Here is a 143,056-nt window from a genome sequence, read left to right on the forward strand (position 1 = left end):
TTGTAAAAGAAAAAGAAGTGAAAATTTGCTCTTGCTTCTTGCTCTGAGGACTTGTCTGTCTATGAGTAACCAGGAGGTTTCAGGAGCCAGTACTTCAGTGTAGCCGCTAGATTTTTTTTTTTTTACTGTCAGCTATAATCCACAACTGTCTCTGATGATGTCACCAGCCACCACTCCTGTCCCCTAGACCTGTGCCAGGGATCATCTTTCCCAAAGTTGATGAAGAAGGCTTTTGGAGGCGGGTGAGTGGGTCCTGAACGGAAGACCTTTTTTGCCACCTCTCAAAGGGACCTCCTCCCCCGGAGTCCCTTCAGTAGCTTTTCTGCTAAGGTCAAGTCTAGCTGCTCCCCCAACATTCCCCTCCTCTCCACTTGCGCACTCTCCTGCGCCTCTCCCGCACCCTCACCCCACCCTGGCTTCACTCTGGCTTCACTCTGCACAGTTGTAGTACCAGGTGGGGACAGAGGTGAATACAGGGGCAGAAAAGGGGCAAAAGGGGAAGAAAACAAAAATGGGTTGAAGTAGGCAGCTCAAGTACAGCCATTACTTGGCTTTATATTGAAGATATGTTTGGCGTGGGCTCTCTCCGTGAACCCCAGTCCGGCTGGCTGTACACCTGCTGTGGTGGCCTCCAAAGTGGCCTAGGTCGGGCTTCCCTAGAAGTCCCTGTAACTCTCCAGTCACACCAATCCAGGAAATATCTGGCCCGAGACTCCACGGGGTGGGGGCGGGGGTTTGACACTGTTTGCAAAATTGTACCCTCTGTCCATTTCTGAGTAGCACCCTACTGCTAGGCCGCCTGATTGGCACTCAGCAGATGCTTGATAGTGTAGAGGGCTGGGGGGGTGGGCGGCGAGCGGCAGAGGTATCAAGTGATTCGAGTGCCCAGGCCGAGTGGCTGGATAGGGCCTTCCAGAATCCCCAGGATATCTCCACGGGATATCGTGTGGGACTTCCCGCCGAGAAGCGCCCAGTCAGAGCTGAGGGCCCCGGGGCCCGCCAATTATGAGCCGAGTGGGGGGTGCTGGCTCGAGAAGCCGTTCGTGCGACGTGAGCTGGGGTGGGGGCTGTGTCTTCTCTGAGGTGGGGTGGGCAGCGAGCCTCGCTGGGGGAAGGAGAGCCCGCGCGGGCCCCTGGCAAGGCTTCCCCCTGCCGTGCTGGCGACCGTGGCGGGGTTAGGGCGGAGGGGCGCTGTTTCCACCGTGGTGCCTAGTCCCTCCCCACACCCCCCCACACTCCACCCCGCCCGCCCGCCCGCCCGTGGTCCCTCCCGTCGGTCCCTCCCTCCGGCTCTTCAGTCCCTCCTCGCCCTGCCTCCTTCGCGCCCGGCCCAGCCTCCGCCCGCGGGGACGTGTGTCTCCAGTGCGATTTCCCCTTTCTCTCGCTCGCCTCGGCTCAGGTCTCCCCCGCCGGCTCGCCGCCCCTCCGCGGGCGCCCCCCGCCGCCGTTCCCTCGGCGCGGCCCGGCCTCCCTGGAACCCTTCGGATTCCGCTCGCCCAGCTGCCACCCCGGCTCCCTTTTCAGCCCAGGCGCCACCGCCGCCCGCTCGCCCGCCCGCCCGCCGTCTCACCTGGTGTTTGCATCTCGCCCTCCAACTTTGCCATTGGCGGCGGCGCGACGTGTGGGAGAGCCCTGCGCCTCGCCTCGCCCGCCTGCCCGCCCGCCCGGACCAGCCTGCCCCGGCGCCGAGGTGAGTCACGGGCGGGCGCGGGGCGGTGGGGGCAGGCGGGCCCCGAGGAGAGAAGGAGGGAGGGGAAGGAGGGCGGGCGACGGCGGCCCCCGGCGGGCGGGCGGGCGGGCGGGCGGCCGCGAGGACGGACCGGGAGCCTAGCTCAACTTCCACTTCTCCTTTCGGCGGCGCCGAGCTGCAGGCGCCACTTGCCTGGAGCCCCCCGCTTTCTAGGCGGGAGAAGGCGGCCTGGCAGGGGGTGGGAACTCGGGTCCCCCCGAGCCCTGGGACGGGGAGGGGAGCGCTCGGCCACCGAGCCGAGGAGTGGCCGGCCGTGTGACTGAGCCCGAGCGGCAAACCAGCGGACCTCAGGTACGTCGATGGCGCCGCTTCTTGGGACGCGGGGAGACCTCGAAAAGTTTGCCTGAGTGGGGGAATTAAGGGCGCCGAGGCCGGGGAGTAGGGTCGGTTGGTGGCTGGCGGGCGGGGGCGGGGGCGGGGCGGGGTGCAAGAAGGGCGCGTCAGCCTGGGCTTGAGAAGAGTCGCCTTCGCCTCGCTCCGCCGGGTACCCTGTGGAGCCCGGGCTCCTGAGCTGACAAGTAGAAGGGGTTGGCAGAAGCCTTCTTCAGCTCGGGGCGGCTAAGGCTCCGTGGAAGGGCCCGTGGTTACTGCGGCGCCCCCCCACCCCCCCAAATCTCAGCGCCTGTGGGCAGGAGGGTGAGCAGACTGGAGCGACAAGGTTGAACCGGTGGCCCCTAGGGCTTTCACAGTCAGGCGCTTTAGACACGCACACACACACACTCGCGCGCACGCGAATACGCACACGCGCGCGCGCGCGCGCACACACACACACACACACACACACACACACACACACACTCGCAGGCTCGCACGTAAACCTATGACTTGGAGACCTGAACTGCCAAAATAGAGACCTCTTGGCAGGGGCTGGAGTTTCCGTGTGAGCCAGCCGCCAGGCTTCCCGCTCCCGCGTTCCCGCTCTCCAAGGTTCTCCCGCCTCTGGGCCTCCTCCCCTGATACTTCTGAGGGGACTCAGCCACCGCACAACGCAAAGGTCCCCCAATGCCAGAGTCTGGCTCTGGCGGTTCAGAGACTGCTGAGCTGGCAATCACTTTATGAATTCCTGTGCCCTCCACGGTACCCCTAAACTTTGCTGCCCTTTCGTCGGGGTCGGGCCTGGGATTTAGACTTCCTGACCCCTTGGCACCTCGGCCCAGCCGAGGGTTTCTCTTGGGTGCCCCCAACTTCCACCGCACCCCAGCTGAGGAGCCCAGCGATTTGATGGCCCTTTGATTCCTTCCCCTCATCCCTCTGCCTGAGATAGAGGCCTGTCTGGTCCTGCAGCTTCTTCTAGTTAATGTTTGACAGTTCATTGTAGCTAATCATTTTAATTAGCTCTTAAAGTGGGGAGTAACAGTTAACCTTGGACTTCTCGATTTTGGCCTGGTGGGGCCTCAAATGGGAGGAGTTCTAAGGAGGTAAGAACGGAAGTGAGGTCACCACCCCTGGCCTGAGCCACCACAGCTGGCTCCAACAGCTGGTGGGCACACCCATTAGGGACTCAACTCCTATGAGCTGACCTTTGCTTGGCCTGAATACCAGGATGGAGGGAGGTGAAGGGAACCTATCTAGCTCTCTCCTCTTTGGGGAGACAGTGCTTTGGTATCAAAACTACCCAGGAAATTTGTAGGTCAATCAAGGAAGAATGTCAGCCAGTTGCAAGATTTCCCCAGTTTGAAAGTACTTCCTTGATCCAGTGCAGAAAAAAAAAAAAAAAAAAAAAACCAACAACTAGGCTCGCAGGAGCTGTTTCTAGGTGTGCAGAGGTTATCAGCAACAACCTGGAGCTGCCACCATAAAGAGTTGCCTTGCATATGAGTGTCTCCGGTGCTGGGTTCAAAGCCAGTCATCTCTTGTGTTTTTTTTTATTTGTTTGTTGTTTGTGTGTTTTTTGTTTTTCTGTGTGTGTGTGTGTCTGTGTGTAGGGGGTTGTATATGAAGCAGGCTCCACCATTGCCACCCTCATCCAGCCTCTCTCTGTGAGCCGAAGGAGTGGCTTGTTTGCAGCTATGCCTGGCATTCCTCCCTCCACTGTACTGTTTTTGCTGGCTCCTCAGGAACTAGTGCCCACCCCTGGCCAATCTGGGGACCCCCGAACCCAGCCTTCTTCACATAGTGCTAAGTGATGGCACAACAGCTTCAGCCTCATCTGCTATATTTTGGGGCTTAAAAATGAAGCTGATTTATAACATACTCAAAATAACCTCTAATGTTGCAAAATTTTAGGGTTTTGGACCCAGTAAGGCCCAGTCAGCCACTGGCTGAGAGTATGGCTTTCCCAGGAAACCCTTTACTCCTGGGTTTCCCCAACTTTCTCATTCTGCCCCCAGTCACTAGAGCTAGCCTGTCTGGGTTGAAACTCCAGCTTTGTCCTTTTTCTGGTTATGTGCCCCAAGTCAGTTGAATGCCTTAATTTCCTTACGTGGCAAGAGAGACTTACCTTATAAAGTTGGAGAGGAACAAATACATTCATACATATAGACTGCTTATTAGAACACTGTGTGGTACACAGCACACAGGAACTGGCGTTATGATATGGCTAATACAGTGCCTAAGATTCAACTCAGCAAACATTTGCTGGGACCTGGTCCTAGTACTGAGCTGGCCCCAGTTGAAGTGTCAGTGGAGAAAATGTGGCTATGAGGAGGACACCACTTGCCTTCCAGGGTAGTCTGTAGGCTGAAACGATGGTAGGATGTAGGAGTCTAGAGAGAGTGGATACATTGTGTAAATAATGTAGTTTAAAGCCAAACTAAAGGAGTTGTCTCAACAGTTAAGAGCACCACTGTTTGTGATTCCTCCCACTTACATGGTATCTCATAACCATCTGTAATTCCGGTTCCAGGGATTCTGACATCTTCTTCTGACCTCCTTGAGCACCAGGTACAGGTGTGATGCACAGATGTGCATACAGCCCAAACACCCATACACAAAATAAATTTACAAAATAAAAATAAAGCCAAACTCAAATTCCTGGGCCAGGATGGGGGAGCCAGTCACCCCAGACTAAAGGCTTCTCCTTTCATGGGGACCATAGCTCTGTCCTGGTCTGGATGCTATCTGTCCCTCAAGACTGTCCTAAGGTTTCAGAGAAGGAGAAGGAAGGGAAAGTGGGCTCGTGCAGGGGCTGCAAGTAGCAGGCATCTGGACCGTGATTTACTGGGTGTCAGGGCAGGATGGCATTACTTCGGACCCCTCCCAAACACCCCCAAATCTCTGTGGAACAGAAAGGCTCACAAGCTGGCATGCCTCCTTCACATCCCAGGGTCCTCTGCTGAACTAAGAAGAGCCTTCGGCAACCCTCGCTCCTCTGTTCTGGGCCTGACCCCAACCTGGCCTTGGTTATCACTCCTGGTCCTCTAAGCTGCGAAAAGGTCCCTGGCTTCACTGCCAATTTATTCCCTCTGTGGTTCGCAGACTGAAAACTAGTTCTGCAGGGGAGAAAAGAAACTCATGAAAGGTACCCAGAATCCCACAGGCTCTTTCCTAGGGGTCAGGGGCTTTTCTCATCAACACCAACCTGCCTGCAAATCTCTGGCTGCTGAGCCTCGTGTGTCCTGTAATAGCGGCTGTGCTGCTAATGCCCTGTAGCTTGGGCCCCAGCGCTGGTTGCCAAGAAACTGCTGGTCGGGGTGCTTATGAGGGTTCTGACCTCATAGGGGCTGCTGAGTTTCAATTCAGCAGCCATTTATTAACACCTACTGTGTGCCCAACCTGCGCTAGGAGCTGTGGGGGAGCTGAGGGAAGGAGGTGGTGGAGCAAAGCTGACTAAGATGACGCTGGAGCTGAAACAATCAGAGGCGAGGACAAGCAGCCAGGCCAGGGGCTGGTCAGGTGCTAATTGTACTTGTTGGAGCAGAGGCCAGCATGGCCAGGACTCTGAGGTCAGCAGCAGCTAGAGGAGGGAGGGAAGGCTTTGTGAGGGATTCGAGTGAGAGCTAGACCTTGAAAGGGGGCGGGGGCAGCGAGGGGGAGATGTGGCTGAGCAGAAAAGGGAGAAAAGACGCCTTTTCTCTCTATTCCCTAGCCACGGACTGACCTTCGAAGCCTGGATGATTGTTTGGTAAATGCATGTCACATAAAAGAGCAGGTCAGTGAGTGTGGGTGGCTTCGTGCAGACCTCGATCTCCACTTCAGGACATACAAAATGGCTGGCCTAGACAGTGAGCCAGACTGTATTGATAATACACAAAGGGTGGTCAGGCTTCCCTGCCACCCAAGCTGAGAGGATCTCATTATGAACTGCACCCTCCAACACAGGCAGGCTAGGCGAGAAGGGAGGGAGGGAAGCAGGGGAAGTGAGAGGTAGAAGCCATCAAACCTGACATGCTACAGTAGTTACAGGAGAAATGGGCTGCCTAGCTCCAACCTTTCCCCGGGTTTTGAGACTTCTCTGGAACCCTGGAGGTAAAGAGCAGAGATTTTCATCACTACCTCCTCTCCCAGCCAGCTGGGAATTGAAGTCAAGAGAGTCCCACATTTGTGCCCGACCACCAAAAATTCACCATGTATTTGTTTTACTTTTGTGTCTTCCGTGACTGGATGGGAAGAGGGCTTTGGCTCTTGTTAGGTTTAGTTGGATGAAAACACCTGGACTACCTCCACTCCACATCAGTTTGTTCTCTCCTTGCTTCTTCTGGCTTCGCCTCTCCTTCATGATTTAAACACCTAAAGGAACCTACTAGAATGCCCTGATTTGAACTGGGAAATTGTGTCATATGATGATTTCTTGACAAAGAGACCCAGCCTGTTCTCAGATGAAGGGGGAGGCTCAGACAGCAGAGAAGGGTGTTTTGTGTAGCAGGGTCTTCAAGGAAAGTTCTGGAACATTTCTCAAAGAGGCTAACAAGAAACAAGAGTGTGGTGGCACACACGTTTAATATCAGCACTTGAGAGGCAGAGGCAGCAATCTCTGCGTTTGAGGCCAGCTTGGTCTACATATAGCGTTCCAGGATAGCCAGGGCTACGTAGTAGAGACACCCTGCCACAACAAAACAAAACATCAAGAGGTTAAGTAGGTCATTCAAGTTGAACAAGCTTTGCCTTAAGTTCCTACCTGAGGATAGGCCATTCCTTGTCCACTGCGAATACTTCTTGCCTCTTAGTCTACCTTCCCTTCTGAAAGATTCCTGCCTTCTTCTAGTCTGACACAATATCTTCCTCAAGAAGCATTTCTGTCTCCAGGAGGGGCGCACAATCTATATTCATTCATATCCCAGACCTGCCAGGTTCTGGCTGTGTGACAATGGACTCATTGACTTAATCTCTCTGGGTCTCACTGTCCATGTCACAGGAAGAATGAGTTAATGTAGTAAAACACTGAGCATGTTACCTTGCACGTCGTACCCACCCAATAAATATTCTCTGGTATTATCAGTTCTGGGCTGAGATTGTTGTTGCCAGTCATACAATCTTTTCCCTGTTCACATGCCTCAGACTTTTCCAAGATCTCTGGATTACCACTTTCCCAGAAGTTCTGGCAGGATATGCCACCCCATTCCTGAAAACACAAGGATTTTTGCAGATTTTTCTGCTACCATTTTTGTTAAGTGTGCCATTATGAAGGATAAAGAGGGAATATGGAAGAATCAGCATGTGTGGACGTGCATGTGCGTGCATGTTTGTGTGTGCATTATCTACAAAGCCATTCTGAGTGGTAGACAGTCCTGCAGTTAATAGTGGAGCTTGAGGGGCTAGAGAGATGCCTCCGTGGATAAGAGCTTGCTTGCTCTTCGTGGTGGCCAGAAGCTCCAGACCCCAGAACTTATGTCAGGCAGCTTGCACCTGCCTGTAACTCCAGCTTGGGGGGTCTGCCACTTTCTTCTGGCTCTGCAGACACCCCTCCCACCACACACATTCACATAAGCGCGCACATAGCACACATTAATGACTAATCAATCTTCTTCAAAGAGTGGAGCTTGAGCCTTCAAAGTGGCTCAGTGGGTGAACCTAAGCTCAGTCCCTGGAACCCACATGGTGGAAAGAGAGAACCATTCCTGCAAATTACCCACTGACCTTCACATATGATTCCTGGCACCCTCCCCCACACATGTGTAAAGTGTGGGGCTTAAGTTTTTAATATTTGTATTAATATCGCCATTTTCCCTATCTTCATTATTTTCATTTTGAATATTCACTGAAGAAATCAGAAATGAGCTAGGTGTAATGCTGTACAGCTGCCATCTTGGCACTTTTGGAGCTGAAGCTGGAAAATGGAGAGTTCAAGGCTTGCGTGGCCTATATAGCAAGTTCCAAGCCAGCCTCAGCTACGAAGTGAAACCTTGTCTTAAAAAAAAAAAAAAAAAAAGAAGAAGAAGAAATCAGAGGAAGTTTGTTCCTTGGAGAGAAGGCATAGCATTCTACCCCTGGGGACGGTTTAGCAATCATCGGTTTGTTGTTTGCCTCCTGAGGGTAGAACTCTGGAAGCCAGTTGGCCAACTCTGTGCTTACTACTGCTTGATTTGTTTTTCCCTCTTTTCAGTTTACAGAGATGTTGGGTACCTGCTGGACAAATGCCCAAAGGCCTTTGTTTGAGGCTGGGGGCATTGTCTTTGGCCGGGAGTTTTAGGGTTTAGGATCCTTTCCTAGAGGCCCTCCAGGAGATTACTTGGAGGCCCCATCTGCTGTAACTGGATATAAGGGACTAGCATGCCCTGAGTGGAGCATGCTACTGGCTTCCTTGGTCCCCACCCATTAGGCTAAGAAGCTAGGCCTTGAGCAATGCGGACAATTAGTCTTCACCTCCCTAAATACCTGATAACCTGATAACAGAGGTACTCAGGTATAAACTGAGGTGGTAATCTGTGTTTTTCCAGTGTTTTCTGGGATAAAAGTGGCTCGTCTAACTCTTCTGGGTCTGAAAATGCTTGTGCAGAAAGCCGATACCTTTTTACAAGCTCACAAGGTGACCAGGTTTTTAACACCATAGTGATCTAAAAAAGAAAAAGAGGAGGGCAAAAAGACTCAGACCCCTTCTTAGAGACTCCAACCCCCATTCTAGAGTGTCAGGGACATGTGTGCTCTTACTGTGAGCAGCTGCATGATGTGGGGCTAATGACTTGCCTGGAGAAAGATCACTTTTCTTCCCTAGCTTTACTGGAGGTGAAAGGACAGGTGGCCTTTCAAAAGAGAAAAGATAGACCATTGGCTATGTTCTAGGGGCATTCCAGGCTGCATGATAAAACATATTGGCATAAGAAAGCCAGAGACAACATCATAAGCCCACCACAATCAGCATGTGTGATGAGTTCCAGGTTCAGAATCAGACTCCCACTGGTAGCATCAAAGAATATGTTATTCTAGGGAAACATGAGATTTACTGCCTTTTTTGTCTTCGCTACTACAGCAAAGCAGTATGATGCTGTAAACAAAGAAATGCCGCACAATAACAAAACCATAGTCAGTGTTTTCTTTCACAGTTACTTCTATTTTTGTTTTTCTAGACACAGTTTCTCTGTGTGGCCCTGGCCGTCCTGGACTAAACTGGCCTTAAACTCAGAGATTTGCCTACCTCTGCCTCTTGAGTGCTGGGATTAAAGATGCGCACCACTATCAGCCAGCAAGGTTAATTCTATAGTTCTCCCACTGGTTGTTATTTTGTACAATCCAAGACACCTTTTCTTTTTATTTTACTTAATAGCTTTACTAAAGTTATATCAATGTACAATAAATGGCAGATATTTCCAAGTGCACAATTTGATCCTATTTGACATATGTACAGGCCCATGAAACCATTGCCACATTCAAGAGAGAGCTAGCATATGTGGAGCTTCTGGGAAGTTTCCTTGTGCCCTTTAGCAATCCTGCTTCCCATCCTAAGGCAACTACTGCTCTGGTTTCTGTCACTATAGATTAGTTTGCATTTTCTAAAGTTTCATATAATTGGAATCATGCAGTCTTTTCTGGTCTGGCTTCTCTCTGCATATTTTTGTTAAAAACTCTTCCTTATTTTTGTATATATCAATGTTTGTTCTCCCTCACCTTCTCTCCCTCTTTCCCTCCCTTCCTCTTTTGAGTCCGGGTCTCACTTTGTAGCCTTGGTTGGCCCTACAACTCAACTATGCAGACCAGCCGGCTCTCACTCAGTGAGATCTGCCTACCTCTGCCTCCAGAGTTCTGAGATTAAAGGCTTGTGCCATCATGCCTGGCGGATGTTTCATTCTTTTTTATTGCAACGTAGCATTCCATTGTATGGATAAAACACACACTGTTTATCTGTTCATCCGCCTGTGGACATTTGATGCTCTTTTCCCAGTTTTTAAAAACCATTGCAAACAAAGCTGCTCTGACATCTGTTTGCAAATCTTTTTGTGGCTATAAATTCCCTTTTCTTTTGGTTAAATACCTGGAAGAGAAGTAACTAGATCATAACAGTAATGAAGCTTCTACTGTTAAAGAAATCATTACACTGTTTTCAGAATGACTTTACCATTTTATGTCCCCCCCCCCAAAGGATGAGAAGCCCAAGTTGTTCATCTTCAGTAACACTGGTATATAAGGGAGGGTAGGTAGCCTTTCTACCTTCAGCCATTTTCATAGATGTGCCATTGTGTTACATTGTAATTTCAATTTACATTCCCTAATGATTTACTATTTTAATCATTTTCCATGTGCTTATTTATTATTTATATGTCTTCTTTGGTGAAATGTCTGCTCAAGTCTATTTGCCAATAAAGTCCTTTATAGACTCTAGTTGCAAGACCTCTATGACATTCCTGCTTTATAAACATTCTCTGTTTTCTGATCCTTCTGCCTCCACCTCTCAAGTGTTGGGATTACAGTTGTATGCCACAATCTAGTTCTAGAAGTCTTTAGTTTTGCACTCAGTCTTAGCCAAAATGCAACTAATCACTATTTTTCTTTCCCTATTGAGCTGGGAATTGAACCTCAAGTCTTTTCCTACTTAGGCAAGTGCTTTACCATTGAACTATGTCCTAAGCCTTCATTTTTCCTTTTATAGATCATGCTTTCAGTACTGCATCTAAGGGCTCTGCCTGGGCTTAAATCACAACTATTTCATCATATGTTTTCTTTTATAATTTTAGGCTTCAGATTTTGGTCTGTGATACATTTTGAGTTAATTTTTCAATATGGAGATCCAGAGCTTTGTGTGGGCTAGGAAAGAACTTTCCCAGCCTTATTTTGATCATTTTTAAAATAATTTAAAACTTTTAGTGTATATGCGTGGATGTAGATGTGTGTTGACACATATGTGAATGTGAGCACACACTCACACCACCAAGTACATGTGGAGGTCAGAGTACAACTTTTGGGAATCAGTTCTCTCCTCATGGTAGGTTCCAGGGAACGAACTTAGGTCATCACCTGCTGTGCTGTCTTGCCAGCCCAGATTTTGTCTGCTTTAAGTCCTTTGCAATACCATATGAAGTTTAAAACTGTCTGTATAATTTTTTAATACTTGAATATACCCTATTTGCACTAATTATTGAAAGTTACTCCAGTTCTTTGCTTTTGAATCTTATAGTCAGGTGTGTGCTCGATATTACTGTTGTTTTAGATGATGCTTTTTAGTGATGTTCTGTGGCTAACGGGTTCTTTAACTTTACTTTTGTAGAATAAGGCTTTGGTTTTGCCCATTTTGGGTGATAAATCCAAGATTTCTTTCATACATTGTTGTATGAATGCCTATATTATCCCCTTTCAACCATGTCTGCCAAGATAGCAGATCTCATTAATCAAAGTTTAGCTGGCCATGGTGGCACATGCCTGTAGCCCTAACTATTTGTGTGCTGAGGCATGGAACGATGAGTTTGATGTCAGCTTGAGGTATAGAGCAAGACGTTGTTACCCCCCCCTCTCTCTCATTCTCTCTCTCTCTCTCTCTCTCTCTCTCTCTCTCTCTCTCTCTCTCTCACACACACACACACACACAAAGCAACAAATTTTTGGCCTCATATAGTTTTTCTCATATCCCATTATCTCACATCATTTTGGATCTTAGACCTGGTACAGAATCATGACACTGTTCCCAAAGGTACAGTGATGTGACTAGAACCCAATATTCCCAGGGTGGGACTGTGATTTTGTACCAAAAAAAGTAATGCTTTTGATGATAGCTTGATTATCCACTGCCTCCTCAATGGTGCTTGGGCAAATAACGTGATCTGTCATTTGCTCCTCTAACAGAAGCTTGCAGCCAGAGAGGAAAAGTAATATCTGAGTTCCTTGAGTCCTTTGTTTCCCAACTGCAGGACAACTGTACTTCTAGTTGTACTTCTAGACTGTAATCCTAAAATCATTTAGGACCCGTATCTTGACAGTTTTCGTGGGTTTAATTCATGGATGGTCAGATGTAGGTTGGAAACAAAAGAAAATCAAATGCAGCATGATTTCATGTGTTTTACCGCCTGCTGGAGAAAGAAAAGATACACATGAAATAATCAGCAATTCAAGACCACATGGGCTAAAATAGATCTTGCGACAGAACTTAAAGTCTCTGGGGAGTTTAATGGGGGGCTCTGTGGGTGTGGATTGTAATTACTAGAACATAAACAGCTCTGTGAGGTTAGGGGACATGTTTGGGACCGTGCTAGATGGGTACTGTTTGATTAGACAAAATGGATCACTAAGGGATGGCAAGCCTGAGAAATTCCATGAATGAGGCTGGAATGTTCCCTCAGGGGACCATGAGGAGACCACTGGGCTAGAAGCCCAGCTTGAGTTGGGAAATCATGGGAACGAGGCTGAGTAGGTAGGGTGGGGTCAGACTGCTAAGGACCTTTGGAAACTAAGTTAGATGAGTTTGGACTCTGGGGCTCTGCTGAGTCGGAGTCCAGCTGGTTGTGGCCATAGCCACAGATCTCAATGTGTGTCCTGAAGAAGTTGGCTCCATCTCAGAGGCTGAGGGAGGAGTTAGGTAGAGGCAGGACCAAGAGTGGAACTTGATCTTTCTTACTCCCAGTAAAGAGGAGCAGAGCTTTTAGCTTTTTTCAGGCTTTCACACTTCCTCCCCTATAGCTTCATAACAGAGCTCACTGGCATGGGAAGTTGATGATGGGACAAGAGACAACACCACCAACAAGCTCACCTACTGACTGCCCCGCCCTTCTACTTACCCTGACACCTTAGGTAAAAGTCTCTCAATGGTGTCTGAGAATGAAAATGCAAGCTGAGTGCAGCTATGTGGGAGGCTGAGCAGGGAGGATTGTTTGAGCCTCAGTTCAGGAGATTGAGGCCAACACAACTAGATGCTGTCTCAACATAGAAACAATAAAGAAAACAACAAAGGGAAAACCGAGCATGGCAGTACAGACTTGTAATCTCTTCCCTTGGGAAGTTCAGACAGCAATATTGTGAGTTCAAAGCCAGCCTCGGCTCCATAGTGAGACCTGGTGTCAAGGAAAAAGGAATGTGTTCAGGAGAGAAATGACCTGTTCATGCGGTATCAGCTACCAACATATCAACACTAATTGGTTTGAGTTTTATCTTTTTTCATTTATTTTTTATGTGAAACTTTATTTTTTTTATTATTCTTTCATATAACATGTATCGACCAAAAAACTTCTCCTCGCTCCACTTCTAACTCGTAGGAAAGACTGTTTCTGTAGAGATGGGATTTCAGCCAAAATTTTTTGATAGAGGGAAGAAATGGGGACCAGATAGTAAGCCTGTAAGAGCGCTGAGAGTCATGAAATCTCCTCCTAGAGAATGAGAACCAGAGATTTCAAGAACCATGTGACACTAATGGCAAAACTATTTTAGCAGAGTTTTCCATGTATTATATATGTATAGAAAGAGAGAGGGAAGGAGGAAGGAAGGGAGGGAGGGAGGGAGGGAGGGAGGGAGGGAGGGAGGGAGGGAGGGAGAGAAAGGGCCTTACCATGTTAGTTCTATCTGATCTTGTACTCAACTGGGATCCATCTGCCTCTGTCACCCAAATACTGGGACCAAACAGTTCAAGTGTGCCACTACAAATGTCTTAAATTGGATTCTTGAGCTAGAAGACTTGTTCTCATAACATTTCTTTGTGATGTAACATTTGCTCCCCAGCTTTTGTTTTGTTTTATTTTGGTTTTGGTTTTGTTTCTCAAGACAGGGTTTCTCTGTGTACTCCTGGCTGTCCTGGATGGAACTCACACTGTAGACCAGGCTGGCCTCGAACTCAGAGATTTGCCTACCTCTGCCTCCTGAGTTCTGGGATTATAGGTGTGCGCCACCACTGCTCGGCATTCGGCTTATTTATTTTGGGATAGGGTCTCATGTAGTCCAAATTGCTTTCAAATTCATTATGTAACAGAATGGGCATAGCCCTCTGATCCCCCTGTTTCTAGCTCCTCAGTGCTGGGATTGCAGGCGTGCATCACAGCAGTTTGTGCTGCTTGGAATGGAACTAAGGATCCATGCATGCTAGGCAAGTGGTCTACCAATTGAACAGCAGTTCCAGCCCTGAAATACGAGTCACTCTTTTTGAGACAGGATCTCTCTATGTACCTTGGCTGGCCTGGAACTCAAAGAGATCCCCCTGCTTCTGCCTTCCAGGTGCTATATTTCTCACTATACATGTCTGGTAGTCACTTGAATGTTTCAGTCTCCTGCCCTATATATCAATCAATTGATAGATAGCTTAATCATTTGTCAATGAAAAAAACACCCCCAGGAGCCTGTGAAGATGAGTGGAATTTGAACCATAGCTTTGACTCCTAGAGTGAGACTTGGCCAGATTCAGTGAAAAGTCCTTATCCTTGTGGCCCTTGCCTACGGGTAGGTCTGAACCTAGAGATTTTTGAGAACGAGGCTGGGAAGGGAAATCTTATCACCTGCAGCATCATTTGCCTGCCACTTCTGTGTCCTTGGTTTAGAATACATTTGAGAACAAATTGCTAGGCCCTTGTGTTCTGAGGAGAGAATCCTTGACTTGCTCCGAGGTTAGCTCTGTCTCATCTTGTCATTTTGTGTGTGACCAGATCTTGGAGTGGTATGTAGAGACTTTGGGCTCTGAAGCCTGGGTGGAGACCAAGGCTGTTTGAAAGGATTCCTGAACTTCACCTGTGCTACCATCCTCAGCCTACAGCCTTCTATTCAGCTCCATCTTTAGTTTCTGTTCTTCATAGTGGAGTGCCAGTATCATTCCAGTTTGGAAGCAGCCAACCTGGACTTCTCAGAGCCTTCCCATATAGTGCTTCCCTGGCTTATTTCTTGGTGGCTAAGGCACTGAAGGCTAAGGTAAATTCTCCCCAGCCCTTCAGGCATTTTATTATTGTCTCCATAGCCTGCAGATAGAGATGCCAACTGGAAAAAGAATGCCTGCCCTCCTCAGCCTGGGCAAGCTGGATAAAGCACTATGAATAGTCAGTCAGGTTTTAACCCACCAGGCAGGGCCCCAGGCACTAAGGGCCGGTGCCAGGCAGCAAGCCTTCCTCCACACCCCTTGCCTGCCAGGGGGCTTGGGGCAGACGAAAGAGCAGGTAGGGCTCTGGGCAGGCTGTCTGGGCTGGGCGGGGCCCTGGTTGGGTGAGGCCCAGATTCCCCAGGCTGATAAGGCGGCCTGTAAACACCCAGCAAGTGGGGGGGGGGCAGAGGGCAGGCTACCAGATGGCAGGAGAAGAGGGGAAACTGGAGCCCAGGCCTAGCTACAGGAAGTGGGGCTTGATGTGGAAACATCCTGTCCAGTAGGGGCTAGAGAGGTGGCCACCAGTGATTGCTACCTCCACTATGATAGGGAGGCAAACTGCTCGGTACAAGATGGGGCTGCTTGCCTGGGCATTAAGCCAGGATCTTGGTTTCTGATATCTCAAAGGGACATGATCAATCAGTCTCTGTTATGAGTTGCTCATGGGTCTCTGTTATGGGTTGCTGTACCATCTACCACTGCTGAGAAGGTGTTTATGTGTGATGGTGGGACGATTAGAGCCAAAATACCCCCATGGAGAAACTGTCCAGAACAATTGTCTGAGAGAATTTGTTTCTTACGGGAAAAATCATCACCTTTACTGTCTGTGAGGAACATTGATTGGAACATAGGATTGTGTCAATTGTGTCAAAAGCCTCCTGCGGCCCTCCGAAAAGAAGAGTCATGTGGCTGATGCTCGCTCAGCTCTGTCTTGCAGTGCCTTTTAATTAGAACCTCAGAGGGTCAGATCCCGTGCAGCCTTTAGCAGAGATCAGCAGACCTGTATATTTCACTTTACAGATGGGGAAACTGCGATTCAGAGGCACAGGGGCTGGGTCACCTGACAGCAGGCATGAAATTCAAGTCCTTGCCCTGAAAAGCTTCCCACCATCTTCCTTAGTGTGGGAGGTCCAGGCCCCAGGCCTCCCACAGAGGCCTGGATGTACCCTGCTTACTCACTGGACCTGTACTTAACCTTGCTGAAGGCTACAGGATGCCTGGAAGGAGGAAAGAACCTCAGAGTCATAAATCAAAAGTCATCTGCTTGTATGTGGCCTTGAGCAGACCCTTCTCTGGGCCACAGAGATTTCTAAAAGTTTTAGAAAGGTAATAGTTTTCACCAGGCTTGGTGATGTGTGCCTGTAATCTCAGCACTTGGGAGGTGGAAGCAGGAGGATCGTTCAAGGCCAGCCTTAGCTACACAGTGAGTTTGAGGTCGACCCTCTTTCAAAACAAACAGACGTGCAGAAACAAAAATCTCTAAACGTGTAACTAATCCCTGGTAGTGGTTCACACATCCAAGAATATTTGGGCCGCACAAATTTGTCTTGATAGGTTACAAATAAATGACAAAGCTGGGTGGATAGGAAAGAGGTGAATTTTAGAAGAGTTAGGGGTCCGTATGATCAAAACATACCATATGGAATTCTCAAAGAACTAATAAAGACTTAGAAAAACAATTACAAATATATCTTGGCTCTGTGAGGTAACGCAGCATGAAAACCATTTGCTGTGGAAGCCTGGAAACCCATGTTAAATCCCTGGAATCCAGGTAAGTATGGAAGGAGAGAACAAACTTCCCAGAGTGCTCCTCTGCCCTCCACTCCCACATCACAAAAATAAGTAAAATTAGTTAAAATAGTAAAACTCACCCACTAGAAATGTACACTTCAGTGTTTTTTTTTTAGCATTCATAGAATTTCACATCCATCAGTAGGATCCACACTATTTTTGTCATCCCTCAAAGAAATACCACATCCACTAGAGTCATTCCCAATTTCCCTCCAGCCCTGGGGCCTCAGTTCTGAAGGGATTCTTACTATAGATGCTATGCGTGTGTTTTGAGGTAAAAGTCTAGCCATGTTTATCAAGATGTGCTAACTCAGCTTACTGGAATCTTATATCCAGAGACCCTACCAGAAGAAAAAAAAAGCCAGAGCAGGTGATCAAGCCCCTGGCTGTGGGTCTGGCATATGTGAGAGCTGGTTTTCCATAAATATTTGAATAAACACATGAACCAACACCCTAAGATAAGAACCTAGACTTAACATTATGTGTAAGCTGAGTGTAACTGTATGTTTATAGGGCAGGGACCATGCCGTGACTACTTTAGGTCTAGAGCCCAAATTTTGTAGTCACTGAGATACAGAAGTTGAGCAGAGCTTGAAGCAGGCTTGAAGTTCATGTTGCCACCGTTTAGACAGAGACCTGGTCTGGGAAGTTAAGGATTGATTTATTAGAATGACCTCCAGTTTAAATTGAGGTCTTAAGAGGTATGGATCCTGGGCCTGAGCAGCTTTTGTAGAAGGGGCTCCTTGTGTTCTGAGCCAGCAGATGGCTAGCAATATGTGTAGAGAAAACAGTATAAACTTTGAGATCAAGGTCATATAAGCCTGGATTTGAGTTCTGCCTCCATTTTTGACAAGTAATGTGACCTTGATCATGTTACCTAATCGCTTATGAGCTTTTCTGCAGTTTGTAAAGTAGATCTCTTAGCCAGGTTGGTGGTATAGTCCTATAATCCCAGCACTCAGGAAGCAGAGAATCACCCCAAGTTTGAGACCAGCCTGGATAATGAAGTGAGTTTGAGACCAGCCAGGCAGAGTCAGACCATGTATACATAAAGAATTGTTAAAGTAGAACTATCACCAAAATAGATTTCACTAAAACAAAGTTCAAACAAAATAGCAGCTGTAAATAAACCTAAATTTCAGTTCTAGCCCTTCTACTGGTGAGCTATTTTGTAAGAATAAAGGAGAAAAAAAATGAAAGGAAACCTGGGCATGGTGACACATACCTTTAATTCAGTCACTGGAGAGGCCAAGGCTGGAGGATCCTGAGCTCCAGGGCAACCCAAGCTACATATTGAGACTCCCTCTCATGAAACCAAGCATGCCCGGTGTGGTGGAGCATGCCTTTAGTCCAAGCACATTTAAAAAAATAAAAGAAAAAAAAAATGAAAGGAAACCTGGGCATGGTGACACATACCTTTAATTCAGTCACTGGAGAGGCCAAGGCTGGAGGATCCTGAGCTCCAGGGCAACCCAAGCTACATATTGAGACTCCCTCTCATGAAACCAAGCATGCCCGGTGTGGTGGAGCATGCCTTTAGTCCAAGCACTTAGGAGGCATAGGCAGGCAGATCTTTGTAAGGTCAAGGCTGACCTGGTTTCCATTGTGAGCTCCAGACCAGCCAGAACTAACTACACAGAGACCCTGTGATGGGAAGAGACCAAGTGCTCGAGTGCTGGGGTCATGTGAGTGGTAGAGCACTTACTTGCCTAGCATGTGAAAGACCCTGGTTCAGTCTGAAGCACTGTAGAGAGAGGAAGAAGAATGAAAAGAGGTAATGTTCATAGACTGCTCCTTAGAACAGCAGCCCCGCAGTCCCTAGCCCAGAACTGTAAATCCCTGCCACCTTTCTTGTGCTCCACCCTGTCATTCTATAATTTTTACTGTCTGGCCCCTCTCCCCAGAAGCAGGGGAAATAACTTGAAGTGCTATCAGAGAGTGCAGAAGAAAATCTTGCCCACATTTAAACAAGCACCCACACCCCTCTGCTCCTCCTCCAGCAGGCTGTGACTGAGGCCACAGTGGCCACACCCGCCACCCAGGCCCCAGTACTTGCTCTGGTGCCAACTCCACAAGTGCTTTCCTTGAGCTGGCATCGACCTCAAGTGCTTCCACCACCCTCCACCCAGGCTTGATGTGCTTTCCAAACACGTGCCTCCAGCTTTGAGTCGGCTTGTAACCAAACCCTGGCCCTAGGTTTGCACTGCAGATGTAGGGAGGGACTGGCAGGAGCCCAGGTGCACATCCAGATGCTGCCTTTGAGGCTCTCTTGGCATCCCTGGACCAGCTGTGAAGTAGCATTCACTGCAAAACATAGGAATGAAGAAGCAGTTAGCCCTCCTCAAGGACAGTAGGGTAGTGTCTTGGGGGAAATGGCTGTGCTTGGTCCTGGGGAATATGTTGAGAAGAAAACCAGGGCCCTGCTCTCTCTTTATATTTGTTTTTTAAAAATCACATTTATTTGTCTATTTTTTTTTTTTTTTGGTTTTTTGAGACAGGGTTTCTCTGTGGTTTTGGAGCCTGTCCTGGAACTAGCTCTTGTAGACCAGGCTGGTCTCGAACTCACAGAGATCCTCCTGCCTCTGCCTCCCGATTATTTGTCTATTTTATATTTTAATTTTAAAAAGGTTTATTTCTTATTTAATGTGTTTAAGTGTTTTGCATGGAACTGCAGTTATAGATGGTGTGAACTGCCACGTGGGTGTTGGGAACCAATCCAGTGTCCTCTACAGCCAGTACTGACTGCTGAGTCATCTTTTCCATCCTTAGATTTTAATTTTTAATTCTGTATGTGTGTATGGGCTTGTGTTAGTGGGGAGCTGCCCAACATGGGTGCTGTGACTCAAACTCTGGTTCTCTGCAAGCACAGTACCTGCTCTTAAGCACAGAGCTATCTGTTCCATCCGTTTACTTTGTGTGTCATAGGTGTGTGAATGTGTGCGGGTATGTGTACACCACAGTGCGCATGTGAAGATCAGAAGGCAACTTACAAGAGGTTCTCTCCTTCCACCATGTAGATTCCAGGGACAAAATTCAAGTCGTCAGTGTTGACAACAGGTGTCTTTACTTGCTGAGCCACCATTGATCTGAAGCGCCTTGCTCTTTTGACAAGAGGTCTGGCCTGGGTACGGTTCTTGGCCAACAATGCAGGAAGATAACCTGTCAGCAAGCTGAGTAGGGTTTCGGGATCATCCCTACATGTGGTCTGCTGGTCACTGATAAGCATCACTTCTAGGAGTCCCCAAAGCCTCCTTTTGTCACAACCTCACTGAGCAGTAACTATCCTGGGGAGACTCAGGTAGTGGTGTCCATCTACTGCTAGGTCCTCACAGCAGACACCAATGCTTCTGGAACCATCATCCTGCCTGCAGTACTAGCCTGGGGCCTGAAGGTCTGGCAGCTGTGCAGACTGCAGGACCTTGGGCTGCTAATATTTTTCTGACACACAGCCTTGAGGCTATCTCATGGAGTGGGTCATATGTCTAAAAGATTGGCTACAGGTACCCATGGACTCCTGGGAGGTACTTAGGTGTAAGTTATCTGTAAAACAGCAGCCCTCATGGAATTCTAGAGTTTACTGTTCTTTTCCTTTCCCCAAGAAAGGCTGCTGCCCTTTGACCCGAAGACAGTATAATTAGTTCTTCATTGTTACCTCTGTTCACTGGCATTAAGGATAAGCCCCTGACACATTATGATGTCATATTGATTTCTGTGTCACCTGCTCTTCTAAACCCAACCCCCAGCCCTTGGTCTGATTTCCCCAGATCCTGTTGTTTCCACCTGTCCCTCCATCTGTAGCCACCCTTACTAGTGTCTACCAGGCACTGGCCTCAGGCCTCACAGTCCAGGTTTTTTAACCCAGGCCCTCAAAGACCAGGCAGACATACTCTGCTGATCTCTAAAGAGTACAGCTAGGTAAAGGAGTGAGAGAGGCTGTGGGAACAGCTGTCCCTTCACCAGGTAATACTTCCCTGTCTGGCCCTCTCCCACCAGGAGTCAGGCCTATGGAATTGCTGCTGGGCGTCCCCTGTGTAGACAGCTGTCTCCTCTGCCTTCCTGTGAGGGATCCTCCCCTCTGTGCACTTTCTGACCTGTGCAGAGCAGGGGCGGGGCTGCAAGGGCCACTAGGCCCTGAAGGGGAAACTGCTGAAACCCCTGGGACAGGAAGTGGTAGAAAGGGGCTGCTTCCTCTCACAGAGCAGGGGTGCGGTGAGAGCTGCCTGTGTCCTGGCCCTTGCCTGACTACTGTGAGCCCTGGGAGACTAGGAAGAAGCAACAGTCCTTTCCCCTCCCTTCTCTCCAATAGAGGAGGCTTTCCATGCAGTCCACTGGAGGTGGGGAGGGGGTGAGTAAAGGAGAAAACTTCTTCTGAGAAGGCCGTCTTCACTTAGCAGGGAAGGGAACTAGAGATCAGGAGCAACAGATGAGCAGAAAGGAAAGGCCAACTGGGAAGGTGAGTATGGGGTGAGGTACTCCGCCCCACCTGCCAGGGTAGCAGAAAAACCACAGCCAGGCTGAGGAGCCCTTTATGAGTCCTTGTTCTGAGAGCAAATGAGTAGGGCTATCCCTGCTTAACAGCAGCAACTCAGAAATAGTGGATCCTCACACCATGCATGGGGCTAGGAATGGCCTCTGATCAGCCAGTACCTATCCCTCAGTGTGCTGCTGAGGAAACTAAGGCACACAAAGCTGACGCTTCTTGTTTGAGGCCACATGATGGGCAGAGCCGAGGCCAGCACTCTGGGCTCTAACCCAGCGACTCTCATTCTGATGAAAATCTGCTGACTTTGTACTTACCAATCCTACACCTCCCCCAGACACCTCCCCCCCCACCGACCCAGGGTTCTGTGGCATTCTTCTCAGAAATGAGCTTGATGAATTTATTCACACCAAAGTGGGGTGGAGTGTTTTAGTTCAGGGATCAGCAAAGGTTTCTGTAAAGGGCCAGATAGCAAACATTTGAGGCTTTGGGGCTCATATAATGACCAAATTAATAAGCATGGCCATGTTCCAATAAACCTCTGTTGATGGGCACAGAAATTGGAATTTCATAATATTTTCATATGTCATAAAATCCCATCCTTGTGGGCCTTCTTTGGTAAGTTTTTCAAGTGTTGTTCATATCTAGGAAGTGAAGCTAGGTTGTCAAGAGTGGAGTCTACCAGGTAGAGAGGAAGGAGGGAAGACTTCAGAAAGAATGTGACATTTGACTTAAATCTTGAAGGACGTGAGGGAATTAAACTCACAGAAGTTGAGGAGAGTCAGGGCTGGCCTAAGGGACAACGTGGACAAAAGTATGAGGAGGTAGGGAGTCACTGTGAACGTTAAACGTGTTCTGCGCATGTGTAGTTTCATTGTTATTTGCCAGCCATTGTGCCTTTCCTACTCTGAGACAGGGTCTCCCTATCTAAACCAGGCTGGCCTTGAACTCGCAGAGATCTGTCTGCCTCTGCCTCTGAGTACTGGAGTTAAACACTCCACTCTGCCAATGATACCACCACTGTTCTTACCAGACAAAAGGGTTAGCTTTGAGGATACAGAGAGGATGAGGAGAGGAGGAAGGTTAAGTCAGTGTGAACGTGAGCAAGCATGCCCCTGCCCCTCAGAAACTCAGGAAAGAGAGACAGGAGTGATCTTTTAACTTCCTGGTTTCAGGAGATGCTTCAGTAGTGTGTACGGGGTGTGTAGGGAAGGTGAAAGGCAAAACCCAGGGTAAGAGTTCTTCATAACTTTTGGAGCCAATGCTGCCAATCTCTGGTCTGGTCAGGTACCACTACTGGGCTGCTTCTTACCTCAACTTTTGAGGCACCATCCCTTCTGTGTAGGGAATCTGATGTACAGGGCTTTGTGCTTGGATCCCTGCACTCTGTCCTTTGTTTTGGATGGCCAGTAGAGGAAGGGCCCATCTGGAAAGGATAGCCACCATAGCCCCTCCTAGTCAGGGGCCCAGAGCTAAGCAAGGAGCTTCCATATCAGTTTCTAGGACACACTCTGCCAGAGGCCTTGACAAAGAACACTGCCCCTTCAATAAAAAGTTATCTGACTTAATATCCTGTCGGTGCAGAGTCACAGATTAATCCAGCTTCTAAAAAATCCACTAATGAATTTAATTAGTCTTTACTCCATGCTTCTGTTCCTACCTCCCTCCCCCTCCCCAACAATGGAAGCAAACAGAACTTGCTAGGGACTGGGCATGGTGTACTAAACTTCTGTCTATTCAGTATTTGCAACACTCTGCCACCTTGTGTTGCATGCTCTGCAGCAGGTCAGGTGATTCCTGTAGCCAATGAACACCTTCCTAGGTTCCTTCCTCCCTGTGGCCTAGCCTAGACAAGGTAGCCGCTGAGAGGTGGTGTGAAACTCTAGCATAAGTGGAAGCAAGGGCAGGAGGATGGTGAGTTTGCAGCCTTGGCTCCACAGCCAAGCCCTGAGTCAAGAAAACAAACAAAAAGACAGTAGCTTTGAAAGTATCCATCTGCATCTTTTCTCCCATTACCTGGTGTTTTTCAGAATAATCCTTGCTTCAAAGTATCCAGGCTGAATTCCTTGTCCAACCTTATTTCTTGCCCTGATCACTTCGTAGCTTTTAACACTGTTGTTATTATTACTGTGTATACTTGTATGTATAGGCATGCATGTGCTACGACACACGTATAGAGGTCAGAGGACAATTTTGGAAGTCAGTTCTCTCCTTCCACCATGAGTTCTGAATGGAACATGGATCAACAGACTTCCATGGCAAGTGTTTTATCCTACTGTGCCATCTCCCTGACCCATATCTTTTAACACTGTTCCATGGACAACAGACTACACATCTTGGGGTCTCCATAGCTATGTATTGCACCTCAATCTGTTACTCTTTTCCTTTGAGGTAGCTGTGGTATCCATTTCAGCTGCCCTGCCTGGCCAGCTCCCTCTCCCCCACTCGGGGGCTCTTTTATAACAAGACAAAATTACTTTTCCTAAGGAATTGCTTTCCCATGCTCTGCCTTTCTTCAGGGTTCAGCAGGCCCTCCCAGTTGCTCTCTATATTAAGTTCATATTCCACTGTCTGGATCTAGATCTTTTCAACTCACTCAACTTTAAACCAGTCCTCCCAACCAATCCCTCTTTTTCTCCCAGGACAAACTATACACTTTTCTCAACCATATTTTTTCTTTCTTTTTCTTTGTTTGTTTTTGTAGATAGGTTTTCTCTGTGTAGCCCTGACTGTCCTAGAACTCAGAGATCTGCCTGCCTCTGTTTCCTGAGTGCAGGGATTAAAAGACATGTACCATCACCACCCAGCTCAGCCATAAAGTTCATTTATTATTTTTTATTTGGGGGTAGCAAGGTCTTGCTAATGTTTTCTGAACTCCGCAACTCAGATAGATCTTCCTGCCTCAGCTTCCGAAGTAGCAGGGACCACAGGTAGGTGTGTCACTGTGCCTGGCTCTTCCATGAATTTAGTAAGGGTTGGTTGTGGCCCCTCGGCCTTCATTTCATCCCTCTATGTCCATTTCCCTTTCTTCCTCTCCATCTAGGTAAAACATCCTGAATACTTAAGAAGCAAAATTACCAAGCCCCACAAATAATAAATCAGAGCAGGAAATTGAAAAATGCGTTCAGAGCCAGGTGTGGTAGCCCATGCCTGTAATCCTAGTACCCAGAAAGCTGAAGCAGGGGCATTTGTTTGAGTAAGATGCCAGTCTGGGCTAAACATAGATACCTCAAAAATTCAAAAGAACTGGGTGGTGGTGATGCACTAGTTTAATCCCAGCACTTGGGAGGCAGAGACAGGTAGATCTCTGTGAGTTCAAGGCCAGTTGGTCTACAGAGCGATTTCTAGGACAGCCAGGGCTGTTACACAGAGAAGTCCTGTCCCAAAGGAAAAAAAAAGGAAAAAAAATAAAATGACATCTGCTGTTTGGGACAAACCAAGGAGCTTTTGCCTACATTAGCTCATTTAGCCCTTGGCAACAGCCCTTACTTAGGAGTAGTTAGGTAGGCCCGTTTTCCACAGGGTAGTGACGTCCCTAAATTCTAAGGCGGAACTAGGTTTTCTACCTGAAAGGCCATGTTCTTAAAATCTGAAGGGACCTCTATTGCTACTTCTAGGCTGTAACTGGCAACACATTGATAGCTCTGGAGTTCAGTAGCTACCCCCACTTAGCTTTGCTCCCTTCCTGCAGTCTGGTTTCCCACCATTACCTCTTTCCCTGAGGATGTGGTGGCCCCAGGCCCCTCCAGAGGGTGCTCAGTGAGCTTTCTCCCAGTGACTGAGGAAATTGGTTCCTTTTGTCAGCCCCCCTCCTCCCCCTGCCTCTCCCCTTCCTCTCCTATATTAGGGCTTCTGTAGTGCTTTTCTTGCTACATAACCACAACCCAAAGTGCTGGGCGGGGTGACGCTGGTGGGGGACAGAGCACTCCACCCCTAAGGGCCCCGAACCCAGGAGAGGAGTTTCTTCTCAGCTATCAACTGGAACTCTCCAGCTCCCATAACCCTGAGATGGTGGTGGTGGTAGGGCATAATAGTGGGCCTGACACCCGTGCCCTCTGGAGGTCATCTGAAACTTATGCTCTATGTGACTGTTTTCTGGTTTTCAGACTTATTTCCTCCTTGGGTTTTCTTGTTTTGTTTTTAATATGTCTCTCCTTTATTTTTTTTATTGATTGTTTTTTTGTTTGGGGAAGGTTTTTGGTTTGGTGTTTTGAGACAGGGTCTAGCACAGGGTGGCCTCAATGTGCTGTGTAACCTAGACCTTGAACTTCTGATCTTCCTATCTCAACAAGTGTCAACGTGCCTGTTTTTATGCAGTGCTGGGAATTGTAACCCCAGCTTTTTTTCCCCTGGCCTGGAAATCACTGTGTAGACCTGGCTGGTCTCGAGATCCACCTACCCCTGCTTCCCAAGTGCTGGTATTAAAGGTGTGTCTCACCACCGTGCCCACTTTTACCCAGTTTGCATGCTAGGCAAACAGTCCACCAACTGAACTGTATCTCCAGTCCTTGTTGTTTTTTTTTTTTTAAGGCAGAGGTCTTGCTATATAACCCAGGCTGGCTTTGTACTCAGGGTCCTCAAGTCTCAACCTCCTAAGTGTGGGGATTAATTGCATGCCCAACCATACCCAGTTTAGGAACCTGGATTTTTTTGCAAATAAACATAGAGAAACCCCAACCTTGCAAAACCTTTCTTTTCCCTCCTCCCCCTTCCTGATTTCATCCCTAGTGAAGGTGGCAGTAGACAGAAAGGGACAAAGGAGAAGGAGCTGACAACATAGCTGTGGCTGGAGCCACTTTTCTGGGTACTCACTCAAGAAAAAGGATTCAATTGGCTGATTGGAGTGCAGCCCTAATTGGGACAAGGTTGTGGGTTTGAGTTCTGTAGACGGCTTAGTTCTGCTCTGTTCAGGACTGCACACTTGATTCCTGACTCTGGGCCTCTGGCGCTTAAATAGCTACTGGTCACATGGTACGGCAGGCGCAATCTCCTCCGCACTTAACCAGAGGAAAGGCTGTTTTTTACGTAGAGGGGACAGCTGTTCTGTTCCTGGGGCAGCTTCCATTTTGTTTGTGGCTGTTGGGGGAGGGGCGGTGAAGGAGTGGGAAATGACATGAAGGAAATTGTCATTTCCTTTCCAAAGAATTCCAGAAAGGTTTCATGGAGAATGAGGTATTTCAGGAGTGACAGTTGGCTCTGAGAGGATGAGGAACTGGAGGAGAATTGTGCTGTGTGGCCCAGCTGACCATCTGGCCCCCATGTTTCTTGGCATGTGTGAAAATGCCATGGGTGTTACCAGCAATTCTGAGAGCCATTGACTGAGCTGATCAAACCTAGATTTAAACTCCCTTGGTAGCGATCGTGGACGTGGCTTTCACCTCAAAGCTGCCCCTTGTGGGGGAGGCCTAGACGGGTGGGCGCTGGAGGCGGCTTAATGTGTTTTCAGTGACAGTCCCAGAAAGGAAGTATCTGTACCTCTAAAGGGGGCCTAGTTATGGTGATGCACCATCATCCTAAACCACTTCTATGCTCCTTGGTTTTGAAGTGCAGTCGGAACGTCAGAGCCAAAGGTGTGTGTGTTTACAGGCGCCCTGGCCTTTTTGCTCCCTCTTGTGGTACACACTCTTGGCAATGCACATCAGACTTCAGTGTATCAACCAGGCATCATTTCCCACTCCAGTAAGATAGATTTGGGAATGGACTTTGCCTGGAGCCATTTGTGTCTTCTGACCTCCACTCACTAGTAAAGCAGTGTCCAGGAGGATTACAGGCCACTGAAGCTGTGGCCTAGCCAAAGGGCTGTGAGAGGACCCTGAACAGAAGAACCTTCATGTCTTTCTCGCCTACCTCTAATAGGGTGTGCCTTCTGGGGTGGTGGCTTCTTTGGTTTCAAGTTCCTGGGAGAGAGAGGTTATTTTGAGGGACTGGGGGGGGGGGAGTGAGTGAATATGCAAATGAGCCTTTCTCCACCTCTCACTTTCAAATCCTCAAACTTTTGAAGGGGGAGGGGGAAATTTCTGGACTGAAAAGTTCCATGGTTGGTTTCTTAGCCTTGTCCCCGTCACCATCACCACCACAGCCACACACAGTCCTTAGCTTCAGGCAGAACCAGATCACCAGAGATGGTTTTCTAAGATCTTCCAGCCCTAGATAGGAGTTTAGATACTTGAACATGAAGGTATATAAAAGAATGCTACTGGAATTACCATTCTCATTTCAAGCTTGTTTCAGGTTTCTACGTTGATGGTTAAAGGTTCCTTGCAATCCAACACAGTGCTCTGGGAGCCCTTTCCTTCTCCACACTTCCTTAGCAGAGTGGACCTACGACTGGGAATCACTCACTCGAGGGCCCGTAGGTCCCATACCTATGCTAGGGTTGGCTCTTTTTCCCTGGGAAGCACACAGTCAAACATCCTTGTTGACCAGCAGAAGCCTGGCCTGCCCAGCCCTCCCCCATCTTCTCCACAGCATTAGCTTGGGCTTGTCATTCTCACCCAGGCAGCTCAGACTACCTGCCCTGAAGGAGCAGGAGGAGGAACCTACGACTGAGTTTGTGGCTTTGCAAGCTGGCCAGACCAGAGCAGCCCTTTGACACACAGAGGCTCTCACGCATATGTCCTCATACTTGGCACACATGCACACACCCCGAATATGCATATATACCTGTGGTCTGTTTGCACACTCACAGCAGACAGACACCTCTGTAATTAGAAATGCAAAAAATAATATCAATTTAACCTCTGAGTTTGTACATTTCTCCTTAACTGCAGTCAGTGTACATTTACTAATATACAGCTTCAAAAATATACAGTGGATGCTCGCAGGCCAGTACCATTCATTCACTCATTGGTTCTTTCTTTTGTTCCTTTCTTTTTTACATTTATTTATTTATTTTTCTTGTTTTGGTTTTGTGTGTGTGGGTATAGGGGCAGTGTGTTCATGTGGGTGCAGGTATGTACTATGCTAACCCACACGTGTGTATATCATACCTATGGAGTCCCAGAGGTCAGCCTCTCAGAATTGTCTGTCCTCCTTGGTATTAGTTTGAGAGGAAGAACTCTCATTACCCTAAAGTTCACAGAATAGGCTACCTGCAGGTCCCAGAAATCCGCCTGCCATATTGCCTGAGCCCTAGGATTATAAGCATGCTCTATTTATTGTGCCTGGCTTTTTTTTTTTTTCATTGAATTCAGGTGTTCATGCTTTCATGCAAAGTACTTTAAAGACTGGGCTGTCTCCCAAACCTGGTTTTTATAACCTATGCTGGTCTTGAAACCACAGTGATCTATCCACCGCAGCCTCTCCAATACTGGGGCTATGAGCATGAGCTACCACGCCTACCACTGCTCCTTTTTTCTTGCATTGATTCCATAAACCAAGCACAAGTCAATAGCTAATAGGGAAGGTAGGGAAATGCAAATAGCACCAGCAAAACTTTGAAAATGAAATGCTGGTTTAGGAAGAGAAAACAAGAAGACAAACAAACCTGAAAGGAAGGGCCCTGGTGAGTGTCCCGGGGCAGGAGCAGAGATGCACAAGTTTCATGCTGAAACAAAGTGGGCTTAGATGAAAGTGATAGCCTCCATTTGATTATTATGAGAATGTTTCCTAAGGGCAGAGAGACTGGCCTGTGGGAGGGCAGGAACATTGGAATGCAGCTCTTGAGGGAACTTAGACTAGGGGAGCCAGACACAAATGGTACTGCAAGGTCTTGCAGTCACTGAGGGATAGGGTCATATACAGGTTTGAGTGGGGCAAGATGGAACTATGGAACCAGAATAAGGCTATTGTCACCACCAGCCCCACTCTCCCATCCCCACAGTTCCACTGGGGATGGACCTCACAGAGAGTTCTCTCTTCCATCCAAAGGAAACTCTACTCTGATGGGTAAAACTGAACTGAGCAACTTCTCCAGGCTGTTTGATGGAGTAGGTGGAAAGGTGTGGGGGCGGAGACTGGGCGGGGCTAGCCCTGTGGGCTAACGGAAAGGAAGTGGGAGAGGCTTGGGTGTCTCCTGTGGAGGAGAGCTAGCGGTCATCAGAGAGGTCACTTGTGGCACCCCTTTTGCTCCCCCATCTGTTCCTCATTTATTTCCCAGCCAGGATAAGGTTTTGCCGCCCTGGCACTACTAACATAGGAGTAAGGAGTTGGGTTGTGTGCTCTTGTGGATAACCTGTGTTCTGGTTCCAGTGGTTGAATCAGCCTGCATGTAGTTATCCACACATTGCAAACACATCACACACTGAAAAGAACCCAAAGGGCAAAAGACCTGGTACCTGGATAAGTGCAAAGGCCAATGTGTTCCTGGTGGAAGATCAGAGCAGGCTGTCGGAGGGAGTCTGTGGAGATCAGGTCTTTGGGAGTTGGCCATGGGTGTGATCATGCTAGAAGCACCCTGAGGCTCTAACAAAGGAGGAGTAGATGCAGGGGAAGCGACAGGCAGCTGCAATGCCTTGCTAGCTTAAGAGGCACTGGGGAGAGACTTCAGCAGACTGAGATTTCCTGGAATATGGGGGCTGGGCCAGCCATAGAGGATGAGGAAGGTTCTGCTGGCCCCTCCCCCAGCCAGGGCTCTCCTCACAAGTTCCCAGGGTGACAGTTCAGTCTTGAAACTGAAAGCAAAGCTAAGGCAAGAGTGCAAACCCACAGGCAGCACAGCACAGAGACGACCCTGTGGTGGGCAGTGGGGGTAGGGTTGCTAATGAGCGTACAAGGCATATGACCTACCAGCCTCTCCCTACCCCAAATGAGACATTTCCTCCTCTGCAGACATCTTTGAGCCAGCTGGTCCTCACTTCTAAGGTAAACTGAGCCCTTGAGCTCCCTGGGTTCTCTCACACCCACACCTACATGAGTCTTTCTCAAGCCAGGATAGTTAATGGAGTTTTTCCTGCTACTGCCTTGTGCCAGGCCAGGTCGTTTCTACTGTCGCTCTGCTGGAAGTCTGTCCAGGCACAGCAGATCCTCCCCAGTCACCAGCTAATCTGGCCACAGAGCTCAAGGAAGTTGTCTTACTCACTGTCTCCGTGTCTCCCTTCTCTTAGGTTGCTCTTGAGGTTGGCTTAGCCCAGCATGCAGTTTTGAGCCTGGCTTAGGCCACACCCACTCCAACTCTGGATATCCTCCACGGAGGCTCAGAGAAGGCGCTACATTTATCCTAAAGTACCTGAATAACATCTCTTCATAAAGAAACCACCGCAGCTCCAGGGAGCCGGGGGAGTGTCACTGTCAGCTCTGGCAGAAGCCAGTATGGCTATTGCCCTGCAGCCCAGTGATTTGGTATTTGAGTTTGCAAGCAACGGGATGGATGACATCCACCAGGTATGGCCTCTGGTAATAAAACACAATCAGCCAATATGGGCAACCAGGGGGACACAGACACACAAACAGCCAGCCTGTGAGTCCAGGGAGATTGATAGCTAACTAGTCAGCAAATACCAATCAGGCACCTGCTATGTTAGAGCACTGGGTCCGTCTGCCAGCCAGCCTGTGCACCAGCTACTCCTAGGTGTCACTGAATGGTCACTCAGGAAGCTCATTGACTACATGCCATTATAGCAGGGGCAGTCACTATGCTGGCCAAGTAATTATTAGGCCAACTGGCTGAGCTGTGAGTCAGCTGGTGAATGGCACTAAGTGGACACTTACATACTACTGAACATCATGTAGGGTGTCTGCTACTTTCCTTCAGCCCCAATGTCACAGTAAGAAAACTGCTGGGACAAATACATGGCAAAGAGGACACTGCCAGCTGGACTTACACCATAACATCTTCAGATGCATAGTTCTAGACAAGTTGGCGGACTCACCCATAAATGTCTTCTCAGACTGAGGATTTAGGATATGACAGAGATGGGCTCTTTGGGCAGGAGGAAGATGGAAAATAGGATAGAATCCTGGTATTCTGGTTCCCATTGCTTTATCCCTTGTGCACTGGAGCCAAGAGGATGCACTTTCTGTGTTGCCAGATATTATACTTACTCAGCTCTTTCACAAGGAAAAAAGAAAGGGAGAATCGAAAGAAAAAATGCTGGGTTTTAATCTCAGTTGGGACACAATGTCACCTGTCAAAGTCTTTCCCCTGCCCTATCTAGCTGCTGAATCCCCAATCTTATCCAAGAGATCTAGCTGAATATTTCCAAAGCTCTGAGGGAGTCCCATGCTCTCTGTCTATGGGAGGGTAGGAAACTCTTACTGGGCTAACCAAAGACTGCCCTCTAGTGAGCTTTAAGCACATTGTACTTTCTGACCTGCTGGGTCTTGAACAAAATAATTCAGCTTTGTTGTCTGTTCTGGGGTATGCAGTCTCGTGGAAGGCATCAAACAAGAAGGGAAGAAAAGTTAAACTTTACCTGGATTCTTAGTGCAACTTTTCATCATTCCTTTCTTTCCAGCTCTGCCAACAGCTATTCCTATTCTTTGTACTCCAAGCACCCCTCTACCCTCAGTGCTGGACAGCCTTTCCTCAGCATTGGACAGCCTCTGGTCCAATTGAGAGAAACTCAAAGCCAAGGCTTCCCTCAGTTGCCCTATTTTCTCCCACTTATCTCTACATCTGCTATTTTTATTGCCTTGCCCAGGTAACTCCTATCCTCTCATATAACTGTTCTTACCTACCTACGAGATCTCAAAAAATTAATCACTCTCTCTCTCCCTTTCTCCATTTCTTCCTCGCTCTCTGCTTCCTTCTATTCCTCCTGCCTCCCTCCTTCCCTCTATCATCCCCCCATCTCTCATTTTTCACAGCTCTCAGATATAACTCTTAAGGTGTCCCCAGCTCTGAAAGCAAATCTTCCCTTCAGAATACCAGCTTCTTAGCTTCCCCACGGGGCAGTCTCCACCCCATGCTTTTGCATTTTCATCTGCCTTTCACTCAACAGAAAACAATCTTTACAGTTAAATGTCAGAAATAGAAAGAATCTAATAACTCATAGATAGATAGATAGATAGATAGATAGATAGATAGATAGATAGATGTCAGAAATAGAAAGGATCTCATAACTCATAAATAGATAGATAGATGTCATAAATAGAAAGGATCTCATAACTCATAGATAGATAGATAGATAGATAGATAGATAGATGATAGATAGATAGATAGATAGATAGATAGATAGATAGATAGATAATGAATATACTTAGGTTAAGCAACAATACATGGGACTGAAGAGGTGGTTCAGCAGTTAAGAGCACTTGTTGCTCTTGCAGAAGACCCAGGTTAGGTTCTCAGCACCCACATCTGGCAGGTCACAACTGCTGTAACTTCAGTTCCAAGCAACTCTTTTCTGACTTCTGTGAGTACCAAACACTCACATGGTACACCTAGATACCTGTAGGTAAAACACTGAAAATTTTTAAAGAAACAAAACATTCATGTCCTAGAAGCTCCTAATGTATAAGCTACCTAATGTAACTTATTCAATGTCAGGGCCTGTTGTGACTACATTATGTTTACTGATCTATCTAAACTATCTATGGGATCAATAATATGGGTTTTATAAATAAGGCCGTTGACACACAAAAAGATTAGGAAACTTTCCTAGAGTCATGGTGCTAGGAAATAACAGACAGTTTAAAATCCAGATAATCTGGCTCTGGATCAGTGCAATCTAATCCAAATTTATGGATTGCTAGAAATGTTCTATATTTGTGTAGTGCAATATAGGACCACTAGTCACATGTTGCTTTAGAGTACTTGCCAAGTAGCCGTGCATTGAGCCCCCTCACCCTTGCTATCAATCAATCCCTCCCCACTAGTGACTCTTCTCATAGACTCAGCTCTAACCTCAGACCATGGACTAACTAACCCAACAAATCAAAAAAAAAAAATGTTTGCCTAGGTTGGGGCTACGGATCGATGGTAAAGTGCATGCATGTTTTGCATATACAAGGCCTGTACTGAACATACACAAAAATACTTGGCTGAGTGCAGGTCCTACAGAGCTGTCATCTCTATTAATCAACATCCCACTTAAAGCATAACCTAGGGGGCTGGCAAGATGGCTTAGCAATTAAAGGTGCCTGCTGCAAAGCCTAATGACCCACATGATGGAAGAAAAGAACCAACTCCAGAAAGTTGATCTCTGACCACCACCACACAAATGCCGTGATAATACCCCACCTTTAAAAAGAACAAAATAAAAAGCGTAATTAAAAGAAACAGCACCTAATGAGGTGGGTCTTGATGTCTGGTAGGGTGGGCTTCTTGGAAGAAATGGATGAGCCTTGACCCACATCTTTTTCTTCTCCATAGCTGGAAGATCCTTCAGTGTTCCCAGCTGTGATTGTGGAGCAGGTCCCCTATCCTGAATTACTGCATCTATACTCGGGACTGGATCTGGATGATGTCCACAATGGCATCATAAGGGACAGGACATTGTGCATGACACAGGATCAGATCCTAGAAGGCGGTATTTTGCTGGCAGGTCTGTTCTTTTTGTGGTCAGGGAAGGTGTATGGTAGAGAGAGGACTTCTGCGTTTAGGGAACAGCAGGCCACTGTGGCTGCTAGTAACCCCACATAATAGGCAAGGCTTCCCACAAAAGACGGGGAAGACATCTCAATCCATTTATAAACTCCTCAGGTGGGGTGGCACAAAGAATGGAAACCAGGTTGGGGAGGGGGATTGGGTGGGAGAGACTCTGGTGTCTGCCCAGCTGTACCACAGAGTCCCTTCTTGGGTTGGCCCTCATTATAACTGTTCTGAAGCCTGACAGAACTATCCTTTCTACCCCCACCCCATGGAACTTGGAACCAGATGACAATGAGTCCACCTCACAAAATGTGTCATCTACTGAAGTCCTATTCAATGTGGAATCTCCCAATGAAGTCCTGGATGAGAAGCAGATCTGTAAGTTTGAACTCGAGTACCTAAATTCAAGGAGACAAAATATTCCACTTCGCATACATACATTGGATTTTCAGACACATGTCCATTAGGTCTAGGTACTTGCATCTATCAATATACATGGGAAGAGATTACAGCCTGGACTGACAGGAGAGGGTCAGAAAGGCACTAGAGACAAGGGAAAGATGGCCAGGAAAATGTTGGTGTTATTTCACCAATTTTTTTGGCAAATATACATACAACAAAACTTAGTCAACTTGAAGGGTACAACTCAGCAGTGGTAAGTGATTTCACATTGTTGAACAGCTATCATGGCCATCTTTAGAGTTCTTTACATCTGACAAAACTTAATGAATAATCCATTACCTGTTCTTTTAAAATATTTTTATTAAAATTTAAATTATACTTTGTGTGTGTGTGTGTGCATATGCCATATCGTATGTGGAGGTCAGAAGACAACTTTTAGGAGTTGATTCTCTCCTCTCATTGTGTTGGTCCTGGGGATCGAACTCAGGTCATAAGACTTGGCAGCAAGTACCTTACCTATCAAACCCTCTCACAGCCCTTGTTGCCTGTTTTTTTTTTTTTTTTTCCCCCGAGACAGGGTTTCTCTGTGGTTTTTTTGGAGCCTGTCCTGGAACTAGCTCTTGTAGACCAGGCTGGTCTCGAACTCACAGAGATCCGCCTGCCTCTGCCTCCCGAGTGCTGGGATTAAAGGCGTGCGCCACCACCGCCCGGCTTGTTGCCTGTTCTTGAAGGCCAAATTCTAAGAGGCCACAGATGCCTATTGGTCTTCCATGGCCCATAGATCCTTAGAAAACCTCCCAGGTGGCACCTCTCAGCTCCTTCTCCAGAAGGTACTCTAATGCTTCAAAAGAGTGCCCCCCCCACTCGATTGTCCTTGCCCAAGGTGGGTACTATGACATAATTGAAGACAAAAAAATCTCTGAGGCTAAAAGAAATTTCTTCCCTTGCCTCTCACTAATATTGAGCCAGGACTCAACAAATAATGATCATGGCACATGACTTACCATTTCTTAGTTTCCGTATCAGGAAAGCAGAGAAATTAGGCTTAATGATTTCTGAAGTCCTTTTGAGTTGTCGTTGAGTGGACATTCAAATCCTTTATCTGAATGCAACCTAGACCTTCCCCACTACTGGCAGTCAGCAGTAATTGTAGCCATTGTGATTGGGGTCGATCAATGTCTACAGCTCTGCAAATGTTTCCCCATTTCATTGGGCAAGACCCCCAAGATAGCTTTAGGTGTATCCTATGTCTGGGGCTACAGAGAATGGCATCCCCACCATCCCCCATGCTGACCACTTTGCTCTGGAGCCACAGCACTAGAGATAAGTGGGGGGGGGGGCTATCTTTGCCCTCGGCTTTGCTCACCATGACCCTTTCTTCTTGCAGTCAGCACACCTGAAATACTTCCAGACTCAGACTCTGTACAGGCCATCAGTCTGCCCAACTTCCTGTTTTCTGCCACTGAACCTGAAGACCCGAAGAAGACAAGCGATACTGGTGACCAGAAGGAACAGTCTCTGGAGGAGAGGGTCTCCAGAGAGGAAAGTCCTAAGAAGATCGGGAAGTCAAGGAAAAGAAGTAAGGCTTTGGGAGTCTTCTTTGCTGGAGGAAGTGTTGGGGGACTGGGAAGCCCAAGGACTTAGTGGCTTGGGGCTCACAGATGCCTTAAGACTTTGGTCCAGCAGGGATGAACTAAAGGTCACTGTTTTGTAAGTCTTGGATTCACTAGGTTTTCATCCCAAAGCCTGGCCTTTCTCCTGCAGCTCCTATCTGTTTAGCACGTTCATAAACTCCTCTAAGCAATGCCAGTAGTTTCAGTTGATTGGATCCTAGGTTGGGTGTTGGGACACCAGGTCTAGCCTCTGGGCTAGTTCCTGGACTTCAGGGACCTTCACTTATAAAAATGAGTCATGCTGTATGCTTATCTAGCTTCTATTGCACTTATGAAACAGGCCATCTATGCAAGGACTTTGGGCTTTCCCAAGCCCCTGTGTTATTGATTTACTTGGGGGATGGCTGCTTGATATTGCATCAGTACGCCTATTCATCTTTCTGTACTACACACTGGCCTGCACCACAAAAACACCTGTAGGCTGTCTTCCATTCGAAAAGTTAGGTCAGGAATGTCTGCCCTGGTTTTTTTCTAAAGGTACTTTTGCAAACCTTGTATCTTCCTATGTGGTAGCCTTGATGTGGGGTTCCCTTTAGAGACTGAAATGGATGGTGCAGATGCCTGTTCCCTGTGGCTGTGGGGAAGGGTTGGACCTCCTGCCTTAGTGACCTGGCTTGCCAGTGGTGGTTGGTCCTGTCATAGCCAGCTTGCCCAGCTAACTTTGAACTCAGCTTTCTGCTTACCCACTTTCTTCTCACAGGCCGAAAGACAAAGAACAACCGAAGTACCTCACCTGTCACTGATCCCAGCATTCCCATACGGAAGAAATCCAAGGATGGCAAAGGTATGGCTGGGGCTCAGGTGAGGTGAGCAGGCTGCCCTTTAATTTCAGAGTCCTGAGCTGCCCCTAACTGTCTACCCCTCTGCAGGCAGTACCATTTATCTGTGGGAGTTCCTTCTGGCCCTTCTACAAGACAGAAACACCTGCCCTAAGTACATCAAGTGGACCCAGCGAGAGAAAGGCATCTTCAAGTTGGTGGATTCCAAGGCTGTGTCCAAGCTGTGGGGCAAGCAGAAAAACAAGCCTGACATGAACTATGAGACCATGGGGCGGGCTCTAAGGTAGGAGTTGTAGAAACATAGAATTCATGCCCTGAGGGATTACCAAGATCTTCCTATGCCCAAGGAGGCTCTTCCATTTGAAGAAAGGCCTGCCCAGTCCCCTCTAGGATGTGGATCTAACGTTCCCTTTTTCTTCTTCTTCAGGAATCCTTGTATCTCTGTATTGAAAATGGTATTTAGCTCCACACACACCCAATCTCCTCACATTGTGGAAGCCAGAGATGGCCTTGAGTTGTCCCAGATGGGTTGTCAGGCCAGGGAGCTGTCGAACTTCTATCACCCATCCCTTTGCTCCTTCCCCCTCTTCACTCACTGTCCTCAGCCCCAAAACAGTATTGGGGTTGGCACTCAAGACCCCTTTTTGTACATGTGTTAGACTGGAAAAATTTGTAAAATGTCATGCAAAGGTCTTTGTGTACAAGATTCCTCCCCACCCCACTCTTGGACTGCTCCTCCCCAGCCTGCCTGAATCCCATGCTTGTCCTGCTCTAGAGACTAGCATGGACAGATGTAGAGACAGGGCCTCCTCCTTATTCAACTCTGGTAAGCTCACCAATCCACTCTTTGGCCTTCCAGATATTACTACCAAAGAGGAATCCTGGCCAAAGTAGAAGGGCAGAGGCTGGTATACCAGTTTAAGGAGATGCCTAAAGACTTGGTGGTGATTGAAGATGAGGAGGAGAGCACTGAGACACCTGAAGCCCCTCCCCAGGCTTCTACTTCTTCCACACCCTCTACCAGCACCATCCGGAGAGCCAGTTCCAGGGTCTTAACCAGAACCTCCCCCCAGGACAAGGATAGCACTTCCTGGGAGAAGCCAAAGGTTCAACATACTGGTCTCCAGCCATCTGCAAGTCTGGAGTTAGGACTGTCTGTGGATGAGGAGGTCCCCACTACCTCCACCATGCTTGTCTCTCCACTACAGAGCCAGGCCAAGCTTACCAAAACTGTGAGGTAAGGGCACCAAAGTAATTGGAGTCTTTCTTTAGTCCCTTTATGTTGGATGTAGAGGGTCAGTTGTCACCTTCCTGGGAAGCTCTGCTGTGTGTCCAGTTTTTGCAGGATCTTCACAGAACTCCCTGAGAAGCAAGCAGGGCACTTACTGGTCAGGAGGGGAATGATGGGGCTGAGAGAGGGTTCAATGGTTAAGAGTGTGAACTGCTCTTGCAGAGGACCCAGGTTTGGTTCCCACACATAAATTGGGTAGCTCATAACCGCCTGTAACCAGTCCAGAGGAGCTAGCACCCTCTTCTGGTCTCACTGGGTATGGTATACACACACACACGCAAATAAAAATTAGCAAAGTTATTTTTAATCTTAAAAAATGCAGTTAAAAATAAATCTTGAGAGAGAGAGAGGGAGGAAGTGAGGGAGGAAGGGAGAGAGGTGACTTGCCTGGGGTCACATAGCAGAGTAATCCAAAGCAAACACTTCACTTGGGGGAGGGGCTTTTGCTACAAGATATGACTGGTCTTGTGACTTCAGAGTGTGTCCTCAGGAGCCATCTGGGGCTTCTACATCTGGACCCATGCCATTAAGTCTCTTCTACTTCACAACGGAGTATGTACGTTGCAGACATAAAACTGCCTTCCATACCTCTTGGAAAGCACTCACTTTCTTTGATGCTAAAGGGCCTACAGTTCTCTCTGAAAAGATTGGATTTTTGGTTATGTCTATACCCCATGGTTTGGGCCATGGGGACACTTTTCAGAGGAGGAGAAGCAGTTGAATAGAATGTAGAGGAACATGCACTTTAAGTTTCATAAGGCTTGCATGCAAAGTCCCTGCTCCAGTCTTTACTAGTTCTGTGGGCTGTGGACTGTGTGCCTCAGTTTCTTCAAACTGATGCATATTATATTATATTATATTATATTATATTATATTATATTATATGATGCTTATTCAGTTCATGGGTGGTTTTGAAGTTTGAATAGTATCAGTCTTCTAGAATAATGCCTGACCTATACAAATTAACAAATATTAGCTAGAGTAATAGAGGCACAACTGATGTACAACTCCATTCCTCTTGTGCCCTCATTCTTAGCCAGCTAGAGTGCTTCCTGCCTTAACCAGCTTTGTTTTCTGTTTCTTCTCAGTACTACTTCAGTGCCCAGTAACATCCACCTAGGAGTAACCCCTGTGGGACCGGGCTCCACTGTCACTCTGCAGACCATCCCACTGACTACGGTGCTGACCAATGGGCCTCCTGCCAGTACTACTGCTCCCACTCAACTCGTTCTCCAGAGTGTTCCACAGGTGTCAACATTCAAGGACACCTTCACTTTGCAGGCCTCCTTCCCCCTGAACACCAGTTTCCAAGAGAACCAGGTGGCAACCCAAGGGGCTCCATTGATCCTCAGTGGCCTCCCTCAACTTTTGGCTGGGGCTAACCATCCAAGCAACCCAGTACCATCCCAGGTCATAGGTGCTGGCTCAGCAGGGCCTAGCTCTCAGCCCCCTGGGACTGTCATTGCTGCCTTTATCAGGACTTCTGGTGGCACATCAGTGCCTGGGGTAAAGGAGGGGCCCTTGAGGTCCCCCTCATATGTGCAGGGTGTGGTGACTGGGCCTCCCGTGGAGGGGCTGTTGGTTCCTGAAGAGACCCTGAGAGAGCTCCTGAGAGATCAGGCTCATCTTCAGCCACTTCAGAGTCCGGTGCTTTCAAGGGGTTCCCATAACCTGAGCCTTGTGGGGAACCAGACTTTATCTCCCCCCAGCCGCCCCACTGTTGGGCTAACCCCAGTGGCTGAACTTGAGCTCTCATCAGGCTCAGGGTCCATGCTTGTAGCTGAGCCTAGTGTGACCGCATCTGGGAGCCTGCTGACCACATCTCCAACCCCCGCCCCTTTCTCCCCATTCAATCCCACTTCCCTTATTAAGATGGAGTCTCCTCATGACATATAAAGAAAGGGATCACAAATATGACCTACCAGGCAAATTTGTGAAGCATTTTCATGTGGACTTAAGTAGGTAGAATACCTGCCCTTACATCTAGTGGGGTGTGATACATTTGATACCTGGTCCTCCAGGCCTGTCTTGACATCACCATGATCCAACTATGCCCAGCTCAAGCATCCCTTGACATCGGGCCATGGCCTTCAAGAGCACTGGGGAGTTGTTATGCTCTTGGAAGGATAATGGGATAACTTGCTGATGTAGGGAAGGCCCCAAGCCAGGAAACACCTTGTGGCCAGAGCTGGTCAGAGGCCACATGAGAAGAGTCAAGCCTGGTTATACTTTGTTATCTATAGTCCCTACACAGGGAACTTACCATCCCATATGTGAATATCTTCGTGTGTATTTGTGTGCACTTGTAGGTCTGTGCCTTCATTTCTTTGAGGAGGATAGGATGTAGATGTCAGGTCTTTTCTTCAAGTGTGTGTGTGTGTGTGTATCCGTCCGTCCATTCCTAGGTCAGCCACAGACATGAGGCAGTTTTAAGAGAAAGTGCTATCATCTATCTATCTATCTATCTATCTATCTATCTATCTATCTATCATCTATCTATCTATCATCTATCTATCTCCTCTCTCTCTCTCTGTCTCTCTCTGTCTCTCTCTCTGTCTCTCTCTCTGTCTCTCTCTCTCTGTCTCTNCTCTCTCTCTCTCTCTCTCTCTCTCTCTCTCTCTCTCTCTCTCTCTCTCTCTCTCTCTCTCTCTCTCTCTCTCTCTCTCTCTCTCTCTCTCTCTCTCTCTCATAGCCACAATGCCATTCTGAGACTAGAAAGTACCAGCTGAATGTCCCCAGTCTGGATAGATGTCATGGAGATGGAACAGGTCTAGGTAGGAGAGCTTCAATGGGCGCATATGCCGAGAGGACATTGCTAAGGGACAAGAGGCCACATATGCTAACAGTATAGCAGGATGGAAAAGAAGCACACCTAGCCTTGGGAGCAGTTGTTTGCCATAGTCACCTTGCCATCAGGCTGGAACCTGAAGTACTTTGCCCAAGGTTGTGGGGCAAAGCACTTACCTATAGTCAGCCCCAATTATAAAGTCCCTAGGCAGGTCTGAATGAACTGAACGTTTGTGGCCAGACCTTTGGCTGTGTGTGCGATCATCCCTATGCTTGACAGTAACCTTTTTTTTGGCACAGCGGTCCTCATTCCCTGTCTCAGGTTCCCTCTTCATTCCGTTTGAGATGTTCCACCTGTCACGAGTTGCTGAGGCTAGTGGCGTGGCAACCCAGCTCCAGCTACACAGTGCTCTCTATCCCGCCCTCTCCCTCTCAGGTGGACCATTGCTTTTCATTTTTAGCTATCAAACCTAACCCAATTCTCTGTTCACCAAGAAGACAAGAGCTAGTACAGATGAGTTCCCATAGCTCCTGTCGGCACAATTCGACTCTGCTTCTTGTCTGTTCCTGCCGCACAGGGTTCTGATCTCTCTTAAAGTCAGCCTCTCCGCCGAGGGCCTCCTTCTCCCTTCCTTGAACCTGCTTGCTTCTCTCCTACCAGGTGTAGGGGCAATGCTTAGAGATGTGAGGCCCAGAAGCACCTTTAGCCTCTGGTAAATTTGGTTAATGTGAACCAGTGCTCCAGGACCTTTGCTATGTCCTTTGTGCCAAAGCACCCACTTGACCTAACTACCTCCCTGGCTGGTCATCATTCTCTCCTACTGTTCTAGCTCCTTCCCTGTGGGGGTGGGGGGCATCTGTGGTTATGTACGTGCATTTGCTACATTCCCAGCAATTGGCACTGGAATATCTGTGCTAATAAAATCAGCTTATGATGACACGCTCTCGATGGTTGGAAATAAGCATCTTGAGAAAAGGTCACCCTTGTTGTTGCTGTTATTGTTGCTGTCATATTTGGGTTTTAGTTTTTTGAGACAATATCTCATATAGCTTGTTGGCTTCGAACTTGCTACGTAGGTGAAGGTGACCTTGGAATTCTGGTTCTCTTCATCCTCCACTTTGTGAGTGCTATCATTGCAGGCGTGTACCACCATGCCCAGTTCGTGTTGTTCTGTGGATCAAACCCAGGACTTTGTGCATGCTCATCGATTGTGCTACACTCCCAGCTCAACCAGTTTTAGTGAGCACAAAGGCACGCTGTGAGCTGAGATCGTCCTACAGCAAGCTGGAATCTAATATCTGTATACACTTCCTAGCTCCAAGGAAATTAATTATCTTAAGGCCATCGACACTTTTCATAGCACTTCTATACCTATTGTGCTTTCTGTTTCTGTGTGGGCTTCTCATCATCTCTTTATATGTGGGTGTTCTCCTGGGGTCCCACCATTGTCATGGGCCAGTTCTTTTGAAATGAGTTATTGAATCCAGAGCCTACTTTTCTAAATCCCTGGCCCACGCTCTAGTTAGCTGCTTCCTGACCTTCTAGACTGGAATTCTCCGAGCTGTCCCATGGCTACCTGCACTTGACCCTGTCCCTCTCCCTCATCTCCTGACATCTGGCCTGTCTTTCTTCCAGAGCCTCCAGCCCAGCTCATGCTGCTCACCTCCCCTTCCTGTCCAGCACTTCCCATCTTGCAGGTCACTTCTTCTGTCCTTCTTCTGCCTTCAATGAGTCCTTGCCCGCAGGTAGGGCCAGTATTTAAAATACGCATCCTCCAGGCTTTTCTAGAGGTTTAGCATTAACCCTTTAGTTTCTTAAATATGACATGGTCCAGGGTGTTTTGTAGGAATTGGGGAGCTGTGGGCAGTAATTCTAGACAGATCCAAAGTTTGATATCATCTTCTCCAGGAAACAAAGCTCAAGTGTGGCCCTTCACTATTGGGTGTTGTCTAATACTCCCCACCGCACGCCAAGGCACTACTCCAAAAGGATTCCATGGTCTTTGGACTTGTTACTGTCGTAAATTCCCACCTATGCTTTTTCTTTCCTGGGTTCTGTTCAACCAAATGTTCTCTCTCCTCACTAACAACTAAAAATTGTCTCAAGAGTGAATTCGGTGGAAGCCCAGCTTAAGTTTAATTCTTAAACTTGTAACTGCCACTTGCAGGCAATGACAAACAGCCTGTGGCATCTCTATAGTAATCACAAACTGTTACGTAGGCCTGAAGTTTAGATCCGGACCTATTTAGTCTCCTGTGTGTGTTAGCTCCTGAGGGATAGGCATCACTGTGGCACCCACAAAACTGGGCACACTATAAAGCAGATGAGTATCAGTGACTAGTCATAGTCACTGATTGATCTGATGAAAGATGGGTACCAAATTTAGGGGTAGCTGTCCTCCCCTCTCCTCAAATAGTTACCCCAGGTGCTTCACTGCCCTGGGCCTGCCATTCCTGCCTCAGTGCCTCTACAGTACACTCCATCCCCTATCTTAACACCCAAGATTTGTATTGCTTTGAACATCCTCTGATCCTGAAGACACCTCCCTGTCTGGTTTCTTTCCTACTCAAAGTGTTAAACTATCTTACCTGTTAACTAACCCTTGCTGACAAGAGTTATGGAAGAGGCTGGAGGAGAACCTCAGGAGACAGATTTACTTTAACCAGAGTCAGATGGCAGCCATACCCCTGCTTTTGTGATGGCCTAATGGAGTCAGGAGTCAAGTGATGATCCGCACCTCCCAGCGACTGATAAGTGTTTCCCTCCTCCTGACTTCCACAGCACTTTGTATATACCTCTTATTGTAGCACAATGTATGTAGTTCTTTAATTGTGTTTATGTACGTTTCCCCTCCAATAGACTGTGAGCTCCTCCAGGACAGGGGCTGTGTGCTAGTCAGTGATGTATCCCCAGCACCTAGCCACAGTGCCTGACACACAGTAGGTGCTCAATAAATGTTTATTGAAAGGATGAATGAGTCCAGATCCCAATTGTGCAACCTCCTGCCCTACAGGGCAGCAGGAAGAGGACAGGCAGGGTAATCCATACTCGGGAACTATCAGTGTATATGTTGTTTTGAGAGCATTGAGGAGGCCATCTCATGTAGCCCAAGCTATGTGACCAAACATGTCCTCCTCCTGTTCTGAGATTTTGGTGTTTGCCAAAACCCATTTATTTAGTGCTGAAGATGGAGCCCAGGGCTTCCTGTATACTGATCCACATCCCTAGTCCCTGCCACAGCGTTTTGACCCATCATATAACATTTCAGGAAGCTACTCCCTTTACCCACGTGTTTATCTACTTTTGTATTCACAAGGAACACAGAGTTGCTTTCAACTACGCTTTCTGACAGGCGACTCCCAAACGAATGCCACTGCCTCCTTTCCAGCAACTCCTCATCCCTGGGCGGAACTGAGGTAGATCACCCCCCTCGGGCGGGGACAAACAAGTTTTTTTCTGACGGTCGGTCACAAGCTTGATAACTGTACTTTATCAAAGGCAGTTGCCTAGAGCTTTGGAGTCTCTGCGCCCAGGGTGAGCAAACTTTGGGCTCCCAGGCGCAGCAGCCTCTAGCTCATCTGTCGCCTGTGCCAGATATGGAAGCTAATATCCAGCAGGTGGCGCTGTGGCACCAGGGTCGGTGGACCAGTAAGGCGGAGCCCGGGAGGGAGGGACGGCCAGGGCGTGGCCCACCGCTCCTAGAGGAGCGGGCTAGGCGGGTGTCTTCCTGTCCCTAGAACACGCTCCCTGATTCCCAACTTCTTGGGAGGCTTTGAATCCCGCAGACAACCTCCCTCGCTCTGGAGCTTCGAACTTTCCCCTTGGTCCCCTTTTCTCCCCGTGCAGAATTCAGCAGTCCGTGGGGTGTCTCCTTCTCATTGGCTAACCGTTCCCTGGCCCCGCCCCCAACCTCGCGTACCCGCAGGTGAGAGAGACTGCTGGCCTCGGCTGGCTGCAGCCTCCCTAGAGCAACAAAAGCGAGCCCGGGGCCATCACCAAACCCGCGACAGGCCCCGGATCTGATGCGCCTCTCCTTGGCACGTTCACGAACTTTTATTTCTCCCTTGAAACGGGAGAACGATCTGTTCTCCATTTGCTTGCAGCTCGAACCTAAGCTCCTGGAAGAGGAGCCCTGAGCCTGGGAGGAACACGCACCCAGTAGCACCCAGCAGCTCATCCTTGCAGTGGCCGCCCCCCCCACCAATATGGAAACTATCCCTCTAAAGAGGGGTAACAGAACTAGGCCTGCCCTCCTTCTGAAAATAGCGTGCCTGAACATTTGGTAACTCCCTTATAGTGAGTGGTCCAGGATGCCTTGGGCAGACCTGACTCTTTGAAAACACGTCAAGACTCGACACAGTAAAATGACAACAGACTTCCTGACTAGACCAGATTATGAAAGGGGCAACTTATTGACCAGTTCACCACTCCCCGACTTTATATCATCTAGGTAGGGATCAGGCATGAGAATGCAGAAGCTGATAGGCTGCTTTCAACACCAGAAGAAGACCATCCTGGCAAGATCAACATTAACTGACCTTGGCACAGAAGACTAACTCAGCTAAACTCTTATTTTGTTCTCTATAAAGTCTCATCTATCCAGAGTTTGATAACTGGCAAGATTAGGCTCTCAAGCAAGGTGTACAGTAGTGAGCCGTATTAGCTCTTCCCTGCCCCACACAGGAAAGGACTCCAAGAACTTTTAATTAAGAGGCCACTAGCTGGGGCTGGAGAGATGGCTAAATGGTTAAGAGCACTCACTAGCTGCTCTTCCATAGGACTGGGGTTCAGTTCCCACCCACACAAGCATGGCAGCCCACTCCATTTCCCTGGGGATCTGACACCTTCACACCAATGTACATAAAATGAAGTTAAAATGAATTATTTAGGAGGTTACCGGCTTTAGAATCAGCCTATGCTTCCAGCCTTGATCCTTATAACCTGACAATGGTCTTCAGTTAATGTGTGGATAAAAGAGCCTATAATAAGCATGAAAATATGTGAAACTGTTGACTCTTCTTAAAAAATTCTCTCCGAGCCTTTGCTTAGATTGTGCCCTCAATCCAAACATCATTCCATACTAACTATTTATTCTAAGTGTGCACCATTCATCACCTCTCCTAGGCCATCTGTTCCAATCATCCAGGTCCCTTGTCCTTTGAGCTCCCACAGCATTCTGGGCCCATCTGAATACTGTTAAGCCACAATGTAGCTTCTGTAACCTACTGACATGCCTGACTTCTGAACTCCAAGGGTTTTTTTTTTGTTGTTATTTTGAGACAATGTCTCGTCTGCATAGCCCAAACTGACCTCAAACCTGCCTGCCCCTGTCCTTCAGAGAAAGGGGATTACAGGCATGCAACATCACACCTTGCTTGTTGTTTTGCTACAGGGTCTTGCCATATAGCCATGGATGCCTTAGAATTCACAGCAATCCTTCAGCCTCAACGCCCCACTCCCCCAAGGCTGGGATTATGAGCATGTGCCACTATGTATGCTTGCCTTTTTATTGCAAGTTTCAAATAGAGGACAGACCTGTATTAGAAACACTATGGGCTGTGTGGGATGGCCTGCAATCAGAAAGCAGGGAAAGAAACAAGCAGTGAGGCAGATTAGTGAGCCTCCTGTATCTGGGAAGAATCAAGCCAAAGCAAGTTTCCAAGGTGTGGGCAAGGAGAGGGACTTAAGTTTACCTCTGGGGAATGGGCGGACTCCAAAAACCCAGCCACCCCATTGCTCTGGCCGGCCCACTCAAGCCACAGTGAGAGGCCCCACAGAGCTTCAAAGTTTGTAGGATCCAGACCTTCAAAAACATCTTCACTTAAAGAATAGCAGACACATTCTGGGGCCTGCAGACAGAAGTTTAGCTTCTGGTTATTGAAAAGTGGGAATAATCATAAAACTAGGGACTGGTGCCTTGCCTTTACTTGTCTGTCGTTGGCAACTAGAACCATGGGCAGGCAGCACTACTCAGGTGGGAAGGTAAGGCACTGGGACAACAGTGAGGATGCTGGCAAGGGTAAGGACAGGGTAGGGAATTACACAGCTCAGCCAGGTGGGCAGTCCCAGCAGGCAGATGATTTCTGACTGTCCTAGGGAGGATCACACCCCCACCCAGCAGGCAAAGGGGGCTGCTCCCCTACTACTGTTACTCTGGTTGCTAACAAGAAATGCTCCTTCCACATCCCCAAATCAAGGCAACCCCAAGTTGGACTATTTTACCCTTGTGGGCAGGGGCCCTGGGACATGCCCCCCCCCCCCCGTCCTTCCTTTCCAGATTCCCACCTGATCTAATGACCGAAAGCTCTATTCTGCCTTGCCTTCACCCACCATGTCCCTAGGGACCATTCAACACCCCAAAAGCCACAAAGGGAGGAGAGTGAGGACAGGAGACAAAGGCCCTGACACAGGTTTTTCAGTATGCAAGTGTTTTTGACTCCACAGCCAGTTGCTTAAAACGAAACATAAAGGGCAGCCAGAGTACACACCAAAATGCAAAACAAAGTAAAGGCAAACAAAAAACAAAATAAACCACACAGTATCATAAATCTCAACAAAAAATTGAAATCCAAGCCCCCTCAACTTTATATATATATACATATATATGTATATATATATATATATATAGTTAAAAAGGGAAAACAATTGTTCAAAACCAATTGGGCAGGATATGGCGGGGTTGTCCTACAGAAGAGGGCCCAGAAAATCCCCATGGGAACAAAAATCACACACAGTTAAAAGAAACAATGCTCCTAAATGGGTCAGGAGCCTCCAGAGAACAGATTGTCCCATCCCCAAACTGGCTTTTTTTTTTTTCCTTTTTTGTGTCTTTTTTTTTCATTTTCTTCTTTTGTTGTTGTTTAGCACCTGTACAATAAACTGTACCATCTCCATCCAGAGCCAACCACAGCAAGGCCCTCCTGCCTTTTGATGGTACATACTCAAAATAACCATCTATAGAAAAATAAGAAGAGTGGGAAAGACAATGCCATGGAGGGCGGGGCCATGGAAACAACCCAAGCTCCTCCTCCTCCTTCCCTCCCTCCCTCCCTCCCTCTGCCCTGTAACAGGTCTAACACTAGGCTTCTCAAGGCCCACAAGCCACTCGCACAGCTACAAGTCCCCAAGTGGGCACAGAGCCAGACTAGAGACTTGTCCCTGCCCTTGCCTAGTCAGCCTCAGGGTCCCTTACAGATTCCAGAGGAGAATCAGAGACTGGTGGAGGAGACAGGGAAAAGGGTGCTGGAAGTCTGTGGTAGGGGTGGCAAGGCAAAGGCTGGGAGGTGAAAGGCTCAGTATCTCAAGATGGGGAGCCCAGGGAGGTAGGGTGAGGCAAGGAGGGGTACAGGGCAAAAGATGCCAGAATAACTCCATACTGTGCACTCTGAGCAGAGCAGTATGAGGGAGGCCCCCTCACCCCTCAGGCTCATTCTCAATCTGCCTTTATTAGAGGAACTCAGGAACCCCTCTCCCTAGTAAACACTAAGATGGCAGAGCTGCTACAAAGGGCAGGGGTGGGGCAAAACTGGCATGGGGTGGGGGAGCACCAAAGGCCAGGGATTTGACCCCAGTTCCCCAGCTCTGGGCCAGCAGCAGCCAGGATGTTTAGTTGTGTGATGATGTCCCCTATCCTTCCTCACCCTGCTCCCTCCCCAGCTGGGGGAAGGACAACCTGGGAATCAGTTTCATAGAGGGACCGAGCATCCCCAAAGCTTACCCAGGAAGAAAAAGGAAAGGAGGTAAAGAAAGTCCCTCAAAACAACAAGTTGTCTCAAATTGTCACAGTGATACAGACTTATCAGAAACCAATGAAACAATACAAATTAAATACTAATAAAATAAATACTATGGAAGACAGAAGAGTACGGAGAAATGGGGAGGGGCACTCAGAGATTTGGGCTTTTCTCATTTCTCCTTAGGACAGGCCACAGTCACCCAGGCCCATTTGGTCTTGGTCATAAGCATAGAAGCCAGTCCCAGGGACCCTGGTGCCACCTCCCACCACCTCCACACCTCTTGTCTTCAGAAGTGGAGTTCCACTTTCCACCCCATCACCAACCACAACATGGAGATGAGAACTAACTGTAACCCAAAGAAAAAAGCTCCAGTCACTAATGCTGGCATTGATAAGGCGGCTTCTTGTTGGTCCGTATTATTGCCTCATTCTGCAGTCTGGTGCTCGGTGGGGGAGACATGGGCGGTGGGGAAAGGGTGAACTCGGAGAAAGAAGAACGCGGAGGGCTGTTTCGGTCAACTGCTCCAAGACTGGTATTCCACCTCAGACCCTAGGAGCCGCAGCAGCTCTGGCTCGTACTGCACCAACTCCACAGTCTCAGAAGAGCCTGGGGGAGATCTGTCCTCCAAGCTTCCAGGCCTCTCAGCTGGGGTCAGCAGCTGACTTGAGGCCACCTGCCGGTAGAACTCGGCCTTGGGCAGGGTGGTGACTTCCAGGTGTGGAAACCGGGCCTGAAAGATTCTTGAGGAAAGCTTCAGCCTCTTCAGGACATCGGAGAAGAGGAACCAGTTGCAGGGTCTGGAAAGATAACGATGGAGTTAGGGAAGCAGGTTCAGGAGGAAGGGTGGGGGCCCCAGAAGCATTATAGATGGCTAGGAGACCAAGTGACCCCCCCACTCCCATACTTCTGAGACTCTCACCGCTACCTCCCAGGAAACCACAAGTTTCTGGGATGAGGCTGGGACAACATAATACCTGCTCCAGCTTCTGAGGTCAGTGAGCACACCTATGGGCTAGCTCTCTCACATAGGGCAAGCCAGGGAAAATAGGCCTCTTAGGGCTTTCCCTGGTTCTTAGCCTGCTAGCCCATGGCCTGACATCTACTGTCTGCTGGGACCACTTGTTCCTGACTCCCACTCCAGCAACCCTGCCTGGCTTCTCTCCCCTGATCTCTCTCCTGCTCACTTGTCCTTCGAGATCTTCTCTAGTGGAGGTGGAGCTGTGGAGAAAGGCCTAAACTGTGGGTAATCCAAAAGGCATTTCTCTTTGGCTCCGAAATGCATTAGGCATTTTTTTTTCTCCAGCAGCGGCAGCACCAATGTTTCTGCAGGCCCAGGGCTCACATTACAGCCAGTCTGCCCTTGTGGAGCACATCCGACTGGGCGGCAGCCTAAGGACAGCTGGGAGGGGTGCTGCAGAGGCCGGTCACCCGCCAAGGGCTTCCATCGGCTCTCTCCAGAAAGAAATACTGCATTCTCCCCTCGTTAGGGATCCCATTTCTAGCCTTTGCAGGGTAGTGGAGACCAGAAGTGGCAAAGGCCTTACACTTGCCATCTGTCTTTGTTGAATCCTTTCTCTTGATGGGGGAGGGGACTAAGAAAGCTATTTTAGCACAGGCTTAAGCACATAGGTTAAAAAAAAAAGAGGTGCCGAGCAGAAAGTAAGACATACCCAAGAACATAGGTATGGGTTTCTCAAAGAGTCCCTTGGATCCTCTTTTCTAAAATGAGAATATGATCCTCCATTCTCTCACTGAATAGCCTCCAATGGCTTCTAGCAAAAATATACCAGCTTGGGTCTCAGTGGCTAAGAGTACATCTTCTAGAGGACTCAAATTCCATTTCCAGCACCCACACTGGGTGCCTCATAACTGCAGCTCCAACTCCGGGAGACCTGACTCCTCTGGCTTCCTTTGTGCTCATGTGCACATATCCACACGCAAATGCGCACATACACAGACAATTAAAAATAACATAACAGCCAGATATGGTGGCACAGGCCTTTAATCTCTGCCCTTGCAAAGCAGGGACAGGAAAATCTGTGTGAACCTGAGTCCAGCCTGGTCTACATAGTAAGTTCTGGGTCATCAGCAAGTTGTAATTCTTTATCATGATAATAAGGCAAACCACCCAAAGATGACCCCGATTCAACCCCTTCAATTCAGTCTCCAGCTCCCCCACATGCACTTACCACAGTGCACCCCTGTCCTACCAGAACAGATAGATCATTTTTAAAGACTTTATGTGCATAGATATTTCGCCTGATGGATGTCTGTGCTTCATGTACACCTGGTGCCTGCAGAAGAGACTTTTGGATCTCCTGTAACCAGAGTTACAGGCAGTTGTAAACTACCATGTAGGTGATAGTGCCAGGAATTGAACACAGGTCCTAGAGGTGCTCAGAGGTGCTTAACCTCTGAGCCATCTCTCCAACCCCCTTTTGAGAGAGAGAGAGAGAGACAGAGACAGAGAGAGAGAGACACAGAGAGAGAGACAGAGAGAGAGACAGAGAGAGACAGAGACTCTTGTTATACAACCTCAGCTAGCCTGTGACTCACTCTGTAGACCAAGCTGGCCTCAAACTCAGAGATCTGCCTGCCTCTGTCTCCTGAGTGCTGGGATTAAAGGCGTGCACCATCATGTCTGGCTTTTGTTTTCTGTTGCAATGCTTTTGCTCATGCCATCCCTATGCCTCTTCTTCTTTTAGCCCAGCTCAGATGCCATTTCAAACCTACAAAACCTCAAAGAAACTAAGTGTTAAGTCCATCTTCTACGGGCTCATGATACTTGGTTCTCAGCCCTATTATGATACTTCCAACAGCTCATTTCCAAAAGGCTACAAAATCAAAATAAACTGTGCTCTTCTTTAGGGACTAGGAATAGAGCTCAAGACAGACTTAACTTTTTATTTTTCACTTGACATTCTTTTTACAATAATAAACCTGCTTAGAACATTTAGTCTTTTATTAAAGCTAATTGCACACTTATCTGTCTACTACACTTGGCTGAGTTTTTTGAAGGCTAGAATTGTCTGTGCTGTGGATCTTAAAAAGTTTGATCCAGTGCATAAAACATGGTTATGAAATCAGTCACTCTACACAGTAACTGAAACACCTAGCTAGCTGGGCACGGTGGCTCAAGTCTTTAATTCCAGGACTTGGGAGACAGAGGCAGATAGACTGAGGTCAGCCTGGTCTACCTAGTGAATTCTAGGCCAGCAGGGCTACATAGAAACCCGGTATCAACAAAACACCCTCACATATTTAGACTCAATCCTTTTTCCTAAAAATTCAACATTTCTTCCACATGATGGCAAAGTCTGTCACATTATAAAATTAGGGAATGGAATGTTCTAGGCTAAGAAAAAGTGACAATCAATGCCATATACTTGAACAATCTCTTTCAAAGAATGAGGATTAAAGGGCTGGAGAGATGGTTCGTTCAGTGGTTAAGAACACTATTTGCCCTTACAGAGGACATGGGTACAATTCCCAGCACGCATGTACTCAGCTCACAACTGTAACTCCAGTTCTGGGAAACCCAATGCCCTCTTTCTAGCCTCTGTAGGCAACAGGCTCACACATATCTGCAGGCAAATAACCCATATCTCTTGGCTTATAGGGTGGCATGTGGCCTTCAGTTGTCCATATTCTGTCTGTACCTAAAGCAAACTATTCTGGTCCTTTTACTGCCTATGGCCCAAGATCCTGTTTCAGAGAAGGAGATGGTGAATACTTCAGAGGAATTTGTGCAACGCTATGTCCCAGAGGCCTGGCCCATCCTCTGGGATCAGCTTCAGCCCAGAACAAGGAGTCTAGGAACAAAAGGGGAACTGATCCTGCATTAAACAATATATTTATTTTATATTATGAGGGTTTTCCTGTATGCATATATATACACCGCATATGTGATTGGTGTCTGCAGCGCCCAGAAGAGGGCATCGGGTCTTTTGGAAGTGGAATCATTGATGGTTGTGAGCTGTCATGTGGGTGCAGTATTCAAACCTGGGCCCTCCCTAAGTGCTCCAAACTGCTGAGCCATCTCTCTAGTGTCCTGACCCAGCATTTTTATCCACCCACCCAGCACCTCCATATTCTGATGCACTGGAAAACCCATCAAAATCCATGGTCCTGAAGGCTGACAAACTTCCTTCAAGTTAGAATTCTGTCAGTTCTGAATTAACCAAGAGTCAGTTGGGCTCAATCTAATATAGGTGTACTCTGGTCTCCAAAGAGTGGGGCTTCCCTGTAGTAGGACAGTCACCTGAACCAACAGTGCTGATCACCTTGCTGGTTTTAAGGCTATGAGAGGCTGTGCTGTGGATTGCTTAAGGATCCTAGTAGATCCAAAGCTACAGCAACCAGAGGCCTTGCCTTTTCCAAGAATCCCAATTGCAAATATGCTGTCTAGCTGTCCCCAGAAAAAAATTTCCAGAGATTCTAATAGCTCATCATCCCAAATACTTTCCTACAGATTACCACCTACACACAGTAAGAGTGCAAAAGTTCTTCAGATTTGGGGGCCTGGAAATATACCAAGTTGATAGCCAAGGTGTAGTCCTTGAGATCTGTGAACCTTGAGTTTGGATGTAAACTACATTCCTTCCGGAGTGGGGAGCAGAGCATCTTTCCTCTGTCCCAGCACTCATTCCCCAGGCTGCATCTGCCTCCTTCTGGAGAGCTCCTCCTTCTCTGGGAGGCAGGTCAGTGGTTGCCAGGACACTCTCACACAGTCCCTGTAGACTTCCCAGACACTTACCCACGGGACACTGACACTTGGAGGTTGTAACAAGGGAGAAGAGGCTTGTCTGAGAGTTCGAACATGAAGTCATCCTGTTCTGAATCGTCTCCTTGCTCGGCACTCCCAGGAGGATTATGGAGGAGGTCGCAGGCAAACCCGTCTTTTTTCTCTGTAAATTGAGTACCCAGGAGATCAGCTACTAGCATAAAACTAAAGCAAGGAAAACCTTTCAGCCAGATAAAGGGATACAAAGGGGCGGCTCAGGAGATAAATACAAGGCTACAAGTCGCTGGCTGGATTTACTATGGGCCCACATCCTTGAAAGGGCACATGAAAACTCTAGTCTTGGAAGGAAGTATGTTGTGGTCAGAAGTCCATTATCCTTCTCCACCCTCTGACTGGAAAAGGCAAAACACTCTGAGAGGATGGCAGCTCAGCTCTTCCAGACGGAAGGCAGAAGATTACTAGCAGTCGGCAAGGGTCCAGTGAGGTGAAACACCTGTCTTCTGCCTAGAGCGTCCCCAATCTACCTCACTGCCTGACCCTGACTGAAGTCTAGGGACTTACAAGGTTTCCTTCCCCAACCAATCATGTGGCTGTGTCCCACTGCCTTGAAGACCAATCTGCTCTTCACCCTCAGCCCCTGGTTCACACAGGACAAATGCTGACTGAGCACAGACAAAGCTGTGCCATCTTCCTGCTGCCTGCTGTTTAGGCCAGAGGGCTAAGGGCTCAGGACAGCAGCAACCTCAAAAATAAGGGCTGAGACCCGGGTGGTGGACCACACCTTTAATCCCTGCCCTTGCCTTCCTGCTCTTGGGAGGCAGAGGCAAAAGGATCTCTGCGTCCCAGGCCAGCCAGAGTTACTTAGTAAAACCTCATCTCAAAAACAAAGCAAAGGAAAACAAAATCAAACCCAGAGAAGAAAATAAAACAAAAACCAAGGACTGCCATCATAGGGGAAGAGTGACAGAGAATGAGAGTCGCCAGATGAGGGGTTGACACTCCCTAGAGTGTGAGCAGTACCAAAAAGAGGTTAACACTAGGATTTCCAAAGCCCCAAGGTGGTGGAGAGGCAGAAGGCAGGGGAGGAAGATTTTATGCAAATCCCTGTGGCATCTCAGACTTCATACTACTGACTGGAGCCTGAGGGGGAAGGGCTGAAAGGGTTTATAAGCTACTACCAGGTGAGGAACAGCTGCCTCCACAGAGGAGGCTCCTACCTCCAAGCAGTACTGGTGATATAGATACATACATATAGCCAGTCTCCCCATTCAGAACTTACCCAACACAGAACTGCTGTAAAAATCCCAGGATGCACGAGGATCACCCTCTGCTCTGCCCTGAAGATCCGAGAGGTGATCTGATGAGAGAGGGGAAGATGTGAAACAAGGAAGAAATCGAGAGGATTGTCCCTGTGGGATTGGGGGGAGGGGAAGAGGGGCCCGGGTGACAGGAAAGAGGTTCACTTCCTGCTCACAACAGACTGCAAGCAAGCAGGCAGAAGTCCCATGCAGCTCACCGATATATGGCCTAGTTTTTAAATAAAAAGATTTTTAAAAAACCAGCCTCCAGTATTTTAAAACTTAAAAATTAGATTTCCAACTTTTTATTAAAAAAAAAAAAACAGATAAAAATCCAAAGATCTGGCAGCATCGCCTCTGCATTCCTGTATGTCAACAGTTGGCTGGAGGAAGCTGTGACATGTATAGTCTCCAGTCCTCACTGGGCTTCTTCTCTTTTTTACACATCAGCCAGGAGACTTGTAGCTTGGGGACCTCAGCTTCAAAGAGCACAGGCCATTCCTCTATAAGCAGAATCCTTTGCCTATCACAAGTATTAATGCACCCAGTTCACGATCTGATTCTTTAAAGGGAAATAACTATGGGTATAGCTCCGTGACAGAATGCATGCTTAGCGTGTGGAAGATTCTAGTTTAATTTAGAATGCTCTCTCTCTCTCTCTCTCTCTCTCTCTCTCTCTCTCTCTCTCTCTCTCTCACACACACACACACACACACACACACACACACAGTGAAGCTAGAAATGGCAGCACACACATATAAATCTCTACTACTCAGAAGGCTCAGGCAAGAGAATCAAGTTCGAGTTCAGCCTAGGACACAAAACAAAACAAAAACCCTTTGCTTCTACCCAAAAGAGCTCAATACAAGGTGCTTAGAGAACAGCTCAGCAGGTAACAGTGTCTGCCGTACAAGCTTGACGACTGAGGTCGATCACTGGAAGGCACAGAAAAATGGGTGTGGTGGTAAGCATTTATCGTCTCAGAATTCCAGTGACAAGGCTCCCAGTGGAGACAGGAGAATCAACTGAAAGCTCACAGACCAGCTAGGCTGGAGTACACAGCAACAAAACCAGACTCTGCTTTACAAGGTGCAATGAGAGGACCAACAGCCCATAATTTGTCCACTGGCTTCTATACATATGATGCGGCCTGCATAGGGTGACACATATGCACATAGACACTAAATTAATTTTTGAAAAGAACTGAGAACAAGTGTTCAAAGTTTTGTCCTCATGAACGAACTCTATTCATGAGGGCCAAAAGCTGGCAACAGCCCAAATGTCCAATGAGTGGATACATAAAACCAGGTAAAGTTCACACAGAAGAATATTACTAAACCATAAAAAGGAACATGGAAGGTAACTAAAAGAAGCCAGACACAAAAGGCCATATAAAAGAACAGAGTACCACTATATCACATAGATGAACCTTGAAAGCATGATGCTAAGTGTAAGAATTAGATATGAGAACCACATATTATATAATTCCGTCAAGGCCAGTAAGACAGAAAGCAGAAAAAAAATTAAAAAAAAAAATGAAAACAAACAAAAAACCATGGTAAACCTTCCCCTTTTTGGTTTTTCTTTTTTTTTTTTTATTTTTTTTTTATTTTTTTTTTTTTGTTTTTAGAGACAGGGTTTCTCTGTGGTTTTGGAGCCTGTCCTGGAACTAGTTTTATAGAAATCAGCCTGCCTCTGCCTCCCAAGTGCTAGGATTAAAGGCGTGCGCCACCACCGCCAGGCCCCTTTTTGGTTTTTCGAAACAGGGTTTCTCTGTAGTTTTGGAGCCTGTCCTGGAAATAGGTCTTAAATAAAGCAGGCTGGCCTTGAACTCACAGAGATCTGCCGGCCTCTTCCTCCTGAGTGCTGGGATTATAGGTGCTTGCCACCACAGCCCAGCTAAAACTTAAACCTTCCCAGACTGGCAGCGGTGGTTCAGGCCTCTCTGAGTTCAAGGACAGCCAAGGCTACACTGAAAAACACAAAGCAAAAGGACAGTAAGCAAATTGAGTATGTTAGTATTGGAGGAGTGGGAGGGGTAGGGCAGGGACTGAGAGTGGAGCTGGGTTTTCCCTAAGTTCTGGAAGCACACGGTGACAGCAGAACACACTGTGAGAGCCAACAACACTCCATGACTCAACTGTCTAAAGTCAAAGATCTTCCATGTGTGCGCCACCACAATCCAAACACCTGCCTTTTGTTTCCTCACTCTCAAGATGGAGGCCAGGTTCCCCTCAGCCTCCTTGTTTCCTAGCTAGGCATCTGTTAGTGAACGGGTTCACCTCTTATTCCCACACAGATACAAAGTAGTCTTACTGGCTCTCCTGAAAGATTAAGTATGCGGTCTGCGAGTGCCGTTTGGAAGTTGCCAGTGTGCCAAACAGTACAATTAGCAGGCTGACTGAGCTGTGGGTGATTGCCACCAGCTCTCAGGTAGCACCTAGGCAACGGGAAAGAAGAGAGTCCAAAGAACACAAGGAGGTGAGGGTGACTACCTGCAAAGCCGATCCCAGGCGGAAGTTGGCAATTGTTCCCCAAGGAGCGCAGCTTGCTTCCTTCACAGCAAAGTATGAGTGCTGCAGAAGGCCTCCCTTCTGGGCCAGTCCCGCAGCAAGGACTGCCTGTTAATGCAAGTTACCAAAGCCACTCCTTTCTTGGCCATCTTCTGGGACACAAAGAGCTGTTCCCATTGGAAAGGCACCAGGGAACAGCTTTCAACGTGATAGCAGAAGCGGGTGGGGGGGGGGACCTTAAGTTGTGTAGATCAGATCTCTGCACACCACACAGATGGGCCAAGGTCCTCTTCTATACATTGTACCACCCGAGACAAGACTTCCTTCTAGAAGCACCTGCTGGGCAAGAGTCGATCTACTCCTAGTCCTGTGATGGGTCATAGGAAATAGAGGAAAGGGGGCCTTTATTTTAAAAAATGGAGGAACCAGGTCTATCTTGTTTACCATTGTCTCTCCTGTGCTGGAAGTCCAGGACCTGGGACCTAAGAGAGCTTAACAGACAGACAGTAGGAAAAGGGGAAAGGAGAGAATGACACCATGCCAAAACACATGCACTCTGCTGCTCCTGTCATGTCTCCTCACATCCCCCCCCTCCCGTCACACAAGGATTCCACGGGTCACCACATTCCTGTGCTCCTCACTAGGGAGTGCCTTCAGATCCCACAGCACATTCCTCTAATTCTCTCCACAGCCTGCAAAGCTTTGTCTCGGACAGGTGAACTTGCCTTTTTGAGACAGCCCAAAGTTAACTGGCATGAGCAAAGACGCTAAAGTTGGAACAGGCCTGTCAGTGACAGACACATGGGAGGGAGGAGTCACTTGATCGTGTAGCTTTAATGCACGCTCCTTAGATGTGACTACCAGCAAATGAGTGACCTTCCTTTTTTTTTTTAAAATTTTCCTTCCACCCACACCAAACTTTCAAGATTTTATCCTTTGTGTGAGAAAGTGCCCTGGGCCTACATATTCCCTTTCTAGGTATACACACAACTTAGCTGACAACGAGTAATCAAAACAGGTTATATGGGCAATGTATGATCAAAGCTGCGCTACTGACAAGCTAAAAGACGGACACAGTGCAAATGACTACGCACGAATGAGCAGATAATATAAATGGCATATATACACACAATGACATGTTATTAGGCAAAAAAAGAATGTAGGGCCAGTTAGATGGCTCGGTGGGTAAAGGTGCCTCAAGTCGATGATCTGTATTCAATCCCAGGGCCCCGCATAGTGGAAGGACAGATTCAATTCTCTGGCACCCCCCCACACAGAGGGGGAATTAATTTTCGATACTAGTATATGAACACTGAAATATGCCAGTGTATGGATGGAGCACGAAACCATTATACTACATGATTATGCCTACACGGAAGCCCCAGGTTGTAGGGCTCCATTTATATGAAGTCTGGAAGAGGTAGATCCACAAAGACAAGATTACAGAGTGGCAACTGTTTGGAACAGAGTTAATGGGAAGCAAATACTTCACTGGTTCAAGGCTCTATGCAGGATGATATGATGATATTGTTTCAGACCTAGACAGAAGTCGTGGCTGGCTGGAGAATGCTATAAATGAACTAGAAGGCATGAACTGATCACTTTGTGATCATGAATTTTTCGTTACACCACCTTTTGATTGAAAGCACCCCCAGAATCTCATGGTTAAGTACAGAATCCCTTGTTGCCATGGAGTGGGAGCCAGTAGTTTCTCAAGATCCTAGCATCCCATCACACCCCTCCTAACCGCTAAGTCACCAGCTGAGGGACATGAAAGGAGAAAACCTAAGAAATGAGATGTCTTTGACACGGGGTCATAGATATAGATAGAGGTCTCTGGCAGGAGAAACAAAAATCTGTGCTTCAGTGACCTTGAATGGTCAAAGGCTCATCCCTTTATCAGTAAAAGGAAAAGAAGTCCACACAGCTGTTCCAATGCCTCAACCCAAACTGCACAGTTCCCTTCAACCCGTGTTCTTCCCCACAGAGGAGGGGAAATGGGTCTCTCTTCCTTCTCTGCTAGATTGTCTGTTGCTCTTTTTTTTCTAAACGGTCAAAGGTAAATGAGTAACAGGCCTGTAATTTGGCCTTTCAAAGATCTCCTGGGGTTTGGACAGCTCCATGCTCCAATCTCCACAAGGTAGAAAGGGTTTACTATATGGCCTTTAGCATCCAGAACCTAACAGAAACTCAGTAATTGGATAGGCAGAAGAACAAACGAGCTCAGGAGAAACGGGCCTTGGCTGGAGTCAACCCATTTTAAGGAAGTCCACATTTGTAACAAGTCAGTCATCCTCTGCTTTACATTAACTCACTACAGGAACACTATAAAATAGTGATGTTTCTTTGGGGACTTAGAAGAGTTCAGTCCCAGGCAACCATTGCAGAACAGGAGTCTTGCATAGTGAGAAAAGCTATGACGAGCACAAGCCGAACAACCACAGAAAATGGAGCCCTTAGCAACCTGCATGGGTTTGCTTCATTTTCTGCTGCGACATTCTGCTAGGGGAGGATGAAGACAATTCATCTCTGGAGCCCCTGCCGAGCAAGTGCTTCAAGATGAAAGGCAGAACACTTTCAAATGGCGCAGCCAGAATGGTGAGCTGAAACTGAAAACAACAACAACGACAAAAAAAACCTCCATCTCAAAAGGCCCAAATAAAAAAATCAATCCATCCGAATTCCATGTATATGTATACTTAGATATATATGGTCTGGCATTGGAGGAGTACTTCCTTACCCTCCACCCTTAAGAACATCCCTCTACCTTCAGGCTCCTAGGGACCAGGGAGGTGTCATCCAGGGATGAAAGAGAGGGAATGCTCAGTGTGACGCATCGAGAGCGGCCAATGGTGACTACTTATCGTGAATGCTCTCGATGTCACTGAATTAGTCACTTGAACTTTGTTACATTGCATAGATCCCATTTCTTTTTCAAAACAGGGTCTTTCTGTTCACCTTAGTGCAGGCTGGCCTGGAACTCACTATGTAACCCAGGACAGCTTCACGATACCAGCCATCTTCCTACCTTAGTCTCCTGCCTCCGGCCAGGGCTAAACTTCAGGTGTGTGCCACCACATACAGCTAGCTCACCTTCATTTTTAAAGAAGTTCTCTTTATCACCTTCTCAGTCACCCCTCATCGAAAGATTTTTCGAGTCTAAGTTTTCCCTGCATGGGGGACCTGTCGACGCCTACAAATGCCTGCCTCCACTGGAGGATCATGCCAAGGTCTGGGCAAGGATTGCTAGAACTTTCCCTAGTAACAAGAGCCCTGCCCTTACATGGAGAAGTGTTGCCCTAGTCTATGAACATTCCCTTGGAGCACGACCTCTCTACCCATGAATTGAGAAACACGTGCCAAGACCTGAATGAAGATGCTCTGCCCAGATCGGCAAGAGCACTAGAGTTTAGAAGAGTCTCCTTTGGGATCTGCAACACCAAGAAGCACTTTAGTTAGGAAAGGGGGTGTCCAAAGGCTAGCTATATGTCAGTGAGATGTCTCAGTGGAGACGCATGCATGCTGTACAAGCGTGATGACCTAAGATTGAAACTCCTGAAAGTTATCTGTCCACTGACCTCCACATACAGGCTGTGGTATTCATTCACGCACACACACGCATGCACGTCTTAAAAATCTTTTTAACTGAGTGTGGTGGCACCTTTAATCCCAGCATTCAGGAGGCAAAGGCAGATGGATGTTATTTAAGAGAAAGCTTCAGACCTCCGTTTGAGGCCTGCCTGTTATACATAGCAAGTTCCAGGTCAGTCGGAGCCAAATAGTGAGACCCTGTCTCAGAAAGCCTTTTAAAAATACCTAGGAGATTGGGATGAGTTTATAAAAATAAAATGGAAGAAGTGCTTATCTCTCATTTTTTAGCCAATAAAAATAGTATCAATCAGGTGTAGAGGTACATGCCTTTAATCCTAGCACTCAGGAGGCGGAGGCAGGCAGATCTCTACCAGTCTAGTCTACATAGCCACAACTAAGACACAGCCACAACTGCATAGACACTGTCAAAACAAAAAGTCAACGTTTAAACTCCTTTGGAGTTTTAGAGAAGGGAGCTCATTGCCCCACTAAAGTAACCAGAGGGATTACTTTACTTGCCCTTGACTTTGGAGAGGGCAGTTTCTAGCCAGAGTTTCCCTCCCATTAGACAAGTTATGAAAGACAAGTTTCATGAAATGTCTTCGTTATACAGGCATATTCTAGATGTTAGTCCATACATGGTCCTGGGAACCCAGAGTGCAAAAGGGCCATGCCAATATCTAAGACAGAGTGTACATGTGAGAGGATGCCACAGATGCTGTACCCTTGGGATGGCTCTGCTAAAGTGAGTACCAGTCACCACTGGTCCAAGTCAAGTGATTAAAGAAAAGAAATTCCTAAGTGGCTGGCTGTGTCTCATGATGATCAGATGCCCAAGGACCTAGAGCCAGGGGGAAAGAAATGGAAAAGGAAGCCTCTAGTCCCCCAGCCTGAGGTAAGTCAGGCTGGAGGGCCAGAGGCCTACACATCAAGGGTTAGTTAAACTCACTGGGACCTGTCTGGAGGTTGGCTGAGCTCAAGTAAAAACCTCCATAGGTGACCTGTCATCTGCTTGCCCCCTGCAGCCTCTTCCATGGGAACCTTTAGTACAGGTTCTCCCACTTCCTCCATTAACAGCTACTCAGTGAACCTTTGTTTAGTAACCGCAACTCCCTACCTGGGAACCAAATAGTGCATCCTTAGCAGGGATGGTTGGTGACTGATGGGGCCAAAGCTTAGGTGAGAGCAAGAAACAGACTACTCTACTACAGTTGAAGCCTGTGAGAAGGGTCATGGCTCCAACTCAGAACTGCAACATCCGTCACTCAGGCAACCCGAAGAACTAAGCCATGCTGTCACAAGAAGCTGAAGGTTCCGATGCCCTGAGATAAAGTCCGAAGGGACTGACACTGAGCTTACTCAAACTAGATTCCTCTCTTTCGTTCCTCCATCCCACCTGCCCAGCTCAGTCAGAGCAACCTGCCCACCTGCAGACATACAGCACTACCTACTAGAAAGGAAAATGAATGCAGTGGCTTCTGGCCCTGGCCATGGGCCTGACCATGACACTTCACTAGGAGATGGCGGGTGGGGAAGAGAGGAATGGAGAGAAGTGGGATATTGGAATGCACAGGGAATAGCAAAGCTACCACGGGAGAAGGGCCATGAAGAATAAAGCTTCAGAAAGGGTCTCAGCAGCACTTTAATTACAGTCAAGGGGAGATTGCAGAAACAGCAAAATGGGGGATTATCTGTTCTCTAACACTGACATTCCATTCATAGCACAGGTCGACATATCTTGCTCCCAGCTAAGAGTATAGCCAATTTCCCGCCAGGAGGCCTACTCCGGACACCTAGTGATGAAATGAGTCCCTCTAGGAGGTTAGGTTAGAGCCTAACAGAGGTAGTGGTGTGGACACTCACAGCAAGGGGCTTTATAAAGTAGCTAGAGAGTCCCAAGACACTGAAGGAATATGTGAAGAGGGTGGACCCTCCTTGTGGGGGCTGTCTAGGACAGTTACTGAAGAGCCCCACCATCACCAGCAGCAACACAGGCCAGCCCTAAGGATTCTGGCTGCAATTCTGGTCCATGCTTACCACTGAGGAAGCGCTTCATGTTATCACTGCTGGCCAGCTTCATGGCTGTCTGACCCGAGTAGGTAGCCAGTGTGGGATCAGCTCCATAGGATAGCAGAAGCCAGATGGTCTCTAGGTTGTCATTGACCACAGCATCATGAACTGGCCTGTGGAGGTCATATAGGGTCAGTGAGACAGGACTTAAGGGGCAAGTTTTTAGGCTTCAGGCTACCATATTAGGGGGAGGGGGTGAGATGCTACGGTGATGACCTCAGGGTATCCCCAGTGCAACATGGGTAAGATTTAGAGCAGAGAAGCCACTTCTGGCCTGAAACTCTTATCCTATGTGGCCATGTCTTTGTCTTCTCTGCACTCCTTTTCTTCTCTCTCATATCCATCTCTCCTTTACACTCCCCTCCATCTGTGGACAGTATCTGGAGCACAATGTAGATCTACTACTAGCTCAGCAGAGAACAGGTCCCTTGGTGGAAGTCAGATTAAAGCAGCTACAGGTGGTTGTTGAAGAGGAAGGACCCAGGCAACTGCTCAAGGGCAAGGATGTGTAGGGAGGCTCCATACCAGGCGGCAGCCAAACACAGCCCACATATCTTGATCTGGGTCCTTCTACTTGGCATATGGCATCCCCTGGAACTTCCTGAAGTAGGTCCTCTGAGAAGAGTGGGCGTGACTTCTCCAAAACACAGCAAGTGTTTATGTTTGTGTATGTGTGTGCATTAATATGCTATTGCATTTACGTATTCGTTCATTGTGTGTGTGTATGCATGAATATTTGTGTGTGGAAGTCAGAAGACAACTTGCAGGAATCAGCTGTCTCCTTACATCATAGGGAACCCAAGGTTTTCAGGTTTGATGGCAAGTACCTTTATATAGCAATCTAATCTTACAGACTCAGGCAGCTCATTTTTTAAATGCACAGCGACCGAATTACAAAAAAAACAAATCTGGAATATTAGCCCAAGATTAGCTTCCAGCTTTGATCCGAAGGCATCAATTCCACACGAGACAAGTTGCCCATCAGGAAGAGTGAGTGGACCTGACAAGGGACAGAATGAACCCTGGACAAGTTCAGCCTTTCCTTAGTTCAGTACGGACTGAACACTGAGGAAGGACTGAACACTGAGGAACTCATCAGCTCCTGCCCTAAGCTGGCTCCCTTCAGCCCACAGAAATCCTTTCAAAGGCTTCCTGGGAAGGCCTTTTTAACGCCAGCAGCTGGATGTGCTGCAAGTATCTAGGCTGGAGTGAGACCTCCGCAGCCAAAGACTGAACCATGGTTTGAGACTTGGCAGAGGAGCAGCTTTCTTGCCTTGTGCCATCCTGCGAGCTGCAGTTCACATTAGCCCCATGTTGCAACAGGATGTTCAGGATATCAGTCCAGCCCCGGGAACAGGCCTCGTGCAGGGCTGTGTAGCCCGCATTGTCACGGTGATTCACGTCCTCACTGTGCTTCTGGAGGCAGTAGAGAACAACGTCCTGTGGGGATGGGGACAGCTCTGTGAGCAGAGAAAAGTCTCATTTTGGGAATCATTCCTGTTAGACTCACCACTCCACAAGTGTCTGACAAATCTCAAAGCCTGTCCTTTATATGTGGGAACAAAAGACACATTTCAAAGTCAGTGCTCAGCCTCTCCTGCCAGAGCCCCAGCTCTGAGCTGTTCCCTTGGCAGGAGAAAGACATTTCTTATGACTAAGAGTACTCATCTAGGTGGTGATCACTGGGATGAAGACTCGGAGCTGGCCCCCTGCTGCCCAGAGCTCACCTCTTTGAGCTTTACAGGACACAGATGGGAAGGTCTGTTCTTGACAGGGTCATGGCACCAAGTACAACTCTGTTTTGTTTCCTGTTTTGAGACAGGGTCTCACTGTATCCCAGGCCAGCCTTAAACTCCCTATGTCCCAAAGATGACCTTGAATTTCAGATCTTCCTGTCTCTGCCTAGTGAATACAGGCATGGATCACTCCACCCAATGTGTGCAGTGCTGTGAATTGAGCCCAGGATTTGTGCTTGCTAGGCAAAGCATCTGAGCTACACCTCTAGCCCTACGATATACTCCTGTCACTCAGCCTCAGGTCATGCCTACCTTCCTGGGGCTGAGGTGACAAGGTGACAGGACCCAGAGGTGGAACTCAAATGACTTGAAGCACTTCTGATAGCCTAGGACAAGGCTATGAATAAGCTGGGATGGGGGTTGGCAGTGCCATAGGGTGACTGGCTTCCAGAACATGGTACCTACTATTGTTCTGAGGTCAACGCTTTCAGGCAGAGAAAGCTACTGTGAGCCTGCACTACGGCTGTTGTTTCCTGCACATGGAAAGCACCATGCTACCTTTACATGTGCCTCCTACACTGTCACTGATACAAATGCCCACTGTTTCCCAGACCAAGTTCCAGCGCTGGTCTCTGCTTCCCCAATGTTTGCCTGTTTGTTGGTTCTGCAGAGATTGGCTTTCAGGACATATTCAGGTCTCCCTGATAGCCCATGCAGACACTCACACTAAATCTTCCAGAAAGGTAAACTGGCTGCTTGATGTGGACACAAATGAAGCTTCACAAAACAGTCTGTACGCTTATATGTACAGAAAGTCTAATAAAGAAGGCACACTCTGAACTGCAGTTAAGCCCATATCCACAAGTAAATCCTGAGGAAATCATTATGGAGAGTGAAGATACATAGTCAGGGGCGTTTGTGTCAACAGAAAGTGGAAAAAGATGAAAATGTACGCCAACATTCAGCCTCAGTTAAATGTCATCAAAATAAATAAGGGAGTTCTGCCATTCCTCAGCACTTGGAAATCAAAAGACCTGTTTGAACTCGGACAAAAATACTGTCATAAATGATATTGGACACAACTTATCTTGTTTTATTTTTGAGACAGTCAGAGGTAGCCTAGGCTAGATCTGAATTCACTAAGTAGCTGAGATTTGCCTTCAACTACTGATTTGCCTACTTCTACCTCCTAAGGGTTGGGATTTCCATCTGGGTAATCCACCACACACATCTTGTCATATCATTTAATACTGCTAACTCCCTAGAGTTGTTTGCAATAATATCTACCTTGATAGGCTTACATCAGAGTCCTTAATATGACAAAATAAGCGCTCCAGGAATACTGCTTTGCTTGCCAGTATAAGGAAGTGAGGTTAGCTCTGGCTTGGTTTATTGAACATGCTCTTGCCCCTTCTATATGAAAGCCAAAATGAGGAGAAACTACAGGAGTTAAAGTGTAAACAATAATCACCCTGTGTTCCTCTTGGTTGGAAGAGCCACTACTCAGGTAAATTAAGACAACATAAAAATGCCAAATCTCTTTTTTAGCCTAGGGATGTAGCAGATGATATTGCACTACTATTTCAATTACATTGATCCTGAGTTGACTTTTCATTGAGCTTACCTTCCCATATACTGAGATAAGATAAGGGGCAAAGCAGCCTCAGAGGCATGTGGACAGTAGAGGGAGATCAGGCAGACTTAGGCCCCAGAGGAGCCAATGGCATAGCTGTTCCCTGAGGTTCAGGCTAATGGCATCCTGTCACTGCCTGCCTGCTCAGGGAGACCTTACTCACCTTATAGCCCAGGCGAGCTGCTCGCTGTAGGAGGGTCTCACCAGCATTTTTGTTTACTATGAGTCTCCGAGCCTCTGGGGGAATCTGTCGGCCAGTGGGTGACTCTGAGGCCTCTTCTGGGCCAGCACTTCGGTACTTGGAGGGTGTACATGGTTCTGTGGGCTTCACTGGAGTGGGAGATTTAGAAGATCGTGTCCTCTGCTGGCTCCAATGACCTTTGCTCTGGAAAGAAGAAATGAAGCTCTAGGTCAGGCCAGGCAGCATACCCAGTTCATCATGGCCATACCATTTGGCTGCCAAAGCCACCTCACGACATCTGTTTTCATGCTGTGCTTTACTGACAGCAAGCCAAGTGGCCCAGTGTCGAGATGGAGACTGGAGGCTAGGCTAGTCACTAGCTATGCGAGGTTATTTTCAAAGTGAAGAAAGCTTCTACATTTCCATGAGTGGATATTTATAAGATCCTCAGCCCCATAAAGCATGGCATGACAAGAGGACTGAAAATTGGGCAGAGACGGTCCATCTTCTCTAAAGCACTTGACAAGCCTCTTCTACCTGCTGTTGAGGTTTTGGATAAGCAATGTCTGTAAGTAATGCGAAGAACAAAGAAACACAAGAGACTGAAGTATGACTAGTCACAATTTTCAATACCTTCACTCTTATATAAACCTGCCCCATATCCAATCTCGCAGGCTTCTCCCATCTTTCATCATACCACAGCCTAAGATTATATTCAGGCCCACCCAGGGCAGTGGCCTATGGGCTCCGGAACCAGACAGGGCTGGGTTTGAAGTCTGCTCCTGCCATCCACTAGTTATAACACCTGAAGCACAGCCTAACTCCTCTGAGCCTTACTTTCTCCCTTAGAAGGCCTTTGAGATAACCATTATAAAGGCTATGGGCTACAAATGTTCTAAGAGTTCTGTCCTCTGAAGTGACCCATGGGTGCTTCCCTTTGCCCCCACCATAAATTGAAAGGTACACAGAAGGTTCCTATTGCTTGTTATCCTATGCTTTCCTTGGTCACTTGTACCTCAAACTCAGGTTCTAGGCAAGGAATAACTGTGTTGAAGTAACTGTATTCAAAGAACTATTGTATTCAAAAGTGGGAGCAGCCTCAGCTCCACGCAGCTGCAAGCCTAAGATATGAACAACCCCTGAGGGCTGTTAGCAGGGCTTAAGTATATCCCACATACAAGAGAGACATAATCCATTAGAAGCTAGAAAGAAGACTAAGGGGTGGCCACCATGACGGACTGAGAACCCTACCCCAACAGTCAAGCTCCTTTCCCACATGGGATAAGGCTCACCTAGGTAATAGGAGACTGCAAAGACTGGGACGTGACTTTCATCTTCTGTGGGGAAAGTGAGCAGCCCATTGGGGAGATCCATGAGGAAAGGAAAAGAGGCCTCCTGCCAACAGCCAGCATCATCACCCCTGCCGCATGTATGCACTACACTGGGAGCACATCTACCCAGTCTAGAGGTAGCTCTAACACCTGACCGCAACCTTATGCAAAACTCCACACTGGTGTCAGCTAAGCTGCGCCTCAATTTCTGGGCTCCAGAAACTATGAGACAATACATGCTTATTGCTGTGCAGAATCACTAGATTTTTGAGTGATCTGTTACACCATAATGGAGCTAACACGTGTGTTTACTCAAAACCCTCAGAGCATTGAGATTTCACTTAACCTATGTCTGCTACATTATTGTACAATGCTCTAGCCCCCTGCCCTCTTTCTGTATATCCAAAGCCTACTTAGAATCACATAGTCTGACACCTTACTTCCTTATTTTCTTGCTGCTTTCTATGGGTAAGTCGTGAATCCCCTAATAAGGTTATTTTTTTTCCTTTTTAAATGTCCTTTAGGACTGTGTCTCACTACATTGCTTAAGCTGACCTCCAACTCAGGGATCAAGCAACTTTTCTTTACCCTCTACACCTGGCTCTCTATCTAGTTCTTAAGCTCCTTAGGGGGACCGTTCACACTGTCACCTTCTCTTTTGTTGCTTCCAGCACTGACATCTGAGCTGGGTACCTTATCAATCACAATTATGTGTTACTTGATTCAAGCTTTCCATGTAGAAAGCCCTGAGCAGTCAGAAGAATTACCTAGGAAGTTACATAAAGTCAAGAAAGGAACAATAACAGACAAAACATGCAGGTCCAGGGAATCTGTGCCATCTGGTGAATCTGAAGATCATGAGAAGTCATAACCAGTTTCCATAGCAAAAGGGTACAATCCCTAGCAAGAAAGCACCAACCATGAGGATATGATACTGTTTTACCACCAAGAAGATGGAGAATACAATGGCAGGATTGGACGACACAGGGCAATGTATGTAGGTTTTTGCTAAACTAAGCCAGGCTCTAAAGGGTAAGTTTCTTTCTGGAGGCCAGGCTGCTAGAGCAGGCAAGAAGGCTGCCTGGGAGGGGGAGGAATGAGAACAAGTAGGAGGACCCGTTCCCCCTCCTCTTCCCCCTGGCTCCGAGCCTCTGTGGGAAGAAGCCCTTGGCCAATGCCCTGCTTTAGTGATGCAGGAGCGTCCCCCAACCCTCCCCCTGCCTTGCTTCCTACTACAAAGCCCCATGCCATGGGGGCAACTGGAGCAGGTGGTGATGACTGGGAGAGAAAGAAAGGCGGGAGGGAGGAAGGGAGGCCCTGGGGAGAGACAAAACCCTCTCCAGGAGAACGTTTTAGCAGACACTCGCCAGACAGAACAACCAGACAGAGGCATAAGAGTGTGCTGCTGAGTGTCAAGCGGCTGGCTACCTTTGTGTGGGATGGGGCCATCTGAGTGTCCAGAAAAGAAGGGGAGGAGAGGGCAGGATCCTGGGACCTCTTCCCTCTCTCAGAATTGCTTAAAGGTGGCAGTGTTTTCTGCCTACTTACCCACTTGCCAGGGATGTCCCAGAAATAGGCAGAAAGCACCTATTGAAGATGGCAAGGCACACTGACAACCAGGGCTCCTCCTGAGGCAGACAAATTTGTTTCACATCCTGATACTGGCAAGCAAGACCATTGAGTCACCTCACACAAGTCCTTTAAATGACTACAATCCACGTGCCTACCTCTAAGAAGCACTCAGGGATTGAGAATGACAACAGGGAGCCTGGGGAGATGGCTCAGTGGGTAAAAGCAATTGCCATACAAGCATGAGGACCCGAGTTTGAATTCCCAGAACCCATACAAAGCTGGAGTTGTTGTACAAGTGCCTATAAACCCAGAGCTCTGGGGTAAGGTGGGAGGTGGATACAGAGGAATCGACAGAAAATTTTATGCTACTTCATCCTGTATATGTAGCAGGAAAACAACAAAGAGAATTTCTCAAACAAGGTAGAAGGTAAAGACCTACAATCAAGGTTGCCCTCTGACCTCCACACTTGTGCTGTGGCATGAGCCTGCATTTATATACCTGAATGTGCGTACACACATGATACAGGAACACACATGAAGTAAAGACTGACAACAGGAAAGAAGCTCTTCATGCAGAGCAGGTTTCTGTACTCTTCAGTGGGCTCCTATCTTTCTCATAATCTACGGGTTACAGGGAATGGAATCCTGCCACGCCAGGCCAGCTAATCATGCTGTACTTCTTGTTCTCTCATTTCTGTCTCTGCCTGAAGTGCAAGGAGGCATACCAACCCTGAGAGAACACTTTACCGCTATGAAAGCCTGTCACAGCCATTGCCTCCTTTGTTCCCCACAAGCACCCTTGTGAGACAGAAAGGACTAGAAGCATCAGCTCCATTTTTAAAGATGAGCAAATAGACTTGAGTGCCTTGTGTAAGCTGCAACAAGGATTCATGAGGGAGGAAGGAGGAAGGGGTGGGGGAAGACAAGCATCCACCCTTTCTTTGCTAGTACCATTCAGGAATTCCTACTTAAAAACTAGACAGAAGGGTAGGAATTGTAACTAACCAACATGGCCTTTTGATTTTGGGTTGTCAGTGACAGATGCCTACCTATCATAGGTACATACTGGACCTTCACCTCCTTCAAATGTAAAACGCACCCATCATGAGGACTGTCTTATTTTTTCTTTACTGGTACCCTGAAGAATCTGATACCAACACCAGTTGTCATGAACATCAGAACCAAATGAACTGGTGATTTTGAAAAAAGATTCAAAGAATGCTTGCCTGCCTAACTGGTGAGTACCCAATCTAGGCTTCCTCATGAGGCAAAGGAACAGGGTTCAGGGTAGGGAAAACAGCTAACCTGGACCCTCAAGAAACCTTGGTCTAGGGGCTGGAGAGATGGCTCAGTGGTTAAGAGCACTGGCTGCTCTTCCAGAGGTCCTGAGTTGAATTCCCAATAACCACATGGTGGCTCACAACCATCTGTAGTGAGATCTGTTGCCCTCTTCTGGCATGCAGGCATACATGGAGGCAGAGTGTTGTATACATAATAAATGAATAAATCTTTTTAAAAAAAGGAAAAAAGAAAAAAAAAAAGAAACCTTGGTCTGTTCAACAAAATCCTGGTTTCTATGAGGTGTAGTCTACCTTGATTGTCTCAGAAAGCTCCATGACTGGTGTCTGGTGAGTTAAGCTCAGACAAAAGCTTCTCGATTAGATGCTAACAATCTATGCAGGCTAGCACCCTGCCATAGGCTTTAACCACACCTTAACTCAAAAGACACAAAGGTGGCTGGGGCAAAGACATCAGGGGTGAAACCATATAGTTACCTATAACTTTAGTCTCCACTTCTCGAATCTGTCCCAAGCCTTCTAGAACTAGTTTAGAATACTTTTTTTTTTTTTTTTTTTTTTTTTGGTTTTTCGAGACAGGGTTTCTCTGTGGTTTTGGAGCCTGTCCTGGAACTAGCTCTGTAGACCAGGCTGGTCTTGAACTCACAGAGATCCTCCTGCCTCTGCCTCCCGAGTGCTGGGATTAAAGGCGTGTGCCACCATCGCCGGCTAGAATACTTTCATACACAGTAGCTGACCTTCCTTATCTATGTGTTCCCTTCACCCTCACTGAGGAAATTACTGCCAGAGGGACCTGGTAGAAAGTTGGCCTTTCTAGCCCATATCCCCCCCCATGTTGATCTCTTTGGTGGCCACGCACCCTTGCCTCTTCTGAGACGTTTGCCATGTGCTTGGTCTTGCACTTTCGTTTTCCTGATGGCTTTTCTGAATTTTCAAGGCAGGCTGGTTCCTCCAGGTTATTTGGGAGGAAACCGTTTGGTGAGTCCGAGATCCCCTGGGCTTTGCTGGACAAGAGAAGGTTCCTGTTCCTGAGGCAGTGCTCTGAACTTTGGGAGGAAGTCTTCTGCTTACGGGCCTTTGAATCTGAACAAGAAACAGGAAAGAATGACTGTAAGAGAAATGGAATACCATCCTTTAGAGTGCTTCGCCACACAAATCCCTCCTCTACCCGTAGGAGAGTTTCCAGCCCTGCCAGCAGGGGGCAGCCCAACTGGCTAGCCCCCAAAATGTGGGTCATTTAAAAACCGCTCTCCCCATCATAGCCCAGAGCAAACCAGAATCTCTTTTCAGCCTTTTCTCGATCCTCTTTCTTTCTCCAAAATGAAAATCAATTTAGCAGTTTGCTGAATAGTCAAGTACAGTGGGGATGTAAAATCAAAGTAGAAGCTGACTTTATGGTCTCAGTTCTCCTCATCCAACTGTTTGTCACTCTCTGAAGACACCAAGATCAACGCAACAGAAACTCCCCAGTCCAGAAGATGCTATGGGCCTACTTAACTTATATGAATGGCAGAAAGCTACTACCTTCCTTGATTGGAAATCAAGTCATTGGTATCACTGGTACAAGGCAACATGTGTCTAGAATTGTAATTTCAAAAAGGCCTGCTACAAACTCCACTAGCAAGAGCCTCACACCATAGGACCTGCCCTAAACCTCTTGTGTAGGTGACATAAAACATTCGCTTGTACTCACAATAGAGTTGTGTGGCTTGTATGTGTGAATGCATATGTATGCAGTTGTGTGAGTATGGACACTTGTGTGCTACAGTGAGCACATGGAGGTCAGAGGCCAACATCAGGTTTCAGTTCTCTGCTTCCACCTTGTATTTTGGCAAGGAGGTCTCTCTTGTTTGTTGCTGCACTATGTAACAGGTCAACCTTGAACTCAACATGTAGCCAATGGCTCTGCCTTTCTCATTCTCCTGCCTCCACCTCCTTCCTGGAATTACAGGCATATTCCACCCCAGCCAGATTATGTAGTACTGGCAATTAAACCCAATCCTTTGTGCTTTATAAGCAAGCATCCTAACCAATTAAAAACTAGTACATTTGCCGGGCGGTGGTGGTGCACATCTTTAATCCTAGCACTTGGGAGGCAGAGGCAGGAGGATCTCTGTGAGTTCGAGACCAGCCTGGTCTACAAGAGCTAGTTCCAGGACAGGCTCCAAAACCACAGAGAAACCCTGTCTCAAAAAAACAAAAAAAAAAAAAAAAAACAAAACAAAACAAAAAAACTAGTACATTCTTATCCCTGGCTTACCATTAACTATGCAATGGAATAGAAGCAATCCATAATCTCTTTGAACCTCATTTTTCATATCTATAAATGGGGAGAATATATTTCAAGTCCCAGAAATGGTAGCAGAATTGAGGTGATACAAGCAAAATTTTCCATAAAGTGTTATAAAGATTAAGGCATTAATATATGACTTTGGTGCAAGACTGAACACTGAGCCTAGCACACAAAAGATCAACAAGGCTATGAACTAACTGTAACCTCAGTTTCTACCACCTGTGAAATGAAGGGATTGAAATCCCAGAGTTCTCAACTTACCCCCACCCCAAACTTGACATGGACTCTCATATGTGAAATTGTCAAGGGCAGATGCAGATGGAGCTCTGTGAGTTTGAGGACAGCCTGGTCTACAAAGCGAGTTTCAGAACAGCAAGGGCTATATGTAGAGAGACCCTGTCTCAAAAACAACAATAACAATGACAAAAAGGAATGAAGAATTGGCTATAGCTTATGCATATAAGAAAGAAGCCCTAGCTGTTCTCCTAGCCCCTTTTCCACCTAGTATATTAGTGGGTCCTCACAGTATATCCAAAACTACTTGTGGCTTTAACTGAGAAACCAGATTTTACATATTTCAAGTTTTTCTGTTGCCTTTAGAAAACTACTACTTTTCATTTTAGTTTATGAGCAAAGGCATCCCAGGTATGGCAGCCAATGTCCTCCTTATTTGTTTTAAGACAGGATCTCACTATGTAACCCAGGGTGGCTTCAAACTCACTGTCCTCTTACCTCAACCTCCTGAGTGCTTGATAATGGGCTTATACCACCACACCTGGTTGTTCTTTCTTTTTTTTAATTTATTTATTATGTATACAGTGCATGGATACATAATATACATATATGTACTATGTGTATACCTGCAGGTCAGTAGAGAGCACCAGATCTCATTATATATGGTTGTGAGCCACCACGTGGTTGCTGGGAATTGAACTCAGGACCTCTGGAAGAGCAGCCAGTGTGCTTAACCTCTGAACCAGCTCTCCAGCCCCACCCCCTTTTAAAACCCAAGATTACAAAAGAAAGAACTCCAAAGACTTGACTCTTTCAAGCCAACCAAAACTCCCTAGTACAACAGTGACCCATGCCAAGAAAGTCACCATGGCATAAACCACAGTTTCAGATGTCTATAAGAAGGTGGAAGGCAGGGGTTTCCAAGTCCTCAGTTTACCGGTAGGCTAGTCTGAATTCATTCCTTCTAGATTTGAAGCCACATACTGGTGAAGGGTATGAATGTCACTGTGCCTGCAGCTTCCCAGCTGAATTCACAACAGGGATAGCAGCGCCATGGCCAACCTTACCTGCTCTCCCTTTCCGACGTTGCTCTTCTTCTTGTTCTGTCAAGTACTCTCCAGTCTGGTATTTTCGGCTCTTCTGTCGTCTCCGTTTCCTTCTCTTCACCAGGCCCTCTTCCTCATCTTCGTCCTCCTCTTCATTGGTGTCCCACATTTGCCGGGCAGCCTCTGTCCTCCAGGGCATCTCTCGGGCTCGCCACAGATGTCTGCGGCCTTGGCTCAGCAGGGTCTTGTCCTGGGCATGATGGCTGCGGTACTGGGTATCCCTTTGGGTCTTTCTCACCTTTCTTCTCTTAGCTGGGGTAGGAGCCACCTCCTCCTCTTCCTCTGTAGGGAAGACCTCCTGGTTTCCCATGTCACCGTCTGCCATACCAGCAAAGGAGCTACAGATGCTTCCTATGAATGAAATATACAGAAGGCTTTCAGGTGTTTCTTCAAGGGATTAAGTACGGTATTGATACAACTGTCCTGGAGTAGGATTTCACAGAGTTCAAGTTCAGGCTTTGTCAGTTTTTAGTGGTATATTTACAGGACAGTCTTTTATGCTTAAGTACTTACTTTATAGAGTACAAAATACCATACGATTCTGAAGTAATAAAAACCATCCTTACTCATCCATGGCACAGTGTTTCCTGAATTCATTTCACAAACTCTTGCCTAGTGTTTACCAGGAGCTAAACATAGCTAAAGGGCAGGAGCGAACTACAGTTCTCTGTTGTTTGGTAAAGACCATCTGAGCTGAAGGCAAGGGTTAGGTAAGGAAGCCTGGTGTTACAACTTAGGAACCAACAACTCTGTGATTCACCATTATGGCCAACAGAGCTACCCTGGCCAAGCAGAATCATCACAAAAGAAGAGTATCTCTAAGAGGGAAGCAAGGAGTCCCGTTCCTAGGGACATAGCCTGACTCAGGCATGTCCCAGTAGAACACAGCAGGCCCGCTTCCATTAAACTGATCCCACCCCCTACAGCATAGCCAGAAGTTCAAGGGTGGAGTTTTCTTTCTCGTCCATCTGCCCATCCACTGCAGCTGTTCCTTGCAGCTGGGAGAGCACACCCCCTCCACTCCTGATCACCCGGGGACAAACAGCATCTTTCCTACTCTGCTGGGCCACCTTGCCAAGAGGCTGTTTTCTCTCTTCTCACTTACCCTTAACTCTGCTAACAATAAAAGCACAATTCTAAAAATTGGTCTAGTTTTACACTACAGGAGATCTAGCAGCTTCCTTAGAAACACCACCACCATGTTTCTCCCAAAGCCCAGCTGTTAACGCAACAATCCCTAGAGCCCAGTGAGGTCAGCGGAAGACAGCAATGGTTGGAGGGAAAAAGGCATCCTTGACCAAAGCTTCAAGTTGGTCAGAGTGTTTAAAGATAGCAAGTATCCCACTAAACTTTGCAATTATATGGACCAGGCAGGGAACAGTGTGTTCCAGTTAATCTAATATTATGGTTAATACAGAATCACCATAGAGATCACACAGAAATCACCAACTTCCAAAGAATCAAATACAGCTCAATGTGTTTAACACAAAAATGGGACTGGCCATAATGTAATCATTCTTTGATGATTCAGAAGACACTTCAGGACTTTGTGAGGCCTCCGGGTCATCATTATAAGCCCCAATTACTACAGAGCTCGCCATGTGCTGGGGTGCCAGTTAAGGAGATGTCAGATCATTGACTATATTGGGTCATGTTTCTCCATTCCTTCCAATTTGCATGGAAATCTGGGTGAATGCAGGCAACCATCTCTGTCCTGTGTGCCAACAGAGAGCCAGCAGAGAGCTAGCAGAAAAGAGCACGAACTGGAAATGACTATCTTCTTTAGACCCTAGATGAGTTCAGTGGATCAAAAGTGATAGTGCCTGCCCAGAACACTCAATGCCTTTCCACCTTTCTCCTCTTAGTTGCAGTGGGAAGCACCTCCTCCTCTTGCTCAAGGGAAGACCCCCTGGCTTCCCATATCACAGTCTGCCATACCATCAAAGGAGCTACAGATCCATCTCATGATCACTGATAATCTCATCACCCTATGTGATAGTTATTATCAAAACTTTCTGAGTGGCAGGGGCCTTTCTTCTTTCCATCACTGGCTTTTTTTTTTCAAGACAGGGTTTCCCTGTAGCTTTTGGAGCCTATCCTGGACTAGCTCTAGCTCTTGTAGACCAGGCTGGCCTCAAACTCACAGAGATCTGCCTGCCTCTGCCTCCTGAGTGCTGGGATTAAAGGCGTGCGCCACCACCACTGCCCGGCTCCCATCACTGGCTCTTAACAAGAGATAATGCCAAATCTCTAATCTAACAAAGCTAAGAAAACCACCTAAAATTGTAGGTGATCCCTCTGCCCACACCCAGGACTCTCTTGTCCCTGCAAGGAGCCTGTCATTTTAGCACAGGGAAGCAAAATTCCAACCGTCTACTTTGTACCAAGGACGCCAAGGCAAGATTTTACTCTTAGTCTTACTCACCAGACTGACTACGTGTCCGAGTGCTCAGAACCACAGGGATGAAGTCACGGAAACTGCTCTTTGCTTTCTTTTCCAAGGAACCTAGAGTGATGTGTGGTTTAGGGGCAGAAGGCAGAAATATCACAATTAGAAATCTATAAACTAGAAAGCCCACATGGGATGTTCAAATGAGAAAACCAAAAGGTTAGTGTTGGCCCTGCAGTTACCCTGGCTTAACCCAACTAACCCTCCTTATGCCACCATCACTACCCATTTCTTTGGGAATGGTAGTTTTAAAAATTGGGAGCTAGGTCATTTTTACTGGCACCAATAAAGGCAATGTATCCAATCAACTCAACAGCATACCCCAAAGTAGCATATCTGTTTACATAACTCAAAGGTTAACTTAACTTTGTTCGTTACATTCTAACTGAGCTGTAGCAAGTTAAGGCAGGAAGAGGTAGACAAACGGAAACAAGTATACAAGAACAAAGTAGAAGAGGTAGGTCATGTCCAGTGAGCAAGATCATGAACGTGGACTATTGTAGCCAGGATTGCCTGGGTCATCTCCCATGAAAGCACTCAGGGACCATTCACAACAGAGTATACAGGTCAAGCATACCCCACACTCAACCCAAACATTCTGGGTATCCTTAAATGATTAAAAAAGGGCTTGAGACATCTGTAAACCTTTCTAACAAGCGAGCTAGTCAGCTCTTGGTTTTTAACCTTTTTAGAATGGGAGTTTTCCAACATAACAAAAGGTAGAGAAAACAGTGTTATGAATCCCAATTCTGCTGTTTTTGTCTAAGTATTCTTAGAGCTGCTTCTTCTTTGAGTCTTAATCCCACCTCATGGAAATGGGTTAGTGACTCTATTGTAGAACTTCTATCTGTTTACAAGTCACCTTATTCAATGTTAAGACTTCAGAATGTGTGGTACTCTAATGCATTAGGCCAGAACACATCCATCCTCCTCGGCTGTTGACTTCAGAGGTTCCAATTCTATCTCTACTCCACAGCAGAGAAGGATTCATTTTCTACTCAATCTTTCAACTACTCTCTCCCCACCAAAATTCCACTGGCTCCCTGGGGAGCTTAGGCTACAAGGTCATGCATAGCCTTTGGGGTACCTTCCTCATGACCGTCAGCTCGTTTTCCTGGAGGCTGGGACTCTGGCTTTGTTGGCTTCAGGTGCTTGTGCTTTCCCCTGACTCCATTGTGCTCTTTTCCTGAATCTGAAGCCCCTCTGGGACTTTTAGCGGTGGGTTCCTGGGGGTCTCCAGGCAGCTTCCGGCACTATGAAAAAGTAGAAAGAGTCAGATCTAAGGTCAGGTTTGCTTCTTAAGAATGTTCTCCCACAGTTATGTGCCTGCTGCTCACGCATGGATATGAACTTCTTAGAGTTAAGACTGGGGATGTTTGTGTCACAGCAATATAGGACCCAGTGGGCTATAAGGGTTCCCTTGGACTGAGTCAAATGACCTTGCTGGTCCCTTCAGGCATCCATATAATTTTAAAGATGTCTACAAAAATCTGTATTCATGGCCCCTGAACACACATCCAAAGTTGTTTTAAAAGGTCCAAAGTCAGGACCCATACTGTGTATACCTGTAGACAAGTAAGAGATAGGAATTAAAGAAAAATGCCTCTTCCGCAAGTTGGACAGCAACATCACTGTGAAGAGTATTACTATCAATTAAAAATAATTCTGAGAACTGTCAAGAAAAATTTTTCTCATGTACCAGTTAAGGCCAGAAAATGGATTTAACTACAGCAAGGAGAGGAACATTACATAGATGTGATTCCCATCTCCCTGTGAAGATAATGAACAGGGCCTGGTCTGGTATACCATACATAGTGAAGCTGAGTATACATTAAAGGCTGCTTTACACTCTGTATCACCTTGAACTCTTGCATTTGCTTTATCATAAACTATCTCAATGAACAGATGAAGAAACTGAGCCTCTAAGATAATAAGTCAACTGACTTTTCCTGGGTCACACACAGTCTAGCGTCCATACTAACACAAGGGATGCCACTACCAGGCCACCCTGCAAAATAGCTTATTTATACCTGCAGTAAGAAAGATAAGAGCTGGGACTGCTGGCCCTCAGATCTGGGCCTTTTCTCATCAGTCTTCAAAAATCTCCTCCCCTATTTGCTGTCTCTTCATCAACTCTTGCTGCTCAGTCCCATTCCCATCTACTGCTGGTTTATCAGATTACACACTACAGGAACTTTACCCCAAAGCCACAGATTTTCACAAGCTTTCAGGTCCCTCTATGACACTAAACAAAAATGGGATAAGTCGGGCGGTGGTGGCACACACCTTTAGTCCCAGCACTTGGGAGGCAGAGGAAGGTAGATCTCTGTGAGTTCAAAGCCAGCCTGGTCTACAGAGTGAGTTCCAGTATAGCCAGGGCTACAGAAAAAAAAATCATCTCAAAAAACAGAAACAAACAACCAAAAAAAGAATGGGATAAGATAGTTGTTTCTAGTACTGTAGATGTAGGGAATGTGAGAAGCATTAAACACACTCAAAGTCAGCTGGGCATGGTGGGGCACACCTTTAATCCCAGCACTCAAGAAGAAGAGGCAGGTGGATCTCTTGAGTTCGAGGCCAGCCTGGTCTACAGAGCATGTTCCAGGACAGCCAGGGCTATGCAGAGAAATTCTATCTCAAAAACTAAAAAACAAACAAAGAGCAACAACAAAACCAAAAATAACCAAAACAAAACAACAAAAAACTTTGAAGTTATGTGGTGGTCAATCTTGATTTGTCAACTTGGCTAAATTGACAAACTGCTATGTAACTCTGGGTGTATCTGTTTTTTTTTTCCCCAGAAAGAATTAACTAAGAAAGGAAGAGACCTGCCATAAAGGTAGGGAACATCATACCAGCCACAAGCCAAGGACTCAGATGGAAAATGGAAAAGTGATGGGTTGAGAAGGTAGTTCAGTAGGTCAAGTACTTGCCACAAGAGCATGAGGACCTGAGTTTCATCACCAGAAAAATACTAAGTGAGGTAGTGCATGCTTTTAACCCCAGCACTAGGGAAGCAGAGCTAGGTGCATCCCTCAACAACTGTATTATAATTGGTGAGCTTCTGGTTCCAGAGAAAGACCCTGTCTCAGAGCACAAAATAGACAGCTAACGAAGAATCACATCCAAGACTGACCTTGGGCCTACACAGGTACCTGGGGACGTGTACACCCACACACAAGAGCACACGTAACACAAAATAGGAAAATGGGAGCCCAGTACTGCAGACATCCAATTGTATTTGCAGTCTTTCTTTCTCTCCCTCTCTCCTTCCTTCCTTCCCTTTTGGCTGCCACAGGCTGCTGTTCTACTCCACTACAGTCTTCTCACTATGAGGGACTGAATTCTCCAAATCCGTGAGCCAAAACAAACTATTCTTCTCTCATTGTTCTCTCAGCTACTTAGTCACTAGGATGAAGACTGACACTTTTTCCCCTAATCACATCTGTATCACCTTCCAGTACAGTTATCAAACCTCAGTTCCAGCAAAGAAGATGACAGCTCTCTCACTAATATTTGAGGGGAAAGAACCCTCAATTCTCCAGGTACAGGCATTACCCATTACTCAGCGGAGGACTAAGCTGAATGAAACTCAAGTTACTGCTAGTTCCTATGAATCAAAGTGTCAAGAAACAAAGACCTAGAGAGAAAGGAGGAAAATGAAGATGACTGCTTAAAATCTGACCTTCAGGTCCATCCAAAGAACAACTATTTTAAATCAGGAGAAATAAAGTTCAATACACTACAACTTGAACATGTCCTATTTATTTCTAAATATTGTTTTTAGTTGCCCCTTTTGAGTATAGATCATTAACTTTAAATCCTAAAATAGACATAACAGAACATCTAGAAGAAATTTCTGTTTGTACCTTCTGCCAGGGAAGCAGTGAAAGTAAAAATATATGATCCACTCCAACCACACAAGAAGTTGGGAGGATGTAGACTCAAGATCAGTGTTCAGGTTAACAGAGTTAACAAGAATAAGGATAAGCAGCATCAAATGAAACATAATTCTTTGGCAGGCAAGATGCATTAGCAGGTAAAGCTGCTTGCTGCTACACGTAATGATCTGAGTTCAATCCTTGGTGCCCACTCAGCAGAAAGAGAACTGCTGAAATTGTTCACTGACCTCCATAGAGATGCTGCAGCACGCATGTACCACTCATATACACACACAAATAAATATAAATGCAATAATAATTTTGAAAGAAACACAATTCAAGAAAGCAACAGAAACCTAGTCTGCCTCTTGGCCACTCCTAGCAATGGGCTGTTTTGAATTAATGCCTCATCTTAGCTTAGTTATCAGTCACGTGTTTCTCAACAAAATGTGACCTAACAAAACACCTGGATTATTTGGTTTCCAAAGGGGGGGGGGGCTGGAAGTGCTGGTTGCCTTCTCCTTATCCTGTAACTTTATTCTCTGCTCCACTCATTTCTCAATTGGCCTACTGAACTAATCATCTCCTACAGTTATCTATGCCTACCTATCATTAAGTCAACATGGCAAGACATAAGCTCCACGAGGGCAGGAGTCCTTCTATTTGTGATACTAAAAACAAAAGGAGCCACTGACCCCAACTGAGTGCTTAATTATGTGCCAAGTACTATTTTAAGCACTTGTACACCATCTCATCAATTTTAACAACTTTACTGAGCTATGCTGTACAATTTGCTTACTTACATGTACAATGTAATTGTTTTTAGTGTAAACACAGAATTGTGTAACTATCACCATTGGTATCCTATAGGTACTATCTCATCACCCTGAACAGAAACCCATTAATTGGTTATTCAACAAATCTCCTAGCCCTAGACAATTATCAGGCTACTTTTTCTCTTATCAATTTGCCCATTCTGGATATTTCATATCAACATCTCATTTAACTTTTCCACCAACCCTCAGAATAAATACTATTATTTGTCTCATTGCAGAGATGAAGGAACTGAGGGTAAGAGGGATTAACTAGCAAGCTTTATCTTAATCAATGTCACAGAGCTAGGAAGAAGTAGAGCCAAAAAGACCCTATCAAAAAGTTCCTTCCTTCCCTGGGCCCCAAACTGCCAAGGCCAGTGGTCCATCATCTTTAAAGGACCAGGAAGAACTGGTCCTTGGGGAAAAGCCTGTGATTAAGTGATTTCCTTCGCCAGTACGTTCTTCTGCTTTCCAGCTTTATCTAGGACAATGGCTTCCCTGGCCCCAAGGATGAAATCATTTCCTACATCCTATGGAACGAGCTTTGCCCTTTCCAGGTAAAAAATATAGAGAGACCACGAATTAAAAGCTCTGTCCATTCATCAGCTCTGTTCACACAGTTAAACTGTTCAAGAACACTGTCTAGGAGTTGGGGGGGGGGCGTCAAATTCAGCAGAGACCCACAAGCGAAGCAGACCATCAGAAGTTCTCAGCCATACACTGGTACCGACCTTGGATCCCAGGGAACTCTGGACCACGGGCTTATCCTGTGGCTGTGGTGGCGGTGGTGGCTGCTGCTGCTGCTGTTGCTGTGGCTCTTCCTCGGTTTCCTTTTCTTTGTTACACTTCACCTTTTTGGGTGGCAGAGATTCTGTCTCTTCATCTGGTTGCCAACTGTTCTTGCAAGTAAAGACCCCAACGCTTTCCCGCTTGACTCGAGTTTGCCCAGCTTTAGCCCGAGCTTCAGCCAGGCCCCTCTGGGGAACTGCTGGGAGACCATCAGCCCGGAAGCAGTTGGCTAAATTGAAGACCACATCACCATCTACTTTCTCCATTTTCACCCGCCCCAGATCCACCTGACTTCCAAGCTGTGAAAGGTCTGTGCTGGGGCCCCTCTTGCTGCTTGGAACCACATCTAAAACGAGTTCCTTAGAGTGGCTGTCATGAGGTAGCAAAGGCAGCTCAGGCATTTTGCACAAGTTCTGGGGTGTGGCCAGGACCAGCTCATGGGACATATAGGTAGCAAGCACTTGGTTTTTAGGCTTTGTGTCTCCCGCCAGCTTCAGGCCACAGGCTGCCTGGGGGCCTTCCATCTTAGGAGTACTATCAGGGCAGAGGTGGCTCTCAGATTCTTCAGGTCCCTGATTCACTCCAATGTCCCCACTGCTAGGCTGAACAGACAGTGCCAGGGTCCCTGTCTGAGGGCTGAGAGTCAAGAGGACAGGATTGACTTGTTCTTCATAAGGCTTGGCAGCAATTCGGCAAGTTTTGTTCTTTGTGACAGCATCCTGTTCTGAAGCAAAGGGGCCCCCAGGCCGTGGCTGCCCCTCAGGAAGTCCATGAACAGCTTCATTGGAGCCAAGAGATGACACACCAGAAAACTCAGAAACAATGCTGGTGGGCCTGATAGGCACCCCCTGATTGGGGGTTAGTTGCCCGGCACTGGAAATGCCAATAGAAAGCAGAGATGCTTGGTGGTATGGTGACCAGCCAACAGGCAGGACCTGGGTGCTAGTGGGTTTCCCATTGACAGAACATCGTGGGTACATATTTGCCAGCCCTGTCGGTTTCCATAAAGATAGCTCCTTGGTTTGGCACCCTGGCAGCCCAGGGGCAATGCGGGCTGGGGTATAACGGGATTTGACTGTGCTTTGCTGTCCCTCAGCACCGGCCTGGCTGCCTTTCTTGCCACAAGTGGCACCAGTGCTCTTAGGCTCTCCTTGATCAATGATGGAGATAGGCTCCTGCTTGGGGAGATGGCGAGGATCTCGATTAAGGCCCAGGTTAGGGTCCTTGTTCAACAGCAGGGATGCAGGCACTGGGTTGGCCACTCCCACATATGTGCCAGGAATGGTGCTGATCAGAGCAGTTGAGTTTTTTACCCAGGTGCTTGGGTCTCCATTCCTCACCATCTCAGGAAAGATAACAAAAGGTGAAGAAGTGGAGCCCAGGCAGGAAGTGACATTGCTGCCAGCGGCCTGAGTTGTGCGCTGAGACCTAGACAGGACTGTGGAAAGGAGGGCCTTGCTGCTGGTGTGCACAGGGGTCAAAACGGGCATGGGAGGTGTTTTACGCTGGTTCGGCAATGGAAGCTTCTGACGGTTGGACTTGGAAGAGAGGTCAAGAGGCATCTCACTGCACTCGGGTGGAGAGGCCATCTCTCTCTCCAGTTGTGGAGGTGACTTGAGAGGAGAGAAGGTAACAGAACTTCCTTCTGTTTGTTGCTCGGTGCCCCCTGGCATCTTGGAGGGGTGTGGTGGGACTGAGTTCCCGCTGGGGGCTGGCAGCAAAGGTTGTGAAGTTGGAAGCACCTTGGCAGAAGCAGTGGTGAGGGAGGTATCTGCCAAAGGTCCAGGGACCCCATCAGGAGCAGGCTGGGTGTTAGTGCTGCTGGATGGGGACGTACAGGAGAGCCTGTTCACCTCTAAAGAGACCAACTTCGAATCTGAAGCCAAAGGCCGGGCCACAGAAAATGCATATGGATAAGAGCGGAGCTCTGGGGAGGCCAACACACCCGGAAGACACCTATCCTGTAGGTAAGATGGCAGAACTGGGAGCGTGAGTGTGGAAGAGACTCCCAGAGTAGTTGGCAGTGTAGCCACACTGAGTGGCTGCCCACAACTCGGAGGTGGGATGTATACCAGCGGCTGGTTAGGGGTCAACACTGTCCCTGGCTGAAAAGACAGGGGGACTTTTTGCATAGCTGGTGCCTGAGCTGCAGGAAAACACACTCGACTCAAACTGAAGGAGGCTGGAATGGGTGCTGAGGTGGGGATGGCAGCTGGTGTGGCAGCCGGCATGGGCGTGGGGGCTGGAGTAAAGATCGGGGCCGGGGTGGGTGCAGGCACCGGTGTAGGAGCAAAAGCAGGGATAAGGGTGGGGGTAGAAGGCGGGCCAGAAGATGGGGTTGGAGTGGGCATTGGCACAGATGGAGGGGCAGGAGCTGCTGGAGGCGTGGATGCTGGCATGGAAGCTAGAACCGGAGTTGGGACAGAAGCAAGGACCAAAGTGGGAGCTGAAGGAGGCACAGGAGCCTGGATCAGGGCCAAGGGAGGCGCAGAAACAGAAACAGTGAGAGGAGTAGGAGCAGGAGCCGACAGTGGCACTGGGACTGAGTGGGGAGCAGAGGCTGGCACAGGCACCAAGACAGAGGCTGACACGGAGAGAGGGTTTGAATCAGAGATGAGAGTAGGCACCGAGGGCGGTGCTGGAGCTAGAGCGGGCACTGGTGCTAGGGGAGGAGAAGGAGCTGAAGCCGATGTGGCAACTTGGACTGGAACTAGTCCTGAGTGGGGCACCGGGGCTGGGACAGAAAGGGGAACTTGGAATGGATCGGGAACTGAGGGGGTCACAGAGGCCGACCCAGGGGCAGGAGGGCAGATAGGTGCCGGAAGTTGACTGAAGTTAGTGGTAACTAGAGGCAGGGTTCCCTCCACGGGGACTCCAGTTCCCAGAGTTGCCAAAATGAAAGTGTTCTTCTCCCCAACACTGTGCCGAGAGTCCAAAGCCTTTACCCCGGCTGGCGAGCAGTCAACCTGTTTGCTCATTTGGGTGCTTAGGGGAGTCCAGGAGCAATTGGCCCTGCTATGGCTGGCCTCAGTGCTATCAGGAGTGGGCAGCTTAAGCCCGTCTCCTGGGCTGCTCAGTGGCATCAGGAGGCCCTCGGCCTCTCCTGCATTCCCAACATAGTCCATTTTTGGCTGGGGATCATCAGGCTGATCTTCTGACCTGTGCCCAAGTTTTTCTGTTGTACTGCCATCTGGGTTTGCCCCCCGGGCATTGCTGCCACTTCCAACTGCTGTGAGCTCCACCTGCAACGAAAGAACAGCATGCCCATCTTAGCAAGCTCCCAGCAGCTGATCCAAGTATCCTGAGGCCTAAGAGGTAACTGCTGGTCCTTTCTGCAACTCAACCAACTGCAAAGTACCAATGTACCAATTTCTATCTCATCTAGAGCAACATCTGTCTTCTTGCTGCCATTCTCAGCCATATACCCCCGGAAAGCTCACTCTTTAATGGGCAGCATATAACCAAACATAGATCCTTACCTTGGAAAAACTGCTGCTGACACAAAACTCCTGAGATCCAAAGTGCTGGCAGTCACCTGTCGTGGATTCCTCATCAGAAAGAGGTGCTCTTCTGGCAGGGAAGACACAACCAGAAAAGGGACATATGGCTCAGACTTAGGCCACTGACACTTTCTCAAGACGGCCCTGCTTCTCTGCCTTCCCACAAAACCCTCCTATCTCACTTTCCACGGCGGCTTCAGGGGATAGCAGAGTACTAAGGGGATCAAGGAGGCAAAGCAGTCTCTGCATGCGGCTTTGCAGGTTCTTCAATAGGAGCCTTGTCTGACCAGAATTTGGGGCTACTTATCTTGCTTTCTAGTGTTCTCACAAAAAGTGTGGGAGAACTCCATCTTAGCACCTTCTCCTTTGCCCTGGAGCTTACCCATCAAGGTGACCATTTCAATCTAGGAATACAGGGCATCATCAAAACAGAGATAGATGTGATCTCAACAGCCTCAACAGCATGCAAATTCATTTCATTTTAAATCTCAGCTTGTTTCAAGTCTACATGGAAAGTGCCATATTAGGGTAAATCTCTTCCAAAACAAATCACCATTCCCATTGTGTTTAAGTCTAGTCCAAATCTGAATCCCCTGTTCATCCAGTGGTCCGGGCATGCCTGGAGACTGTACACATTCACATTTGAGGCTATCTGGTCACTGACACTAAGAGGCTCTTTAAATTACTACATTTTAGCCAAGCATGTGTCATGTGTTTGTAATTTGAACACTTAGGAAGTGGAGACCGGAAGGTAAAGAACTCAAAATTAGTTGGGCTATAGGAGACCCTGCCTCAAACAACAGCTAAATGGAGTAAATGTGGCGGTGATCCACATCTTTTTAAATCCTGGCACTCAGGAGGCAGAGGCAGAGTTCAAGGCCAGCCTAGACCCTGGTCTAGGTAAGGAATTTCAAGTCCTTAGCAAGGCTACATCATAAGACCCTATCTTAATTTAAACCCTGCAAAACGATACAACAAACAAACGAACAAATATTTCTTTCTCTCCAAAGGAATGGTTCTAGAACTCTATCTGGCTCCAGCCAGTATCTTCCCATCTCATACATAATACACAAGGAGCACCTGCCCTTCAGCCTCTCTGTACCACCACATTTCCTCCCTTCCCAAAGGGAGCCCCTCAAAGCCACAGACTTCATCTTCACATTGGTATGTGCTATAAGCAAAGGCTTAAGGCCAGATAGCTGAGGCTCAAAGGAGAAAAACCCAACTGTATCCCCCACCTGTTCATAAAGAACTCTCTAAATTAAGGTAAGAATCTTCAAAAAATGTTACATTTGACAAAACAAACCAAAGGATAAAACTGCTAAAGTTGAAGGACAAACACCCAGTCAAAGTTTGGTACTCTAAGTGCAGCAGGAACACACTGCCCCTGCACTAGGGAGTATATCAATAGGGCAGCCGCCAGGGTGGGAGTGGCTGCAGAGGAGGTGGGAGTCAAAGAACAAAGCTGCAGCAAGTTTTCTTGGTGGGCAAAGCATAAGACTGTTCTGCCTGCTCTTTGTTTGATTTTGCCTGCCATCTTTGGAGCCCTGCCAGAGATCCAATACAGCCTGTGAAGAAAAGTCAGCCCCTGCCTTACCAACCACTCTAGACTAAAGGTATTTGGGGTGCCTGCAGCCAACTCCAACAAGGAGGAGTACCCTGCAAATAACTCTCTTCCTCTGACTGAAACAGGGACTCCCAAATTGTACCTGGGGCAAAAGAACCAAAAATGGCAATGGGGATCAGAACAGTCCTCTCCCCATCTTTTCAATGCTCCAGAAGGGGCTAACCAAGGGGGAAAGGCTTGTCCCCTTTAAAAAACAGCTAGGGTGGCAGAAGTGGGAGGGTTCCACGGCTGGAACAAACAGAATGACTGTGAGGCAAGGGCTTTGGAGGCAGTTGGGGGTCTTGAGGAAGGGGAGGGCCCCAAGGAAAGGGAAAACACACTTTTCACATCAACTCCCGAGAGACCAGAAAAGCAGGACCTATATGCACCAAGCCTTGGGCTGAAGAAGCATGTTCCAACTAGAATCACCAGGGATGGCTTAGGGGGAGGGCTGCGGGGTGAGGGGGGAGGGGGAAACAGCAGTCCCTGCCTCCAAAACTCCACTTGGGAAGGCACTATTTGTTTACATTCTTTCCCCTCCTGACCATGCAGCCGACCAAGTGGCTGCTCCTTGGGCAAAAATCCTGCTTCGAAGCAGAAGCTATGTTCTTGCAAGCCAGCGGTTACCAGGAAAGCCTAGAGTCAGGCAGAGAAGCGGGTGGTGGCAGCAGAAGCAGCACTTCTGGCTACTCCAGCCATGCCTAAGCCTCACCACCAGCCCCCAAGCTCTGGGAAAATGCATGCGATGATGTTTCAAATCCTCTGAGGGGGATGCAAAGCTGAGCAAATATTTAAAAAACGCTCCACTGAGAGAGGAGCCTGGGATCAGAAAGGCAGAGGTGGGGAGGGGGGCTGGGTCAACTGAGCAAGGTTATGGGGATATAGGTGAGGGGAAAATATAAGGAGCGTCCCATCAGGACTAGAAATAAATTCTGTTTCTTCCCATTAGAAGCCAGCTGGTATGCTCAAGGCTTTGTTGAACTTAACCAAAATGAGCCACCACCTCTCAGCTGTTTTCCTAATTATTAAAGGCTAACACACCTGGACCTGTCATGCAGGCCCTTTTCAGTTCCTGTTGGTCTAAGAGAAATAGTCAGCCTAGAACGCATGAGACCAGCCTCTTACCAGCCCAAGACTTTTCCTATTTGAAGTCTTACTGCTCCTCCAGGACCCCCTTTACTCCAGCCAAGGCCTTCCCCAAACACTCAAGGAAATATGAATATTGGCCTTCACCCCAAACTCCTAATTCATCTTTCCAGCCTGGGCTCAGGATGGCACTGTCCTCTGTCCTCTGATAGTCCCATGAAAATGCATCATTCTTGCATCGAGACTCCATAGGACCTGTTCACACCACACCTCAGCACTTACCTGCAATGTACTAAGATGTACTACCGGTTTGCTTTTGTATTGAATAAATACTTAATTAAATGCCAGAAGCAAGCAAGCTGATTTAGCTGGAGGTTTGACTATAAGGCTGACCAACCACCTGAAATAGTCAAAAAGGCAACGCCTTCTGTTCTCAACCATATTTGATGAAGCTGGGCAGACTTCTACAATATCATCTTAAGTTTATCCCCAAATACAACTTTATACCTCAAAACTGTAAGGTCTACAGTAAGTTGGAAAGAATGAGGAAAGATGGTTTTTCCAGAGTAAAGCTGGGCTTGGTGGCACATGCTTGCAATCACAGTACTTTGGAGGCTAAGACGGGAAGACTTTCTTCCCTGCTACATAGCAAGACTCTTGTTTCCAAAATGGGGGAGAGGGTGGGGACTGGAGAGATGGCTCAGCAGTTAAAAGAACTTGCTACTCTTCAAGGGACCTGAGTTTGATTCCCAACACTCACATGACAGCTCACAACCATTTGCAAGTCCATTTCCAGGGCATCTGATGCCCTTTATTTGATCTTTATGGGTACCAGGCATACACATAGTGCACAGACATACATTCAGGCAAAACACCCATACGCATAGAAAAAAAATATATATAGAGAGAGAAAAGACATATTATATAGTATATGTGTAATATTAATTACCAGGCATGGTTGCTCACACATGACATCCTAGCAGTTGGGCTGAAGCAGTAGGATTACTACAAGTCAGAGGTCTACCTAGGTTATAATAGTAAGATCCAGGTCAGCCTGGGCAGCAGGAAAGAGACACTGCCTCAAAAAAAGAATACATAGGGTGAGATTACATTTTGGAAATCAGCTGTAACATAGCTTAGACTGTGGTAAGAAGGCGACAAAGGGAAGATGGGATCAGAAATGACAATGTTTAAAAGGTCACCTTAACCACTGGGCATATTTGCTAATTTAGCATCTAAAGAAAGGTCTGTAAAAATAGAATTTCACATCTACTTCCAACTCCCTTCTTAGAAGGAATATAGCACAGACAGTGAACCAAGGTAATTTGTCCACTGGTTTTTAATTTCTCAGGTTAGCACACAACTGTCTGCTTTACTGAGACAGTCTCACTTATATAGCCAAGGCTAGCCTAAAACTTAATATGGAGCCCAGGCGCGGTCTCAAATCCACAGCATTCCTGCCTTAGCCTCCTGAGAACTGGGATTACAGACATGAGTAACCATGCCTAGCTTGTGCACTGGCGTCTTGAAGGTTCAGGCTCACAGCTCTAAGTCAGCCTCAACTACTTATAACTAGAACAACATGGCCGAGCAGTGCGTACTCACAAATCACAATCAGCACCTTGCCTTGCCAAAGATCATCTCTCAGAATGATCTGAGACAGACCTCATAGACAAAGATCATCTCTCAGAATGATCTGAGAATAGACCTCATAGACAAAGGAAAATTTTTTTCTTTCTGCTGTCTCCCAGAAGAATTTCACTTTATTTTCATTGGTTTTGATTTTTGTATTCTAAAATTAAATTTCTTTTTTTAAATCCATCTCTAAATGCATTCCTCAGTACAAAAACCAAAAAGCTATCAGGTGCTAATGGAGTAAGAAAATAAAAGGGTTTATTCTCCTAAACTTAGTCTCAGACAAGTACATAATTCTCTAATTAGGAACTAAAGAAAAAAAAACCATTTTTAAAAAAAAAACAGCCGGGTGGTGGTGGCACACGCCTTTAACCCCAGCACTTGGGAGTCAGAGGCAGGCAGATCTCTGGGAGTTCGAGACCAGCCTGGTCTACAAGAGCTAGTTCCAGGACAGGCTCCAAAACCACAGAGAAACCCTGTCTCAAAAAAAAAAAAAAAAAAAANAAAAACAAGCACACCTTTAATCCCAGCATTCAGGAGGCAGAGGCAGGTGGATCTCTGTGAGTTCCAAACCAACCTGGTCTACAGAACTAGCTCCAGGACAGGCAGGGCTACACAAAGACACCTTGTTTCGAAAAACCAAAACCAACCAACCACACAAACAAAAAACCCACAAACATGAAGCTGAGCATTCCTGAGTCCCAGAATTTCATCCCTAGAGCCACAAAATCCTAGTATATAAAAGCAAAAATTGTCATTCTTTCTTCCCTTCAAAATTATCAACATTATCTCTCCCAACACACGGACAGCTTTTAGGTTTACCAGGGAAACTCCAGCTGTATTTTTTTTTACATTCATTGAGTTATTTGAGATGTAGGGTAGCACTGGTGTGTCCACGTGGACATCAGAGGACAATCTGTGGGACTTATTTTCTCCTTACAACTAATGGGTTCTGAGGATCAAACTCAGGTTGTCAGACTTAGCAGCAAGCATCTTTACCCAGTGAACCATCTCAACTGACCTAAACCAGGCTCTTTATTTCTTTTTCTTTTTGAAGACACCAGATCTTAAACTGGAGGGAAAGTCCTATTGTAATTCCTATGGCGTATTTGAATTAAATAGTCAATAGATTAAAATACCAGAACAATGCCTTGAAGTTGGAAAAGGTCTCATAACCACCACACAGAGCAATTTGGCCAGGGGTTATAAAAGGAAAATATAAACTCTGAAGGACAATTGGGTACCCTCGATATGAGGTATAATTTTTAAGAGGCCTCTCTTGATCAACCAAAAATCAGAAAACTGAAACACACATACAAACCAGGCAGGCCTTAGCAACTCAATTTTATATTAAAATCTCATCTTCCTTGGATACTTCATAAGGTCTTCCTGACAAATTTTTGCTAGTTTCCTGATGCAGGAAGTACTGGCCCCAAAACTCTGGCGACCGGTTCCCACCTTAAAGCTGTATGATGAGGGGCTGGAGAGATAGGTCAGCAATTAAGAGTCCACTGTCTTTTCCTTCAGAGGATCCAGGTTCAACTTCCAGCACCCACATGACAGTTCATAACTGCCTGTAACCCCAGTTTCAGAGAATCTGATATCTTCACACAGACGTACATGCAGGCAAAACACAACTACACATGGAATAAAAATAAATAAATTATATTTATTTAAAAAGCTACATGAGCCGGGCGGTGGTGGCGCACGCCTTTAATCCCAGCACTTGGGAGGCAGAGGCAGGCGGATCTCTGGGAGTTAGAGGCCAGCCTGGTCTACAAGAGCTAGTTCCAGGACAGGCTCCAAAGCCACAGAGAAACCCTGTCTCAAAAAAAAAAAAATACATAAATAATAAAAAATAAAAAGCTACATGATCAACTTTCTTCCAAGCCCTGGACAAGAGACGAAAATATCTTACATGGAGTTTTAAGCAGCCAACTTTGACATAAAAAACAGAAACAGCGAGCACCTGAGCTTTTCTTTACTCCACAATCTTAGAATTCTTAATAACGACACAGATAATACTAGGTGGCAAAAATCATCTGATGGCTTCCTCATTTTCACTGGAACAAGGACAGTGTGGCAAAGCAGGTGTTCCCCCATGATTGAGGAAAATTAGAAACAAACAGGAATCTTGTCCCCAAGTCCTACCCCCAAAAGTGACTAGGTACTGCTTTACCTCTCCTCGTTGAGGCCGCACATGCGAATCCGGTCAGAACTGGTCCAGTTGTGCACGCCGCTGTAGAGCGGTGCTGTAGAGATCATGACAGCCACTCACTGCCAGATAGGATCTGCTGCGGCCACTCCCCCTGGGGAAAAGAGTGCCAAAAAAATTAAAATGAGAATAAGCACAGTCACTTTTGCCACCTTTTACACTGAAACACTTCAATTAAGGTAATCATAGCATCAAAACGCTGAAGTGATCACTCTCACAAGCCAGCCTGCTATGGAAATGAAGGTCCAAAGAAGGAAAAGATCACACCAGTTTTCCAGTAATCCACATTTCAAGATGCAGACAAGGACACTGCAATCACCCTGAATGATTTTTAAATTATCTTCAAAGGCACATATGCTTGAATGTTTTGAGGAAATTCAATCTACTGCATCCAGTTGAGGGACAGTATATTCTCGAATACATTTAGCCCAAGCAACCCAGTCAGAGTGCCGCATCCATACCTGAGCAGCAAGTGCAGTGAAAGACAACTGGGGGTCTTTTTCACAGCTGCTCTCTAATCCATGGATAGGGAAGGATCTGAGTGACACAGCCAAGTTAAGCTCTCCAGAGGAAGCACACTTTCTTTATAAACCTTTCAAAAGTATCCTGCTCTGCACCCAAGTTGGTCACAATGCAACTATGGAAGGTGTGGAGAGCTCCCTCTAAATTAGATGCAATACTCCCCTTGTACTCTGGCCACAAACAAATGAACAAAAAATAAGCCTCCATCAAGCACGCATTTCTGTCCTCGTCCTTTTCTATTAGTCTGTCTGCCCTGCCATGGCTTACTAACCCTTTCACGAGCCAGAGTCTATTTGTTATTGACAACCACTGCACAGCCATTTCATCTCTGACAGAAAAGGGGGTATCAAGGAAAATAGCCTCATTCAGTACGCCTGCTTTGTTAACCTATTAGCTAAAATTATCATTCACCAAAGTTCAACTGAACGGAGCCCTATGGTGATTAGAATTTTCTGCTGTTGTCTGTGTTCCAAAGAAGTCACTGTAATGTACAATCACATCAGAGATTTGTTCCATTTATCCTCTTTTCAATTTTCACAAATTGTTCATATTCAACATAATTCACTTACTCATTCAACAAACATTTGTCCTGTGTACTAGGGATTCAACAACTAAAAAATTCATACCTGTAGAGTGCTTACATTCTAGAGAGGTGGTGACAGGAAGGACACTAAGCATATTAAATTTTTCTGTCATAGTGCATCCCAAGCTACACACCACAGACCAAGGAGCATGGGTACAATGTCAGGGGGAGTAAGTGGAGGGGCTGCTTCACAATATGGTGATCAACATAGGCCTCACCAAGAGGAAAACATTTCGACAACCTAAGGGATATGAAGGAGTGAGCAATGTAGATACCTACAGGGAAGAACATTCCAGAGAGAGGGAAGCAAAGTTCTCAAAGCAGGAGGAGGCTGCCTGCTCAAAGTAACAAAGAGCCAGGAAATCGGCACAGCTGGATTCAGGGAAGGTGGTAAGAAAAGAAGAGTGAGATACATCTCCCCACAGTTATCTTTGACTTCATCTTATCCTATCTCTGCGCCAGTCAAGGGGCTCAGTTGTCTTCGCCCCTTTCCTTTATACTTCTCCTGTCCTGTCTTTCCTGGCTCAGTGCTAGCTGGCTTCTCAGCATGTGCTCCTTCTGTTATCCACCCCAGAAACCTGGGTGTTCACAGAAGACGAGCTTTCCCCTTACTCCTTCCTTTTCTTCCTATCTCTTCCTCCTTTCTTTTTTCTTCTTGTTCTCTCTCTTGCTCTCCTTGCTCTCTCCTCACTCTCATTCAGCCTCTCCTATTGGTCTCGCAGATGTCTTGTGGCCCCTCCTCTTTTCTGCCAACTCTCTGAACACAGCCTCTTCCAATTTTCCGTCCTGCCTGTCTTCTCAGACTCTCCCTTACTTTTATCTCCTCCTCCGCATTCCCGTTTCCTCTTCCCTTCCTCCCTCCCTTGTTTCCCCTTCCATTCTTTCCCATCCCCACTTCTCCACCAACCCTCTGCTTCTTTCCCCGTCTCATCTTTCATTCTGGGTCTCTTTCTGTGTTTCTCCTTGCTGGGGACGCCAGCCTTGCCCTCCATCTCTCTCAGCAGTCACAATTCAAATTCACCTCTAGATGTACATCTATTTCTCTAATCCTGTCCTCTTTCCATAGGTCTAGACCAGAATTCCAGATGCCAGCAACTTGCTGTTAACTGGATGCTCACTAAGCCTCTCAAATCCACCATATCTCAAACTGGACTCGTTACCTGTCCCTATAAATGCACTCCGCAGCCCATTCACCATGTCGTCACAGCAAGCTTCCTTAGTTCTTAGCACCACCGTCCTCTCACTTGAAATATCTTCAACTCATCTCTCCATCACCCCGATGACCTCAGGTGTCAAGTCTAGATAAAGCCATCTTCCTTTCTCTTTCTACACCTCTTGCCTCTGCCCTGGTACAGGCCTTCATCATCTCACCCCAGGAATATTATTCTGGCCTCTTAACTGCTCTCTCAGCAGCCCACCGCTTGATTCCACAATCAATTCATCTTCTGAAATGCTACTTCGATCAGACCTCCCTACTCTAGTCAAAAGCCATCAGAATCAAGCTAGCACTCAAGCAAGCCAGAATTCTTAGGACAGCCTTCAGGGCCCTTAGGAGCTGGCTTCAAACCTCCTCTGAACAGTCTTCTACTTTGTCCTACCGTTTGCCTGTCATCCTTGCCATCCCCAGCTCCTCATCATCCAGTTTCAGGACTCTGCTGCTTCTTCACTTAAATGTCATTGTGTCATTCCTCAGCTCAAGAACCGTTGGCCCCTCCCATTCTGGTTCTCCTCAAACATTTCCTTTTTTCTTCTATTCTACCATGGGTTCTCCTCTGCTATGAGTTAGCAGGGGAAATGGCATATCCGTCTCTCCACCACACGATCACTTATTAGACTTAAGGAGTAACATCCTTTTTCTGGCTTTAGTTTCTCTGCAATGTTTTACCCACAGTAAGGACTCCTCAGTAAATGCATGCTACATGGGACTGAATTCTAGATTATAACTGAGGTAATGACCCTGAGAAATCAGAAGAAGCAAAATAAAACTGAAAAAGTGCCTACTATATTCCTGCTTGCTCCCAAAAAATTCCATCTATTATCTATAATACATCTTTCAAGACTACATCAGTTCACTATCTTTGCCCTGTTTTGTACCTCGAAATTGCGAGCAGCTGATGGGTATATAAACTCTGTCACGACCCCATAAAGTTGGGATTGACCTCCTGCCCCCACCTCCCTGACTGTGGAAAAATCTGCCTTACCTCCATTTGCACTCCTATTCCCTTACTCCATATAAACTTGTGGTTTTTTGACTTTTTCTTTACACTAGCTACAGCATATATAGCTTTCTCATTAAAAAGAAAAATACAGTCTGTTTAGAGAGTCACAATGCTTTATGCTTCTCTGATAGCTATCTATTTGGGGGGAACTTGGGACAGGGTTTCTCTACAATCCTGGCTGTCCCGGAGTTTGTTCTGTAGACCAGACTGGCCTCAAACTCACAGAGATCCACCTGCCTTTGTCTCCCAAGTGCTGGTATTAAAGGCATGTGCCACCACCACCCAGTTTGAAGGTTATCTTTTAGCATCACTAACGTTAAGGTAATTTTAGAAACACTTTTTTTTTTTTTTTTGGTTTTTCGAGACAGGGTTTCTCTGTGGCTTTGGAGCCTGTCCTGGAAATAGCTCTTGTAGACCAGGCTGGCCTCGAACTCACAGAGATCTGCCTGCCTCTGCCTCCCGAGTGCTAGGATTAAAGGCGTGCGCCACTATCGCCCAGCTTTTTAGAAACACTTTTAACAAAGACCCCATCTGCTAAACTTAGCAGTGCATGTAATCCAAAGACTGAGAGTTGAAGGCCAGCTTGGGCTACCTAGGAAGAACTTGTCTCAAAAAATGAGTCCATGCCCTGAGTATCCTTGCTAAGGAAGTCATTTGTTAGAATATCTTAGAATATCCCTAGATTAAAATTCAATGGTTTAGCCAGGTAGTGGTGGAGCAGTAGTGGTGGACCTTTAATCCCAGCACCAAGGAAGCAGAAGCAGGTGGATCTCTGAGTTCAAGGCCAGCCTGGTCTATAGAGTGAGTTCCAGGAGAGCCAGAGATACACAGAGAAACTGTCTCTAAAGAAAAGAAAGAAAAAAAGAAATAATGATTCCGCCTGCTGGCTAATTCACCAGGTATTTCATCTTCTTCTCAAGGAACTATTAGAGGAATCAGACAATGGAAGGACTTACTCTTGCTAGAAGACTAATTCAACACCATGCATAAGCTTTAATAGCTACCTAAGTATCTGAAGGCAGCAGGTATGTCAGTGACCACATGATTTTCACTCAGAATTATTTGTTTTTTCAAAAATTATTTGCAGGTCTAGGACAGAAGTCAAAGTGGGATTCCCAGTGCTTGGAAACAGAGCAACATACCAAATATCACTGAGATAAAGAGTTTTTAGGCTCAACAAAAACATAAAAGAAAAGGTAGAAGCAAAAACAAAACAAAAGCTAAAAACAAACATGTTCATGATGTAGCGTAAGACAACCTTGAGGGCAAAACTGACACCCGAAGCCTCCACTTGGAGGATATCTTTCTTAAAATTTAAAGATGGATCATTGGAGCTGGAGTCAGAGAGGTGGTTGTAGACCACCTGATTTGGGTGCTGGCAATCAAATTTGGTTTTCTGTAAGAGTAGTACACATTCATGACCACTGAATCACCCAGCCCTCTAGCCATCATGAAATCTTGAAGACTGAACACCCTCTTAAATCTTGGCCCGGTAACTTTCCTCATGATCTTATCAGAGCAGCACTCCTGACCATCTGAAGTCCACTGCTAATTAACAGTAGTCGTTCTGCTCAAGGGGTAGAAAACAGCAGACACACAGGCAGGATACTGAACTAAGTGGCCTACATAAGAAGGCAAGATTCATGTGGCAAGAGAGAAAGCCAATGGTAGCATCAAATGCTGCACTAAAAGAACAGGGTTCTGCCAGAAAGGAGGATCAGGACCAAACAGTCAATGCAAACCAGTGTTTCCCAAGCCAAGATCACTGAGAAGCTGGTTCCAAACAGTATCTTAGGTCTGAGCTCCAAACATTCTGATTCAGTAAGCCTAGGATTTTGTCTTGTTACAGCCCTGTCTAATCATGTTAGTGATCATTCACTATAAAGCACACAGGAAGTGAAAAGGGAAAAAAAAAACTTACCCACATTGCTATTCTCATTCTCTCCTACTTCTCTCTCTTTCTTTGCCGCCCCCCCCGCCCACCCCACAAATAAGAACCTTATATAGCAGGTGAGGTTCCAAAAAGGAACTTGGAATAAACCTGGCAGTCCCAAATAAATGACCCAGGAATCACAGACACAAGGATATAAAATACCTCAAAGGACTGATTTTCCTAGGTGTCACAACCATGGAATTGGTAAGAACAGCTGCATGACCCACAACTCAAACGCTGGTCACTGCCCAGAAAGCAATGAGTGCGACCACTGTAAATTAGCCTCACTTTGGGCAAAGCAACTCAAAAGTCTTGTCTAACTCGTGATAAGGACAAAGAACACGTTCCACGTGCCTACATAAGAAGGCAAGTGTGTCTGAAAAAAAAAAGAAACTTTGCCCCTAGAAGGCCTATGTAGATAGAAGCAAATAGACTGACTGAAATCCTACAAAATGTATCTAGGGTATCAGAGGGTGCATAAAGTGTGTAGTCAGCCATAAGGACCACACTAGAATAGGGAAACCAAGATGAGAACGGACTAACGGGAGAGAAATAACTTTAAAATGGTGAAAATAGCAGCTAAGTTGAAAATGAATAGGTAGTAGAAGGGATGCCATGATGTAAAGTTCTGAAGGGGAAAAATAAGCAGCCCCAAAAGAAAATGCGCTAGAAGGTAAGAGCAGGTGTAGAAGGCATAAAAGAGAAGCCCATGACATATAGCAATCAAACGGGAAAAGTGAAATAGCGGAACCTGAACTATTTCACCATCATGGGCCAAACTGAAATACTGTGGGGAAGCACTGTAGCTTTTCAGAAGAGGTTAGAGAATGCATTATCAAAACAGGGAAGAAAAGGTATATATAGCAAGTTCTAGACCAAGCCATGGTTGGGAACACCATGGGCAGCTCTAATATGCAGAGTTTATAAAAGGGCACAATTTTGTTTCGAAATGAAACAAGTAAATTTCACAACAATTAAAAGCAAAAGCATGGTCGTCGCTGCATTTGAGGAAGAGAAGGACACAGAGGGAGGTAACAGAGCAAGAATATGACAACTATTTTACACTAGAGAAGATGATTTGTGTTGGGTTTGTGTTTGTTTATTGATTTGGAGCAGTTTTTGTTTTGTGAGATGGGGGTGGGGGGTCATGTTTCTCAGGCCGGCCTCAAATTCACTAGCTGACTCTGGCCTTGAATATTCAACTTGAAGCCTGGCCTTAAATCTGTTCTTGGACTATAGGTTTGGCCAGTAGACAATTTAAGAAGGAGGGTTGGGTCAGTGGTGACTAATGAAGAAAGAGAACTACTATTCCAATAGAAATACATAGCTGCTGGGCGGTGGTGGAGCAGGCCTTTAATCCCAGCAGAGGTAGGCGGATCTCTGTGAGTTGAAGGCCAGCCTGGTCTACAAGGGCTAGTTCCAGGAAAATCTCGAAAACTACGAGAGAAACCCTGTCTCGAAAAAAACGCAGAGCTTTGGGTAGGGTACCACTCCCATAAGGAAGAAAAAACTTGCAAAGAAGCAAGGGAAAGGCTACCCCTACTATCCCTCCCACTTTTGGAAAAGCAGCATCACTGCTCTGCCTCCTTCCATGTGTACTGAACAGGACAGTAACATTTATGTTTCCCACTCATTACATTCCCCAAACTTTAACGCCAATGAGAATGTGTTCCCCATTTAAATAGTTCTGTTTTAGTGATTTCCCATGGAAGAGCATTCTTATATTCTGCTCCCTGCCCCCCATATCTTTATCTCCTTACCTTTTCTAGCTACTTATCAACTATCAGTACCTGAAACTCAAATAGCATAGACATGTCCCAATTGCTTTACTGTGTTTCCCTTCGTACAAAGCAGGTCCTTCTACCACAATATATGACAGCACACACACAAAGACCAACTAGAAAGTATCTACTCAGTCATTTAAACAAGGCAGGGGATCTTTTCTGCTGTTCATTTTGTCGACTTAATGTATTGTAACACTTCCTAGTTCCCTTGGTTTTTTTTTTTTTTTTTTTTGTCCTATCTGAATATTTCCACTGGTGTCTACTACCAGAGATCTGACTTAAAAGGCATATTACATCCTCTTCCAAAATATCTTAATTTTTGTATTTAACAATTGCCTGCATGTGATTCTAGTGTGGATACCTTCAGACTCCTTAGGTACCACCATGTTTGAAAATTGTGCCTATAAACATTTATGAGGCTGGATACAAAGGAATGTTAACTGTCTATTAAACACATGAAAGCTTACTCATTCCAATGCATTTAGTTCCCTCCAATGCAGCCACCTTGGGAGGCTGGATAGTCATCTCAGTAACTAGACGACCAAGGGCTTACAATTTTCTACAGCGCTCCTAAGAGTACTAACATGGAATTCTAAGAGCATTCTATGCACCCTTTCGATACCTTCACTAGTGTAGGTGCTAAATCCCATGCTTTTAGGGGTGACTGGATATTTAGGAACATCCAAATCCATTCAGGACCATAAGTGTGGAGGTATAAACCTAGAAGTTAGGAAGGTTAGGCAGGAAAATCTCTAGTTTCAAGCTAGCCTGGGCTACATAGCTACTTCAGAGACAGCCTGTTGCACATAGTAAGATTCAAAAAAATTGGAAAAAGAGCCGGGCGCGGTGGCGCACGCCTGTAGTCCCAGCTACTCGGGAGGCTGAAACAGGAAGATTGCTTGAGTCCAGGAGTTCTGGGCTGTAGTGCGCTATGCCGATCAGGTGTCCGCACTAAGTTCGGCATCAATATGGTGACCTCCCGGGAGCGGGGGACCACCAGGTTGCCTAAGGAGGGGTGAACCGGCCCAGGTTGGAAACGGAGCAGGTCAAAACTCCCGTGCTGATCAGTAGTGGGATAGCGCCTGTGAATAGCCACTGCACTCCAGCCTGGGCAACATAGCGAGACCCCGTCTCTTATAAATAAATAAATAAATAAATAAATAAATAAATAAATAAATAAATAAATAAGTAAGTAAGTAAGTAAGTAAATAAATAAGAAAAAGAATGCAATCATATAGCAACATTATTAAATGGATGCAGTACAGGACTCACAGCCTAAACAATGGCAGAAACCTTAGAGAACAGTTCCCTCCCCCATTTCTCAGCCATCGCATGACCATCCTACTATGTCCACTTCTAACTTCATCTGCCAAATAACGAAGAAGTGAGCATAACACAGAAACACTTACAAGGACAAGAGGATGAGTGAGCCGAAACCAAAGTTTTCATGGTTCCCTTACATTTTCATACCATGAGATTGTTTTAGCTTGTCTACACTTGGCCTTGATTTTCTCCCCTATTATTCACAGCATCCATTTTCATTTTCTGCTATAAAGAAACTGGTTGACTCTACCTAAGGAAAATATATCAATGTATTCAAAGCTATATACTACACTCAGGCTCTAGCTATAAGATTTTGTACAACTGGGTCTAGAAGATGGCTTAGCAGTCGAGAATACTTCCTGCTCTTCCAGCGGACTGGAGTCCCTTTCTGAGTACCCATGTCAAGCAGTTCGCAACTGCCTGATACCTGCATCTCAAGGGAGTCCAATGCCCTCTTCTGTCCTCTGTAGGCACTGCATTCATGTACTTGCACGCAGGCACACACACACACAGAGAAAATAAATCTTAAAAAGATTTTGTACAACTTTAACATGTCACAGATAGCTAGAAAACTTAAGTCAACATTGTGAAACTGGTCATCTTAAAACGCAAAGCCACTTCACCAAAACATCTACGCAAATAGGGACATTTTGAGAGACTTCTAATTTTTGTTAATCCAAAAATAAGAGCTGGTTTTCCTCCATCTTGATCTTCAACAGGACGCTGAGAACATTTGCTGTACCTTTCACACTCCCAATATGAAGATCTGAATCACTTTTGCGATGCTTCTATGTCCTTCTTTTCACAGACTAAAACAGTGGCCCTCTGATGTCTCCATTTTAGTATATTGTATTTATGATATAGACTTTTTCATGGAAAAAGTTTTGCTTTTGTAAAACTCTCCTAGACCATGCACATACACACATATTTGGAGAGACCATTATCAAGTTTTTTCAGTTCTCTTACCAGAGATGAGAATCTGCTATGACTACATATAGATCATGTATATAACTCATCTGAATCTATGTTTCATTTTTACCCCTTTTATCATACAGTATTTACTCAAAGAATTTCAAATTCCATAATGACTCACTCTATTACCCATCCATAGGTTTACTGGCCCTATCCCAGTAGGGTCTAGCATGATATAAGGCACATGACGTGGGCTCAATAAATAGCTTGCTAAACTACTTGAGAAAACCAAACCTTTTCTGTATTTTTTTATTATTATTATGTATATGACATTCTGCCTCCATGTATGCCCGTACACCAGAAGAGGGCGCCAGATATCATTATAGATAGTTGTGAGCCACCATGTGGTTGCTGGAAATTGAACTCAGGACCTTTGGAAGAGCAGCCAGTGCTCTTAACCACTGAGCCATCTCTCCAGTCCCACCTTTTCTGTATCTTATAGAGATCAGGCACCCCAGAGAGAAAATATTAGTTAAGTTTAGCACAATGGTGCATGCCTATAGTCAACGATAGTCAGGAGGCTGAGGCAGGAAGATCACTTGAACCCACAAGTGCAAGACTAGCCTAGACAATACAATGAAACCTCATTTCAAAAATAAGACGAAACAGGGCCAGTGAGATGACTCAATGGATTAAAGAACTTGCCACCAAGCATTATGACCCAAATTTAATCCCTGGGACCCACATGGTAGGGACCCACATGTGCATACCCATATACACACACAATAAACAAAACAAAACAGCACTAGATGGAAGTATTCCTTTTACTGCCTTGCTTTCACATCAACTTTCTTCCTGCTATATCTCTATAATAAAGACAATCACAGAACTAAAATAAAATTGTGCCAAGCAAAATAATAAAATCAACTTCCAACTATCCCAGTGTGATAGATCCACAGCTAGTTTTTAAACCCAGGTGACTTACAAAATACCACTAGCTGTGTGTTCAGGGAACAACCATAATATTTGCCTAAACAGAATGAAAATAGGCAGGTAAATTTCAGGGGGTAGGAGAATAGGTAGAGAATAACAATGTGTTTTCTAAGGCAAACAGAAATTGCTAATTTGTCAGCCAATCTGCTGTTTTCAATTGGCCTGTCATCGGCCTCTCCCTATATTGGCATAGCTAACAGAGACCCAATTGTTGACACCAAAGTCCATTCCAGCTGCAGAGAGGAGATCTACTTTGAAGTTAACTGTTTTTCCTTCACCCAGAAGTTTGTTTTGGGGAACTCAGTGCTTTCTTCAGCATTATTCTCTCCCATTCGATCACTGATGAGCAGCTTTATCATAGAAGCACATCAGCTCCAGGTTCTATCAGCTTTCATAGAATTGCCAGAGACAGCTAGAAAGTCTAACCAGCCATAATTTAACACAATAACCATTTGCCGAAAGCAGTATTTTGGGCTGGAGACACAGCTAAGTAGTTAAGAGTATGCATTGTTCTCGCAGAGGATCGTAGCTAAATTCCCAGTACCATCATCTCCGTAGCTTCATGGAATTTGATACCTCTGGCCTCCATGGGCAGCTGAACTTACATACACATACCCAAACACAACACACACAAAACACTTGCACACACAATTAAAATTAAAATAAAGGGGACTAGAGAGATGATTCAGTTCCTAAGAGCACTAGATGCTCTTCTAAAGGACCCAGGTTTGATACCCAGCACCTAGATGGCAGCTCACAACAGTCTTTACCTCCAATTCCAGGACATCAGGCATGCAGGCAGTGCACAGACATATATGCAGGCAAAACACATATACATATACATTTGAAATACATAAAATTTCAAAATAAATAAAAGGTGAGAAGAGATGATTCAGCTGTTAAGATTTTCTGCTCTTGCAGAGGACCTGGGTTCAGTTTCCAGCACCCACATGATCCCTCACAACCATCCTATAAGTCCAATTCCAAAAATTCTGATGTTCTCTTCTGATACCATAAGCACCTGGCATGCATATGGTGCATACACATACATTTAGGCAAGCACTCATACACATAAAATAAAAACAAATAAATCTCTAAAAAAATACTTAAAGTGGTTATTTAATAATACATATATATATAAGAATAAATAAAAAGTGATATCATATACACATACATTCACCACACATGCATATGTGTTTAAGGTCCAAAGGTCAATGCCAAGTGTCATCTTCAATTGCTCTCTACCCTATTTTTTTTTTTGAGAAATTCTTTCACTGAACCTAGAGGTCAGTGGTAGACCCAGAAATCTGATTGTTTCTCTGTCTCCAGCCTCAGGGTTACAGGCACATCATAATTCCCAGATTTTACATGGGCACTAAAAATTGAATTCAGGGTCTCATACTTGAGCAGCAAGCACTTTACCAATTGGACCATCTTCCAAGGCCTTTTTTTTTTTTACCTGCAACCTTAAAGTTTCAACTGGATATACAGTCTTCAGTTCCTCTCCTGAAATAGTAAGTAGTGTCATGGCACAGCTGTTAAAGAAACTACCACATCCAACTCAGAGGTAGATGCAGCAATGAGTTAAGGTATTACTTCCTACCATGTAGTAAATGCTGAATGAATACTAATTAAAAGGGATTGCAGAGACAAAGGACAAAGGGCTAAGATAAGAGGGGGGAGGTAGTAGAATGAATTTGTGTTCTCAATCTGCCACTGTATATGCAAGTAATCATAAGACACAGTAAGAAATTTAGGTACAAAAATAGATCCCATGTGTTAAGTACATCAACAGTTACTACATACATTTTATCTTACATAATTCTAACCATCCTATGATATTAGTATCATCTCCATTGTCTAGATGAGAACACCGAGGCTCAAAAAAGTTTGTGACTTGCTTCCTGCCATAAAGCAGGAAATTAATTAGGATGCAAGCTCACCTGGGCATGGTAGACCCAAGTTCCACTGAGCAAAGACTCTTCATGAGAAAATATATTCAACCATCCCATAGATCCGAGTATTCAGTACATCTTCTCCCTGGGATCATATTTATGTATTACACATTTCACAGAACTCGAAAAAATAAAAATCTTATTATCCTCATACCCCTTCACTGAGAAAATTCTACTGTACCCTTAAATGAAACCAACACTGAGGCAGAGGCAGGCGGATCTCTGTGAGTTCGAGACCAGCCTGGTCTACAAGAGCTAGTTCCAGAACAGGCTCCAAAACCACAGAGAAACCCTGTCTCGAAAAACCAAAAAAAAAAAAAAAAAAAAAAAATGAAACCAACACTATGAAGTAGGCAGGTTTTGTTTCTTAGCAGTAAAGAAGCCTCAAACACAAAGCTACAGCTCCATAGAATTCAGTCCTTCCCAAGTCAAATTCTTTAACTCCAAATGAAGTTACACTTTGCCTTACTTAACTCTTAAAATTACTGCATTTTAGACAGAGACAGAGACCCAAATTGGAACACCGGACTAAAATCCCAAGGTCCAAATCAGGAGAAGGAGAGAGAGCACGAGCAAGGAACTCAGGACCGTGAGGGGTACACCCACATACTGAGACATTAAGGATGATCTATCATGAACTCAACAAGGCCTGCTGGCCTGGGTCTGAAAAAGCATGGGATAAAACCGGACTCGCTGAACATAGCGGACAATGAGGATTGCTGAGAAGTCAAGATCAATGACACGGGGTTTTGATCCTACTGCATGTACTGGCTTTGTGGGAGCCTAGGCAGTGTGGATGCTCACCTTACTAGACCTGGAAGGAGGTGGGAGGTCCTTGGACTTCCCACAAGGCAGGGAACCTGGACTGCTCTTTGGGCTGATGAGGGAGGGGGACCTGATTGGGGGAGGGGGAGGGAAATGGGAGGCGGTGGAGGGGAGGAGGCAGAAATCTTTAATAAATAAATAAATTTAAAAAAATTACTGCATTTTACAAATAACAAGCTGCACCTTTAAATTCATCACAATTGGGGCTGGAGACATGGCTCAGAGGTTAAGAACACTGACTGCTTTTCCGGAGGTCCTGAGTTCAATTCCCAGCAACCACATGGTGGCTCACAACCATCTGTAATGAGATCTGGTGCCCTCTTCTGGCATGCAGGCATACATGGAGGCTGAACACTGTGTACATAATAAATAAATCTTTTTAAAAAATCATCACAATTTATCTATCCAGGAAAAATACAACCTTACATCTGGCCTGTAGTTTACTTTTAAAAAAAAGGCTGGGCATAATAGAGTTCACCTTTAATCCTAGCACTTGGGAGGTAGGGGCACAGGCTGGAAGATCTCTGTGAGTTCAAGGACAGTCTAGTCTACATAAACCCTGTCTCAGACACACACACACACAAAAAAATCAACAAACAAAAAGCCCAAAAAACAAGAAAAGTCTAAAGTATTCTTCCCTTGAAGTCCTTTCCTCCCCTCCACCCCGCACACACACACAACACACACACAGTTTTTTTCTTCACTGTTCCTTAAATGATCCGTTTTTACATGTTTTATGAGGAAAGAGTTGCTACCACTTTACAAAAAAAAAGAAGAAAGAAAAACTACAAGAGCTTATTGGGATTAAGTTTTCCTCTTGATCAGAACACAACTTTCGTTCACTAAAAAACATTTTCAACATAAAAGACCGTTTTAAAGTTATGAATAGCAGAAAAAGGATATGATTTAGAAAGAGGATGATTTCCTACATTTTACAGACTGGCATGAATAATGCCTAGCTCATGTAAGAGATCATATAAAATACTGCCCTGGAATCCCCTAGTGACAGAAAGGTAGATTACTTATTTCCTCCCTCCTTAACTGTTATGACACTAAACACTGAAGCAGACACAGACTCCAACTGATTTCCAATGCTAGCATTAAGAAATTTCCTTTCTTTAAAAACAAAACCCTAAGATCTAAGTGCTCCCCTTTCCTCCACATACTCTGTCAGTGTTTTCTCCCCCTTTTCAGTTGACTTAAGCAACAATGTTCACTTTGCATAGTCTCTCAGTTCCCCTCTAGTGCTCATTTTCCCACCCAAACTCAATGTGGAATTCCTGCCATGGTTTCTCAGAGGCTAGCTGGCCTGGGAAAAAGCTCTGTGCACCTAATAGCCAAACCAATCAGTCCCAGACAGCTCCACCTAGAATTCATAAACCAGTGTAAGTGTGGTCCAGTCAAACCCTGATTAGAGTCTCTTCTTGGTGCCCTTAACTCCACCCTCCAATTCTGACCCAAGACTCACAGGTCCCTCTTCTTTATCCTGTTTCACTCTGGAATTTCTATCATTCACCTGCTTCTATCTAGGATTTCCCCCACTTACAGACTGGGAAAATTGGTGTATTCCCACTTTCTCCTATTCTCTATTCTTCTTGACACCAAAACTCCCTTTCCCCATACAGAATCCTTATATTCATCAGGATCTCCGAAGAAATGTTTCAGCGTAATCTCAACCCCGTTTCCTGGATTCCTCCACAGCAGTGGCTATGACAAGTGAGTTTTTACACTCCTCAACACCAGTTCCATACAGCATCTAAATGCTTCTCTCCTATAGCTCTTTATTACTCTCCTTTTCTTTCACAGTGTGGATTTTTTTTTTCTATTTCAACACTGAGGCTTGCACGCAGGCCATCACACATGCTAGGCAAGCACTCTATATGCCCAGCTCATATTGTGCATTTTACATTTTTAGCATGTATACTACCTTTACTTCTGTTTGGGAAAATCTATTTCTCTCTAAATGCCAGTTTCTCCCTAGTCCTATTTTTATCTTCTTTCTTGCTCCAGCAATTCTAGCACTAAAGTGTAAAGAGCCTTAAGGGTTCTTCAAACTTTCTTTGGAAAATATTACCCTAGAGATTTCAAGGTACTGCTTCCTCCTTAGTTAGACCTGACATGGGAACAGTAACGGGCACCTTCCTTTCCCCTTTCACTGCCCTACCGACCCTCTTTCTGACTTCTTTGGTCTTCCTTCTTTCTAGTGGGAAAACTTTTTCTCCTATGATTCTGTTTCTCTCAGCAAAACTCTTCCCTAAAGCTTACAGTGCAGATTAATCATGTCATAAGGTCCCCTGCCACCTTTACCAAGCATTTACTTGCCTGTGTAGACTGCATCATGAATAAGGCACACATACACACCCCCTGAGACATCTCCTTTGCTTACCAAGAGCCTCTAAGCCAGTGAGAAAGAAAGGGATCTCCTCTCCCTGGACCTCCTCCACCTTCCCTGGCAAATCAAAGAAATAGCCAGATCCTTAAGAGTACCCTTGGTTGCCTGGCGGTGGTGGCTCCGGCTTTAATCCCTGCACTAGGGAGGCAGAGGCAGGCGATCTCTGTGAGTTCAAGGCCGGCCTGGTCTACAAGAGCTAGTTCCAGGACAGGAACCAAAAGCTAGAGAAACTCTGTCTCGAAAATCCAAAAAAAAAAAAAAAAAAAAAAAAAAAAAAAAGTGCCCTTGGTGCCGCCCCCATTTCTTCTAGAACTTCCCTCTACTTTGAACAGTACAGACTTCAACAACAAAGCTGGCTAGGACTCACTTAACTTTCCTCTGCCCTATCCCAACAATTAACCATACCTTCCTTATTGCTCTCTTTCAGAGAACGAGTTTATTTAATCCAGACTTCTGCATCCTTTCCCTTTCCTCTATCAAGTGGGTATCTAGTTCTCTTCATCTCAGAGTCAGAACAAAAAGAAACTTACACATACTTCCTGCAAATCTGGTAAGAGAATCAGACCTTCCCCCGCTCCCAGACAGGGTTTCTCTGTAGCCTTGGCCATCCTGGAACTTGCTCTATAGACCAGGCTGGCCTTGAACTCAGATATTTGCCTGCCTCTGTCTCCTGAGGGCTGGGGACCACCACCACCCAGCAAGAGCCAGACTTTTAAAAGTCAGTTTTAGAGTGGCTTTCCCCTGATTAGCCCAACCCCCATGTGGTTACATCATAACTCCTCCCCCTGCCCCCCCATCCCCTCTCTCTTTTCATCAATGCCTGTGCTTAAGTGTATGTGAAAATCCCTTTTAAACAAAGTCAGTGTCAGCAAGCCTCTATGCTAAGACCTGTGGCTCTCATCTCCCAGATAAACCTCAAGACAGTTTCCTCAGGTGCAAAAATTACCTGCTATCAATATCCTCATAAACTACTCAACATGGCCATGTCAGTTCTTAAGTATATCATGGAACTTCAGACTCTTTTAACTTGACTCACTAAGTCCTTATTGCTCCCTCAATCTTTCTTGCTACCTTCGCTACCCTGTCAAAATCTTACAGGTTCCTCCTCAACCACTCACTTCCTTTTGGAGCCTCTGGGTGACTCTTGGAATGGGATTATCTCATTTAATCCCCAGTGGAATCTTGTAAGTTTCTTTCCTGCAGACTGTCATCTTCAATACCACATGGTGACATCAAGTTCAAGTTGAATATCCTAGAACTCTGCCCAAACATCCTTGGCTATGCCACCTACAATGACCCAGTAAGAAAGGGCCCTCAATTCCAACACTCAAGGGCAGGACAAACTAAAGAGAATAGCACAAGATGGCCACTAAAAAAGATAACTCCCTTCCATCCTTGAAATTTTATTATGAACCTAATCAACTCCCAACTCCAAATTCATGCCCCATTCCTTTTCTCACGAAGTGTTTCTGCAGTGTGATTCTGAGAAACAGCCTTCTAAGTTGAAAGAAGCATGGGACTAACCCTTGAAGCCTTCAAGTGTACCCCCAGAAGTCTGATCATATTTGCAACTGTACTTTACCCCTGTGTCATGGGGACGACCTCCAAATCGCCTTGAAAGTATTCATCTGTGGCTTGCTTTACAGACCCCCTTCCCACACTCATGCAAAAAGCCCCCAAAACGCTGGACTAGACGCTCGCCAAGTGAAGGCTGTCCTTACTGCCTACTCTAGAAAAACGGCAAGAATGAGAAAGTATCACCACGTCGACAGTTTGATCAGGCAACCTTGAAAATTTCAAAACAATGCAACAAAAACAGTGCTTCTAATACAGCGAGGAGAGGGGAGGCTCAGTGGAACAGAAGGGCACCCCCACCGGCCTGTGGTGTTGGGCCTCCTGGGTTTGCAGCGTGCTTGCCTCCCGCCTTTCCCCGCGACCACATCTTTCGGTACAACAATCTCCTGCACCTCCATAACACGAAAACCCCAGCCTTGGTGCGGCCGGCTCCTCCCAGCCTTGCCCGGACGTCCCTCTGGCCCAGCCTTCCTCTCCGCGGGACCCCGGCGAGAAGGGCCCCCACCACAGTCCAATTCACCTCTCTAACCCTTTCCTGGCCTCCGGGCGCCCCTGCAGGGCTCCGTCCCGAAACCGAACCTCTGGGAGCCAAGCCCACGAGGCCCGTCGCGGGACCCACCCCCCCCCTTCCTTCTCCCAGCACCTCGTCCTCCACGCACCGGGCCCCCGGGGCTCCTCGTCGTCGTCGTCCTGGCTCGTACCGCCCCCCGTCGGGGACTCCACCCCCAGCCTGCCCCCGCCCGCGGAAAGGCCCCCTCCCCACCGCGCGCCGCCTGCGCCCTCTGCCCCGGCACGGGACTCTCTTTGGCCTCGGTTCCCCGCCCAGAAGCGGCGGCGGCGGCGGCGGCAACGGCGGTGGCCGCCCCAGCAGGAGCAGCAGCAGCGGCGGCAGCAGCGGCAGCAGCGCCGCCCCGGCCCCGCCCCGCCGCCCGCCGGAGCCCCACGCCCCGCCCGCCCGCCCCGCCGCCGGACTACTCCCCCCGAAGACCACCACTAAGCCCCCCCATTCCCCGGCCACGGTCTGCACGAATCCAGCTCTGCTGGGCCTGCTGTCCGTTCCTCACGCCCCTTAGGAACCAGGGTGGGGGAACCTTGGGGTTCGTGGCCATCCCTCTCCCTCCTTCTCCAAGGGCCAGGGGATTGCCCCTGATCCCAAAATCCGGCCCCGTAACCGGAGCCTCCCTCCTTTCCAGCCCAGGGCTTTCCTCTCAGACCCCTTGCCTCCAGGCCTGGCGCGAAGCGGGTTGAGGGCTTGCAAGCCGGGTCTCCCACCAGGCTTGCCGGGGCCAGTATGAATTGCCCCCATCTCATCCTCCTTCAATTTGAGCACCCTCTCTGCCTCGCCTGGCCCGGTAGCCCCCGCCCCTAGAGCGAGGGCAGCAGAGCCTGGGCGCTCCGAAGTCATCCCCCGCCTTTTTTCCAGGGACTCGGATAATTGCCCCTGCCCCCATCACAGCACTCCCACTCCCGAACCCAGGCCCCGCCGCCACCTAGGGGTACCCCCCTACCCTACGGCTCCTGCACCCCAGAACAGGGGAGAAAGCAACCCTGAGAGAGCACCCGTCGCACCTCCACCTCTAAGGTTGGAGGGCATTTTCTGCCGGTCTCTTCAAGACTTCATCACGGACAACCCCCCCCCCCAAATAACAAGCCCTTTCTCGCCCTGCCCTGTTGGCCAGGTTCCCTTCGGATCGTCGGATCCTTGGATCAGGGTTTGGGGCCAGGTAGTACCAAGACCGTAGCCTCCACCTCTCTTTCGGTGGAGTGGGGTAATTCCTATGGTTCTCCCCTCCAGTATCTACCGACCCCCGTTTCCATGGAGACCCCCGCCCAGCCGAGAGGAAGACACTCTTGGATCGTGGTGAACAAGTCTCACCTGGCTAAAAGAGAAGGAGATCGAGAAGGGGATAGGGCAGGGCAGGGATGGGGTACGAAGGTGGTAAGTGGAGGGGAGCTGTCCCGAAGGGAGGGGCGAGGACAGAGAGAGCTCTAGGGAGCTCTACGTCCGGGGACACGGAGAGGACGGCGCCCCCGGGGGGCAAGCGAAGAGGTTGAGGAGAGAGGAACGGACAGGGTTGGGGAACGGCTTAGGATAGAAAGAAGCGGGTGGAGGAATACGAAAAAGCCGGGGAGTCAAAAGGGGTGGAGGGGTTGGGGGAGAGAGAAAAAAGACGCACCTGTTCCCGGGTCGGCTCCACAGGGAGGCTCAGGCCGCCACCCGAGCTCCCTCTTACCCTCTTTGAACCACCACCCGCCTAACACTGCTGGGATCCGATGCCCCCCTCCACCCCTTATCGCCACCGACCTCCTTCTCCTCTCACAGCGGCGGCGGTCGGACTCTAGGAACTGAGAGGAAGAAGGGAGGGCTCAGCAAAGCCGAGGAGAGACAGAGCCACACACTGGCAGCGCCGCGGCGAGCGAAAGAGTGAGGGGGAGAGCGGTGTGTGTGTGTCTGTGTGTGTGTGAGCGAAGCCTGGTGGAGTGGGTGCCGGTCGCAGGGCTCGACGGGAAGTGGAGTCCGGCCTTGTTCGCGGGCGGCGCCAGCCAGCTCTGCAAGATACTACAACTCCCAAAATGCTGCCTACACGGGGGGGGGGGATGGGGAGGAGGAGGAGAAGGGAGGGAGCAAGCATGAGAGGGAGGGACTATTGCTGGGAGCGAGCGGCGGCGAAGGGGGGGGGGGGGGGGGGGGAGGAGGAGGAGAAGGGAGGGAGCAAGCATGAGAGGGAGGGACTATTGCTGGGAGCGAGCGGCGGCGAAGGGGGCAGAGCCAAGCAGCCCCGGTGACACTGGGAGGGGAGGGGAGAGGAGGAGGAGGAGGGGATCGCTGAGAGAACCGAGCGGATTCCGGAGAGGGAGGCAGTGGTAGCTGTAGCAAGCTGGGCAAAAAGATAGACTCCCAAGAAAGGCGGAGGCACGCAATCCGCGGGGCTCCAAGAGCTCCACGCCCCCTACCCCGACGACCCTCAAGAGGGAGGTTGAGGAAGAGAGATGATCAGGGCGCTGAAGCCAGAGGGGTTGGCTGTCTGCCTTCCTTCCAACGTTCTCCACCTTATGCCCCGACCTGACTTTCTCGGGCCACTAGTGGCAGAACCAGTGTGCAAATCACTCTTTGGACCATCCCCAGACCTCCCCTGCCCGATACCACAGAGCACACGTATTCAGTCCCCTTTTCCCAGGAGCCTGAGGGAGGCTCCCCTCGCAAGCAGGGTGTGACTCTTCCATTCTTCCCGCACCCCCCCCCCCCGTCGTCGCCACCCTCCATCTCCTTCCCCGGAACCCTCCCCGAAGCTGGGGCTCGCCTTTCCCCCACCAGGAAAGAATCCCTCTGGGGACGACAACTCACCCCTACTCTTATACTGGGCCCCAACCCACCAGCATCCCCCTTAGCGTTGCCCCCCTCACCGAAGTAATAGTGGGGGCGACCGGAGTTGAACTGGTGTCTACTTTTCCTCTGACACTAGCTGTCCTTCGCCACGCCGACCCTGCAGGAAGACAGAGAAGCACGTTAAAGCTCCCGTATCCCACCCTCCACGTTCCAGTCCCCACAGGAATGGTTCACAGCAAAGAGGTTGGCAGTGGAAGTGAGCTGAGAGTAAATTCCAGTCCTCAAACCCCTTTCTAGCCATGAAAACCCAAGGATCCGTCCTTTTCCTTAAAAGCCATCAAAGATCTTGGAAGGGAGGGTTAAATTATCTAAACCCCAATGTCCACACGACGCCAAGCGACGTTACCTCACACGAATATGATACAAACTACACTGTCCCCAAGAGAGGGAAAGTGCAACCCCCGACGCCTTCCACCCCTCAAACGCATACCCCTAGGAGCTTCAGATGGCCAAGGATGAGGAGGAGACGGAAGGGGTGCTCAAAGAGTGAAAGGATTGTGGTGGGGAGGGTCCGTGGCCCCCGAAGAGCAGAATCCAGATGCTAAGAGGTGGGTGGGGGGTGCGGCATATTGCAGACGGCGTCTTGCCTCAGTTTTCCGGAAATCGCCAAGGACCACCGTCTAACACTGGGAGTTGCTTACCAGTCAGTCCCCTAACCCCATTTGTGCGCATAAGGCGGCCGGAGCTCAGCCGGGAAGCCCGGGCACAAACTCCGCGGAAGCTGGCCTTCGCCGCCGCCGCCGCGCTGCCTCGGGCCTCCCTCCCTTCGCTCTCGGCCCCGCAGATCTACCTTCGCCCCCGGCCGAGGCCAGACCCCGCTCGCAACTCCACGCCCCTACTCCACCCCCTGCTCTCCCTCCCCTCGCCCTCTCCTCGCCGGTCGGGCCCAGCCCCTAGCGCCGCCCCGCCCTAGCGCTCGGTCCAGAGCCCAGCAAGTGCCCCGAACTCGCCCCCCGCCCCCACGGCCAGGCCAGTCAGGCCAGGCCTGCTTTCCCCCCTCCCGCTGCGCCCCGCCCCCCGAATCCACGTCCTACTTCGCCACCCAATTCGGCCCGGTCCGGGTTCGGCCCGCGCCCACGCCACCGGAGTCCGTGGTTCGGTCCGGTGTCCGGTCACCCACCCCGCCCTTGCCTGGGTGCCGGCCTGCCTGCCCTCGCTAGCCCGCCCAAGCGCGCGGTCCCTATCTCGGTCCGGGTCGGGGTGCCGGCCTCGGTCCTGGCGGCGTTGCAGCGTCTCCACGAGGGCTCGGTTCACGCAAGATCCGAACCCGCTCAGGGTGGGGGCTGCGGAAAGCAAGTTTCTTTATCCTCCCCCCCCAACCCCCGCCGCAGGGCCATGCCGTTCCCGCCCCCGTCACAGCGCCCCCTTCACCTGGGCAGAGCCCCTTGGCTGCTGTCGCAACTTTGCTCTTCTGCACACCGCCCGGGAAGCGGGCAAAGCGGGAGTAGGAGGGAGGTGGCGGGGAGGGGGGTGCTGGGATCAGGCCGCTGGGCTCCCGGAGGACACGTGGGGGAGGAGGGGGAAGGAGGAGGAAGAAGGGGGCGGGCCTGCAGTTCTCGGGGCTCCCCCCTACCAGCCCCGGGGAAGCCGGAACCTCGCCGGGCAGCCGCAGACCCCGCACTGGCCACAGGGGAAGAACTGAGCCACCTTCCCCAGCCAGCCCTCCGCTCCAGGAAGGGGGGGGGGGTGCCGCAACGCCGTTCAGGGTCGGAGAGCGATCGTTTTTCGCTCAGGTTTTATATGTAACACGCTCCCCCCGTTTATTGACTCGGTCTATGTAGGAGGGCGGGGGTCTTGCCTGAGGGGAACGCCCCCGCCAGACACCCTGCCCTTCCTCCGGCCCCCCACCCTTGGCGACCTCCGTGCGGGGTTCTGGCGCTCCAGAACTCAGGCCGCGCTCAGGCGAAACCCCAGCCAGGGCGCCGAAGTGGGACAGCACAGGTGCTAGGCAAAGGAAAATGCCTGGTCTCATCGCCTCGTCTCGCGACTCCCGCTCGGCCCACTCTTCGGGGCAACCTTCCAGGCTGCAAAAACCTTGGGTCACCCTCCGTGGACATCCCTGGCTTGGGTGTGGAAGCATCTGGGTTGGCGGGGAGACCCGAGGGAGGAAGGAGGGGGACGAAAGGTCTATAAAGAGGAAAGCTTTGCAAGACTTGCAGAGAAAAGCCTGCCTAGAAGAGTACCAAGGACTTGATGTGTGCTTTGCTTTTCCCCTGGGCTCTTGAGTCACCGATCTAGCCCCCTGACCCTTCCCCTTTACCCTCAGGACTGCCTGCCTAGCCTAGGGAATAAATCCTTCCTGTGTTTATATCACAGGCCATCCCTGGGACTTGAAGGGCTTGGAAGCTTGTGGTCCACGTTCGAACTCTGATGACTACATTAACTCCAGGGAGAGAGGCTTAGCGACGGAGATGAAGCTGCTGCTGGCCGGCTTGCTTTCATTCTTAAATTGTTTCTTAGTAGCTCCAACCCTGAGCTGACGGTGAGGACTTTGAAAGTTTGTCTCAACACAGAGGGAATCAGGAGAGATGCCCAGCAGTTCCTAGAGGATTCTAAACAGAATGTGAAACAAAATAACAAGAATCTGGAAAAAAATCTTTATGTCCAGATACATTGATATTATTTACTATATATTTAGTCATGCAAAGGAAACGGGGGATCATTTGAACTAAAAGGAAACCCTGCAAGATTGATACTTTTCTCTTCTCCCTACCCCTCCCACATCCACCCCCCCCCCACTTCCACCCCTCTAGGCCTAGGTAGAGGTTCCAACTCTAAACTAAGGGGTGGGTGTTTTTTCTTTGCCTTGTAAAGATTTCACAGATGGCAGTTGAGACTTGCCTGCTATGTTTCCCTCGCCTGGTCTAAGGGAGGTGCATGAGTATAAAAGCACCAACTAAGGCTGTGGTGGCTTTGCTCTTGGCTAAGATCTGGTGTTCTGTTACCCCTATCGCCTGACCTCACCAACCTAACACTAACTGCCAGCATGTGCACATAGTAGGGCGGATCATATTTTGCTTTGGGAGTATTTTGCTCTTCGGTAGCTGTTTTACTTGGCCACACCTGTCCTCCAATATTCATGCACATACCTATTTAAAAAGTGTTTGGCACCAAGAGAAAAAAGAAGATTCAGAAGTATGTTTAAGTTAATCAACATATGAACTCAATATGCATTACTTAACAGGGAAATCACCTCCATGTGGCTTGCTATTGCAGACCCTGCTTTAAGTCGACTGTTTTCATTGATTTTAATTATTCTGGTAATTACTAAATCGCCACTAATCTTAAGGACCTAGGACCTTGGGGTTACTCTGCTCCCCATTTTGAGGCTGAAATGGATTTTGGACACGTCAATGTGCACTGGGCTGGTTACCATTTGGCTGCATCATTTATCTGGCAAAACGAAGGTTGGGGCAAGATGGTTGTTTCCTGGGTGAAACTGTAGCTTTTTCTGAGCCCTTTCCTGTTGGGGGGCAGACTTCCTGCCCTAGAGGCGATGATGGGAAACCAAGGATCAGTGTGGGGAGAGCTGTGGGAAACCTTTAAAGCATGTACATAGCAATGATTATTTTATTTGAGGCCAGCGCTGTAGCATAGCCACAATAAGAATACCTTACCTTTGTACAGCATCAAAATGTTTATAATGTCCTTCCATTTCTATCATTCTATTTATTTGTTTCTCCCCACAACTCTTGGCTTTGTTATTGAGGAAACTGAGACTCTTAAGCATCTCTGAGTGGCTTGTTCAAGGTCACACAGCTAGTGAGTTTCTGAGCCAGGAATCCCAGTAGCCTTGCCTCCACATCCATAGTTCTTTTCAATATAACAGTTTTGTTAAATGTCAGAACAACCTGTTTCAGGAAGATTGGCTTTCTCAATTTTCCTGTTCCTAACACCTACTGACCCAGAACAGGACACTCAGAAAGGTACCTTGGTGTGCTAGAAAGGAGATTGTTTAGGAGAAATGTAACAGCCAGAGCCTAGTCCTGTCTTGTTGATAACTAGCCGCAGGGACTCAAGCAAACCCTGATATTTGACCAAGAAGTAGTGCCTGCCTGATGCCATGTATTTCATTGTATGTCCCTTCCCCCAACTCTAAAATACAGAATCAATGTGCATGCTTTATTACCCTCACAGGGGCACCCTATGGGCACCACAAACCATTGCACTCATGCAAGAGTTATCATCCACAATGGCCCACCACAGGCTATCTAGGTGTAGCATAGAGACCTAGGAACAACACTGGACTGGGTCCTGCCCTCCTGAGGCTTAGCAGACAAAGCAGGGCATTTGAGGGTCCCAGGGTAATTTGGGCTCCAAACCAACCTTGGACTAAATCCACAAGGATAATTATGTTAATTCTCTGCTTTGTTCTGCAATCAAAAGCCTTGTCTCTCTAGTAAAACAGCATAGCCCTATGACAAAAAAAAGAATCCTACTGATTGAGATCTTTAGAATTACCAGAATGAAGCAAATTGGGAGCTTCTGGTTGTCCCTTCCTTTTCAGCACCTCAGTCAGTTGAAGGTTAAGTCAGGTGTGGAAAGCAGCATCTCCGGATAGCAGAGCAGTTGAGTTTAAGTCACCCCGGGTGAAAGGGGACCGAGAAAGGGAAGAGAGGTATACAAGAAGCCTTGGCAGGTATTGATGTATCACTATTTGTGTTCTCCAGTGTTTCATTTTGCATTCTGCCCATCCTCCTTTCTCTCCAAACTCTATGTTCCATACCGTGTTTCACTTTCTCATCCTACATTGCATCTTACACTTTATGTTCCCGGGGCAGGTAGGCTTGGGGAGGGTTTCTTGCCTGTGTGTCATTTGCAAATCTTAACAAATAACAAACCCAGGTGCAAGCAAGCAGGAGGCTGAATGCTGCGGGCTAAGTAAGTGCTCGCTCCCTGAGAGCAAACAGGCTTGAGGAAGGCCAGGTCTGCCCTCTAGACACCCCTAGTCTAAACAGAGACATCACGTCTGGTTAAACTTAACTCTGTAAACAGCCAACAAACTTTCTAGATTTTGTTGCCAAAGTGGGGAAAATGAGGAAGAAGGCTAAAATCACCTCAGAGGCCTCACCAGGGCAAGCCACTCAACCCACTAATCACTCCCTGTTTCCCCTAAAACTAGATCAAGACATTGTTTTGTTGTTGTCTTGCTTGTTTTAGACACAGGCTCTAGCTGTATAGTGCTGGTTGACCTGGAGGTCACTGTGTAGACCAGGCTGGCCTCAAACTCACAGAGAACTGTCTGCCTCTGCTCCCCCAAGTGCTCAGATTAAAGGCGTACGCCACCCAACTGGTTTAACATGATTCTTAATCAAGCTAAACCTTGTAGCACAGGCTTGTAATCCCAACATTTGGAAGCTAAAGCGAGAATGCATTCAAGGCCCCAGTCTGGGCTCCTTGAGACCTTGTCTGGAAAAAGAAAACACTGCTGGGAAGTGGTGATGCTTTTAACCCCAGCTCTCAGGAGGAAGCAGGCAGATCTCTGAGTTCAAGGCCAACCTGTTCAACAGAATGAGTTCAGAGAAACCCTGTCTCCAAAATAACAAACAAACCACACAAAAGGCAAAACAAAAAATCCCCAAAACAGAACACCTAAAACCAGGTCGTGCTAAAGGTAAAAAGGATTAAAAAAAAAAAAGGGGGGGGGCCTGCCCATATAAACAGCTGTCCTGAGCTAGTGGAAGTTCACTGACTCTGGACAGACAGTGGGAGGACCTGCATAGGACCAAACTAGGCCCTCTAAATGTGGGTGACAGCTGGGTGGTTGGAGCAGTCTTTGCCGCCACTGGCAGTGGAACAAGAATTTATCCCTACTGCTTGAACTGGCATTTTGGAGCCTATTCTTTTTGGAGGGATACCTTGCCCAGCCTAGATATAGTGGGGAAGAACTTGATCTTGCCTTGAAGAGAAGTATCAGACTTTGTTGACTCCCTAAGGGAAGCCTTACCCTCTCTGAGGAATAGATAGGGGTGGGGCAGGGGAAAAGGGCAGCGGGAGGAGAGGAGGGAGTGGGAGTGGGATAGGTATGTAAAATAAGAAATGATTATTTTGAGACACATACACGGATCTAATATACATGGGAAGTAGAAAAAGACGAGATCTCTTGAGAAAATTGGGAGCATGGAGACCTTGGAAGAGGGTTGAAGGGGAGGGGAGAGGCAGGGAGGGGAACAGAGAAAAATGTAGAGCTCAAAAAAATCAATAAAAAAAGAAAAGATCGTTTTTAAAAATTAATTAATTAGCTGGGTGGTGGTGGAGCAGGCCTTTAATCCCAGCACTAGCTAGGCAGGCGATCTCTGTGAGTTCAAGGCCAGCCTGGTCTACAAGAGCTGGTTCCAGGACAGGCACCAAAACCACAGAGAAACCCTGTCTCGGGAAAAAAAAAAAAAGAGTGCATGCCTACTTTTGCAGAGGACCCAAGTCCGGCTTCCAACAACCACATCAGGCATTCACAACCATCTATAAATCCAGTTCCAGAGGATCAGCAGCTCCTTCTGGCCTCCTCTGGCGCCAGCATTCACATGCATTCAGAGACACGTGCATATACACAGAATTAAAAATTAAATAAATCGAGAAAAAAAACAAATTATGAACATTCCTCAAAAAACTAGTCATGGCCGGGCGGTGGTGGCGCACACCTTTAATCCCAGCACTTGGGAGGCAGAGGCAGGGTGGATCTCTGTGAGTTCAAGGCCAGCCTGGTCTACAAGAGCTAGTTCCAGGACAGGAACCAAAAGCTGCGGAGAAACCCTGTCTTGAAAAATTAAAAAAAAAAAAAAACCTAGTCGTGGCTACTTACTGAAGACAAAATAAAGTCTATGAGCCTTCACTTGACTTTCAAGGGTCTCTTGATTAGGTTCTGGTCTCCTTTTTTTTTTTGTATAGTCCTCCCAAGTTCTCTACTGGGATCAAATCTAGCCTTCTTGCCATTTCTTAGGCGGCACATACACTTTTTTAGCTTGTCGCAATTTCTCTCAAGCTCTTTTTCATACTGCTCTTTCGTGAACTGCGCCAGGCCACAGCTACCATACTTAGCTTGTCCTCTGAGATAGCACTTCTCTCTGCTTGTTGTTCCAAATACATCTTAAAAGCCTTTGGATGAAGAAGCACCAGTATTTCTCATCTGGGTATCAGTTCTGTTCCTCTCCCTTAACCAGCTCTCATTTTGGCATTCAAGGAATGCTTGTTAAGTCAATGAGTGGGTAAGACCCAATCCATTCCCTTACATCATCGGGAGAGAGGTGGCTTCTATAGCTGACCTTCCCTTTTAGGCAAAAAGCCATTTTTAAGTTTTGGTCTCGGTTTGTTTTGTTTTAATTTGTTTTGAGACAGGGTTTCACAATACCCAGGCTGACTTAAAAACCACTATGGAGCTGAGGATGACCCCTGAACTCTTGGTCTTACTTCCACATCTCAAGTGCTTGAATCATAGGAATGCACCACCTTGCCCCGCAAGCTTAATATCTTGCTTAAAAGGGTTTTTAAAAATTATGTGTAGCCGGGCGGTGGTGGTGCACGCCCGCCTTTAATCCCAGCACTTGGGAGGCAGAGGCAGGTGGATCTCTGTGAGTTCGAGACCAGCTTGGTCTACAGAGCTAGTTCCAGGACAGGCTCCAAAGCCACAGAGAAACCCTGTCTCAAAAAAAAAAAAAAANCACCAATCTGGTCTGCCTACATTCACATGACATGCTGGAAAATTACAATAACCATTCCCCCTATTTCAGGTTCTTTTTCATAAGACTCCAACCAGTAATTGCCTACCCCGTTTCCCCCTTGTGTTATATACAAGAAACTATTCTTCCTATTCTGTTCGGAAGGCAGAAGCTATATTCCACAAGCAAATCCTTTTCTTGTTGCTGAAATGGACAATTGACTACATGGCTCAAATGTGTATTTTTAAAACTCGGTGGTAGTAGAGCCCTTTAAGAATTTAGTTGGCTTGCCGGGCGATGGTGGCGCATGCCTTTAATCCCAGCACTCGGGAGGCAGAGGCAGGCGGATCTCTGTAAGTTTGAGACCAGCCTGGTCTACAGAGCTAGTTCCAGGACAGGCTCCAAAGCCACAGAGAAACCCTGTCTCGAAAAACCAAAGAAATAAATTATGTGTATATGTGTGATGTGTGCATATGTGCACATACATAAGTACAGGAACCCTTGGAATTCAGAAAATGGCATTGGATCCCCTGGAGCTGGAGTTACGGGTGATTGTAAACATCTTCTGTGGCTGCTGGGAACCAAACTCAGGTCCTCTGAAAAGAACAGGAAGTACACTTATTCACCGAGTCTCTTTGCACCTTTCTCTTTCCGTTTAGTGGTTATATACACAATCTCTGAAGTTCAGCAAGTATCCAGATATTTGAATTTTAACTCTGTCATTTACTGATGATAACATCTTGAATATTGAATTTTTTCTTCTTGACAATGTGAACAAATAAGTGCCTCTTGAATGCTGTAAGAATCAAATGGGTTATTTAATCTTTAAGTGCTTAAAGCATAGCATGGCAGCTACTGGATGTCCCATGATTGTTTCGGGACAGCGTCTTACTGTGTAGCCCTGGCTAACCTGGAACTCTTCTTGTAGATCAGACTGGTCTCCAACACACAGACCTATGCCTGCCTCTGCCTCGTGACTGGTGGGACTAAAGTCATGTGCCACCAGCACACCTGGTCCATGATGTTGTAAAAAAAAAATGAGCCTGGTGATGGTGGTGCATGCTTTTAATCCTAGCATTCAGGAGGCAAGGTAAGCCTGGTCTACAGAGCAAGTTCCAAGTCAGCAAGGGCTACATAGAGAGACCCGTCTCAAAAAGAATAGTTTTTTTTTTTTTTTTTTTGATTTTTGAGACAGGGTTTCTCTGTACTTTTTAGTGCCTGTCCTGACACTAGCTCTTGTAGACCAGGCTGGCCTCGAACTCACAGAGATCCGCCTGCCTCTGCCTCCCAAGTGCCGGGATTAAAGGCCTGCGCCACTACCGCCTGCAAAAAGAATAGATTTTTTTTTTTTTGATTTTCGAGACAGGGTTTCTCTGTAGCTTTTGGTTCCTGTCCTGGAACTAGCTCTAGTAGACCAGGCTGGCCTCGAACTCACAGAGATCCGCCTGTCTCTGCCTCCCGAGTGCTGGGATTAAAGGCGTGCGCCACCACCGCCCGGCTAAAGAATAGATTTTTAAAATTTTATTTTCAATGCGTGTGTGAGTCATTTGCTTGCATGCATGTCTGGGAACCACATGCTTTCCTGATGCCCAGGAGGTCTGAAGAGGGTGTCAGAGCACCTGGAACTGGAGGTAAGGATGGTTGTGATCTGCTATGTTTGTTTAGGACTCAAAGCCAGGGATTCTGCAAGAAGAAGTTCTCTTAACCACTGAGCCATCTCTCCAGGCTCCCATTATATATATGTTTTTTTTTTTTTTTTTTTTTTTTTTCCGAGACAGGGTTTCTCTGTAGCTTTGGAGCCTCCCAAGTTCCCGAGTGCTGGGATTAAAGGTGTGCACCACCACCACCCGGCGGTAATTTTTTTTTTTTTAACAAGAGCAGTTATGGAGGCCTGGAAAATTGGCTCAGTTGTAAAGAACATTTTGTAGAGGACGAAGGTTCAATTCTCAGCACCCATATGGTGATTCATAACTATTTGCAACTCCAGCTCCAGTCTCAGGGATTCCAACATCCTCTTCTGACCTCTTGGGGCAGTGAACATGCACATAGCTCACACTTAACACATTCAGGCAAACACTCATGCACATAAAATAACAAAATAAGGCACTCAAAATGTGAAAATATCTGTTTCATTTGAGCCCAGGTATAAACACACAGCCTGAACGTAAAGAAAAAGATGTGCTGGCTGTGGTGGTGCACACCTTTTATCCCATCACTCAGGAGGCAGAAGTTGTCTGCTCTCTGTGGATTCTAAGCCAGCCTGGTCTACATAGTGAGTTCTAAGCCAGCTAGGGCTACACAGTGAAACCCTATCCCCCCCCCCGCAAAAAAAAAAAGAAAGAAAAGAAAAGAAAAGGAAAGGAAGGAAGGAAGGAAGGAAACAAAAAGGCAAAAAGAAAGGATCTGGAGGAAAAACCTCAGTGATTAACAGTGTTGTTCTGTCCTGCAAAAAATTCAAGTTTGGTTCCCAGCACCGGTACCCACACTGAGTTGCTCACAACTACCTCCAATTCCAGCTCCAGGAGACGCAACACTGTCTTCTGGACTGTACTGGCACCCACACTCATGTGTACATATAATTAAAAATAAAAGTAACTTTTTCTTAGAAAGAAAGAACAGCGAGGTTGTCAAGAGACACTTGTCGAGAGAAAGAAAGAAAGAGAGAAAGAGAGGGGGGATAATATCTTTAGTGAGTTATCCAACACAGCAAAACTATGTGTTTATCCAATGCTATTAATTTTGGAAGTTGTAGGCTGGGGTATGTGGAAGACATAGAAAAACATGGTCTTTACTGTCCAGATACTTAGAAATCCTGTGCTGAGCATGGTGATTGATGCCTGTAACTCCAACAATCAGGAGAATTATTGCAAATTTGAGGCCAGCCTGGGCTACAGACTGAGACCCTGTCTCACAAAACTAACAACAAAGAACAACAAAAGCAATAAATGTCTAAGAGATAAGATGGCCACTGAAAAGCCTTAGCATCATCATGTGGGTAGTTAGCTGGTTTGACAAGTGAAGAGAGAGGAGGGTTAGAAGGAGGCATGGTGGGCAAGATTTGAGGGTACCCATGCCCACATTGCCCCTCACAGAAAAGGGCGTGTCAGTCAATCCCCAAACATTCATAGAGTGCTCACGTTTCAAACACTGCCAGAAGACGGTCTTCCACAAGGTTCCTGATTCTAGGTTATGGGGTGACACATAAGAGACAAGGCACAGGAAAGCCTGTATAGTATTTAATTGTGGGCCAAGAGATCAAGAATGGGTGAGCTTCTTGGCGACAATGGCAGTAGGAGAGAACTTCATGGGAGTATGTTTTAAATTTGTACATGTCGACAAGAGGTTGAGTGTAAGCCCATGATGATCAAGAACGTTATATATGGGGATATCAGAAGCTATAAGCTTTTAAAAATGGCATATGCTTGTTCACCAGGGCACCTGAGCTTATAAAGGAGATTCCTTAGGCACTGTGGTCCATGCTTGTAATCCTAATACTCGGGAAGGAGAGGCAGAGGATCAAGAGTTTAAAGCCAGCTTGTGCTACAATAGCAAGCTCCAGCAGGTGAGCCTAGGGTACCTGGAGGGGCTAAGACTGCCTTAAACAACAACAACACCCACCACAAACCACAATATCACCCACCTAAACTTAAATAGAACCATTGCCGCAAAAAGAAAAATGGAACCACTTAAATTCTATGAAATTTTGTGAGCACTTCTCAGCCTCCTCAGCACTGGGATTAAAGGTGTGTGCTACCAAATTAGACTTGGGAGTATCTTTGTTTGTTTGTTTGTTTTTTTGTTATGTTTTTTTTTTTGAGACAGGGTTTCTCTGTAGTTTTGAAGCCTGTCCTAGAACTAGCTCTTGTAGACCAGGCTGGGTCTACAAGAAGGGGAGAGTTCTCGCGCATCCCAGCCTGGCTTCAACAGCGCTTGAACTTCTGATCCTCCTTTTTCCACTTCTCATATTCTGGAAATACAGACAGGCACCACCTTGTGAGGTTTTGTGCAGTGCTTGGGAATAGATCCCAGGGCTTCATTTTTGCTAGGCAAGAACCCTCCCAACAGAATTGCATTCCCAGTCAGGCAGTGGCACACACCTTTAATCCCAGCACTTGGGAGGCAGAGGCAGGCAGATCTCGGCGAGTTTAAGGCCAGCCTGGTCTACTAAGTGAGTTGCAGGACAGCCAATGCTACAAAGAAGCCCTTGAAAAACCAAAAAAAAAAAAAAAACCTCACAGAAAGCAAATAGCTATAAATAAAATACAAATAAAACTTCTTCAGACTAAACTTGTACATTCAAGTCACTTAATTCCAGCATGTCTGTGTATAAGTTCCCTAGATTTTATTTAACTTGAGACATAATTATCAAATATTCATACATACAAGCATTTATGGATTGGGCATACTCAGTTTGAGACCCATAGGCGTCAAATCCCTGAAAGACACCCAATCATCAAAGAAACACTCTAAAATTGCTCTGTAGGCTGCGCCAGCAATCTGAATATGGGTTCATGCATGTTTAAAAGATGTTCAAGCAGCTAAACAAAATGAAGAATTGAAGGCTATTGCAGGGTGGTGGTGACACATGCTTTTAATCCTAGCACTCAGAAAGCAGAGGCAGGTATATCTCTGAGTCTGAAACCAGTCTTGCCTACAGAGGGAGGTTACAGAGGGAGAGGGAGTCCCCCCCCCCCAGACAGGGTTTCTCTGTGGCTTTGGAGCCTGTCCTGGAACTAGCTCTGTAGACCAGGCTGGTCTCAAACTCACAGAGATCCGCCTGCCTCTGCCTCTCAAGTGCTGGGATTAAAGGCGTTCGCCACCACCGCCCAGCTCAGAGGGAGTTTTAGAATAGTCAGGACTACACAGAGAAACCCTCTCTCAAAATGAAAACAAACAAAAAACAGGAAAAAAATAAGGAAAAGAATTGGAGGCTACTTTTCAGGAAATAAGAAAATTCTGCTGGGCTGGAGAGATGGCTCATCAGTTAAGAGCACTGGCTACTCTTCCAGAGGACCGGGGTTCAGTTCCCAGCACCCACATGGCACCTCAACTGTCTGTAGCTCCACTTCCAGGGGATCTGACACTCTCACACAGACATACATGCAGGTAAAACAACAATGCACATGAAATAGATAAACATTTTTCAAATTCCAAAATCACTAATATAGAATTTTTAAAAATCTGATACTGGAGAGATGGCTCAGCAGTTAAAAGCACTTGCTATTTTTTACAGAGGACCCAAGTTTGTTTTCCAGCACAAATATGGCTGTAACCCAAGTTGCAGAGTATCTGAAGCCCTCTTCCGATCTCAGAGGATTCCTGTAGGCACACTGAACACTTACATACATTCAGACACATATACAGGTCAAATAAAAATAAACACATTTAGAAAAAAGAAACAATTTAAATCAGGGCTGTGGAATGGCACAGTAGGTAAAGATGATTTGCCGGAGGAGCTGGAGAGATGGCTCAGGGGTTAAGAGCTATCTGCTCCTCCAGAGGACCTGAGTTCAGTTCCCAACACCCACAGGATTCCTAACAGTCTCCTGTACCTCCAGTTCCAGGAGATCCAATGTCTCTGCCTTCACAGACACCTGCACTCTCATGCATAGTTTAAAATCATAAAAAACGATTTGCCACCAAGCCTGGTGACATGAGTTCAACCCCCAGGACTCTTTCTCTCTCTCACAAGTGTCCTTTGCCCTACACACGTGTGCACGCACATGCTTGCTCACAAGCACTCTCTCTCTCTCTCTCTCTCTCTCTCTCTCTCTCTCTCTCTCTCTCTCTTATTCATCGACTCATTAAATTCAATAAAAAGTATATAAAAGAAAATTCTAAATTCTAAAATCTGCTAAGTGCCCAAATGTTCTATTTAACTAGAACTTTACTAATAACCTGACACCAATAATAGTTCCCAAACTGCCCCTTGGAAGGTCACGTTCTAATCTTGATGGCTTGCAGAGACCTTTTAGACCTGAACTGTTCTCTCTGACAGAGCCCTAGGTGAGAATGCTATTCCAACACAGCACCAATCGCATGTTTTTTCTCCTGACTTCTCAAGGGTCTGGATCCAAGGAAGAAAAATCAAGGCTTACATATTATCTGGAGGTTAATGATACACAGGAATGGTGTTCTGAGCATCATCCTCTCCAGAAACATCGCTTGTTAACCAGGTAGAAACAAGACAAACACACTGGATTCAAACCAGTAGCCCTGACTTAGTTCAGTAAGATAAAATGAACATTAAAGGAGACCTTGAAGGGAGAAAGATTCTACACAAAAAAAAAAAAAATGCTTAAGAGGTGAAAGGTAACGGTGAACAGTGAAGACTTCTTCACCAAGGCCAGCTGGACTGGGACTGAAGGAGCATCTGATCAAACCGGACTCTCTGAATGTGGCTGACAATGGGGGCTGACTGAGAAGCCAATGATAATAGCACTGGGTTTTGATCCTACTTCATGTTCTGGCTTTTTGGGAGCCTAGCCAGTTTGGATGTTTACCTTCCTAGACATGGACGGAGGGGGGAGGACCTTGGACTTCCCACAGGGCAGGGTACCCTGACTTCTCTTAGGACTGGAGAGGGAAAAGGGGGGGTATTGGGAGGAGGGGAAGAGGTAGAAATTTGAAAAGAAAGAAAGAAAGAAAGAAAGAAAGAAAGAAAGAAAGAAAGAAAGGAAAGAAAGGTAAAAATTTTAAAAAAAGACTTCTTCAGTATGACAGCCCTGGGGTCTAAGACAGGCCTGGCACAAATGGGAAAGAGCCAGATACATGTTTGTTGATTGAATTACTGAAAGAGGTCTTCTGTTTGGTTTGCAGGTGGTTGTGGGGCTGTTGTGGAAATGGAGAGTGGAAGAGGAAGGACCTGCCAGGAGGTACATGAACCATGTTTGTCTGTGGCTAAAATTTTCTCCCAGGCAAAGTTCTTAAAGGCTTCAAGCTTGAAATGCAGAGCCTACTGAGCTTCCTGCATACTTTATTCTGTTCTCCCGAACTCAGTCAGAGGGAGGAATATAAAATATGCTTTTATATACGTGCCCCCCACAGCGCTATAGCACTCCTATTTAAAAAGATTGATGTGCCAGGTGGTGGTGGCACACACCTTTAACCCCAGCACTCAGGAGGCAGAGGCAGGCAGATCTCTGTCAGGTTGTGACCAGCCTGGTCTACAAAGCAAGTTCCAGGATATCTAGGACTGTTACACCGAGAAACCCTGTCTCGAAAAACCTTAAGAACAAAACAAAAAAACGAACAAACAAAAAAAAGAAGCGGGCGGCGAGCTCGTTTACTCACCAATATTGCATCTATGAGGTCTAAATGGTTCCTTCTATGTGCACTTGGCCAGGGAGATGTCTATTTATAGGTTAAGACAGTAAACCTACACATGGGGTAGACACAAACACATTTTACCATGCAGTACATTTTAGTCAAAATCCAAACAACCCATCATGTGCAAAAATATCTCTTCTCTCAAAAAAAATAAAAAGAGGTCCAGTTGAACAAATCTCTTTAAAAAAAATATTCTACTTGTGTGGAGCTCTGGGGGTGACAAAAGGTTTCCTTACCCACAACCCCATTAGTAGATTGTTTGGAACGGTCCTGAGAATTCTAGGGGACCTTTTAAAGAATCTAATGGTCATGGTGTATGTAATGTGAGTGACCTCTGAACACCAGGCCTCTTGACATGGCAAAGACATCAGAGGATGCAATAACTTGCTGTTTCAGACTTCCAGGGACAAACCAGTCTTGAGGGACTGGGCTGGTAGGATGCCACTCCTTCAGCTGAAAAGAGCTGAGACTCATTTGTACAAAATTATTACTTGTGGCAGTCCCAGAAGAGGCCAGAGGATTGGGCTGCTCTTCCCTGATTTCCTTCAGTCATTCAATCAGCAGACACTGAGTGCTTGAGTCCATTGCCTCAGCTTGTTCTGAGTGTTGAACAGGACAGGCTCCTAGTTCTCTCTTGCTATATGGTCTATGATGGCTTCTTGTCATTGAAGTTCCTCCCTCTAATTCACAGAACCACACTTTACCAGAGTTCAAGTGTTGAGGGAAGGGATTCTATGCAAATCTAATCTCTCCTTCCTTCTCTCCTGTCCTATCCCCTCCCCTCCCTCTCCCTCCCCTCCCCTCCTCTTCTTCTTCTTCTCTCTCTCTCTCTCTCTCTCTCTCTCTCTCTCTCTCTCTCTCTCTCTCTCTCTCTCACACACACACACACACACACATATGTGCACACTATGCCCCAAAGCCTCAGGGCTCAAACGGACTCTTTCAATGTTCCCGTTTTAAGGACAGTACTGAATAAACCAGATCCATGGGAGAAAAGCTGAAGTTCGTAATGCATAGTAACAATAACAGTAATCCTTCACATCTCTGCAGAACTTGATAGTTTACAAAACACTTCCACCCCGATTCCCTTATTTGATCCTGTGTCCTGTCATCATCCTTCATATTCAAAGACAGCCTTCTGATCACTATCTCCAGCCGAGAGTGAAGCCAGACTGAGGTGGAACCAAGAGGCCCTTCTGCCCTCTGGTAAAAGACATCATGTTGGGTTTTTCTTCTTTCCACCTTTTATTTTTCTCTTCTCTCTTTTGCTGTGCTGTCTGTAGAACCTGCAATTGCCGGTGACTCAGCTTCCTAGTCAGATGGGAGGGGGCATTGGAACTCTAGGGGAAGGGCTGCCGGCCAGCTAGCCCCCCTGAAGTGGAAAGCAAAGCTTTTGCTGTGGCTCCAGTCAGAACGAGGAGGCCCTCTTCTTCAGGCAGCCCCAGAGTAAGCCCAGGCTTACCTCAGGAAATTAGGCAAGCCCGGCTGGGGAGGAAGAGCAGTTTCAATAGGGCAAGGAAAAGAGCATGTCCTGAAGCTTTAAAGAGAATGTGGAATGGGGTTCAGGAACTGCAGCGGTATGGCTAGCGTAGGCACTTTGTTTTTGCTGCTGTGACAGTCTTGCTATGTAACCCCGTTTGGCTTCATACTCACTTTGTAGACCAAGGTGGCCTCAAACTTAAAGATCTGCTTGCCACTGCCCTCCCCCAAGTGCTAGAATTAAAGGTGTATGTTTGTAGTGTGCCGCTGTACCAAGTGAACTCAGGCTTGCAGAAGATGCTACTGAAAAGCAGAGGAGTCTCCCTCCCAGTCACTGGGTTTTTGGACCTTGGGGTTTTTGGTTTCTTTGTTTTGTGTGTCTACATGTGTATGCATGTGCCTAAAGGCCAGAGGTTCACAAGGGGTGTCTTTCACTTCCTCAGTTAATTCTCCATCACATTTTTTTTTTGTTGTTGTTGATTTTTCGAGACAGGGTCTCACTGTGCAGCTCTGGCTCCAGGCACTCACTTTGTAGACCAGGTTGGCCTTGAACTCACAGAGATCCACCTCCTTCTACCTCCAGAGTGCTGGGATTAGAGGTGTGAGCATTACACCCAGCACCAGGGAAACCTTCTATCTCTACCTCCTCAGCACTGGGATTACAGATTACAGACAAAGGTGCCTGGCTTTGTACAAGGGTACTGAGGATCTGAACTTAAATCCTCATGTACTTTGCTAACTCTGTCTCTATGTAGATCAGGCTGGTTTCGAACTCACTGTACTCTCACTATCTTAGCCTCCAAAGTGGTTCCAAATCACCATGCTCTACTTTCAGGTCTTACTTAAAAGCTACTTCAACTACTCCCATCTATCTCCTCACAAACTCCAATGCCTTTCTCACCATCCAGTTCCTTTTCGTATTGAAACAAGGTCTCATATAATCTAGGCCGCCTTCAAACTTGCTATGAAGCTGAGGATGGCAGTGAACTCCTGATCCTGGAGTTGCTTCCAACTTCTAGATGGCTGAGGTTACAGCATGTGCCCCCTGTCTGGCTCGCTGTCTAGTTTCTTCCCCGAGCAGCGTTTTTTTTTTATCTCCATGCCTGTCATGTAGAGCGTTTTCTGAGCTAAAGATGTTTTCAGTGAAAGCTCAGACCCAGAGTTTTCCAAAGGTATCTCAGGTAAAGTGTCTCAAACCCCACCAAGCAACCTTCTCTTACTTTTGTTTTCAGCCCCTGGCTATAAGCACACCAGCTCCACCCCTTCCTTCACCTGTCCCAGCCCTGGCTGCAGAGGAGAGTATCTAAGAAACGGGAATGGGTGGGTGGGGGGTGATGGGGAGATGTAAACCGCCTGGGCCATGGTTTGCAGTAGCAGAGGAGCAAAACTTGTCCTCTCTGGCTAGAATCAGAGCTCCTGGCAGTTTGGAGCAGGGAGTCCGAGCAGCAGGAGAATGTTGCTTTTACGTAGAAGCCAGGTTTAAAATAGTGCAAAGCTAAATAGTGAGGAGTGGCTGCTATGCAAAGGTAGGAGGGATCGAGATTCGCAATGCCCTTCCTATATCCCTGGGTTGGACGATCAGTCAGTTGAGGCTTCAAGCCTGTTCAGCCTTGGAAACTCTCTTCCCTCGAGAAAGATGAATCTAGCCTAGGAGCCCCCACCCTGACGCCACCCCACCCCCGCCAAGCCCTCTTTCAGCCCTGGCCTGGACATTTGGGGCTAGTCCAGTTAGCAAAGTCGCTCACGGTAGGAACAGGAGTGTGTAATTGCAACCACTTCCTGCCCTAGCTTGCCCTAAGGCTGGCTCCGCCCCTGAGGACAGTCGGGGCGGGGCTCAGGTACAGTGAGGGAGTTTGGTGGGGGCAGAAAGAGCAGACTACAGCCCCCCCCCCGTCATTTAGGGAAATCAGATGAGATTCCTAAAAAGACAAAAGAGGGTGCCCTCCGTTTGAGCCCACCAGAACTAAAGGGGCACAAGGCATTCTATTGGCATAACTTGTCCCTGCAAGGAAGGATCTAGATCACAGTGCCTTTGATCAGTATATAATGAGAACCTATATTAACGTTAGTCTTCAGCTCTAATCATGCTAACTTGGCAGAATGGAGAGCCAGGGTCTGCAGGGATTGGTCTAAGCCAGGACCGTTGTCCTGAGCAATTTAGAGTGCAGAAGAGAGGCAAAAGATGAGTGTTCCTGAAGCCCCCCCCCCCCCCGGTGGTGCACAACATCAGTATGCAAATACACCTCCTCCTTACCTGGAATTTCCAGGATCCACTATTCGTTTTGTATGCACCTATCAAGCCTTGCAATGTCATCTGAGTGCAGCGGATGTTCTCCTAAGGTATCCTGAGATTGTCCAAGAAGAAAGGAAGATACTCCCTTCAACTCCTCTTAGGGAGTCAGACATCTGAGTAGCTGAGATATATACTTTGTAGCAAAGTTGAAGACATTGTTCTGGCCCACCCTTGCTGTTGGCTCTGTGACTTGGGCAGTTTGTTTATCTTCTTCCAGGTTCGTACTCCTGCTGAGTAAAATGAAACTACTAACATTTGCCTGAGAACTTGTGACAAAAGTAAAATCTGACGTGTATGGGAAAGAGCTTTGAAAGCTGTAAAAAACGCCATGCAAAAGCAAGGAGCAGAGAATGGCATTCCATGGGTTGGAGATGAGAGGACCCTAATGGGGAAATAGAACAGGCCCCAGTGATGAGGGTGCAGACTCTCTGATGGTGAACAGGCTGTAAGAGGCTATCTTCCCAGTTGGAGTTGCTTCTGAAAGACAAAAAAAAAAAAAAAAAAAAAAACCTGGGGAGGAGGAGGGGGAAAAGCCTCACCTGTTGAGCCCTGATCATTGTGCAAAGAAACGCCAGTGGCGGCAGGTAATGAGTTTTATCTGAGGGGAGGAGTTGGCTTGTCAGGACCTCCAAGTGTAAGACAGCAGCTGGACTTTAACTACTCTCTCACCCCACAGGCAGGCAGTATGCAGATGCCACTGGAAAGAGCCTCCGAGAATGCTTTTTTTTTTTCCACCCTCTGCAGATCAGCAAAGGGGGTGGGGTGGGCCAGCCAAGCACACTGGATGACAGCTGCAAATCTGACCTGTAGGCTTCTTTATCCCCTCTGCACTCTGGCAAGGGCTGCGTGGTCCAGGTGACCCCTGCCCTCCCTTCTTTGATCTGTAAGAGCCCTGTCCTCCTCCTACACTCAGATGAGACCATTCTCACTAACTCTGCTCCGTCGATCCTGTGTAACCATGACACAGGTTTCAGATGTATCTATGGCTATAAATGTCAGCAGCCCTGTATGCAGATTCTGGTTGGTGTCTACATACAAACATGTGTCATACATGTGCATACTCCAGGTTTTGAGAACATAGGAATGATCTTTCGGTTCCAATCTAACTTTGGACTGAGAAACTTCTCATCTGTAAAACAGATTTTCCTAGAGCTTCTCAGAAAGTTTTTCTGGCTCAGAAAGTTCAGTGTTTTGACACTTGGAGTTGTGGCTACTTTAAAAGCCAGGCCAATAGAAAAATATCAGCCAAAGCAGTGTGACTGCTGTCTGTTGACTTGTCAGATGGTTAGGTTTGAAGACTCTACTTTTAAAAGGCCAGTTACTCGATGGGAGGCAGCATCTGCTTACTTTGCAAGGCGTGCTCTATTAGTGACACCAGACTGTACCAGCTAGGTTTGGGCATTTACATCCGTGAGTGTACCCATGAATGCATGCTTAAGTTGCATCAAAGAATAGGAGAGATAAACAAGAGTCTGCCATCTAATGGAATCCCTTCCACTTCTAGTTCAACAGTGCTTCAGCGATCTAGGAATTCTCTAGCAGGGAACTACAGAGATATAGATAAATAAGGTATGGTTTCTGCCATCCGGGAGCTCACCTTCTATGGGGAAGACAAACACATAAACAAATCATTACAATGCAATGTGATCATAGAGGTATAAAGACTGCATTATGGAAACAGAGAACGGACCAATTAATTCTGCCCAGAGGTGTCTGGGGCAGAAACTGTGCCTGTGACAGTCTCATTTTAACACTGTTCTACAACCCCTGAGTTGCTACCTTCACATCCCTACATTCCAACTATGAAGACTTGTGCCTTTGCCACACCCTGGCCCCCTCCTCTCAACAAAGTTAGGAAGATTCAGACTGGAAATCATCCAGGAGAACTTGGAAACTTCTAGTGAGCAAGGAAGACGTCCCCGGATGGAAGGATGAGGCTGTGGGAAGAGAACCCGTGTGTCTGCACAAATGGCCTGTCTGCACAACCAGAAAGGGATTGGCCAAATGGCATGCTGGTATCAAAACAGCTCACTGGGAGCCACTGCCACCCATACCTCTCCCAGCTCTAGTCAGAGAGAAGCTCAACTTGGGGCGGGGTGGGTGGGTGGAGGATTGACAATTGAGATTGCTTGTGTTTAGCCAATAGGGAGGTAGGGGTGGGGACTGAGAGGGAGGCCCAGGGACTGAGAATCCAGTCCTTCCTGCCGGTCCAAATAGTGTGTGGACAGGGATCACCTTCGATGGGCTTGGCTTTTGTGTTCTGTGCACTAAGGGTAGTGCGGCTTTAGGTGCCCCTCTATCTTGGCAGGCGCTCCTAGTGAATGGCAGTGCTGAATTGTGAGATAGTCCCCGATGGGCTGGGGAGGCTCTAGTTAGTATGGAGGACAGGTAAGGAGAAACTAACTCTAATTGGAAGGAGGGCAGGAGGAACGATCTCTGGATTCTGTTGCAAGTTCTAACCACTGCCCTATTCACCCAAGAGATGGAGCGTGGAAAACGAATCTCCGGTCCCTATCTTCACCCAAATCTATTGCCTTTCCCCTTCCCCACCCTCGGGACTACCACTTTATCAGGACCAGAGCATTCTCTCCTCCAGTACATCCCTGGATCTGTAAAGCCTAAGGATGCTACCGCCAAGAGAACCCTGGGATTGTGCCTTGAATGACCCCCTAACACATCTGGATTTTTGGAGTTCAGGCCAGCCCCCGAAACGGACCCCAGGGAAGCGCGCCAGAGGGAGAGGGCGGGGAGGGGTGGTGGTGTGGGGTAGGGGAGACAGGCGGCAACGGAGTAAAAGGCCTGCCATTTCGGACTCCGGGCCCCAGGACTAAGACCGTCCCAAACTTCCTGTTTCTTCAGGCCGCTCTGACCCCAAGGGCTGCGGCTCCGAGATAGCTCAGGGCCTGGAAGTGCATGCTGGGTAAGCGCAGACGGCTGGAGTAGTCGAGCTGCAAGCAGCAGCCGGCGCCCGGCCGGTGTGGGCGCGAGCTCTGCTTCCTTCTCCCGCGGCCACGATTTGGGACGGGCGTCGGGCAGGTGGCTGGGAGGCCCCCAAACCGAGGACTGTGGGAGGAGCCTCAGAGGGGTGGGGGTAGCCCGAGGGGCGTGGGTGTGGGCGTGGACTGGGAGTTTCTGCTTTTTAAAGGGAAGCAGAGTTGCTTTTTTCACAGGCCGAAGTTCGAGCCGACCTCGCCTTGCCAAGTGCAGGAAATCCTGAAGGGGCAGCGCAGCCTGCTTGGCCCTATCCAGGACCGGAGTTCTCTAACCCCGCTGAAGCTCCAAAGGGAATAGTTTAGGGCCAGTAAGAGGAAGTCTACCCTCACTCAGCGTAGATGAAACTTAGTGCAGCTGGCAATCTTCTTCCCCAAAGTGGGTTTGGAATGTAATAATAGAAAAAGTGCAGGCAAATGCTCCATTGGACGCCTTAGAGTAATGAAGGCGATGCCAATCAATGAGGGAAGAGGTCGGAAAGGACAGCTCAGTTCTCTGGTCCTCAAGATAGATTGTTGAGGTTTGTTGCTTCAGCGATGGGGGAGAGGAAAGGTTTTGGAAGGATGATTTCATACATAAAGATGGTTAAGCCAGAAGTGAAGTTTAACTCCGGACTCTACCTCTCATTTCCTTTGGGGCCACCCTGCGCACAACCAAACCTCCCTTGTAACTCCTTGTCGCCCTCGCAATCTCGATTTTCCTTACTCTTTAACTCTGCACCATGTTTACTTGGAATCTTGAGGAAATCGGTGTTAAGCTCTCCCTCAACTCACTTCAGGGCTCTATGTTAAACATGGGGCCAGGCAAATTGAGAGACAGGATACACAAGATACACAAGGGCCTACTTCACAGATTACGGCCTCCGTTTATTTATTTATCTATTTATTTATTATTTACAGAGGCAGAGTCTTGCTTTGTAACGAGGGCTGGTCCGGGATCCACCGTGGAGCCCACAATGGCCTTGAACTTGAACTCCCCCAGCTCGAGGTTTTCACTGGAAGCAATCTTACTCAGCAAACTTGTTCCCATTTTGAAAGTTAAGAAACTGAGGCCATCCAGAGGACTTAATCACTTGCTGAGGTCACACGGGGAGATAGTAAATAGAGATTAAAACGTGGTTTAGAAATAGAAGTGGGGTTGATGCTTAGGATCGGATTAAGCAGCCATATTCCACAACAAGTCCCTTTAGGTCCCTTCAAATGGCTCTGTTACTTTAGTTTTAGTGGCATATTTTTTATTGTTTCTGTCATCTGTGTTAGGTCATAAGTATTCAAATGATGGAGATGGTCTTGACATCTCAGTTTAGTGACCACAAGCTGTCCTATAGAAGGCACTTGGTGCATATTTCTTTTTCTAATGTTAGAAATTAAGAGTTTAAACCTTCAAGCTTTTCCTGGTCAGAACGCTGCCTTATCTACCTAGCCATCTACACACCTGGCTTGGAAGGGACTCTTTTAGGGGTAAGATCTTTCTACTGCCACAAAGCCTTGATGCTGGGCTTTGTACTTTGAGGGACTTTTAAATGTAAACACAGCGGGTGAGTGGCCACCATTGCTTGGTTGGTTAGAGTACCCATTCAGAGGCAGGACTAAGCTGCCTAGTTACAAATCTGTTATGTATGTTCTGGGCCTTGGTACCCTTCTTCCAACCCAATATATGGCAGACAGTGCAAACATTTATGCAAATAACCACAGAGCCCTGCTGCTTTCAAAAATAAATGATGGAGCCCATACCAGCAGGGTGTCTTGGCAGGATTTGGAAGGGCCCTGCCTTCCCTTTGCTAGTTCTCTTGAACATTCAGCACAGCGAGAAGCAGTGTCCCCTAGCCCCCTTGTTTCCCCAACCCCTCCAAAACTACAAGTAGCCACAAACCACATGGCTCACAAGCAACTGAGATTTGTGGCCTTTGGAACTTCCCAGGGCAGGGGTCAGTCAGAAGGTCAAAAGGGGTGTGGGCATCACACAGTCCAGAGTCATTACTCTAATGCCCTTTGGGAAAGTTTCCAATCAATGGGCCTATTTGTCTTCCCTTTGGGGAAGACTGGGGGTAGGGCAGTGGGGGTCTATTATCAAGCCCACCCCCACAACACTGCCTCCCAGAAGCTCACCCAGGGGCCTGGCATCCTGCAAACCTCACTACTACCCAGAAGACAGAAACCAGAAGTGGGATGATTTCTCTGGACCTTGGCAGGTAGAATGTCTTCTTTCCTTTCGAGGTTAGGTATGTAAGAGTCTGGACTTTCATTAGAGGATCTGTGACATTTAAAGAGCCAGCCAGATCACTTTGTTCCCTGTGCCCTCCTCCATGGAACACATTTTAAATGGCCAGTTCCCAGAAAATGCCCCAACTCACAATGTTCCATCTAGGAGAGTCTTAGAATCATTTCGTGTAAGAAATAGATTGGATACTATTATGGTTAAACACCTGGAGCAGGGCATTGGCTGGACCTGGATTCCAAACTCAGCTTTGCCATTAGCCAACCATGCAACCTCTTTAAATTGCCTTCTCTGAGCCATGGTTTCTTTATCTGCCAAAGAGGGATAATAGTAGTACCTACCATATGAAACTGTTGTTTGATTTAATATAATATGTGCTATACATTTGGCACTTTGGAAGAGCTCAAAAAATAGTAGCCGTGGTGACCATTTTTATTAGTTTTTGTTGCAAACAAGTACTATTCTATTTGGTACACATCTGGCCCGGGGCACTTCACAAGTCAAGTCATTTCCCCCAAGATCCTGGAGAGATGGAATTCCTTCTGACACTCCTCCCACAGTGGGATGGGTTATTTGATATGGGATTGGCCAGCGCTATGCCCCAAAGCAGAGTAAGTGTGGCTGTGGCTACAGGCAATATCCCCTGAGGGGACTTAGCTTTATTGACTAAAATAGCATTAAGTGGCCAGCTGTGTGTGTCTCAGATAAATAGTCCCCACCATAGTATCTAAGATGCTCACTACTGGTATGTAGTGCCTGGTAAGCACCCTGGTAGTAGCCTCTAAGCTAAGAGCTTACATTTGCAGAGAAGCAGCTGTGGAAATGTTATTGCCTGAATCACTTGCTCTTCAATAGCCTTTCTTTGTAGCCTTTCTTTGAAATTACTCATCTGCATAATGGGGACTCACTTTTGGTTCCAAATTGCGGTAGTGGGTTCAAGGGATGTTGCTAGTGGTAGCATAAAGAAAGTGCTGGACATAATGTCAGGGTGGCAGAAGAATATATGGTTCTGCCGAGACGTCACCAATACATAGGTCCAGCTCTGTTGTTACAAGGCATTTTCATCTCAGATTATTATTATTATCATTATTATTATTATTATTATTATTATTATTATTATTATTATTATTATTATACACAGGGTCTTGTTATGTAGCTCAGCATGGCCCGGAACTCTCCTATCTGCCTGTTTTAGCCTCCAGAGATCTGGGATTACAGGAATGAGGTATTCAGTCATCTCACTTTTGAGTTCATCCTTATTCGGTTAGGACTGCCAAGTGGAGACGGTATCCCATCAGACTCAGGGCTCCTGAGGCTGGAGATACTGTCGCCTACCCCTTCCCAAGACTCCCCACCCAGGACTGAGAGCTTTCTGAAACTGGAGCCCGAGTCTCCTCCCTTAAGATGGATATTTTTCCAGCCTGGGGAACCAAGTGAGCTGCTTCCGCTCTCAGGAGCATCTCCCGGACCAGTGCCCTATGCATTCTTTGGTATTCGAAGCACCCAGAGACTTGGCACCCAAGGCAGAGCAATTGGCGCGAACCGGGCCAGAAAGGTTGCCAGAGGGGCTGAGCTTCTGTCCTCTGGCTGGAAAGGAGAACGAGAAGGCTGCCCGTTGTGAGGAGGGAGGGCCCACGTGGTGGGTTGCTGTAAAGGGGTGCTCCGGAGTCGGTGCAGGCCCTTTCATCTGTCCCCTGCGCAGAAGCCCTCTCCCCAAAGGGGGCTGGCTGCCTAGGAAGGGCCCGCGGGGGAGGGGAAAGGAGAGGGCGAGAGCACTATGGGGGCTGGGGGGAGGCTGGAGAGGTGGAGAGCCGGAGATCAAGCAGCTAGGAGCCTCCGGGAGAACGCACGGAGGAAAAAAGCGGAGGAAGGAAACCCATCCTGCCTCCGACACCCGACTACCTCCTGTTACCAGCCGAAAGGTGCTGCCTCAGGAAGAGGTGATAGGAACCTTGAGAGCAGGCGGTCACGTGGAGAGAGAGAGAGAGAGAGAGAGAGAGAGAGAGAGAGAGAGAGAGAGAGAGAGAGAGAGAGAGAGAGAGAGAGAGAGAGAGAGAGAGAGAGAGNAAAAAAAATAGAAAGAGAGAGAGAGAGAAAGAGAGAGAGAGAGAGAGAGAGAGAGAGAGAGAGAGAGAGAGAGAGAGAGGAAGGAGGAGGAAAAAAAGCGGACAGACAGACCAACAAAGAGCCCAAGAGCCCAGAAGGAGGCCGGCATGGAGGCATGGACCAGAGGTGAAAGGAGGGGCTCCATGCCGCGGACCTTCTCCCTCTTTTCCCTTCTTCCTCACCTCGACTCTCTGGTCTCACACTTAGGGGGCCCAGTGACCAAATGGGGGCTGCAGGGTCTATTTGCCCGCCTAAGAAGCCCTTTCTTCCTCTAGATCACATTGTCTACTGGACTAGGTTTGACACGTCCCACCCCCAGAACAACAAAATGATCTGTAATTGGGGCCGGTAAATACCACTCCTTTTTAGCTTGCAAAATTCGAGCAATTCTCTGTTATCTGTGCGGCGCGCGCCCGGGAAGGGGGCGGTCCTCCGGGTCCTTGGAGTCTGGAATCGCCCCCCCCCCGACCTTATAGTACCCCTCAAGTCCACTGAGACGAGATCCAGGGTTCACTGAGCAACAACAAGCAAAGGTTTGGATAGGAGTCTAAGCGTGCTAGGCAGAGTGCTAAGTGTAAGGGACTTGATGAAATGGACAAAACATGCAGCCTGTTTTTATTGTGAAAAGAGACAGATCACAGACAGGTAGAAAAAGCTGACTGTGAAAGAGGCTATACCAAGTGCCAGAGAGGATATGGAGAAGAGAGAAGTAACAGAGAACGGGAAGGTTTTTAGTGGGCGGTAGCATGTGAGCATTTGGGCTTAAGTAGAGTTCTGGAGTCCAGAGGCTAGAGGGAAAAGAGGAATTGTTCTGAGCAGAAGGACTGGAGCAAAGACCCACCATTTCTAGCTGAACCTTCGTTGGACCACAGTTATAAAGGGAAATCTGTCATTTCCAAACAAATTGAACTGTAAACATTGCTAGTTTTCTTTATCTAATTGCAGACCCCACTGCTGGCCCCTCATTGGTGCTGATTACTGGCAATTGGCTATAATTTTCCAAAGTGCTACCAATTCAATGAAAACGTTGCTCAGTCTGCTTTTTCCATTGAGGAAGTGAGGGCCAGGAGGAAATGAAGTCAATATCCTGTCTGTCCCCAGTACCCCTGCCCCACAAGGATAGGAGGTGACCACCCACTCAGCGAGTATGGCCCAAAGGCACTAAAATCTCTGCCCTGGCATTGCCCTCCTCTCACGTCACACACGTGGCCTTAACATTCCTTGCTGGGATTGAACAACCAGACAAAGTTTCTAAATTTAGACTCTAGGTCCTTATGAACAGGCCAAGATATTCCTTGGGTGTCTTACTCCTCTCTTGTTGACATCCTAATCATATGAATTACTTTATCTGATGGCTTGCTTAGTTTGCAAAACTATGTTCTACTCTCTATCCACAGGAGTTTTACTAAGGTCCCCGAGAATCCTTACAGCCTTTCTTCTGGCCAACCCCCAACTGCCCTAGAAGTTGGGGTCTTATAAACATGTGTATATTTCATTGCAGGGGAGGGCATGACAGCTATCAGCTTTAGGTCTTGATTTATAAAATATCATCCTCAAGGCTAGAGATGTCAGGGTTTTTTTTTTTTTGTTTTTTTTTTTTTTTTTTGTTTTTTTTTTTTTTTTTTTTTTTTTTTTTTTTTTTTTTTTTTTGTTTTGTTTTTTTGTTTTTTTTTTTTTGAGAAGTGGCTGGCTGGATTTCTCAGGGCAATGGAACCAAATTCCAGACTAAGCTGCAGTCCCAATGGCATCATTTCCCACGTTCTAGTGGAGAGGCGATCCCCTCACCACAATCAAACGTTTGTGGTTGTTACTCACTTGTCCTATCTGTTTTTTATTCTTCACACTGTTCATCAGTGAGCATCCCTTTGTACTCAGGACTGGGCATAGATTCCTTTCCCACCAAGAATTTCTACTCCACTAAGAAAGACATTGAGGCAGGCAATGATGGGGCATTCCTTTAATCCCAGCACTTGATGGGGAAGGGGTTGGGGCAGGATGAACTGTGAGTTTGAGGCCATCCTGGTCTACAGAGCAAGGTCCTGGACAGCCAGGGCTACACAGAGAAACCCCATCTTGGAAAAAAAGGCCCCCTCCCTCCAAAAAAAATAGAAAGAGAGAGAGAGAGAAAGAGAAAAAAAGAAAAGAAAGACAGACATTGAAACCTGGTATATGGTAGCACAGGCCTTTAAATCTCGAGAGGCAGAGGCAGGCAGATATCTGTGAGTCAAGGTTGGCCTAGTCTACAGAGCAAGTTATAGGCCAGCAGGACTACTCAGTGAGACCCTGTCTCAAAAGTAGTTTGTTGTTGTTGTTGTTGTTTGAGGCAGAATTTCTCTGTATAGCTTTGGAGCTTGTCCTGGAACTAGAACTATAGACCAGGCTAGCCTCAAACTCATAAAGATCCACCTGCCTCCCAAGTGCTGGGATTAAAGACATGCACCACCATGTTGACCTGGAACTCATACAGTCTAGGCTGGCCTCGAATTAATGGCAATAACCCTGCCTCAGCCTCCAAAATGCTGAAATAGAGGCATAAGCCATCACACTCAGCTAGCTGTGTGGATTTTAGTTAGGGAGCCTCAGTTTTCTTATTTGTAAAGTAGAAATACTAATGACACATGTAGGGTCCTTATGCACAGATGCATTGATAATTTATACCAAAAAAAAGCCAAACACAGAACCTAGTTCTCCTGCTTTTCTGTGGGTATGTTATTACATAGCCACTGTTCAGAGACAATCAACTGCTATTAACGTTTTAGTGCACTTTCTTCCAGTTTTTGTTTTGTTTTGTTTTATTTTTGAGTCCTAATATGTAGCCCAGGCTACCCCCAAACTCTCCACTCCTCTTGTGCTAGCCTCCCTAGTTCTGAGATTATTGGTGTGCACCACTAAGTACGGTCTTTTTCCTTTTTAGAGAGGTGGGGGAGGCAGAGTCTCATATAGGACAGTGTGGTCTGGAATTCACTATGTAGCCAAGGATGACCTTTAACTTCTGCTCCTCCTGCCTCTATCTTCTCACTACTAGAATCACAGCTATCATTACATCACTCTCTTTTAAAATGCAGTGCTGGGGATTGAACCCAGGGCTTCATGCATGTTGGGCAAACACTTTATCAACTGAGCTATATCCCTGGCCCCCCAGTGATTTTTTTTAAATTGCCTATTTTCCTCAGTTACATAGTTTGTGATTAAACTTAATACATAATTTCATGCCGGGCGGTGGTGGTGCACGCCTTTAATCCCAGCACTAGGGAGGCAGAGGCATGTGGATCTCTGTGAGTTCGAGGCTAGCCTGGTCTACAAGAGCTAGTTCCAGGATAGGCTCCAAAGCCACAGAGAAACCTTGTCTTGAACCCCCCCCCCCAAAAAAAAAAACTTAATACATGATTTTATATCTTATTTTTTAACCTAAAATTGCAATAGTAACTTCCTTGGTATTTGAAAACATTATCTTGGTGAACACATAATTATTCATTGTGTAGATTCCTGTTGCTTTTTCAAAGCTCCCAGGCCTACCGTTCCCTTTGTTCTTTACCCATGACCACCTCAGCAATGCCCTTAATGACAGAAGTCCTTGCCAAAGACAATTACAGAACCACCTGTTTCCCATCCTTCACATTGAAACCCAGTTATTTCCCAAGACATTGATTGGGATCTCTCCTTTTACTTAGGCATTTCCACAGATGTCTGTCCTTACACTTTGAAAAGTTAATTTTTAACCTAGCATACAAAGTAATAAAAATACCAAATGCCTCACAAATTTGCTTGTTATTCTTGCACAGGGGTCACGCTAATTTCCATATTCCAATTTTTGGGACATGTGCTGCTGAACGTTGTCCTTAAACTTAATGAAAACTCAGGCACACTCAGATCTTTGGGTGCCTGATAACTTTAGCCTCAGAGGATCGTCCCCTCTTTCAGTTCATGCTTCCTGTTCCCAGGCTCTAACCTGCCTTCGGAGCCCATGCTCAACTGGAAGCTTCCTTAAGAAGTCCTTGGGGGCTAGTTATGTTTCTCCTCTACCAGTCAGAGATAACGCCTCCATTGCTGGGGCAACACTTACGTGTTTGTTCTTGAGATAGCTCTCATGAATCTCACATTGGCCAGAGCTCTCTATATGTAATCAGAGATCTCGCTGATAGTCTGATCCTCCTGCCTCTTCCTTTCTTCCAAGTTCTAGGGCTACAGGTGTGCACCACCGTGCCTTCTTTCAGACGATGCTAGAGATTGAACCCGCGGCTCCCTTCATGCCCAGGCAAGTACCCTACCAGCTGGCCTGCAACTCCAGCCTGTAAACTTAGTTTTTGGTGTGTAGGTGAGGGAAGGGTCAGTATCTTTCCATTTACTCCAAGATGTCCTGGAACTCGAGATCCTTCTGTCTCTATCTTCAGAATGACAGAGAGGTAACTGTGTGCCACTCGGTTTTTCTCTTGCCGAAACAGTAGGCCAGGAGGTAAGTAAGCACTATAGTTGCTGTCAGGGCTTCGGGGGCCAGGTCAGGAGGAAGGATACCGGATGGTGACAAGTGTAAGAAAAAGGAGCCAGTGAGGGGATGGGGAAGAAAGCAAGGGCTTTCCTTGGGCCGCTTCTTTCTTCTTTAGGTAAACAAAAGTATCTCCAATCTGAGACGAGAACCACCAAGTAGATGGTTTTCTCTGGGGGGCATGAAGCTCAGCAGGCCTGTTCTGGATGGCAGCCATCTCGCTTCAGGAAGAAGG

General features: G+C 47.1%; 2 protein-coding genes across 7 annotated transcripts; one reads left to right on the forward strand and one right to left on the reverse strand.

Annotated features, from left to right (window-relative positions):
• The first annotated feature begins 1,547 nt into the window (after window positions 1-1,547).
• On the forward strand, window positions 1,548-40,347 carry Elf4 (E74 like ETS transcription factor 4). Of its 2 annotated transcripts, none has more exons than XM_050123982.1 (9): window positions 1,548-1,690; window positions 30,195-30,471; window positions 33,404-33,575; window positions 33,908-34,000; window positions 35,412-35,603; window positions 36,398-36,481; window positions 36,567-36,759; window positions 37,336-37,713; window positions 38,856-40,347. In XM_050123982.1, the coding sequence occupies exons 2-9, from the start codon at window positions 30,400-30,402 to the stop codon at window positions 39,661-39,663; spliced, it is 1,992 nt and encodes a 663-aa protein (XP_049979939.1). In that variant the 5' UTR covers window positions 1,548-1,690; window positions 30,195-30,399; the 3' UTR covers window positions 39,664-40,347. The 2 variants fall into 2 exon arrangements, with proteins under 2 accessions (XP_049979939.1, XP_049979938.1); XM_050123981.1 differs by lacking the exon at window positions 1,548-1,690 and adding an exon at window positions 1,788-2,041.
• A 7,251-nt stretch (window positions 40,348-47,598) lies between these two features.
• Window positions 47,599-113,770, reverse strand: Bcorl1 (BCL6 corepressor like 1). 5 transcript variants are annotated; one of them, XM_050123966.1, is made up of 15 exons: window positions 113,643-113,770; window positions 112,289-112,368; window positions 91,832-91,961; window positions 85,305-85,395; window positions 81,768-85,067; window positions 77,428-77,593; window positions 76,317-76,397; window positions 73,853-74,242; window positions 71,118-71,341; window positions 66,040-66,261; window positions 63,781-63,947; window positions 62,475-62,620; window positions 54,315-54,392; window positions 53,048-53,198; window positions 47,599-49,088 (listed from the first exon to the last, which is right to left on the reverse strand). In XM_050123966.1, the coding sequence occupies exons 3-15, from the start codon at window positions 91,915-91,917 to the stop codon at window positions 48,806-48,808; spliced, it is 5,385 nt and encodes a 1,794-aa protein (XP_049979923.1). In that variant the 5' UTR covers window positions 91,918-91,961; window positions 112,289-112,368; window positions 113,643-113,770; the 3' UTR covers window positions 47,599-48,805. The 5 variants fall into 5 exon arrangements, with proteins under 5 accessions (XP_049979923.1, XP_049979927.1, XP_049979922.1 ...); XM_050123970.1 differs by lacking the exon at window positions 113,643-113,770 and adding an exon at window positions 112,913-113,068 and having other exon boundaries at window positions 85,305-85,392; XM_050123965.1 differs by lacking the exon at window positions 113,643-113,770 and adding an exon at window positions 112,913-113,068.
• Window positions 113,771-143,056: the final 29,286 nt, after the last annotated feature.

Source organism: Alexandromys fortis, unplaced genomic scaffold (genome assembly GCF_014885135.2).
Source record: "Alexandromys fortis isolate MF-2015 unplaced genomic scaffold, M_Fortis_MF-2015_v1.1 scaffold_224, whole genome shotgun sequence".
Taxonomy (NCBI): domain Eukaryota; kingdom Metazoa; phylum Chordata; class Mammalia; order Rodentia; family Cricetidae; genus Alexandromys; species Alexandromys fortis.

Coding starts and splice junctions, on each gene's coding strand:
- Elf4 (XM_050123982.1), top strand. CDS start 30,400: ATGGCTATTGCCCTGCAGCCCAGTGATTTGGTATTTGAGTTTGCAAGC. Junction 30,472..33,403: donor GGATGGATGACATCCACCAG/GTATGGCCTCTG, acceptor TCTTCTCCATAG/CTGGAAGATCCTTCAGTGTT. Junction 36,760..37,335: donor ACCATGGGGCGGGCTCTAAG/GTAGGAGTTGTA, acceptor TTGGCCTTCCAG/ATATTACTACCAAAGAGGAA.
- Bcorl1 (XM_050123966.1), bottom strand. CDS start 91,917: ATGATCTCTACAGCACCGCTCTACAGCGGCGTGCACAACTGGACCAGT. Junction 85,396..91,831: donor TGCGGCCTCAACGAGGAGAG/GTAAAGCAGTAC, acceptor CTTCCCTGCCAG/AAGAGCACCTCTTTCTGATG. Junction 62,621..63,780: donor AGCTCGCAGGATGGCACAAG/GCAAGAAAGCTG, acceptor TGACCTCCACAG/GCCAGTTCATGATGCTGTGG.